Here is a 129,703-nt window from a genome sequence, read left to right on the forward strand (position 1 = left end):
TTGACAGGCAGAGTAAACACGCATGCATCGATGTCAGTTAATTATCGCAAAGCATAATCAGTTTATCATAATATGGACAGAAAAAATACAGTACATTTTGTAAATAGAAATGATCTTTTCACGTTGGATTTTTCTATGTTCTGATATTGACTTAAATTAAGAGATATCGAGAAGATTTGCCGTTGGCATAATGTCTATCTTTTCCAAGCATCTTTGATATTTTTCTATTTTCAAAATGTTTATCAAAGGAAGGTAGTCCGTCCTTATTCAGCGCAATTTTCCACGATAACAATGTTCACCAATGACTGATTTGCATAATAAAAGAATGTTATCTCATAACCATGCAATAACAGATGCAAAAGTAAATATTGCAAGAAAAATCTGTGACTATTTGATTTAACTTGATAAAGCAAGAACCTGCAACCCAATTTTTAAACTTGCAAATACTTTATTTATTTTTTTGTGAATATATGTTGAATTGTTTCAGTTTTTTACATTGTTTTCTTAAATGTCACATAATAATCTGAAACAGTCCAATATTAAGTTCCACATATAACTATAATTCTAAATCGGCCTTTAACATTTACAACTCATACATTTGACATTTCGAATATAAGCTTCAATATCAAAAGTGTAATATCACTGATTAATTTTCGTCTAAATTTAATAATAATGATCATTACTGTAGAAAGTGTTTTGTTATATTTGGTGTTCAAAATAAAATACAATGAAATTGGAAACACAAATTATAAAAAAAAAAGTTTTCATTACTTAAGGAAAGATGATGTTTCTAAAATTATGGTCTGATATTAGTTTGGATTACGAGGGAACCGTCAAAAGGTTTGTCCAATGGTCTATAAAAAATGAACAAAATGCAAATTTCAAATTATTTCTTTTTATTTCCTTCAAAATAATCTCCATTGTGAGAAATGCATAACTTCAACCTTTTAAGCCAATTCCGAAAAGCATTTTCATAGTCTTTTTTAGGGATACGTTTTAGACACTGATAAACAGCGGAAGCTACTGCATTACGACTGCCATATTTCCTTCCAGACAGCATCCTTTTCAATTTTGGAAACAGGAAAAAGTCTGCAGGAGCCAGGTCTGGTGAATAGGGTGGATGGGGAAGAACTGTCACTTTTTTGGTTTTCAAAAAATCCTTTACAACACTAGATGTATGCGCTGGGGCATTGTCGTGTAATAAGTGAACACCTCTTAATCCTGTCCTTGGTCGACGTTTTTCAAAGTACTTATTTAACTTTTTCAGAATTTTTCGTTTGTATAATGTTCCTGTTACTGTGCGCCCCTTAGGTACAGAGACTTGAATAATAGGACCATTGATGTCGAAAAATACAGCCAACATTACTTTCTTAACACTAATCGTTCTTTTAGCAATTACTGGTCTACGAGCGTGTCGTGTGGCCCATATCTTATTATCTATTTTCCTGTGTGGTTCAAAAAAATGAACCCACGTTTCGTCACCAGTATCTATGTTCACAAAATGCTTTCGCTCATATTTAGGGTATAACTTCAATAGTTTTTTAACACGTTGTGTCAATTGGTCCTTGGTAAGAATATGGGGTATCCATCGAGCAACTTTGCGTGAAAGTCCAAGGTTCTTCTTTAAAATCCTACGAGCAGATGCTTATGAAATACCAGTCATCTGAGCTATCTCGGGAGACGTATATCTGGCATCTGACTTCAAAATATTACTAATCTTCGAGATGTTTTTCGGGGTCACTGCTGTGCGTCTCCTGCCAGATCTAGATGCATCTTGAATAGAGTCTAATCCACTATTAAATTTCGCAATCCAGTTTCTAACCAGCCTATACGATACTTCATTATCCCCATAAACTTGGCATATTTCATTAAAGATAGATTTTGGTTCAATTTTAAGTTCATTGCGAGCTTTGATATAGGTGCGAATTTCATCACTTTTCAACGAACGTTTACCAACCATTTTAAACACTAGTATGAATGACTACTCATTTAAGATCCCAATTTTATGTAAGTTATACTTGTCGCACATCAATGATTTTGATATCATTGTGTAGATAAAGAACTAAACCGTGTAAAGATAAATACTGCACGATTATTCCATGAGTGTACGGCTTTTTATTGTCTAATGGACAAAACTTTTGACGGTTCCTTCGTATATTGAATTGTACATAAACTTATTCGTCGGATTCTCTATATTTTGACAAATGCTCATACACTGGAAGCGCTAAACCATACCGCTTCAGAAATAAAGACTATCACAACATTTAAAAGCATTAAGACCAAATTTGTTCAATGATATTTATAAGACTTTTTCGCTTTTTTTACATTGCAGTTAAGGTATTAGGACCCTAATGGGCACTATCAGGAACTAAAGAAATGACATCATATGTCAGATGTATACCTTAAAGTACGCCTGTATGCAAAATTTAAACAGAGTTTACCGTACGGAAATCAAGTTATGGCCACTTTTCTGAACTCAAGCTAGGATGTTATGAGGGCCCTTTTTTAGAAATGAGGAACCTTTAAATAATCTGCAATAACATTCTAATGAAACATGTTTTCCCATGAATTTTTGGTAAGAAACAAATAGTACCATTCAGCTAACAATCCACATAAGCAAAATTATGGTTTCTACTTAAGATTTATGAAATCTGTATAAAAATAGTACCCTACCCCACCCATTTTTACCACATGTCTGACCATTTTTCTACTAAGAGAGCCTAATTAAAAAAATTCTTAAAATTTACCCAAAGGAGTGCCTGTTTTCAAAGTTTCCCTAAATTTTTTAAAAAGTATATTGGTTGATCTTGTAAAATATGAAATACTTTTACCGTCTAGTTTTGATTATATTACACTTTGAAAATATCAGGTACCATAATTATTACTAGATTTAGCATAATTTAGCCAATAAATACCTATATAAATTAAAAATTCAAAATTAAACACCTTTTTCTTTCCATATGGGACATGAGAGATACATAAATAATGTTAAAAGAAAAAAAGAAAGAAAAAAAAAGTTGACCCTTCTGGGGATTGAACCCATGGCCCTCATTTTCAATGTAGTTAACAGTAATCCTAGCCTATTTGAATAGTCTTCAACGCGGAGGTAATGCATTAGGGTGCTAATACCTTAAGTCTATTAAGGGAATAAATATAATTAAAACAAGCCGCATTTGTTCTAAATTTTATGCCATGAGGCATTTGAGAAGCATGATTCAAAACATGATTGTTTTTTCAATAAGATACGTAACGAAAAAGAAAGAAAAGGGACTGTGGTCATATTATGCACACATTATGACATTAGATAAATCGTTTTTCTTTACAAATGTGAACACATGATAAATTATAAAACATTTTAACAATATATACATTAACTTGTGAAATATTACTTTGGAATTAACATGTCCGTGTTATGGAGGCTATTCGTTGCCAAAATTCCAGCCTTTGAAACTTGTCAATGCATACTTTGCTTCTACTAAACAGTTGAGTAAAAATCTAATTGTCGATCCGAGAGTTACATACTGCACTGGTATTAAGCATTTTGATTATCTCAATTTGATAAAATGGAAGCTGTAAACATGCAACTTAGATAATTGCAAACTGTATTTAGAAATGTATAAATTTGCGACATGTAGAAATGTAAACGATAGAACGTACACAACACGTTTAATGCTGTGCATCATGACGTTGAGAATGTAACAGCATCAGCTGACACTCTCAGTTTGACAACACCACACTTTCATTTTGCAATCTAACGCGATTAACATTTGTAAACGATTTTGCAACTTCCATATATGGAATTATCACGGAAATCGACGGACAATTAATAGGCGGAGCCAATTTTCACAAAAGCAGAATATAAAGAGAGGTAACTCTTGCTGAAACAAGACTATTTCAAATTATATAAAACTCTTATAAATTTCACATACATCTACTGCATTACAGTTGACTTTGAATATTTCTGATTTTGTTTAAACGTATTCCAGTACAGGATATTCAAGTAATGCAAAAATTGGTTAACATATAATGTAACAACGTTTGTATTGATAATGAGCATAATGATATGCAAAAACTAAAAGTGGTGAATTAACATAAGGGAATGTTTCTAGTTTTATTATTTACATTCAGCAAACAGTATTAGAATGCAATACGTGAAGTCACTTTTGGCAACACGAATATAAAGAACTGAACAGTAAGTCTGTGCTTTCTTTCTTAAAAGGACTATATTGGGTTATACCAGTTTTTACCAAGTGTACATCCACGGAACTATTCAAAGTTTACTATCGATAATTCCGTTGTATAACCATAAATTTGTGAATTTGTCCCATTTCTAATATTAAAATAAATATTCAATGTATCCTAGCATCTCTGTTTACCTCCATTGGGATGCATTTTGAGTCATAGGATGTGATTTAGCCTTTTATTATTAAATATATGTAAGCTGACGTAAGTAAAGGTCTTCTTTTATGCATTGTACTGAATCAATAACAGCTATAAAATTTGTGTATACATGTTGTCAATAGGCTGGAGTTTTGGCAACGAATAGCCTCCATAATTATCTGGTTCTATAATGTCGCTTGTCGAAGATGAATAAAATACAATACAGTTTGTAGACATCATAGTTGTTACTAAGTACTTGAACATGGCATAATACAATTTTGAAGGCATGAGAGTATTTAGTCCACCCGCTTAGCTTAATACGAAAATCATTGGCTTTGTAATCCAGTGGTCGATGGTTCAATCCTTGGACGAGGCGAAATTTATCTGTGGCAATTGATTTCGGGACTTGTGTCCTATGGCCATTTGCCTCTCACTGCTGATTCAGATATATTTATGATCAGTAGTCGGTCACCTATTATTACTGATAATATTTCCAGGATAGCCGGTTTTATTTTTACACCACCAACAACAACAAATCAATTGTCTTTTGTACACTATGTTTCACTGAGATATAGTGGTTTTAACGAAGTAAACTGGTAATCTACATAAGTTAACAAAATGACAAGTAGTTGAATTTGCAATTGTTCCAAACTGACTAATTGAGACAAATAGATAATTTAACTAAGCTAGCACTATCTCTAAAGATATTTATTTTTTAATTTTTATGTAATATTAATTTTAATATCTTTTGTTTTCAAAATGTATTTTAATCATAGACAGAGAGCGGTGTTCGTCTAATAACTTTGGCATTGTTTGGTGTAACATTGTGTAGGCATTGAAGAATTTGTCATGCTTTTGACAATACTGTTTTACAAGATTTACAATTTTCGAAATGTCAGACCGTATAGATTCCCAACTTTATATATTTTTATTGTCTTTGTTTTATATAAAAGTATTATTGTCTAGAATCGGGTATATGTATGAGCTTGAATACATTAATAATTTTGTACAATATAAAAAATCTGTGAAAAAGTACTTACTAAACTGCTATAAAAGTCAAGCATAAGATGTATATGTCTACTACTAATGTGTTAGGCACTGTGATCCTATATTGTCTGTGATAGCGATATTAGGTTTATTTAAGAAAAGGGCATACTTTTGTAGGTATATTTCCTTTTTCACCAAAATCTTGACCAAAGTTAGTTAGATTAGTTTAATTTGTTTTATTTTAGGGGGAAAGGGTTGTAGTTCTGTATTTTTTAGTTCCATGGACCCCATTGGAAATAAGCTTTTAGCTTAATGGGCTATCTATAGGTGCATGGTACATCTTATTATTTTTTATGATAAAAGTGTGCTCTTTTATGATCTCATATTTATATATATAATATATATGTTGTTTCTTAACTGTATGACATAATTATTGTATCATGTGCTATGTTCCTAAATGTATCAATAAAAGATAAAATAAAATTGGCCGATTAATCAAACTTGGCAGTCATCAAATGACATCAAAAGACTTGGTTGTTAATGAAATAACGGTATTAATTTAACTAATTTAAAGATAAAATTACGATCTTACGTTCGAAACAATTGTTGATTACCTGAGGCGTTGCCATGTCGCTTATGATAGATACATTATTGGTTACAGTGCCGAGTTTTCAACGTATACGAGGCATATTCAGCCATCTAGATAAAAGTACACGTCTTATTAGCGTTAAACTACTTTCTTTAACTACTCTCTAGATTTTCATTACTTATCGTTTCCAAATATAGCCATATGTTCATTTCTTGTAATATATTTACCATGCCTAATTACAACTACATTGAGATTCCTTCGCATGCAAATGTAAAACATGCTAGTAATAGCTTATGTCTTACACATTTTAATTACCATATTATCTTGTAATGTACTTACTTTTATGTGTGTTTTCTCTCAAAATTGCATTATATAAATAGCTAATAAACACGTATCAGCACTGTTATATTAAAATACGAAATAATTTATTTCTGATTTTACAAGGACACAAACCTTTGGTTCTGGTTATTATACGAAATTTGTGACTACTTTTAGGGAGTGTCGTGCGCGTTTGCACATAATATATTTTTGCTGTAGCAGTGAACAGCTCATAAATTGACTTTCTACACCTATTAACATAAATATATCATATATATTGACATAGCAATTTAATCACTTTTCATTTTATTAATTATTACATTGACTATAAAAGTTTTGAAAAACTTGTAGGGTAGATGGTCATCTTATCCATAGTGAACAGTTTGATAGCAGGCTTGATTTGAAGCTTGCAAACACGGGAACAAAGGAACAAAAATAATTCTAAATATGTGAATATTTGCTGTGGGTTTATTTAAATATAACACAAAAACAACTGTTATAACAACAAAATGAGTGTTAAAGAAGTTACACATATATACATTATATAACGTAAAGTCATATAAATAATGAAAGTCATATGGTACCACATCTAACATCCATCCATACAGAAACCTGCATGAAGTTCACTCACACTACATACATGACCGGTAATGTCAACAATGAACAGAAAGTATCACAATTGGACACAAAAGGAGAAACATCATCAAAATGGAAAAGTAAATATATCAACATAATATGATAATAACGTTCATTCTATAACGAAGGAATTCCCAAGTTGTCTCTTCATAACATAAAAGATAGATATATTCATTTTTCTGAAAGGTATAGCGAAACTTATTATTATTGGATATTTAGAAAAGTATTTGTCGTTGATTTTTTTCATCTATTTTTGATCAACTGTAAACTTTTCATCATCGAAAAATCAATGAATAATTCAATATCGAATGTCTAGTAAACTTGTGTTATCTGATATTTACTTAGTAAATATATGTAATGTAAGATATACAAATGGTAATCGATTTTCCATGAAATCGTGTATTTTAACATCAAAATTAAGGTAAATTATTAATTATCAAATATCACGTAAACAATTTATAATTAAGTATCTCCATGAACAACTCTATTGTAAACAATTTGTCAACGAATATCTTTCAAACTATTTACAATAGAATATCTAATGTATATAGTAAACTATTTTCTTTCAAGTATTTAGTAAGTTTAATTTCAACAAATATCAGGAAAACAATTTCTTACAAAATATCTAGTAAAGTGATTAACATCAAATATTTAGTAAACTATTTGTTATCAACTACTTATTAAATAACTTATTATCAAATATATAATGTAAACAATTAATTTTAAATAAAAGGTAAACAATTTATCATCATATAGAAAGTAAACTAGCATTGAACCTTTAAAAAACTTTTTATCAACTATAAGATAAGCAATTGCAAATTATCATAGAATATCTCATAAATTATTTATCTTCGAACATCTTGTAAACTACTACGATAATTTGATGAATTCTTATCTCATATATGGAAAAAATATAATCAAATTATTTTTAAAATTAATTGTCATCAAATGTTAAATAAAAATTTATAATCTAATATAAGATAAACAACGAGTTTATGGTAAATTAATTATCATCGAATAATTTGTAAACTAATAATCAGCTAATATAATTTATAAACGAATACAATGTAAACAATTTATTATCGAATATCTTTTTATTATAATCTGGTATTTATATTGTTTAAAATAATACTAAGTTGAATGGTAGTCTTACTGTAAAACAATTACAAATGTTCCATTCTAAAAGTCAACATACATTTATTTGTTTAAGAAAGCAAAAAAGTTTATTTTTCAAAATCCAATCGTTGAGTGTAATACACCGATAGGAACCGGTTTAAAGTGGTTCCACCCATTTTTCTATGTTTCGTTTGAAAAATCACTGAAAAAGATAATTCTTTAAACTGCAGACTTGCCTTAGTAGAAATATGATAATTAAAAAGTCAGATTGTTTGTTTTGTTTCTGCATAAATAATCCAACTTTATTGTTTAATATGAATATCATAACATAATACATACACTAATTGCAGTTACTCTCATACCCTCGTTTTATATGAAATAAACAAAGAATAGTTTATCAATTCACTAATAACATGTATATCTATATACAATAACTTTTCGAAAGAATGCGGTAGTGCACATAAATTGAAAAATATTACATATAGAAATCGAACGTGATCGAAAATTTCGAAATTAATAAGTATAATTACAATAGACAATAAAAAGTAAATATCTCATCAAATCACAAATTCAATAGGGAAACATATTCACATTCACCAGTGTATTGTCTCAATCAAATAACAAGTGTCATTGTAGGAAGATAAGATAACGTTAAATATGCGTCGATGTGATAACTCTCATCGAGAAGTTGTGTCTAACGGACGCTTTATAAATAATAAAAAGTGATACGAAAGGTGGCAAAAATAGTCCATTTCATCCGTGGTGCAATGAATAAAAATCGCTGCTTAATCACAATAGTAAACAGTGTCTTTATAAATGAAGCGTCGAAAGAAATAGTATTTTTGTCAGATATAAGATTGACTTATATATAGATAGTTGATTTTCACTTATCATAAGGATATACAGAAAAAATGACGAATGGATTAATTCATAGTCTTTAATGCTGGATACCTTCGGCAACTGTGTCATGATGTAGGACTTGTGTTTTACTGAAGTGGGCTTTGTTTTCACTGTTTTGAAAACAATGCTACATGAAAGACAATTAATGAAATCTAAAGTCCGGTACTTTAAGTAAATACCTCTTCGTGTTTAATTTATATATACAACCAACCCTACATACCAGATCACACTCATTCGGATTTAGAGAATTTTAATAAAAGATTTGCCTGTCATTTAAATCAAAGCTAAAATCCCATTAATGTTGCAAAATGAAGTTCATCTGATATGTTAAAATAAATAAAAAATATCTATATAATTAATAATGAGCTTTCACGCTGGAAAACATGGAATGTTCAAGATATACGGAACAGAAAAAAGGAAAAATCTAAGGTTAGTGTTTTCTAACATTCTAACTCACAATCAAAAATAACTTTAAAATACTGAAATACCGGTTGATCAATTAAACTTAAGTAAATTATTGTCAATTGATCGGATCACCCCGTGACCAAAGAAGCTCACAAAAGAAATCGGCACTTTTGTACAGTAACATCTTAAGTACATAACTTGCAAACACGTGTTTTTGTTTAACAGTCATATTGATTTTTGTAACTGAAATTACGGTGAAGCACTATTCAAAACATACTTAATTGTACGTATTAAGTTATTTTGCAAGTTTTGGATAAATGTTAGTTTTGTTCGAATTAACGGCGCACCAACACAAATAAGGTCATATGGTTGCGAAACAGAAAATATTGTCGTGGCTTACCTCGGATGTTACATACTTAAAGCAACACCAGGGGTCAAAACCACCTCATTTGCTGAAGCTAAGAGATGCATTTACTCGAGTAAAATTCGAGTTAATTTAGTCGCTTCTTACGATAATGCAGGGATAAACGGTGGCTGTAACTCTAATGCCTCATCCCTTAACGGCAACCCCTCAGCCACAAAAGGGTTGGATAAGTAAAGTATTTGATACATGTTTACTACTATTGCCATTTTAAGAACCACGAGAGATGTACCAATCCTATATCATTTACTGCTTTCATTTCATAGGTATGCCCTTTAGCATAACAAACAAAATACTCGTAGAGAAAATTTAATGGGATGAAACAACATACTTCATTTTTATAACTGAACTTGCTGTATCATGTCGTTTTCATTTTCTTACAGGACTTAAGCACACTTATTTTACATGCTTGTCATTATGACATTTATTTTCATCGCATGCATCAAACATCCGAAAAAAATCGTAAAAAACTTCAAAATTTAGTTTTGCCTTTTTCTGTTAAAATCCGATTCAAATACGAATTAAGAGGTTCGGATAAATGTAAAATATTAATGCTTCCGAGGGATAACTTTTCTTCTTTGACAATCATTTAGTAAAAGTATATGTTCATTTTTAGGTTTTCATCTTTAATCATCATATATTTTTTTATTATAAATCAAACCCAACCTATAATTAAGGAATACTAAAACATTCATTGCATAGAGAGAATGTAACCATAAGAGCCATGATATTTATAAAGTAAAACTGCGAAGAATAACCCCTGTTAAGATGCCTCCTGCAGAATAATATGTAATTATAATTTCGCAAATGGATCCATATAATCTCCTTTTTATTGAGAGCGCGACCTACTTCTCTCGATTCTGCAATTTTTAGGGGGAATTGGCAGATGTTTTTTTTCTGCATTCCGTTATTTATTAAGTCTAGTTCATCATAATAACTTGTGATAATTTGCATTAACTCTTTGATTCTTCAGCCGAGGAAACAACGGATGTCCTTGGCGAACTCACAGGCGTTGTCGGCCTACTTATTGAACCTTGAGAACTTTTTGTCATCATTGTTTTAATTTCCTTTAATTGCTCGTGCATAGAACACATAAGGTCTTCCATTCCTGTTATACGAGACTTTAGAGTGTCCTGGTCATCACGCACTGTTTCGACCATATCATAAATTTCAGTTACGTTTTTATTTATCTCAACTGGTCCGGTAAGTGACTCACCAACCTGCATACGCAAGTACCTTGCATGGTTCATACTTCTTACAGCGTGAATCAAACGGCGTTTATGTATTATATACCTATCGTCTGCAGCATCGACGTTTCTTCTACGCAGACGACAAATTGTCAAAAATTCTGTTACAACTTTAGCAGCTGCATTTTTATATTTTTTATCCATTTTGATTTGCTGAACGAATGTGTGTACATATTTTTCGCCTCTCGTTTGCTCAAGCTTTCTTGTTAAAACTGCTACACAAAGCGCCATAAGTCCTACACCCATCATTCCCGTAAATATTGCTAGAACACGCCCACATGTGGTTCTAGGAACGACGTCTCCGTAACCGAGTGTCAGAAAAGTAACGCATGTCATCCATATTGCTTGCATAAAGAATGTTTCTGCATGATCGTCTAACGTGTAATGCTCACACATACGAACTGAGTAACTGTTTACCAGAAGAACTATGCACATAATAGACACTAGGCAGGTACCTGGGTATATGCTCATGAGGGCCTTGAAGACAAACTGGGCGTTAATGTTTACATTACTCATGGCGCCTAAACTTTGCACAGTAGTATCACAAAACAATGCGCTATGGACTACCAGAAATCTCATCAGCAAGTACACTCTCATGAACATCAAGATCGTAAATATAGAATTCAAGGGGAACATTTCAACGGTAAAAGCATGGAGTTCGTCACTTGATACACTTGATACGTACATCGGCAGTGCAGCAGCAGTTGTAAATGGCATAGGATGGATGGCACAAACAATCAGCTCAGTTATAAGTTTAACCAAGTCTTTCCAGTCAGTAACAAGTTTCCAGTTACTTAATCCCTGACTTATTAGCCTGAGTTTTATCCCAATCAAGTGATACATTATTATAGTTACAAGAAGACCTAGTGTGGTAATTGTCGTAATCACCCGAAGGTATACGGAAATCGGTTTAAAGGAATTGTAGGCTTGTGCAAACTGACATTCCGTGTCTATGATAGTTATAATTATTCCCAATATGGCTAACACGAATGCCATATCGGATACTCTTGTCCGACGTCCGATCAACTCTTTGCGGACGCGCAGACGATAACCAAGATTCTTGGTGTCCAAAACGCTTTCTCGTTTTCCTCCAGGCATGATAAGGTTTTGTGTGCTCACGTTATCTGTGCTAACGTATGAAGGGTACTGCCAGTTTCCGTTAACTAGAGGTAGATCCGGGGATTCCATAGTCGGTGCTGAACACACGGGTAAATTCTGAAAATAACAATTGACAGAAGTGAGAACATCGATGAGGAACATTGTTTTTCATTGTTCCTTTCTTATTGTACATAAGAGGCAAAGCAATATCTATTGTATGCATTCATCTACTTAATGGCATACTGGAAACAGGCCGCTTCCAATTACGAGAAATACTGTCTTTTGATCTTGTAGTAAAACCATACATTACAAGCATTAAAAAACGTCAGTGAGCGTATGATGTATACACAATAAGGAATATGTGACGAAGTATAAAGGATTAACTAGTCCATGGTGGCATAAACTAAATTTGGTCTACCTTGTATTTTAGATTTTAGTAAAAGCCTCAAATAAGTTTCCCGATTTTGTTAATATTCAAACATGTTTAAAGTTGTCACAGTAAACAAAGTCAAAGGCAAGCACAGCTATCGACAAAATACATAACTGAGTAAACTAAAGACTTACTGATGTGACAGTTTAAGTCACGAATAAAAAGGAGGAACACAATTAAGGAATAATGACATAAGGTTCTTAAAAATACATTTTAATAGAACAGATATCAGTTACCATTATATTACCTTTTCTTTACAAATTCACAGATTGTCTTTTAATTCTGCTAAATTGTGCTAAAATATTTTTTTTAAACGCAAACAAGTTCGTATCTCTATATTCAAATGCAAAAATGATACAATGCTGTTAAAAGATTTATGTCACTGACACTCATCTGGAGAGCACACAACTCAAACAACTCATTACACGCTTATAAGTCCAAAGAACGGTTTACCTTCTCTAAGAATTTGCCAACAATTGCAACACATTTACGATATATCTGAATTCAATATTTTGACAATGTAAATGTACTACGTATCATCACAGAATCCATAAAAGTACATAAAGATTTATGTGTTCACATCCTTTAACATGAGAAAAACGTATGACCTTTTAATATCCCCATTACAAATGAGAAAAAACTAGCTTTATCTGATAATATATAAATCATTTAACATTGCCTTTGGCATAAACAAGGAAAAATCCATACTCAAGAAAACAAGAAAAAACAAACAAAAACTACATGGAATTTATATCGAGACATAACATATTATGCATAGGTATAATAATTACCCCTCCCCACCCTCCCCCCTTTTCAAAAAAAAAAAATAAATAAATAAAAAAATTTATTTAATCATACATGTAGAATAAGATAACTAATAGCATTATGTATTGCTATTTTAATGTTCAATGAAGATGAAAAATATGTCATGAATAAACTTAAAAAATATTATAATACTATTTCATATGATCTACAACTGTATTGAAACTTACAAAACTATCTAACAAGGAATAAGCAAAGTAAATGTTATACAAAAAGTTACATTTAAACAGAAGTATTATTTATTCTACTAATCGATATAAATTTACTCGCCTTCTTTCTTTAAGATTTATATCCGTTTTCGTGACAAAAAGTTTTGCAAATACAAACGCGTTTGAATACAAACTCAAGCTTATATTTTCTTGGAATTTTCTAGCATACCTACTGAAGTTCTATATGGACAGGAAGCCATTACTTATTCTTAGCGTTCGTAAATCCCTATATTACACGCTATTCTTAAATAAAGGAAGATAAAACATTTCCACACTATTTTGTATTTCATCCATCATAGTGACGTTAATTTGACAAAATAGTTGAAAACGGAAAGGTCAAACACTTTCGAGATACATAATGAAGCAGAGGGAAAGTTTGAACGGTACAGAATCATTGCAAGCAATATTTCTTACTCAAATCGATGTCCTAAAGAAATGCATCTATGATAAGCTTTATAAGGATATTAACATAAAGATCATTTTGTTTTCAATTTTTTAATAGATTTTATCGTTAGAAAATACCACCTTTAATCCAAAATTTCTGCATCTACATAAGAGACATTATATACAATCACTGGTAGCAGTTGCGATTCTTAAATATTCATTTGTACCTTTGTAGTGTTGACGCAAATTTACAACATTTCACATGACAAATTTGTTTTGTGAAAATGTACTTTGCTTCAAAAGAAACACAGGTCCCATGAGAGTGTCGAAGAAAAATCTATTGAATGACACGAATGTGTGCTTTTACATGTACATGTATATGGTTGCCGATTCAGTGAATTATATATTTGAATATCTGTCTACGTTTCACTATTATTCGTTTTTAATTGAAATAAAACGCGTCTTTTCATATGTTCATAACAGAAACTAAATCCCATAACGTTATAAAGTACACTGTCCGTAGGCTGATTTATATCTTAACAATTATTACAGTTCTTTTATGAAGAAATTCAATATATTTGTTGAAATAAAGCCTTTTACTTCATGTGTGACCTTAAAAATATGTTCTTCTATAAAAATCAACGGAACTAAGTAAAACGAAGTTTATGTTTCTGAAAGTGAAATGCATCGCACTTCAAAATGAACTTTTTTCGTGTTACCAATTTTTGTTCCTACGTTGACTTCAAAATGGTAAATGATAATTATGTGAAATTTCCACCTTAAATCATCGAATTAAACGGTCTTAAATCTGAACATGCAATGATTAATGTGATATATATGGTCTAAACAGAAAAAAGAGATATTAATTTTTTTAACTTTAATACAAACTGATCAGATTTAGGTCTTTTTTCCTTTATCCAAACACACAATTGTAATACTCGAAGAAGTTAAACGAAGATACATAATAATACTAATGATACAGATAATGACCACCTGTATTTATATACATTTACCATACTGTCTTATAATGACAATTAGTTTGGTTTCCGATTTTATCAGGAAATTGTCTTTAGAAATATGAGATCAATTTTACAAAATTCATTCTCTGATTAAAGATGTATTACCTTTCAAATTTTCAATTACGAATTGATTAGAATTTAAATCATATTTTATGTTTAAAGAGATAAAGTAAAGAGGGATTTACAGGTAGTTTGCGCAAAACAAACGATCGACATTGATTTTATTATCATGATGTTTTAATACTTGTATCCACCTAATTACCTTTTAGCGACATTAAGTTCTTTCATATGCTTCAATTAATATAAGCGTAACGAGTTGAAGTTCGAAAAAGCATAAATGTGGTTAACATATGTTTAAATTACAGCGACTAGTACTAGCTTAAGAGCAAATAATTATGAAAAAGGAAAGCACGGCACGCACACGCGCACATGCACAACAAAATACTTAATTGATATAGATTCTAATTTGTTATTTTCATATAAATGAATTTCACAAAAAAAAGTATTACTGTTCTGCTTCCCTTAATTAATAAACTAATTCATACACTGGATTTAATCTAAACTGAAGCCTATATAAAGTCATTCTTCCGCTTATTGCCACGGGAAAAATATAAAAGCCGTAAAACTTACCGGTTAAATGCAAAGATACATAAGTTAAGGTTTAATCTTGAGACAAATACGGTCATCCTTTCATTTGTGGCTGTTCACACATTGTCTGAAAATAAACGAAACATTACTTAATATTTAATCAAAATGTTTTAATTTTATGTAGAAAATGAAATACAAGTCAAAGGCACACAAATGTATATATTTTATATAATGAAGTAAAGCATTATGGCAATCAGGTGTGTAAAGATCATAAGAATAAACTATTAGGCTGGGCTGACATGAAACGTATATAGGCGTAAATTTGGATGTAAAAATATATAAATGTTTCATTATTAACCATATAGTTACATATAAATGTATGGTTATTAACCATATAAGCATATCAATGTATGATTATTTACCATATATTAGCATATAAATACATTATTATTAACCATATATCAGCATATAAATGAATGTTTAATAACTATGTACATGTACAAGTAACATTACAGTTTAAGTGACGTCGAAACATGCAATGTTGCAGAGGCAACTGAATGTGTCTCGCCATATTTTGAATAGTCTGTGCCAATCGTTTTTTTATATAATGAAAGGCCGCGATTAATGTGCTTAATTAGATTGAAACATGTTTGCTTTCATCTAGAATTATTCTGAAACCATTATACTCAAGTTTCTTTCCAGTTTTGTTTGGCAGTTAAAAGTAAAGAATTTAGTATGACGGCAGTACAAAGCCCATAATGTACCATATTTTTGGAATGTCTATATCTTAAGTTGGTCTGGACGATCAACTTTCCAAGGTTTGTAAGAAAAAACAATTCAAGAGTGATATACTGATGTGAAGAAAAAGATTTGTTTAAAAGCAATATTTTGTAAATTACTGGCTGTGATATTCCCTTCAACAAAGATAATTCTAGGAACACCAGAACAACTGAATTTCCGAGACAGATACATCTATCAGACAGACAGAAAATTCACTTATGTATTATTACATTTGAATAATTTCTCACTTTTAGCAACAGTAATAGCATATAAGGACATTAATGAAGTGTTAAAACTATTCACTGTAAGTATAAGTGTTGATAATTAACGCATAGATATAACCAAAGGATAGCAAGTTTTTGTCCATACCCCAGTTGTTGTCACATGTATAGCAATTATTTATTTAAAATACTCATTTAACAGTGCTTATAACAAGCACACCAAATGCATTTCTAAGCATACGTTTTTTCCTTAAAAGTCAGTAAACAAATAAATCTGATTAAGGACTTCAACAAGCACTATTAGATTGAAAAAGCTGATGAAATACTAATTACTTGTCATCACTTCAAGTTTCCATGTTGCTGTCCAAAAGGTGAATAGATACACAAACTAGTATATCTTTGAGATATATAAAATCTAATTTACTGCAATTACTTTATTTCTTCAGAAGTAAAATCGTACTTTATAACAATTTATACAGACATTCAAGTTTATTATCGGTATTCTTCATGAGAAATATAGGGCGCATAAATGCAAAGTCAAAAACCTTTCCATATGCATATGAAATACTAAAAAAAAACACTGCTGTTCATTTCCAAATGAATTCTCCGAGGAGAATGAATGCCATGACAACTATTCCATAATACGCTATATCTACGCCGAATTATATGCCTCATGGCATAACTGAAAACATGCAGCTCTAGAAATAGCTGCAATACAATACAACAATCGATGTTGACAATTTGGTATTGAACGTGGAGAATGATACATCTGAATTTCATGCATGAAATGATGTTTGGCACGTGCAAAGAACAGGCAAGAGCTGAGGCAGAATAATGTGGCAACGTCATTATACAATTCACGCACATGTATTATCATTTCTGTTAATATTGGAAAAAAGTCGTAAACATCCCGTTCAATAACTACATAAATTTTATTTTGATGATAACTTGAAAAAATGATTTTGACATAATCTAAAAAGGAATTATGTTATGAAAACTGCAAAATTATTTGACAAATCTACAGGTACCTCAGGTAGGAATATTGTAACAATCTAAACGGTATTCGTATGAAGATTTTTAAATATTATAATTAAAGCAGTTATAGACAACATTATGTGTAGACTACATATATTATCAATATATAGCACCCAATCTCCAAGAAAATAGGAGCTTATTTGGAATACAGTATCACTGAAAAGGTAGTTTGTTATAAAAATGCGCACTTTACATTCTTGCACGCAGTATTAGCAGACTTTGAACATATTTTAACTGCATCACGTGTTTTTACACATCATTTTCTCTATAGAATAGAAGTCAATGGTTATAAAAACTGCATAGGTATGAAGCTAAAATAAATGCGTTAAGAATCACTTTTTATTTAAATAAGATACTGCCGACTGTGCAGACAATGAAGAATGCTGATTTGCAAGACAACAGATACAGACAATGAGGCATCAAATAAAAAAACAGGATCTCTTTTCACAGGTATTTTTCCAAAAACGTCAACATATATACATTGTTTGGTAAATTTTTCATCAGAGCATCAATTCTCAAAACCAATTTTGACGTTTTTATGTGCCAAACTAAGTGGTATTCTGGTTCTGTACAGCCTGCTTTTTGAGTGGTTGCTCCTTCTTGTTAATTATATAAATATCCCCAAACTTAGTACTCACGCTTTCCTTTACTCGGGGACCAAACGCCGCTTGTCATGGAATGGCACGAAAATGTGGCTTTGAAGGTTTTAGGATGACCAACATATTAGCACATCTGTGGATGTTTCTAAATTCCAAATTTAACTATTTTTCACTATTTTTTTTATTTAAATATCTGCATAGGGGCGTGGGCGGTAACTTGCACTTTCTAGAACCGTCCATAAACAGCCTCATATAAACCGAGCCTTCAACATTTTCAATTTTGTCATTTTGGGCGTTCTTTTATCAAAGTGCGAGGGCAGCTGGTTGATTACTGGACCATTGTATCGAAGATCTTATAAGGAACTGTTTTTTTTCAGCTCCAGCCCAAACTTTTGTTCATTAAAAGTGTTTTCTGTAAGGTGAATTTGATTGCTGGGATTTAAATTTTGTATATTAAAGATAAATAACATGAAAATGTTTATGATGGCGAACATAAGAATGGTTTCCTTTATACGTTTTTGTTAAACGATGGTCGACAAAATTTAAGTGTGGAGAGAGAAAACTAGATCATTGCTTTTGTAAATAAGCTTTTGCTTTCAGTTACTACTAACTTTGTATTGATCATGCCATTTTCACATTATTAGTATTATACTTAAAAATTAATCTAAGCTTTATAATGAAAAGATGATTAATGTTCATAAACCAGTTTGTTACAGAAAAACATTAAGTAAATAGAATTCATAGTCTTTTAATAATGATAATGGTAATAATAATCGTAATTATTTTTGAAGCTATTTTATAGTGCAAAGGGAACATGCAGTTTCTAGAAATAAGAGAAATGTCCATGTTATGCACATAACGTTTGAAAAGCATTTCAAAGTTAATGAAAATAAAAAGTGATCTCTTTGGCGAGGGAGAATTGGATTCTGACACATGACACGTTGATTTAATTGCAATGGCATGTTCTAGGAACATAACTCAAATTAACTCATATGATACGTACATTAAAAAACGCAAGGTGATTTGAAAAATATATTTAAATGAATTTGACTTACACTGTTTGAGATACTAAAATCAAATGTAACCTTGTTGTTTTACACAAAATCATACAGTTTAATCGTTATCGTTTCGAAGGTTAAAAAGATATTATTTATTAATTAAATTCAGCTATACGTGGGAGACAGAGTGGCAAAAAATGTCGAATAATTGATGAAGCCTGTAGACATAGTTAAGATAATGACATAGCAATTTCCACAAACAACCTTAATTTGGTAAATAATTGAACAAACTAGCACAATTTTACTTGATGAAATGTCAAGTTTTGTCCTAATTGACTTCAATATCACATTTGTACACAAGCAGAGAGATACTTATTGTGAACAAGTTACATTGATATTTCTATAAGATACAGTGCTTGTTATTTCTTCCAGTTTATATCGTGCCACTTTACAGCAAAACGAATTTTATTTATATGTAAGTATGCCGTGAATGGTAAAAAATATTCAAGAACTTCTACAAAAACGTATTATGTGCAATAGCGAAAGGAAAGAATATGAAAAACCCAACACAAAGTATTTATAATTACAAAGCAGGTTATTTTTAGTTAAATATGGACCAAGATTCCTTAAAGATCGCCAAACACAACGCAATTTTAAAATATAGACTTAAAAGAATGTCGTGCTGAAGGCTCTTCAAATATTGAAAATATTCAATTTTCGAGCCACCATGCATGCAAAAACAACAATAACAACAACAACAACACCACACTGCAATGGCGATAGTGAGAAAGTTTAAAGAGCAGAGACGCTAAAGACTTTAGTGCTTTTGAACAATAAAGTGTTATGGTTGTCATTGAACTATCAATTAACATATACGATTTTAAATATATCAATTAAAATCTGAAAACATACTGTACCGAGTTTTACAAAGAACATTTGACTAAATCATTTTATCATACAATATTCTCCATTTTAAAATAAATATGTCCAGTTATTTTAACAAATATACAAACGGGACAAAAATATCATGAAAATACTATAGAGCATTATTTATTTGCACATTTCCTTGAGTCCTTTACTTGTCATTATTTATTTTTAAACAAACAATTAATTATTTTATTCACAATGATTTATCGTGGGAATGATCATATGTTTGATAGCTTGAACGGTCGCCTATATGATGAATTTATTATTCAATATGATAAATGTGATTTATATTAGATGCCATTTGATTGTTGTACATTGATGCTTATTTAGAAATTCAAAGGTAGTATAAATAGATGTGATTACTTATGTTCTGTTTTTCTTTTGCGAAATAACACAAGCAGCAATGGTGTGTTTTCAATTGGACATGCAAGTAACAAAAACACAAAATGAAGCATCGTCTAAACAACTGTATGATAGAATATGTCACGATATTTATACCAGTCTGTAGACAGAAAGGCATCATTGTTATGAACTGTACACAAAGCCCACGAAACATTAATTGCTCAAGAATTCATCGCACCGTTTAGTTTCAACCAAGTGGCAACTATTTTCATTTACTTTTATTGTGTTTTTTATAGATAAATTTTGTGACAAAAGAATGATAAGTAGTTCTCAGAGATCAATTTTACATTTTTTTTAATTATGTAACATTTGGTCACATTACATTTTATGACATGTAAAGAGATAGGTAAACCTTTTCTAATTAATTTTGTCTTTGTCTATATGACAGGTAAACCTGAACATCTCGCGGAGTAATCTTACTGAGGGATAAACATACATATTGATATTACCTAACAGATGTTCACGACACGAACTACTTTTTATAACCTTTTCCAAATGATTAGCAAAGTAGTCACGCAAAAAATAATAATTTATAAAATCTGCGCAAATGTAATAAACAGAAGCCGCATGAACAAATCTTCTGAACAAAGTAATTATTTTTAGATTCTGATGTAAAAATGTATTTTATTTGTTTATTCGTTTCATAGTATGACAGAGTTCCATTCATGACAATAATATTTCCACATTTTCTAAAATGCTAGAATAGTCATAAACGCGCCCGCACGCCTGCACACACAAAACAACAACAAAGAAAACGTTATACATAATTATTGAAATAGTAATAAATTCAATCACCCAAGTTAGTATGATATTTTTGTAATATATGTTTTTTTATAAAATGTATACTGCAACACTTACATTGAGTTAAAACATAGATTTTCTATTTTGTTTTGTGAACCGTTGTTAAAGATATGTTGATTTATAAAACAAAACATAAATAATAAGTTCTTTTAATAGCATATTAAATGATTATACTTACATTTGACATTCCTCCGAACAAGGAAAACTATCCTTTATACATTTTCATGTTTGATATACAGAATACTCGATGATATGAAGTTTATCAGCGGTAAAAGAAAACTAACCAAGCAGGAAAACTAGTGTAAGCATAAAACGAAAATACAAAAAATGACAAAAACAAACACTCGATAACCTTTTCAAATATCGATAAAAAAGCCAGCTGTTAGATGTTTCAAGAAATAGATTCTAGCCGCAACGACAGAATGATACAGTAAAACAAATTACGAAAGATATATACTGCAAATTAAGGTTCATTTTCCCATATAAATAAAAGGAATTAAGTAACGCTCGCACTTACCGAGACAAAAAAAATACTTAAACCGAATGAACTATCCTTAAAGTAGCAACTGAACTGATAAGTCTATCAATAAAGTTAAATCATATACATGTAAAAGCGAACAATGAACTTTGTACGTGAGAGTCTCAGCGTAGCTGACCTTTCTTACATTAGCACAATATAGCAGTTTGAAAGACCACGTAGTCTATCTTAATTTACAGGCACATTATGCCTCAGAAACAAGCATTGTTTTTGTTCTTTTAAAAGGGCAAACAAAAGTTTTATAACGTTTTATAACGTTTGAATAATGGCTTTTGAGCATGATACATACTTTTTACCAGGAGAAAGTAGTAGCATTGAATGCTAAATTATTTGTTCAAAAAATAACAAAATGTAAATAAGGTAGAATTTTTACTTCCATTAAAATACTAAAATCACTATTACAAATTACAAATCTTTTAAGAGCATTTCTTGGATATGACCGGCCGGCCTTTAAAACGTTTTCGTGCATTAAACAATTGAAGACTTTTCATTGGGTTATAAATAATGTAAGAATAATTATGTTAAAAATTAAAGCGCTGGGGATTATATTTCAGAAAATTCAGCACTCTTTTTTAATAGGTTACATTTATAAGAAAATATAAGAAAATGTGTTAGAGAAATTCATTTGATGATTTATTACTCGACCTTTCCATGCATTTGTAAACAACAGTTGCTATTTTGTAATTACGCACCTTTGAGATTCAGTCGCGATCAATTTTCTATTTTAGAAAGAAAAAATAAGATATTCATGCTGATATTATAATTATAAAAGTCGAAAAAAGTCATCACTCATTCGATTGAAAATATATTCTAATGTATGTCTTTTTAGCCTATATACATTGTGTTGTTCTTTTAAGTATTACATGTTAAGTTTAACAATTTAGCAAACTCGCAGAGATTTGGGGTTTTCTAACAAATGATACAGTTCTTATAAGTAATTACAAATTATGAATAATGTATACGTACATTGAATACTAATCCTGTATCAATTCAAGTCTGTCAAAACATAATTTTTGTGAGCAATTTTTGAAAGTTTCAGCCAATAAATTTTGCACATACATACCCCGGGTAGGGAAAATATTTTATCTTGATTCAGTAATTCTAAAAAAAAAATGTACAGAAATAATGACGCAATGGGATATTGTGTCTTTAAGAGCAAACACTTGAAAAATAATAAATAACGCCCATGAACTTTCCCTTGTCCCGCATATCCATAAAGTATGGACACTTCGCAATCCATGCGACATATTGTAGGAAAATATGTATTTATCGATAACATAAAAGTGGGCTTTACTAGAATTGACATGGCGACAGTTGGCTGTATTAAAGAATCTCATTAGACTGTGTCAAACATGCATTTACAGCTGTAATAAAGCAAGCCTCATTTAATCTTCATAATATGATATGCAAAGAAATGCAATAGAAAAAGTTAACAGGATTGATCATGAAAATCGAATGCTATTTTAGGAATCAGAAGTATGCAAATATGCGTAGTAATGCCTGGTTTTTGTTAGGCAGGCTGTTGTTAAATATCTCTAACAAATTGTTTTGTTGTTTTTTTTTTTGATAAGGTAAATGATTAGGCAAACGTCTTAAACATTCTCTTTTTATACAAGTACATGTATGCATTATTAAGAAGAAAAAAAGACAGACATGGTTGTGCAACCATATTCATTTCTTATAAAACAAATCGAAGTCATGTCAATTGACACTTGGATGTTTCCAAATTTTTACCACTGGTTACGTTTCCACTAAAAAACCTTTGTTTTCAAATTTACTATATTTTACGTCAATGGCATAATAAACTATATACGAAGGCGTAAAAGCGATCTTCCAATATACAAGGAAAAGGAATAACTTGTTAATAAGTGTAGAATCGATACGAAAATATATGTACAGTCTAATGAAGGTCTTATATCCCTTCCTACATATTTCATTTATCATGTAATGAATAGCTTGTTAATTAGTACTTTCCTGATTTCCGAATGTTCAGATAAAGCTTTCACGACATTTGACTAATTAGTCTATTTTCTCAAGCGTCACGAAGAATTAAACTAATGTATTAGGTAGAGGGATCGTTTCTTGCGTGTGTTTTAATTTGCCAGAACTGAGATTTTGTGTTCTATATCTCGATATAATAAAAAACAACAGAACCGACAAAGACCACGTTACAAAGTATTTCAGTTTTTTTGAAATCAAAGAGTGTGTTTATTCCAATTTGATGACTAAAAGCTGTAATTGAAAGTTCTGTGAAAAACATTTGACTTTTTGTCAAGAAATTAATCATATTTCTTATTTTTCCTGATATCATTTTGACTTTCACTTGCCTTTTCGATTAAGGAAAAAAGAAGAGCTTAATACTGACAAGCCGAATAATCTTGACATGAAATGCAAAAACAGTTAGAACAGAGCGAGCATAGAGTACATATCCAATTTATCAGCAGTTCACAGAGAGCGGATTCAGTACGAGCGTTAATTGACATATGTCTATTTTATACCCCAGACCAACAGTTGACTGATGGTAAAACAATACGATATTGTTTTCTTAGTGATAAGAATGGCATAAAACCAAACAAACACAAAGAGTTAACAACATTCTGAGAGAGAAACGTACTAGATGCGACCCTTATTTGCTTGCATTTATAGGATACATGAGAAATTATTTCAGCCAATCTGTCTGATGTTTCATTACCTTCTTGTGTTGACTTGCCCATAAAATGCCGCCACTATACTATAGATACGTTTTCTTGGGGAGAAGAATATACGCGTACAGTTGAGTATGAAAAGAAACATATATTTTGAAAAAAATAAACATATATAATGTATAAATAGAACATGAATGTTGAAGAAAGAGTGTAGGTTTTAAATTATGAAAGTGCTATTTGTACAACAATGAAGAAAATGAAATGATAAATAAAGTGCCATGCGCCTTTCATTCATTATTTTTCTTCGGGAAACATTTCTTTTTATTTCACCTTGATGAACATTTTCTCTTAATAAACACATGTTGAAACATTTTCTGACATTTTATATTGCCAGATTACTTGAACTGAAACATAGTGTTGAAATAAGTACATACATTATATAAAAGCGTTTCTTATTTTGACAGTCTTCAAACAACATATTAATTGTTTACAAACCATCACCCTACTGTTGGCAGCTTACATTTCAACATAATCAAATAAATACCTACTAATTATAAAATTTATTAACATAACAAATTGAAATTTGAAAAAGTTAATAGCCTTTCTGTAAAATGAACAAAATAATATCCGGTAAATGAGCCGCGTCACGACAAAACCAACATAATGGGTATGCGACCAGCATGGATCCAGACCAGCCTGCGCATCCGTGCAGTCTGACCATGCTGTTCGCTTACCAACTCTATAACAAGTAGAGAAACTGATAGCAAACATTATGGATCCTGATCAGACTGCGCGGATGCGCAGACTGGTCTGGATCCATGCTGGTCGCAAACGCACTATGTTGGTTTTGTCATAACGCGGCTCAATGTTCTTGTTTTATGCATATGTCTATTAATATTTATGTGGCAACCAATTTCATTCCAATATTAAAATGATAATAAATGCTAAATAATAATGCTATTTTATTGCCATATTTTGCAATCTGGAAAACAGAAAGTGATGAGTAAGATTTTCTAGATTAAAGATGCATTTACATCCATCGGGAAAATAAAATATATCATTTAGATACGTAAGTTTGCAGTATGACTATATTAATGTACAGTGCATAGAGCATTTCATTATGTTGTCATGTTTGATTAGTTAAGACCTTCTTACAAATAATACAAGTGTTGTGCGGCAGCTGTAAAAAGTTTATCCGTACTTCACATCAGTTTTGTTATATTTTTCTGGTCCGCAAGATCATTTGTTTAGTCCAGCAGTTTTAAGTGTTGACAATTGAGTACCGCTCAAGCCGGTATAAAACGTGTGTTTGTTTGTTTAATGCAACAACATAATTCTGAATTCACACAACATGAATGACGTTTAGACAAAATACATATATGACAGAGGTGTATCTATGCAAGTTTGTAAACAGTAATTATATCAAATTTTGAAAACGTGTATCCATATTTTTGTTATATTCGATTCTTTACATTGATAGGAAATTTTAATTACAAGAAAAATTATAGCGTCATAATTTAGTTAATACCTTGACATATTATATCAAAACTTCAGATAGCAGGCAGTTATTTCAAGGTCATACTGCTTGCTCCATGTTACCAATCTCAATTTGATAATGCCAAGCAATTTTGTAATTTTGATCTTCTTTTAGTAATCTAGTATAAGTTTTCAGTTAATGCCACATTTGAGTAGAAACTTCAGGCAATAGTGTAAATTTAAGAAGCATCATCCGCCTACATTTATTAATGAAGATGCTGTCATTAATAAAGTACCTGTATCTTCATGCCACAGCAGTTTGTTACATTTAATATAAATGTAATTAAATATATCCCTAAAGGCAAGAGAACTCAGCCTTCTTCTCTTTAGAAATTAAAAACTTCAACTTTGGAGAAATTTAATATTACCTGAGGTCATACTAAGCGTAAATGGAAATTAAAGCGTGGGTTGTCAATTCAAACCAAGTAGAAAATCAATAATTTCATTCCCGCCTGTGGACTTTGATGATCTTTTGAAAAATGATCAATTTAGAAGGGTTGAGCAACAAGTAGATGCTAATGATATTTCAGTATTCGACTTTATATATTGGTATAATTTTAGCTATTTTGTGTAATATTTATAAGTAACTAAAATGCGAATGAATAGCATTTGAGATTATTTTCGTGTTTAATTTATAAAGCTTACTATTATCAATACATAAAATGTAAAAGCTTTTTATTAAAATATATTAACTGTTTTTATGACATTATAAAAAAGGGAAAGTTAAGATGTATATTCTTAGAACTTCTACGCAACAATACAGGTACACACGTGTAGGATTAAACGCTAACGCCCATTTTTGAAGGTAGGTTCGTCTACTTATCATCACTGAGTTCAAATTATTCTTTCTTAGTGCTTCACTCTAATTTTGTCAGCAATAATCAGCAAACAAATAAGCCTACACGCCCACAATTCCCATTCATTATCTGCTCATGGGAATCGTTTCTGTGAACTAGCAATACGGTAAATTTCAAGGTATTTTGCAACAGTTGATTTATGCGCATTATACTAATAAAGTAATGTTGTAAACTTTCAAAGAAAAAAAGAATAAAGTATTAAATTTCAATTCCGGTTCAGATCAACTGTACGAGGTGTTTTATTTATATCAAAACGTATTTTGGAGTTTTTGGTACTTAAATGTATAAACAAAGAATTATATATTACTACATATCACAAAGCTTGGCCACATGTTGCATTTTTATGGCAACAATTGTTTTTCATATCCTTTGACCGTACTTTTATTTGTTTGTTAACCTCTTTTGTTTCCTCTATACTATGTATTATTCACAAAACTGACAAATGACCTCTTTCATTTCTAATGACTTGTTTAAGAACTCAATTTATATTCCGTCAGTTATATATAAAACGCCTGTCTTTATCTTTCGTTTAGGCTGAATTAGCGGCCGTTTTCATAGGTCACTTAAATTATTTATGGCTAATGGTGCTGACTACTAAGAGTAAGCTACACGACCAATATTTGACAAATCAATGTCAATCAACAATAAATTGTCCTAGTTTTCACGACATTCTACTCAAATTATATGAAACGCACCAGGTGTACTAGTTATATGGCATTACTTTGTAAAGAATACAAGTGTAACGATTTAATATTTAACTTACGAGTTTTTGAAATTGAATTCTTACCAACGTTTTTCACTTATTTAAAATAGTTTAAGTCTTTCGAAATGAAATTGTAGGAAAGTCTATCAGTGAATTTCCTTATTAGAGGCTATTCAACTTTTATTAAAAATGAAATTGCATCGTTGGTGAACTTTGAATAAAATCTTGACAAGATTTTACGCAAATACTTTGATGGATTAATACTTATTAAGATAAATCTAGTTTCAGGGTGGGTAATTTTATAGTTGCTTATAAAGTAAAAACCGATCATACAATAAAGGGGTTAAAGATTTCCTAAGTTTTATTTGTTAATTTAGTACAAATGTTGTGTCTGTCAAAAAAACTAAATTACACACGTAAAAAATAAATAATTGCTTTAGACATATGAAAAGGAGAAACATTAAAAATTTCATAAAAGAAAAAAAATGAGACATTAAATAATATAAAATAATAAAATCATACCTAATTTGCACGTAACTGTATAGGGAAAAGTCCAGATTATTTAAATATCTTCATTTCAGATTATAGCATACCCTATAGTGTTCTATTCTGTTCCATACGAAGATATTTACGTGACAATACAATTATTCCAAATAAAAACATTTCGAGTATATACACCAGTTTCTTCTAGGCCTATAACATGTGTATTGCTTTCAAATTACCAATTCCGAATAAAAAGTGGGCGTGCGGTGACAGCAACAGCTGTAGATCTTTTCACTGTCTACTTTAAAGCAATACAATTTGCACTCTTCATTGAACATATTCTATAAGACAAATGTCATAAAACAAACCTATACGTCATCGAAGCAGAAGTCATATCTTTTATATATCCAATCTGTTAAGAATTTACCGCATTTGAAACCACTTATTTCAGAGAAAATTGTATTTCTCTTTTACAAAAAAAAGTTGAAGCTCATAACCGAATGAGTTAAGACGACTGAAATATGAGACGTTATAAATGCCATGTTTGATTTGTTTCACATATTGACGAATAAATTCTGGTAATAAAAAATAAAACAAGTCGATTTTGTAATGTTTGTAAGATAAGATCTGGGACTGTCATTTAATGATATCAGTAAAGTCATTGTGAAGTATAATTGCAAATGTTTGCTTTACGGGATAAGGACAGTCACTATTCATTTTAGAATATGCCAACGTATGTGATTATATTTATTATTACAATTTGATCTGATAGTAAAAAAATATAATGATTATGAAATTAAATGATTTAAATAATTGTTATTTTATAAACGTAAAAAATAGATATCTTCCGTTTGTAAATATGTAGTTTTTATTCAGATTTGATTCACCTCATAATATCAAAATAAAATCGAAACCTGATGAACTCCCAACACGGTAAAATTGCATATCTTCTAGGTTTTTATAGAGTCAGGTCTTGGACGTTTGTTATAAATGCAAGCTATGTAATAGCTAAGCTGCTAAAATGTTTGACGTCCCAAGAAACGATTATATCGCAGTCAAAAGCTCCCTGAATTTATTTCATTGTATAAAAATATTCAATTTATGAGACGTAAAACATATTGAGATAAAGAAATGGACGGCAATTGTGTACAATTGAACTTGATCCCAATGTAACTAATATTGCCTGTATGGCTAAAATATAATGTAGATATAACAAAAAGTATGTCTTCTTCATCTAGAAAAATTAAAATTAGGAAAGATTTGACGAATTTATTCCCCTTTCCTATACATAATTCTACTGAGTAAAACAACACAGTGCCGTAATATATTACTGTTACAGAATATATTAATCTGTTTGACTTTCATACAACCATTGTAAGATATTTGCGAAGAAATTATACTATTAGGATAATCATACAAACATATTCTGCTTTTTTATCTCAAAATTAAATACAAGATGAAATCGTTACTTTATAATGCCGGCAGTATGGCAGTTTGTACATGCATTTTCCTACGTTATGGTACATCTAATAATTTTAAAGAAAAGCAAATCTTAAAGACATTCATCACAACTTTAATCAAATTATTGAAGAATATATTTGTCCGACTCATACACATACAAGTCTGAATGTTTAAGCTATTAACTGATTCAGAAGTACTGTAAGGGTAATGCACCGACCCATATGTTTACTTCATCATATTCACAAAAAGCAGAAAACAGACAAGAACATAGCAAACACAATTAGAAACTGTCTACTCAATTATCTCAAGTACCTACAAAAAATGCGGGGGAGATGTGTAAATTATGTACATTACAATATGTATCTAACCTACAAACTTATGCTAATCAACTAATTGTATATATATTACTTTCATTATTCTATGTCCCTTATCCTCTTTCCTTTCTCTATCTTTGTCACTTTTATCTACGGAGTACCTCACCCTACAAAATCTATAGTCCTGGAGTGACATAATTATCATTGATAGTCAAATAACACACAGGGTGAGGATAGGATCTTTCTGGTTCCATAATATTTCTTTTTGGTGTTATTGTATTCCTGTCTTTTAAACTTTGGCATATATTCTTCTGCAAAGATCAGGTGATATCCATACAAATCCCGGACCCGACTCAAATAGCTCTGAGTTTTCTTATTCTTCATCTTCTACATCAAGTGTAAATGATATCTTAGATAGCTTTCAGAAATTCATTATCTTTGGTTCATTATAAACGTACAGAGTTTTTTCCACAAAAGAGACATTTTACAAGGGAACTACAGCACTTCGACGTCATCTCCTTTACAGAAACGTGGCTTAGCAACAATATAGAATCTGATTCGATCTCTTTTGAAAAATTTTTCCTCACCTTTCAGAAAAGACAGGATTGTTGATAATCACGGTGGAATTCTGGTGTATGTCAAAAGTAATATTCCAGCCATAAGAAGGCAAGACCTTGAGATAAGTGGTGTTGAATGTGTTTGGGTAGAAACTAAGAATTCATCATACAAAATTCCTCATTGGTACTTTTTATCGACCTCCAAATCACCTTCACACGTGTTATCAAATATTGAACGTTCAATTGACCTTGCCTTTGATACTGACATTAAAAACATAGTTGTTACAGGAGATCTTAATCTAGATTTATTAAAACACAGCAACATCTAAAAAATTGTTAGATATAGCCACTCAGTACAATATGTCACAAATTATAAACGAACCAACACATTTTACCGAATCATCCTCTTCTCTTATCGACGTTTACCTTGTTTCTTCTGAGTGTAGTGTCAATACATCAGGTGTTGGTGACCCTTTTCTTGATTCAAACAAAACAAAGATATCACTGTCCAGTTTATTGCTTACTTCACTGCAACAAACCACATGCTAAATCATTTAAACGTCTTGTCTGGAAATATGACCAATGTAATTTTGACAATATGAGGCGTGATGCAGCTGCATATAACTGGGATTCTCTAGAAAATAATGATATTGATACCTATGCAAACAATATAACACAGACAATTATAGCATTATCAAAGAAACACATCCCAAACAAAACAGTAACAATTAGACAATCAGATCCTCCATGGATGCATAACGAAATAAGAAAATGTATAAGAAAAAGGAAAAGAGCGTATGATAAAGCTAAAAAATCAAATAATGAAGAACACTGGAATAAATATAAAACATTAAAGAAACAAAACAACTCACTTACTTAGGAAAATGCTAAATCTGAACATATCAAAAAAACTGTCGGAAAAAATTAAGAAATCAAAATCTAAACACATCAGAATACTGGAAAATCCTCAAACAATTTATTAGGCCAGCAGTAAATAGTAATGTTAAAATATTAAATGACAATGGCAACTTGTTGACATCTGACACTGAAAAGGCAAACTTACTAAATAATTTTTTCCAATTGCAATCTTCACTTGATGATAAGAATAAACCTGTCCCTAACTCTGATATTAATCATAATAATAAATAACAATAATTATCTTGATATAATACATATTACATATGAAGAGGTTCAGGACACTCTAAAAACTCTAAGTGTAGGCAAAGCATCAGGGCCTGATAATATTAATAACAGAATTCTCAAGGAACTGTCAGGAGAACTTGCTGTACCTCTATGTCGTCTATTTAATAAATCAATTAGAACTTCAAAAGTCCCGTCACAATGGAAGCTTGCCAATGTCTGTGCAGTATATAAGAAAGGAGACCCAACAATTGTTTCTAACTATAGACCAATATCACTCCTCAGCACAGTTAGTAAAACTTTAGAAAAAATTATACACAAAACACATTTTCAACTTCTTTGTCTCAAATAACACAATAACTGCATTGCAATCTGGTTTTGTTCCAAACGACTCTACGACTAATCAACTTGTCTCTATATATAACACATTTTGTAAAGCCCTTGATGATGGCAAAAGAAGTAAGAGCTGTTTTCTGTGATATATCCAAAGCTTTTGATCGTGTTTGGCACAAAGGTCTCATTTCTAAGCTTGAGTCTACTGGAATAAATGGTGTGTTATTAAATTGGTTTCGCGATTATCTTTCTGAAAGAAAACAAAAAGTAGTTCTTCCCGGCGGCTCATCACACAAATGGCTTCTATCACAGCTGGAGTACCACAAGGGTCTATATTAGGTCCGCTTCTTTTCCTCATATATATCAACGATATTGTCCTTGACATAAATTCATATATCAGACTCTTTGCAGATGATACAAGTTTGTATATTATCGTTGACAATCCTGCTACCGCTGCTGCAACACTAAACTTAGATCTCGAGAAATTACTGTATGGGCAAACAGATGGCTTGTCACTTTCAATCCAAATAAAACTGAATCTGTCATTTTTTCCGTAAGGTCAATAACCTGTTCATCCTCCCCTTAGTCATGAACGGAATACAAATAAATGAGGTGACCACTCACAAACATCTTGGAGTAACTTTTTCATCTGAAGGAACTTGGCATACCCATATAATGAACATATCACAAAAGGCATGGCAACGACTTAATATTATGAGGTCTTTAAAATTTATCACTGATCGTAGATCACTCGAAACTATATATCTTTCTTTCATCCGGCCTCTTCTTGAAATACTCAGATGTAGTCTGGGACAATATTACTCAACAAGATGAATTCGAGTTAGAAAAAATCCAACTTGAAGCTTGCAGAATTATAACTGGTACAACGAAACTTGTTTCTTTCTCAAATCTGTATGAAGACACATGTTTTCAACCCCTAAAAGTAAGACGCTATAAACACAAACTAATTCTGCTATATAAAATGTTTAATCACCTATCTCCACAATATCTATCTTCCATAGTTATAATAATAATAATAATAAATACCACATTTATATAGCGCCCTTTTCATTAAAATGTTCAAAGGCGCTTTACATCAATCATATATGTCTAAAACAATATAAATGAACAGGATTATGAACATTAAAAATATTTTGCATTAACTAATTAAAAGTATAAATTATGGAATTATTTTTACATATTAATACAATATAAACTTAAAGATCCTTAAAAAACTCACTTTAACAATATTATTGTCATACATTAAAATTGTCTTCAATATATAAATGTGTAAGAAATAATGTGCCTTTTAACATAAACTCATAAATAAATATTAAAAGCTACTTTAAATGCATATTGATTGATTTTCATTGTTTTGTTGTCATACTTTACAACAGAAAATATATGAACGATTGATAAAAAGAATGAATACAGCGACATCAGACTAAAAGAATATTGAACCTAACGAACCTGGATAGCATGAGTACTGCTACACCAAGGTCCAGTACCGAGGGAGTCAGATACCTCCCCACAGCGCATGCAGACCCCAGGATGACATCACTACTATCACCACAGGAGGAAAGGGCCACGCCCACACCTTAACACTAAATATTCTTGAAATCTGACCCCTCTGCATTTCACGAGCCATATATTATATAACACAATGTAAATTATTATGATAAATCAATGTTAGTTTTTTTTTTTTTTTTTTTTTATTTTTTTTTTTTTTTTGATTTTAAAAAAAGAAATATTCTGTGCTTAAAAATGCTAGCAATGGATTTTATAATAATAGATAAGATCTTGCTAAATCATCGTTATAAAACAATAGAAATACTAAATTGATTTAAAAATTGTTTGTTTAAAAAATAGTTCCAAACACAGTAGGACAAACTTCAGTATACAACTTACGAAATGCAAGTAACACTAGAAATATTTTCTGTCAAACTCAACTTTATTCAAATTCATTCTTACCATCTTCGATTAAAGACTGGAATGATCTCCCTGTCGAACTAAGAAATGCACCATCGCTTGCAATTTTCAAAAAAAGACTAAATGAAGATGTTCCAAAAAGTTCAGCTCACTATTATATAGGTGAAAGAAGATATCAAAATAATACATACACGATTAAGAACACATTGCAGCTCTCTGAAAGAACACCTGTTTTTCTAAAAACATAATAGACAGCCCTTTTTTGTATATGTGGTGAAATAGAAAATACAGAACACTATTTCCTCCGCTGCCCCATGTATCAAGATGACCGCACTGTCCTTATTAAACAATTTAAGTCAAATCACAACTGTAACATTGAATAATTTACTATACGGCGATAATTCACTTACCGGTGCTCAAAACGAAACAATTATATCACATATACATAAATACATACAAAAACAAAAAGATTTGATACATAATAATATTCGTTTGAAAAGAAAAAGGTCCTCCAACTCCATAGTAGTAAAGTGACTTTCTTTCTTTCTCTTGTTCCTTATCTCTCTTTTCTCTTTCTATTATTACTTCTCCTCCAATGTACATGTTTTAATAATTAAATCTCTCAACATATTAGTTTAATTAACCAATCACTAAACTAAGCAATATATCCTTTAAAAATGAATTTTATACTCGTGCTTATACCTCTAATCTAACAGCAATGTATCTTAAATTTAGTTCATGAATACTTGACATAAAAATAGTATGTATAGTAAGAAATCAAGAACAAGTCGATATGATATGTATGTTTTAGTTTAGATATTTTATATTTTGTTACCATTTATTTGAAATTTGTTAAATACTGATTACGGAGAGAGTTTTCAAAAAAGCTTTACAAGCTTCCTACTCAATCCGTAAATTTTATTTTATGTAATTTATTATGTAAATGTGTGGATTATTAATAAAATATTGTTTAAACTAATCAACTAATTCTCCTAATACTTCTGGAAAATCAGTGATTGTCCACGAACAAAGAAGCTTTTACGAATTTTAGCAGGAAACTTCCTTTGATGTTATATATATATATATCTGTTATATATGTGTAATGCTTAGACCACCCACAAGTTAGGCCATTCATACCAAACACAATTGGTGGGAAACTAACAGTGTTTTAACACTAATGATGATATTCTTATAAAGATACATTACAGCAGTGAAAACCTGATTCCTGTGAAACACATAAAGCCCAAAATAAGCGTCCTATCTAGGAATACGTTGAGAACAGAAGAATACTAATGCAAAGTTGTGGTGGTCAACATAGTTCACTATACTTGAATGCAAATTAATATGCCGATACTGGTGTCATAACAGACACATCAGAACATCAAAGAGTCGGCGTGCCCGAGTGGTTAACGCACCGGTCTAGCAATTTAAGGATTGCTTGCTGCGTGGTTCAAAGCGCCACCAGGGCCAAGCCGTTGGTTCCGTGAACAAGGACTTTACACTCATTGCTAAGTGCTAGATGGTTCCAGGGACGGATTGGAGAGTGTTTCTATAAGCCTATAGCTTCCAACAAAATCGAACAAGTTAGTATAGACTAATGTCATAACATTTTCTAGCATAAAATTAAAATAATTAAATCTATAATTAACGCAAAAGTTAGGTGAAATAGTAAGTCAAAGTAACAGCGACTAAAAGTACAGTTTTACTCAAACAATTCGTTCACCTACTTTAGAACCATTTACATTAATATATTCATATCGATCCACCTGAAATTCACATAATCTGAACTAATCAGCTGCTGGAATAACTAAGAAGATTAAGAAAGAATATTTATGGTGACTGAAGAAAAACGAGAGCAAGTGGTGTGTCTACCAATGAGTAAAGAAAAGGAAAACAATTTGCTTTGAAGTGTTGACTAGTGTAATACATGAAATCTTACAAAGAAGCTTATTTCGATGTAGAGAAACATTTCAACAATTTGATTTACATGACATAGTTAAATTGTGACACCAAATCTTCGAGATATTTTTGATTTTCCATTAGATAAGGCAATGATACAAATAAGAAAATATGTCTCATCTAATTTTACAGATTTAAGCATCAAATACTTTAACGTATGTTATATTTCCCTTGAATATTTCGCATGATTTGAAAACTTGCTGTAGTAATTATCAACTGTAAGTGTCGATGTATTATGTCAACATTTCTGAGCTAATTCAGGATAAAGTAAACAATGATTTTGAGTATTAACAAATCGTTACAGTTATATGCCGCTGTATCGCTGGGATTATAGCTAATATCAACCTCAAAGATGATAAACCTACAAGTACAGTTGCTTTGGTTAAATCAATTTTGCAGTTTTATAATATTGAGGCAGAACAAATTTATAATAAATTGAAAATGCTCTTTTTGTCGAGTTTCTATATTTATAAAATGAGACAACTAAATTGATCAAATTTACATTTAAGGAGAAAACATATTAATCAAAACTATATAGTTGTCATATTTGTTGTGCATATTGTTCTTTTATTGTTATTTTCGTGTAATATTTTCATTAAAATTCAAACGAATTACCGATTCGAATCAATAATATTTTTTACATTTAAAAATGTTAAAAAGCTTGACATGATCTTTTGATAAGGATATTGCATTAAATGTACATTAAAATCACTGATAAAAAATAAAATTACAATCTAAGTGTTGAGCTATGAACGTTGTCCTATGATTATGTTCCTTATGGTTCAGCATTTTTGTGAAATCAAAGTCATCATTTGATAGATGAAACATTATTTTAAATGTATCGTCTAAGTGAGGGGTAAAACGTTGAATTTTATCATTGCTATTTGTGTATTGACATTTCTTATCTTCCTCAACATATGTACCGTAATAGATTATCAAGGTAAAACACAACTAATAAATTATTCAGAGCTGGCTTATCTTAGAGAAATAAACAACTATACAATAATGGCTACGATCATATATGACCATTTGTAGGGGGTTAAAAAGTATAGTGTGACAGGCTACCCAAGATTCTCAGTCCACTCAGGAAAAACTTGTAACTTGTTATTGACGTTCAAATTCACCAACTATTATGTACACAAATAATTCGTAACAACATTGAGAGTTAATAAATATGTTGTTAATTTTCCAAACAGAAATCTTCTATGAGAGGTATGTTAAGTCATAACTATAGAGCGTTTATTTCGAATGATATGACTAGTATATGGATACTAGAAAGTATTCTTTATCTGATTAAAAGAAATAAAACTCGACATTGCAACACATACCATAGAAACAGAAGTATGCCGAATTCCACTGGGAAATACGTAGACGTAGACGTTGTTGCCTGAGTTAGGGAGTTATGCAATGAATGTAAAATACCAGAATAAGATTATATCATTCATACGTCAAGTACTTCTGCGTGCATATCAACATGTATTCTAAGATTTAAATCACGCATTGTATACTTAAACTTGTAATAATCCTGTTTTAGGTTTAATAATATGACGTTAACAAATACAGTTTTCGGCGCGGTATGGCCAGTAATGTGCCAATGTGCCATTACACCATAACACACAGACAAAACAAACGAGCAGCAGTCTAAACATATAAAACACTTGCATCACTTTAAAAAGAAAGCCGTTGTTATTCGTAATAAAAATATTTTTTTCGCTTGATTGTATACATATAAGTATACCAAGATAATATACTTGAAAATGAAAGATGTGTAGTAGATGGTTATCAAAATCCGGGTCTAAACATTTTACAAGATTTCCCTTATGCAAGATGTTTATGAAAATGTAAGCCAACAGTTTTTAAACACAGAAAAGAAGTTATAATCTAGTGATGTCAATTGTTTATGTGATTAATCTCAAGATCGAGGTGCTTGACACAATCAGTCAATGCTGCATGTATTTAACAAATCAGATACCTATTCATATACATTGTAGGCAGTGTCTACATGTTACTTTGCGGTTAAAGAGAAGTCATATTGGCTACTTAGTTCACACATAACAATTTCTAACCTAAAGGACGAGGGTAACTTTAGATGAACACGGCAAATCCAACATTCACAGAACGCAGCCCCTGACGCATCCAAGCTACCACAGCAGAGCACTAAGAAGGCACAGAAAATCAATCTAAAATGAATGGTTGATAACCTCTATCGCCATTAATTTTTCAAAATCACTTTATCCTGATATTCAAGGAAAATATTCTATACCGTCTAAGTGCCTATGTACTATAAAATTATTTGATAAACAAAGTTATTGATTTGAGAGAAACACATAACCATTCATGACTGAACTATTCATTTGAATTTAAACGAACGAATTCTTAATAAATCGATGATTCCAGTAACTTTCAATACGATTTAAAAATAATTATATCTATAGTAAATAAGCGTGGATGTGCGTTTCTTAAACAAATCAAACCTGAATGTCTACACATGATTTGAAACAATTGACACTCACAGAAAACTAACACGGTTAACGCGTGGGTGTGAGTTTTCTTGAACAAATTTAGCCTGAATGTCTACACATGAACTGAAACAATGGAAACTCGAGGAACAACTAACACGATCAATAATTCGCATGAAACATTTATTTACGAAGCATTGTCATGGAAATTTTATATTGAGCCTCCTACATAAAAACTTTGATAATAATTCCTTGCGCCTTACATCAGATAAATATGTTATGTTTTATTCATTATATATAATAACCTACAAGATTATATGTATGGAAAAAATAATGCTCTCGATCATAGTATAAACTGATTGCCTGCACGTTTGTTTCTTTATGAAATGCAGGAGATACATGTATATAAATCACGTGCACTTCATTTCTTGAATTTACCTGATAAGCTTATTGCAGAAAAGTGTTCCTTCGCAAGGTTGCTGATATACTTCAGTTCATATCTAACAAGTGACTTGGTAAATTAAAAACATATGTTTTATTTCTATGCTATAGCTTAATTTCGCATCTGATTTATGCTGCGAATCTGACATTCTATCATTTATATGATGTATATGTTTCATAACACCAATTTCATATAATATACTGCACTGTGCTTTTTTCTATTTTCTTATTTTCTAGTAAAAATAGAGACATAATTAAATTTCAATGTGCTTTTAATTAATAATCTTATTCTTCACATTATTTTTTTCATGGACAATAAAATCGTTGTAAACTTAGAATATTTTTGTAAAGTTTCCAATCAAGCGGGCGGCTTGTGCGTGACATCGATGATTAACCTACTTAAAATACTTTGTTAGAAACATTGTATTCTATTCTTAAATTAATCATGCAACTTTTTGTTAAAACTCTCTCAGGATATGACCATATTATATTGCAACCAAGCTAAAGCTGTTTAAATTCTTGTAGTATATTTCCACTGCATGAAAGTGTTGTTATTTCTTGAAGGAATTGTTAAGTTCAAAGATTTGCATTGGTTATGCCTAATGGTCTATTTTATTTACCTGTTTGCCTTTATTACTGAAAAAGCTGTGAAATTAATTGACAAAACTGTAATTTCTAGCACTGCCTTCCCTTTTCACGAGCTTAGACATTTCTTTTCAAAGTTTCGAGGACTGATTATAAATAACTATGAAATACTCGTGTATCATCACAAACTGTTTTGGTTTGTCACATATTGCTAAAATGCCAAAATGGTTGACTAAAACGATGCTACAAACGTGATATCATTATTTTGCTTTAAACAAAGAAAGTTGACGTTTTACTATCAACTCAATCATAGTAATGTTTATATATTCAAGTAAACCATATTCATATTAAGTTTCTAAAATCACGTTTTATGATGAAAACCTTTGCAATTTTTCTAGCTATTGTAATGTCTTCCTCCGCCAGGATAGTCGTCATATACAAAATAGTATTCATGAGACTTTAAACGTACTCAAATAACTCTGACTAAATATATTCTTCTTAAAGGTATGCTATGCATAACTGATAGCATAATATTTTAGCTTTAGTATTTTTACTTCTGTATAAAAATGTAAAATATTGCTTAACAAATAACATACCTCTCTTTGAAGGACATTTACCGATCCCAAATGTTGAATTTTAAAAAAGCTAAATCCACTTCCTTTGAAACAAACGACCTAATTGTATAAATAAGCAAGACAGGAGAAAACGTTTGAAGTATGAGAAACACAATGTTATTATTCTCTTCAGCTAAAACACTTTTCCAATTAACTCTTTGAAAATTGCATTGGCCAAAGTGGAATTTAATTAGATTGTTTCTCATTTAATGTGAATAATTTATTGCTCAAGTGAAGTTGTCCGTGAAGGTGTTTCATTATTTATGTGCTTTAGTTACTCTAGTTGATTCTTTCTTTTCCTCATTAACTTTTTTCTCATTTAGTACGGATTGCAGAAGTAGAAAGCTAACACAGAACTAAAAAAAGATGTAAAACACCATAACGAAATTATATGTAATATACAAAATAAACTGCTTACAAAGCGTTGTTCTAAGTCAATATTACAAAGGCACAGAACATAGAATAGCTTTAAGATTATATCTAACATAACACTTAATATACATGGAATGATGCTGAAATGGAAAATACGGGTTTAGCGGTAAAGATACGCCAAATGAATTTGCAAATTGATATCCATAGAATAAAAACAATCAAATCTTAAAAACTCTGATTAGATCTGATATGCAATCTGTGTCAATAATTGTTGCTTAGTGTTAAAGATCATACATACAAATATTTGATTTTGGAAACACAGTAACGTGTTGTAATGTACGCTCATTTGTTTATGTACAAATAAAATTAATAAAGATTATATAAAATTAACAAACCACTGATCAGAAATAATATGCTATCATAGCAAAAAGAAATGACAATGTGTAAGAATAATAAGTTCCAATTGTAAATTTTTGTTAGGTTTTAATTCACACCGACATGGACTTATGGCGACCGTTAAGCTATAATGGTGTAGGAAAGCCTGACGATGCCCTCCATGAAATCACTTCAGGCAAAAACGGGCACGTTAGTAGAACAAACGTAAGAGAGCTGGATATCTTCCTCACATATAAGTACCTGGCTGACGGCGTTCAAACCAAGGTCGTTGAGAGGCAATTAACTACTCAGTCACGTGCGCCTCAATCTTGATAGATAACCCAGGTGATTTCTCTGATTCTTTAGTTCTAGCATACTCAAGCTGTAAGAGGGCTGTATTTCTCTTTTTATTCAAATTTCTTTTTGCATGCCAACCATATAATTTTAAAATATTTATGAATACATTTAAATTTAATACATTATAGAACAAAATATCAAATAATCTTCTTTACAAATGGCATAACTTCCAAGAAACAATTACCAGGGTAAAAAAGTTTTAAAGAAACTGTCATTCATAGTCATGAATTATTTACGAGCACTGGAATATTTTCTAATCTTAATAGAAGAAACAAACGACAAAACTTAGAAAACCAGATAAACAAAAGTTTCTTCGACTCTTTTGGGATATGGATCAGCGCTTTTATAGCTATGTAGTTAGACAGTATATGTCAATTAACGAAACAAATGCATCAAATTGCAGAAGAAATGTGTCAACTTTCTCAAATATAACTGTAGATGGTAGTATTTTTATCGCTCTATATCGTGCTGAATGATCATTATCCCATTTTATTTATTGAGGTGATTTTTTGACGTCATTATATCAACGCAGTTTATGGATCAAGACGTAAGGCAACCATTTCGTGATTACATCATGTAAACATCATATTAAGTAAAAACATATTTATGTAAAGATGCACATGTACTTTGAAAATTCTCAAATCAAAACAGACAAACATAGTTGAAAGTGCAAATATCTGAAATCATGCATCATTTGTAAGAATTTAAACTTGATTGAAAACTTTCAATGCAGCACAAATATATCCATTAGTTCTAATGACTTCAAATGACTTATAAAAGTCTGAATCAGAAGATGCCATTTGTTACGGTATCACGTGACGAATAGCGGTAATTATTTACGGGAACTAAATATCGGAAAACTTTGATCTCTTGTTCTGCCGGAATTGTTTGCTAAGCTGTCTATATGAGACTGGAAATCCATTTCTTTGAAGTCGTTTTACATAACGAGAGGAATTTAACCGCTAGAAGTGTATCATATATAGCAAAACATTTGGTTAAATATCCGTTCAAACTGAATGATCAAAGTATTGGATATTTTATCAATTATGTTTATTGGGAGAAACATCTGAAAAGATTGACAAGCGCTTTGAACAAAAGCTTTGCCAGGCACTTTGATCAGAAAGAAATTGGTAATTCCTTTAATTGATCAACTTAATTAAAATCATATTATACCACTTAGATTAATTTGTCAAATTCGTAAATAAAGGAATAATTAATCAGTCATTGGCATATTGTTACCATTTATAGCATTTATCTGATGCTAACGATATTCTTTCGTCTATCTCAAATAAACAGGAGATGAAAACAATCATTCTACGAGAAACAACAGTAAGCTAAGTGATGAAATGGGAAAAGCATACTCCTTTTCATTCCGACCGCCTGTTAGAAAACATTATGCGGGGGAGGTGTATTTATTATGCATGTGGATACATATTAAATGCATCTGTACGTCTGTTAACATAACCTCTTGGTTCATTTATAATTCTTTTATAGGCATGTGTTTATTTACCTGACATTTTGAACGACTTAATTCAGGATGTTAAACATTTACATTTTGCAATGTTTTAGTTTGGCTACAACATGTAAATATTGCGAAGAAATTATAACCGATTTCCAACCATTAAATAAACATTTTTCTTGTAATGTATAAAAATTAATATGCATATAAATGAACAAAATATAAATGCAAACTTATTTTAGACAGGCAGACAAACGAAATTTATCAGTAATGTATCCAAGATGCCAATATATCAAAGTAATTAATATTACAGATTATATTTTACATGACATACAAACATCATATGAGCCGCGTCATGACAAAACCAACATAGTGGGTGTGCGACCAGCATGGATCCAGACCAGCCTGCGCCTCCGCGCAGTCTGATCTGGATCCATGCTGTTCGCTATCAGTTTCTCTACTTGTTATAGGGTTTGTAAGCGAACAGCATGGATCCTGATCAGACTGCGCGGATGCGCAGGCTGGTCTGGATCCATGCTGGTCGCAAACCCATTATGTTGGTTTTGTCGTGACACGGCTCATATACTCAATGAAACAAATAAAACCAGGAATAAAAAACAAACAAGCGATAAAGTAAAATAATTACTTAGAAACAAATGAATGTTTCCTCCTTCATAAACATCAAGCGTGAGTTTTATAATGACATGTTTAGATAATGGTTTAAAGTATGTTTGATGCTAATTACATCAAGAAAGTATACCTGAATGTAAAATTACTTGTCATAAAAGTAGCAGCAAAATGTAACAAAGTATAGTAGTATTTTGATTTTCATACAATATACTTAAACACTATGATTGTACTAACTGCAAAAAGGCAGCATACAATGGGCCTTTTAGTGATACATGTACTAGATTGGAGTTAAAATGAAGTTAAAATGTAACGCTGATTGTTTGAAAGCTGCAAACACTGGTAAAATAATGATTAAAACAGTTACTGTAAAAATCATTGAGAAAAACATTTATTTTTTTGTATTTCTCGGTCGCGTTTACCCCTATAAATTAGCTATTATGGAGCAACTATCGTTTTTAAAATTACACAATGTCTTCATTGTAATGCTCATACTGGTTAAAACTAGTATATCACCTTTTACTGTTAAGTTCCTTAGCACAAATCAGAGCAGGGCTATGTTTTTAAGAACATAAGTATTATGTTATGTATTATTGCAATTATGTAACATATTTGATGATACTGATGATATTGCTTCTCGAATCAAAAATTTCTCGTTTGTATTTAATAAACTTCTAGAAGACGAATAACTAATTATGTTCTAAGATGAGATGATCTGTAATTGATATCTAGAACCTCATACTGTCACGAGATAATGATGCGTCTGTAGGAGTGTTGGTTTGTTCAACAAATACTTTAAATGCTTTTAAATATTGATCCATTTATTAATGCGCAGACAATGCGTTGATAAAGTACATGCATATATTGCATCTATCTTTAGAATGTAAAATGAGTAAACATAAGTAGGCCATAGCATTAATACTTCACTACTAGTCACCACTTAAAGAAAACAAAAAAAAATTGATTTAACTTGTTTTATTGTCAATGATGTCAGCACTAGTAAGTGTTAAGAATTTAATACCATTCAAGCCGGTGCTAGGGGGGCGTGAGGGATGTTGCACTTGTTCATTATCCCTCATGCACAGACTCAATCAAACCGAGTCTGCTACTTTCATTTTAAAATTTAATTGTGTTGTGATTAATGCTTCCGAGTTATCATTTTGTATCCAAATTTTAAAAGCCAGCACCAAATGAAGACAATTGTTTTGTTATTAAACAACTGAAAAGAGTCTATCATTGGGTTGATTCGTATTTTGAGACAGCCGCTGTGTTCTTCTAACGTAGCTCTCCCGTGTTGATTTTAAATCTTATAATTTGTATAAATTTAGTTCCGTTTTTGTTATTTGTATGTACTGTATAAAATACATAAACATTCTCTAAACAGAAACATAAATACATTGCTCCATGTAGATCATTTGGTAAAAATATGTCTCGTTTGCATAAACTTGTGCCATGTTTATTCCGCTTGAAAGTAAACCAAACTGAATAAAGGTTAAAATGTAATACATGTATAAATGTTTCTTTACAAACGTTTTGCAATATTTTTCTGACATCTTTCCTCCGGATCATATCACCGTACTTTTTGGATGATTGCAAGCAATTCGAAAATAGTTAGTTCTATTTACTTCAGTAATTAGCAAAACATCTTAGATTGTCTAAACTTGTTAATAATCAAGTGACAGAAATATTTCGAACAAGAAATCAAAATCAAAAGGTAAAGTATATAAAAATGTAAGTTTATTATACTAAAAGATATATTTGTATTATAAAACAAATTAGTTCAATTTATTTTTCAAATATATCAAATGTGTTGAATATTGAAGTTTGAACCAATTCTCTTTAACTGTGCTCAATGTTCAATGCTATGTATCTTTCGATGTTATTTACACCACGCTTTTCTGTAAATGTGTTGGTTTCAAGTTCAATCTAATTTGATGTGTTTATTCAAGTACATATACATGTATAATTTTGTAAAAGTCTATGTTTTACATTATTTAAAAAAAACTTAAATATGTCAACCTTTGGTTCCTATTAGAAACTCTAATTTTCTAGTAAAGAGAAATCGATAAAAATAAATAACACAACATCACACAGATAGTTGCATACATAGTTTTACAGATATGCTAAAACAATACATACATTCAAGATATTTGCAATGTCAAGTTCTTAAACTCAACCTGACAATTTGAATTCTCCTTATGGTTAAAATATAACAAAAAGATGTATATCTTAATGTTTAGCTATGTCTTAACTTAACAAGGCGTTTTGGAGAGCTTCTTAAGTGACAGCATTATTCCCAGTGGTTTTTATGTTTTGAATGCCATATCTACTGTCAATTTTAATATATATTTTGTATCTTAATCTTATTGTAACTGTTCTTGAAAGTAAGTTGGTATGTTTAGATACATATGTATCATATCATATCAGGACGGAAATTTCCTAATACATATTACACTTATTTTGTATAGTGTTAGTCAAACCTTATATATGAAAATATGTTTTTACTTAAAAATTACCCTTATAGTTTATAGGACGTAAAAACCAAATAAATTCCTGTCTAAAAATATTATTTCCAACTTACAATATTATACGATAAAACAAAGTAAGGAAACAATATTTGTTTTAAAAAAGAAAAGAAAAGCATTCACTCTAGGCAGATTTTGGCTCTGTATAATGAAAACGTTCGCGTTTTGTAGAATAATGTACATACATATGTATGCTTTCCAACTGTTAACGAAGCGGAAACCAGTTTGAACCGTTATCAAAAAACAATTAAACCAATTCTCGTCTAAAAGAAAAAAGGTATTTTTAAATAGTTTCTTCACGAAAAAAACATTTCAGAAATCGATACAACCAGTCAAGCAATTTACTCAAATATACATGTTTGTAATGTTTTCATGCATATCAACCCAGCTGAAGACTCCTTGGACAAAAAGGGAAATGATAAAGAAGAGTATATACGCATTATCGTAGCATATATTTATAATATTGCTTTTCTATATGATGATGTTGTAATTACAAACTGTTTTTAAATGTGTATACTTTACATAGTGCATTCGAGTCATAAGTTTGGTTGTTAATTTTTGGACAATTTGTATATAATACCGTGAAATCGTGCTAGTTTGGTGTTTAAGTATGAAATTGGTTATTTGTTTCTATCATATCTATTTCCTCACGATCAGTATTGCGGTAAGACAGTTAGCTATTTGGATCGCTATATATTGGCGCTCTGTAACAAAACCATAACATGTTAATAACTTGTTTTATTCGTAATATGTCTATATCAACCATGCAGTTATTTTTTCATAGCAGTAATCAATAAAACAATAGAATGGAAAAGAGAAAATATTTTTCTTAGTGATAACTTAGCTATACTAACTTTTTATTTTGAGCCAGTTCATGAACCTACTGGAAAGTGAAAACTACCGTTCACACCAACTAACTCCGCTTAAATAGATTTTAACATTTAAACATAAAAATGATTAAATTTTGAATTTAAAAACATCCGCAAAAGTGTCCATACGAAGGTTATCATAGAACCATCAATGTGACACACAGTGCAATTTCATTGCACAAATTATAATTTTTCATTCAGTGAGTTTAAAATTCAAAATAATTTTTATTCAGACAATTGGTGCAAACTGCGTCATATGCAAATGTATTTTATCATTGAAACATAGTACATAAAGCAAGACGAAAACTGTTTTTGCAGGTGGCGTATCTTTATATTTAGTATAAAAACATATCACCTATATGTTTTTCGCATTATTACAAAACATCCAGGTGAAAATTAGCTTTTATCTACTGTTATCAACAAACGCATTATCAGTAATACCTCGAAGTTGTACTGTTTGTCTTGCAAATATGTGCTATTTATTTTCATTCACATTTTTCCTGCAATATTTATGTCGGTCGTCTTGGATATAATATAGTACTTGTTACGTTTTGATATATCACGTTGAAAAAGCATATTAACCCATTACTTCATGAGCATTTTGTGAAAAATGTCTGTTTTCATTGAAAAGTCTCCCGTTACAAGTTCAAATTGCTATAATACTATAAAAACTGCTTCAACACTAATCAAACTTGGCACAAATGTTGACTGGTCCATTGCCCTTGCAACAACATGCTCAGGCTTAAATTTTCTGTTACCATGGCAACGAGGGGACATCTCAAAATTGCCAAAAATCACTATTTTGCGTTGATTTTGTTCCATCAAAATTGATTTCAAAGTGCTGCAACTTCTCAATGGATTGAGATAGAGTCAAATGCTTTTCAGCGTTGGTTACACGTTACCTTATGATCAATCTGGGGTCATTTATAGCCTCTCACAAGTCCAAAATTCTCTTGGCTATGAGGGGACTCCGCCAGCCTTCAAACCCCCCAAACAGAAGGGGGCACATCCCCCTTCTGGCAACCCCCTGATGTATCTTTTGGTTGGGGGGCCGCGCCGAAAAAGAGGTCACTTTTTTTAACAACATTTTTGTTGGGGGCCTAAATAAGGCATTTTTTCACCATTTGAGACAACAAAATGGGGGGGGGGGGTGAAAAAGGCGTTAAAAGGCGTCTATATAACGTAATGGGTTAACAGGGGAAATGCTATGCCAAGACAAATTTTCATTTATTTTGATGCAGAAGTTGAAATTCATTCCCCTGATAATAGTACTATTACAGCAGGTGTAGAAACCATAAGTCAACATGTTCATTTTAACAAGTGAAATAGCTTTATAAACAAAAACAGTTTCAAGTTGTCTTTTTCTTGCATGTTTTCATTTTATTCACATTTCAAATAGTGCTCATATAATAATGTACCCTTGATTTATACTTAAAACATATTCCTTATCATACATGTGAAAAGTCTGTCAAAAATCGTTAAGTAATTGTAAATCTTAAAAACTGCAACCTAATCAAACTGGCATGTTAACGGTGGTGCCTGAACAAATGACTAATTTTCTGTACTGCACAGGGTAACCAACTATTTTGTGTTATTTGTTCATCATTATTCAATGTGGCAACTTTATTTAGTTCAAACGCTCAGCGGTTGACTATGACATCTGGGTCATTTAAGCCTCACATCAAAATTTTCTGCATGAGACTCCCTCAAACCCCGAAGCTTTCTGCACCCTGATGTATTTTTGGTTGGGCCCGGAAGAGTCACTTTTTTTCCAATTTTACAAATATAAATTTGGCTTAGATTTTAAAGAAAAAAGTGGGGGTGAAAAGTTAAATTATACAGGTTAACAGGAAATTATCCCAAGACATTTTATTTCAGAAGTTAAATTCTTCCTGATATGACATTCAGGTGTAGAACATAAAGACTCATTTAACATAGCATTAAAACTTTAAACAGTTATGTGTTTGCGTGAAGTCATCAACTCATTGACGTGACTGTCATTTAAGACTTTTTAGCTCAGTGTCTCTATTTCCATGTACAAGTTATTTAATAACACTTCTGTATTATAATCTATTTGATCTACAAATGTAGTATTTGAATATTAAAACTATGACTATCGTGCTTATAACGACCAAAAATGTTTGATGACCTAATTACATTTATAAATAACCCCGAACTGAAAGATATCTCTTTGAGAAATATATAACAGATGATTATTCAGAATAGTGTTTGGCAAGAAACCTAATATAAGTAATATAAGTGAAGATATTATATTGCATACGATAGGAATAAAACCAGCCTCCACTAGAAATAATATGCTATATTTTCCTCATAACCAAGGAGGAATAAAATATATGTTAATAGGTATAACTAATTAGTTTCAGTATGTTGTTAGTACGTAGTGTAACATCACACTGCCTGTATCAGATGTATATATATAGTGTCAGTTAATTATGATTGGTTGTCCTTTAAAATTTGATACTATATCCCCTAAGAGTTTCTTTAGTAAACAAAGTATTGATATAACTTTAAACTTGAAATACGAAGCCAACAATTAATTTCAAAGACAATTGGATCCATCTAAACATATTGACTATATTTATGCAATTATGATGAAATAACCTTAAGCTTAACGATGGTCTTATTTCGTTAATAACATCTATGTTCATACAACAAGTGGCAATCGATCAAATAGTATTTAATTTTTTCACGCTAAAAAAAGTGAACAAAAACGCATAATATTCAACACTTACCTAATTAGAAAGAAGGAAAAAATCCATTTTATTGATTTGTCTTTGACATTGCTTGTTTTAAGTTTGACTCATACCGAAACAAGATCATTCATTTTTACATCTTTTTTATTAACTAAAACAATCCATTATCAAGGAGGAAACTCTTATCGGCATGAGATAGGTAAATCCATTAAAGTGAAAGACATAATAACTATGGCACAGTTTTACACCACAATCATAAGTCAGTAAAGATGTATAACAACAATACATGTAAACACAGTAATGTCGACAGTAGAGTAGCAGTGGAGTATATATTACAATAGAGAAGGTGTATACAACATATAAATCAATGGTGCAAGAAACAACAGCTGAACGAGGTGTATTTTTTATAGCTAAAGGTCATAAATAATCATATAGCAGAATGTTGTATTAAACAAAATGTCATTAGTAACTCTAAGCGACAGATTTCTACAGATAACCATTATGTACAATTTAATTTTTCACAGCCTACAATCAGTGGGAGGATTAACTATATTCATTGCAACTAATTCACACTAAGGGCGAAAACGGTGATCTTTTAAGTGTATAATAATGTAATGTGCAACTTAGATTCTTTTTTCAATTGTTATCAACAATTTCCAAATCTAACATATTTGCAACTGTGTATAAATTGTTTTAACGACCGATAAAATACTATGCGTGTAAAATGTCATTTGAAAGTAGAAGAGAAAACGGTAAAATTGTCTGGACCGTGTCATTAATGGTATTAGTATGCATTACATGAATAAATGATAAATCTATAAACATGAAATGTATCTGATAAAAAAGAATGAGATCCAACGTGATATCTGCTATAAAGTGAATTTGTTATTATTTTTTATTTTAGTTTTATTCGCAAAATGCCTGCTACTGCCGACATTGTTATGTAATTGATCATGAGTCTACTACTTAGGGAAAGAACAATCATGAAAACTCTTGTTAATTCAAACCAAATGCTCACAAGTATATGACTAGTTTTAGGAACGGAAGAACATTTTTGTCTACTTCTTTGAAGCTCTAACAGAAATGTATTCAACCCATACTTAATTGTTACGAAATCGACATAGGTCGTCTCATTTGAAAGAAAAAACTATATTTCTATATCTGACTAATACTTCACTACAGCAGGTGTCAAGTGCCATGTGGTAGCTGTAATAAGTTGCTCCGTACATCAATATTGTTATATTTTTCTATTCCTTTGGGATCAATGATTCCAACAAGTTAGTCTTTAAGATTGAACACCACTTCAGTCGGTGCTAGGGGGCGTTAGAGATGTTGCACTTTTACATTTTCTCTCATGAACAGACTCAATAAAAGCGAGTCTGCAATTTTCATCTAATAGTGTTGTTTTTATTTGTTCCGAGGGATCAGCCTTTTCCAGATTTTTATATCATTATCCTGAAAGGTGTGTAATTTCTTTTGCTAAGGGATCAAATAACATCTTTTTCAATTTATATGTCGTTTATTTTCAGTTCGTTTATTTGCTGAATGAGGATATAAAACATCATAAAAGCAGTTTACAATCAAGCAATGGTACTCAATTTATATCACCAATACTTCAATTGAGAAATAGTATTTCGTCCAAATACTTTGGTCTTGATATTGCTGTTATCACAGATTTGAACGCTGATGGACTTGTTACAAAATCATAAGAAACACTTGTATATATCTATTAAGTTTTGGCGACATGAATGATAAACATTTATTAAAAACAAATACCAGTTTGTATAAGTAACAATAAGATGATTACAGAAATGCAAACCATTATGTAAGTAAATGCATCAATACATTTGCACAATATATCTGTTTTTAAATGTTTCTAGTCAATAACTTTTTACTTTTGCGCAGCAATATCCGAGACGATATTCGTACATCCATCATACTTTTATGTTCTTAAATGTCATTTAAATAAAGATTTGTAATAAGTCGGTGTTTTAAGCTTATTACTTATTCGAACGCTATGTCATCTCCTGAAAAATGTCAGATAATAAAGTGTCAAGTGTGGGTTCTAGCTCCATTCAGACATGTTATCAATCAAACTCCTCCTTGTCCGATGTAAAATGTCATTCACTTTCTACTTCATCGTGGGAGGTTTGCACGCACACCTTTTAAATCATTAAGTTTAAATCATATAATCAGGAAAAGCTGTTACAAAAAGGAACTCAAATAAAAAGGAAACACTTAGACTAGATAGATAACACCACTTAGCTCTACCTTTCATCATAAAACAAGTCTGCAAATTAGGGAGATACTATTACTTTACATCTGATAACATTACATACAAAATACTAGAAAACACGGTAAGAGATCAAAGAAAAATGTTACTTTTACAAAAAAACCTATACATCATATATATTAATATACAAAATGTATACGTATATATATATATATCAGATGTAATATTATATATTTTACATCTGAATTCAGTTCCATACTTATATGAATATAAGCATATAAATTTTAAAGAATAAATGTGAATTTGCTTCCGCATGGTTATCTTTTTAGAACAATTGCATTTCATATGTTATTTTGTTGTATATTTGTTTCTTATTTTCCTCTCTCAATTTGCAGATAATGCTTACTTAAAATTGAAAAGAATAGACAACATTGCAAACATGCAAATAATTTGCATTTGAGTGTCTAATATAGAAAACATTAAATTTCTGGAAACGTTCAACATACATTCAGTTGAGTTAAATTGCAAAATTGCAAATAGATAAAAATATTGTATTTATGAGCATGCTTCTTATATCTTTTAACAATATTCTACACATAAAAGAAACAATAATTAAAACACTTGTTGTTAAGCTTCCGAATTTGTAAAGATAGATGTATCTGTCGAGAATTTGACAGATGGGTAAGAAGTTAAGAAACATTCCAAATGTAAAGAAGTATTGAATTGCCGATTCATTCGTCTATATGTCAAAACTTGACAATGCTTCAAATTTGGGATTTGGAACGAGAGCAAAACATGACAGTAGCTACTTATGTAGATATAAACATGAAACATGAATATGTGCGAAAATATATTATAATACAATGTACTAGTAGTTTCCGACAACACTTGGAGTTTAAAATTAGCGTTTGTTATTGTTATTGCATGTCGAAAAACAAAAATTGACATATTATGTACAGTATTACATCACTACTGCGTTGGAAATTGTTCACTGTTAGACACTGTATTTCGCCTAAAATGTTGATTATTTGTTTTTAGCAATGGTAAAATGTGTAAGCATTGTATAACTTAAATTTTTATAAATTATCCTCTTCAAACCTGTCAAATTTAAATTTAGAAGAAGCTTTTTTCAAAGATAGATTACGCGAATTTCAGAAACATTACCACTACACGATATAACCGAGAACAATATGAATAATATTTATACCTCTGCTTCATTTCAGAATTCCTTCAAGTAAATATGCCATTTGAAAACAAAACAATACTTTCAATTTAAAACGTTTTTCAACAAGACCTCAGAAAAACACATTCTCGTCACGTACACGTAATTACCAAGGTCTTCGTCACGATATCTTTGAGGTAGTTTCAGACGTTGATCGTTAATCATGTAGTTTGGTTTGTCTGGGGATATGAATTAACGGATATGAGGCTGATGTCGCAATAACTGGACACTTAAATGGACATTAAGTTAACATAACTTCACCAGTTGTTGTAATCATGACAATAAAACCACGAATACAAGAATTGACCGCATAGAGTTCCTTCGTTTTTCCTTTAAAGGCTACACCGTGTTAATACCACAGTCTTGTTATCCCAATAATGTCATTTTCTCACATTTTGTTCTTATGCAACTAAGATCATTATATTTGTTGTCATTATATACAAACTGTTTTGGTTTAATATGCTATATGTATAAGTATTAAGAGCAATGTTCGACTTATTTCATTGCAGGGAAAAGACCCATGTAAAGAAAATAATTAAAACGAAATCCCAAACAACGCTCAAAACAACAAAACTGAAAGTATTGCAGGATAGGTTTGATTGAGTCTGTTCGTGGGCGGTACTAGAAAGTGCAAGTTACCGTCTGAGCCCGCTAGCACCGGCTTAATCAAAATTCAACATTTAATCACGAAAATGGTGACATTTTGTTAGAAAGTTAGAAGAATCTACAGATAAGTGCATAAATGAAACCTTCAATATGTGACGTTAGTGCCATTCCATTCCATGAAAAGCGTACGCGTATGGTTCAATAATACAGGAACGCGTGTTTCCCAAACGAGAACGAAAACGAAAACCAAAATACCAAATGAATGTACAAGAAGACTGTAACAAACGCACTTTCTTGTGCATTTTGTTTCTACATACAGCTTATAGGACTATGCTAAGTAAAAGACCCACATTTAAACTCGACAGCATACTTCGAACTGGATACATTCACCATTTTATCATTTACTGATATATTATTTACTATTTTCAGATTTTATTTGATGGTATTTGTGTTCCTAGGTTCATTAAGATATATACGAGATAACTGGCAATGTATTCTTATTAATCATATATATTATACACAGTGTGATGAAATGGAAATTTCATGTACTCTACTTGATTTATTTCAAGCTCACATGAGAGAAAAAATGGTGCGGGGGAGATGTGTTATTTATGTACGTGTATGCATATTTAGTGCATCTGCATGTCTCTTTTAATTACTATCTAATACATTTATTCCTATAGTTCTTTTATCTTACGTGTTTCATCTTTTGAGACTTTATGTATTTACATAGTAGTTCTCTATAGAATGATCTTGGTTTTGATGAACGTGTGGTACATTTGTTCGTTATCATACATTTGCATTTCAAATAAAAAAAATCTTCAAATTAGGATTATAGGCTGCACAGGCAACGCAGTGAAATTCTTGATAAATTAACATCTGCTCGAAATATTAACAATCTTGCACAAACTTTACGATTTTGCCATGTTTAATTCACTAAATTTTCATTTTTTTTGTAACAAATCATAGCATTTCAGCAATCTGTTGAAATAGAAACACATTTTCCTTTCATTATTTTTATTTTTCCGCTACACATATTTTGCTTGAGTGCTATATTAAATTGTTATTTACCATTGCTACTTAACGTAAAGCATTTCTATTCTATCTTCTATGTGTAGTGCGGTTTTGTATTTCAATTTTTCACAATTAATAAACGTTATATATGTATCTTTATTTGGTTTAAAGTTACAACGATGATACTAATGTCATATGTATTTTCCTGGTTTGGCTGGTGGAACACATGTAAACTGGCTTGAAAATATGTAACATAACGTTCTTATGACAATCAAAGTCCTTGTAGACTTGGATGGTTTGGAAGTTATAGCGGCTTTTGGGAGGGAGGGGGTGATTTAAACAGTCAGCCATAGAAAACTTTTTTTTTTAATAAACTGCCACATAGAGAAAATTTAAGATTCGAAAACTTGTATCTTTGTATACTCTATTAGCTCAATTTTGAAAGAACTTAATCTTCATACATGGTTTAATGCATATCAAGCAAATTCATTCAACAATGTTTCCACAGCATTTACTAACGAGACAAACAAATTTGAACCTGAATTAAATCAATTACATTTCTTCTCGTCTGACGGCAGAAAGTGTGTTTTGCGAATATTTTCTGAACAAACTATTTAATTCTTGACAAAGCCAGTAGAATTGAGTCCATTCAGTAATACCAAAACACCAAAAACACTTTCTGACATATTTAACTTAATAATGATATAAACCATGTATAACGACCGATTGGCTTCACAGACAATGGTAAATAAAATGGTTAATGAACTGGCATGAGAATTGGTAAAACGGTTAACAGTCTTTGTCTTCTGTTATCTAGTATCCTAATCTCACAACTGTTGTACCCCAAACTGAATAAGTAATTCTACCTGAGAATTATTACAACTGTAATAAAGTATCTTTCATATAGAAATAATTCATATTCATTACATTGTACACGACAATAAAGACAATAAAGCGGAATCTTCCTGAAATATTTAAGATTTTTTTTTGTTGTAACCAAGCGCCATATTTCGATATTTTGACATTCCACCGTCTCTGCTTATAAATACATGTAACTCGTATACAAAATGTTTATATCATAAACTTAATATACATCATTGGACACAAATCATCTATGATAATTTAAATGTTTGCATAATAATGATTTTACATGTAATAGAATGTAGTAATAATTACATTGGCATTTTGTTATATTAATGCATAAAAACACGACAGATCAAACATTTAGTTATATCATTTGATACATTTAAGTCAGCAAAAAGAGAGGAAAATAATACCATCTAATATCACCTTACATATTACATATTGCCTTACTACAACATTCAATACAGAAGTGCAACTTAATTTAAAAAAGTAAAGATCACATAGTGATGAGATGATTTAAATTGTGTAGCGGTTAAAAATTGAATTTAAGTTTAAAACACTTTGGTCTTATGCCTAATATTGTATTTACCGCGTATATTGCGATCACATACTCCTTTTGTTTCAGGTAAAGTATAAACGTAAGTTATGCGCTATGTATCGGTTCAATAAACTACATAATACGTGTCATTCATTTGTGCATATTTCATTAAATTGTACACTTATGTTAGAACCACCCCCAAAAAGTTGGAAACTAGCTTAAACGTTCGTACTTTTTAAAACCATTATTCATAGCTTGCTTGTATTTTGCTGTTTTTTTCAGGAAACAGAGAATAGTTCTGGCAAGCAAATGTGACTATTGGTGCCAATGAGTCATACCCACTTCTTAACTCGTTTATATGTCAAGACATAAACTATTACAAACACATCTTACATACTGTATATGATATACATTTAGAACAACTGGTATAACCGACTGGCATATGTTGGTAAAATATAAATAGTGCAATATAAAAAGATAGTGCAATATAAAAAGCATAGCATTTCGTATCCATTATATACAGCGCGAAACATACAGGTGAAAAATGTTTTATCTACTTTTATCAACATGCCAAATTAACAGTTACACATTGAAAACATTCTCTTAGACGTGCAAATGTTTTCTTCTTGATTTCATTCACATCGTGTATGTCAATATTAACATAAAGCAATGTATATATATATATATAACGTAAAACATGGATAAGCACAAATATGCCTTTTTTAATATCATAAGTTGAAATAAAAGCGAAGTCCACTACAAACAGTTTAGTCAGTTACAAGATTATGACTTTGTATTAGGTATTTACATATAAAAACACATCTTTAATATAAACACTTAATATATCATGTTAACCCTGCAGAACGACCCTCTTTACCACAATATTATCAATTTTCCCAAAGATATACATTTAAAGTAACCTCACTATAGCAATACCCCTCAACAGCAACCGAAACATTTTTTTTCCCGCGAAAGAGTGCTGCTCTTCAGAAGTTGTATATACATGTATTATTTTGCTCTCTTTATTGTTATTGAAAAGAAATCTCAGTAAAAAAATTAGTTATAATTTTTAGCTTTGAAAAGATATCGAGACATTGAGCCTAACAATTTTGCCAACACATTAGATAAAGACTTTCATTCAACCACTTCAAATAGATAAAACACACTTTACACACATAGTGATAGCAAATACTTACCTAATTAGAAAAAAGGAATATATCCCATTTTTAGTTATTTGTCCTTGAACATTTAAGTTCAAAATTTGTCATATATTGAAACCATTAAACATTTAGATTTACATCTTTGCTAATAACTTGATAATATTCCGTCAGAAATGAGAAAATATAACCGACAAGCTACGTAAATCCAGAAAAGTAAAATACATTACTTGGCACTGTAAGTAATAAGTAAGTCAGGTTGTATAACAAGGCATGAACGTACAGTAATGTAAGTGGTATGTATTACAGAAGAAAAGCTATATGAACGTTATCATTACAACATGTAAATCAATGGTGCATAGCCACACAGCTGAACGCAATACTGATTTTCGCGAAAAGGCTATATTAGTTAGAAATAGGCAGACATTTCAGGAAAGGGTCAGCGCTAATGCATATTTTACAATATTGATAACCAAACTAAACAAAGTTCATTGGTGAGAGCAAGGATTAATACTTCAAATTTATACTTTTGTGATTAATCAAATCATCTGGCATAAATGTTTCAACGTCACAACAAATCCCATGGTTAAACTGTGCATTTTGTTGCTATTGTAAAAATCTGAGTAGCAAATTGTTAAATCTTGATATACCCATTTAAAGGTAATGGAAGCATAACAATGGCTAGATTGAACAGTTTTAACATATTGCTAAAAGTTTTGACATCTGTAAAAAATATTTTCTAAAATAAAGAAAAATCTAAACAATCTTAAGGTAAATAGGAAAAGTAAAAAGTTTTTTCTTCCACGAGATAATAAAAATCGGAGGGTAACAGCATTGTTAGATATTTGCAAATGTGGCTTTATGATAACAAGAGTGTTAATAGTCTCAATGTAGACAGTTTCAATCATTAAACTAGTCTGCATGTTAAATACAAACGTGATAATCAATGTTTAAATCATTTTTATAAATGATGGACTTAATCTTTCTGACACATGAAAAGATGAAATTTTATTAATCATGTTGCATATACTAGATGTATTATAAAGGAAGGGCATGGGGGTGGTGGTGTTGGTAGTTTTTACTCCGAATCACGACAGTAAGCCATGGAACTTACCAGCGCACATTTCAGTCACCGCATCGTTCTTGAGCAGGCTGTCAAGCAGTTTACCAATACTAGTGGCCTTCACTTTCGCAAGGAACTGATAACTTCTGTACATGCAAGAGCAGAGGTACAGTGCGAATGACGGTAGAAAGGATTTCATGATTTGACCTGGGCCGTCCGGGAACCCGGGTCGCCCAATTCACAGTCCAGCGCTCTACCTATTGAGCTAACCTGAAGTCTCTCTGTTTTGTGTACTATTTCAATAGTAATATTTAGATATTTGTAAATGAAATTAGCAGATTTCTATAGACATTTTAAGCATAACGAAGCAAGTAACAATTCTTCAAATTTCACAAAGTCTATAAATCATCTAAGACGGTTGCATTTAACACTTTTATGACGACTAGTAGCCCGTTATAAGGCTACAATCTACTGTCACATCCAATACAATTATGTTGTGTCACCGAAGTCATGAGAGGGCATGAAAAAAACAAAGAAAGCATAGTCTGGAAATTGTTATTAATGATATTTATATGCATCTCATGAATAAATGATAAATCCAGAAACATGAAATGTATCTGATAAAAAGGAAACAAAACCATACGACAAAAGACCCAGCGCAATATCTATCATAAAATAAATTGGTTTCTAGTATGCAAAAGTTGTCTGCTGTCGCCTTTTTATGTAATTGTATCCAAAAAAGGAAATAAAATGATGAGGATACAAGTACCTTATTCGTGTAAGAATGTTTTTTTTTTTGTGCTTGTAAAAAAGATCATGAAAAATAGTATACTTTCTCTCAATTATATTACAAAATTTTAATGATTCTAGCTTTATACAGCAAAGAATGTTATTCTTTCAGTTTTTCTATGTGCATATAATACATAACTTCAAAGGAAGAATTGATTGGCATGTTCTGCAACAAGTAAACGATATTTCGCAAAATGAATAAATAAAAAAATAAATAAATAGATAAATAGGCCAATCACATAAGGTTTGATAGTTACATATCGTGACACCAGGAAATGTATGATTCCAATACTTATTTTCAATTCAATGTAATATATATGCTTAATTTTCAGCATTTTATCTAAAACATGTTCTAAAAGCGTATATTGTTGCATTTACTGACAAATTTAAGTTTATGAAACTATATATCATAAAATATTTTTTTTAAGTTAAATAATGCTGTTTAATGTTGTGGTCGCTTCTGGAAAGATTTGTAACAATAAATGTCTAGGCACTTTAATATTTAAAATTTTAGGAATGTTTGTTTTTTAGAGTTTTTTTCTCCTTTAAAATAAAAAAAAATATAAATTTTTTTCTTTCATGTTTCGCAGATATAATACGATATAAAAAATTTTTTTAAATACAGCCAAAAAATAATATATAATCATATATTTTTGGAAGGAAGTGTTTTTAAAGAGTTAAACCTGGGTTGTTGGTATATTTCAAACGGGATCCCTAAAAATTCAGCAAATTTTTTCATGAAAATTTTTGAAAATTTTTTAAAAGTGATTTTTTTGTAAACGGGAAAAAAAAAGCAATTTTAAACATTTGAAACAACCCGTAAATTTCCCAAAAAGATGAAAAATTAGAACAAACCCCTTACTGCATTAGTAAACAAAAAAAATGTATGAATAAAATTTTACTGAAAAATAGTTTAAATCGCACATACTAGTTAAATTCCTAATAAATTTTTTTACCAAAAATCATAAATGCTCATAGCTTTTTAATTCTTACATAAAATTTTTACTGTTTTTTAAATTTTTGAATTAAATTTTTCTAAAGATTCTTTTTTTGAGATTTTTTGGCTATCTAGGGGAAATGAGTGAAAACCCAAAAACGTCCAGAAAAACTTTTCGCTTTGGCGTTTTGCCGCATTCGAACAGGGGAAATTTTTTGGGGTCATATCGTATTTGGGTATTTTTTGGGGCGAGATGGTTTTGGGCCCCGCATATCGTCCAAATTTCGTAAAAAATATTTTTACAATACTTAAAGGAATTTTATTTTTAAATTATATAATTTTTTAGAGGTAGGGCATTAAAATTTAAAAATGTAGTTTACGATTAAAGAAAGACGTGTTTCTTTGATCGACGTATTATACCAGACAAAATTGTTGCCAGTTCAATTTTTGGACATACAAAATGAAGTTAGGGGGTTTCCCACGCTGGGTTGAAAACTTCCATAAAAGTGGCATGATGGTTTTTGGAAACGAAAACAAAAAATAAAATTTTAAAACCGTCCGTTTTCCCCTCATTTTTCTTCTTTTTATACTAAAATTTTTCCCATCCGTCGTTTTTTTTTTCAAAGAATTTTTTAATTGCTTTTTTAACTTTTGTAGTTGTATGGTCTCCTGGTTATGCAAAATTTTACGATGGGGAATTTTTGGCGTGATAGAATTTTAAGGGGTTAGATCCCGTTTTATAGGGTTTTGGGGGTTAGTCCGTATTTTTTACAAACCCTTTATCCCGTACCGGGATTTTTCCCCAAATTTTTTAAAATATTTTCTCAAAGATGAGATTGAAATTTTTAAAACTTTTCAATATGTGAAAAAAATGACGATAGTGCTTATTTCTGCTTGACGCAGCTCAAATATTTTGAACTACAAATCTAGTAAATGCAAGTTTGAAATTGTCATAAAATATAACTTTGAAAAATGATTTAATCTATAGGTTAGTCGGAAAAGTCCCGTCCCTTTACTAAAACCGTATTATTTTATCGCCTAAAGAACAAAACATTTCGCCTATAAGTTACATAGATAATATGTAATAGAGTATATTATAACAAAAATTCTTCCGTAATAGGAAATGATGAAAAAGAAGTTCAATGTGTTATATTAATAAAAAATAAAGCATATTTTAAAATATCGTAATGTAAGCGTTTTGTTTGAATGCCATAATGTAATTTTATAATTGAACAATGTAATTTTATACATTTTTTTTGTAGTTGAAACAAAGCAAAAAGGTCATGGTGGCCTTATATCACCCACCTGCCTATTAAAGGCTCCACATGACAAGGGTAGATAGCATTGAATATTACAAATAAAAAGCAAGTACATTTCATGTCCTCAGAGAATCTGGGTAACTGATATCAGTACTCAATTCTACGTCTGAAATGGTCATCAATATCCAAATATCTGTAAATGACAAAGATATGGTAATTTAGGCAAAATTCAATAGTGATCTTGAGGTCAAGGTCATTTCAAGGTCAATATTATAGTTGAACTATTCAAGATGTCCGTCCTGTCATAAATGTATGAATGACATCTGATCATTTGATAAGAAAAAAATGACAGTTTTATCACAATTCAATAATTTGACTTTAAAATATGTCTTTATTTTTATCATTTCAAAGGCAATTACTCTGAGAATATTCAGTCGTTGTAGCTCATAAATGAAACTTGATCGAGACCTTATTGTTATGACATATTCTGTATAAAATACTTTAAGAATGGAGAAGAAACGAAAGCACTAACAGGTGAATATTAAGTGCGTTTTTGTTGTTGTTTTATGTTTAGATTATGCCCATATTCTAACTTTGTCATAGATATTCTTGTTGAAAAAATTGTCAAGATTAAAGAAGAAATGAAAGCGTTGGAGTGGTAACAATTTGAAATATAACAGATATTCTAATTCAAGGACAGATAACTCTTGACATATTGCTTTAGGGTATGTGGATACTAGAGTGGTTTCAAGCTAAATTTGGACTGACAGACAGACAGACAGGCGCATACTCAAGTGAGCTGAAATTAACACACAAAAACACCTGGTAATAACTGGTGAAAAATTAACGAAAATTATATTAAAACTTTAAAATATGGACGTTATGCGCATGACCATGCCTTTTTTCCGCAAAATGTACGTCAGAAAAATGTGGACGATATGCGCCGCAAAACGTCCATATACGTACGTTTTTGCGGTACGGACGTTTTGCGGTTGTTTACAATGGCAGTGTAAACACCCAAAACGTCCGTACCGCAAAACGTACGCGTGTTGATGTTTTGCGGCGCATATCGTACACATGTGGACGTTTTACGGTGCATATCGTACTTGGTACGTTTTGCGGCGAGAGTGTGTCTTTGCGTCGCATATCGTCCATATTTTCTGTATTAAAATAAATTCATTGTGAACGTTACTTTTATTGGTTCTGTCACTTTCATATTGTTTCAGGTAAAGATATGACGAAATAAACATTAAAGTGCAATATTTGTGTGATCCTATATAATTCTGACTTTAAAAAAAAGAAAAAAAAGAAATATGTTTAAGACGAGGATGTTTTTCGAATAGATTTTTTATGGAATGGAACCAAGCAGCAGCAGCAGCAGCAGCAGCAGAGATATAAAAAAGATGATATTGAAATAAATGTAATCTTATAGACATACAGAAAAGGACGGCGATACGGAGAGACGAACCGGGGATTGGACTGAGTGAATGACAAAAAATATTATAATTAAGCTTTGCTTTTGACAATAGTTTTCCATATAATTGTATCAAGAAGTGGGAATGATTTTTTGTGTTCTTGTTGACTATGGCGGTTTGGTTCTACCGTTCATTTTTACGGGGATGGATGGGGACTTTTGACAACGTAGTCATATTTGAGCGAGAGAGCTATATTGTCATGGAGATGGGGCCTTCGCCTAGTCATAATTGAGCAAGAGAGCTTTTGTCGCGGGGGCCGGGGGGGGGGATGTGGGTGCTTTATGCCGCCTAGTCATATTTGAGAGAGCTTTTGTTGTGATGGGGGTAGGGGCTTTAGCCGCCTAGTCATAATTGAGCAAGAGAGCTTTTGTCGCGGGGGCGGGGTGGGGATTGGGGTGCTGTTAGCCGCCTAGTCATATTTGAGAGAGAGAGAGAGAGCTTTTGTCGAAGGAGGGAGATTTTAGCCGCCTTGTCGTATCTGAGTGAGAGAGCTATTGTTGTGAGGGGGGGGGGAGGCTTTAGCCGCCTAGTCATGTTTGAGCAAGAGTGCATTTATCGTTTTTTTGAATGCCATAATGTAATTTTATAATTGATCAATGTAATTTTATAATTGAACAAAGCAAAAAGGTCATGGTGGTCTTAAATCGCCCGCCTGCCTATAAAGGCTCCACATGGCAAGGGTAGATAGCATTGAATATTACAAATAAAAACATTTCATGTACTTGGTCAGAATCTGTGTAACTGATATCAGTACTCAATTATACCTCTGAAATGGTCATCAATATCCAAATATCTGTAAATGACAAAGATAGGGTAATTTAAGCAAAATTCAATAGAGACCTTGAGGTCAAGGTCATTTCAAGGTCAATTTTATAGTTGAACTATTCAAGATGTCCGTCCTGTCATAAATGTATGAACGACATCTGATCATTGATAACAAAGAAATGGCAGTTTTATCACAATTCAATAATTTGACTTTAAAATATGACTTTATTCTTATTATTCAAAGGCAAATAACTCTTGACATATTCAGTCGTTTTAGCTCATAAATGAACTTGATCGAGACCTTATTGTTATACATATTATGTATAAAAAAATAAGAATTGAGAAAAAACGAAAGCACTAACAAGGTGAAATATAGTGCGTTTTTTTGTTTTTGTATGTTTTTTTTGTTAGATTTAGCCTATAATCTAACTTTGTTGAGATTTTATGGTCATAGATATTCTGTTGAAAATTGTCAAGATTGAAGAAGAAATGAAAGCGGTGGAGTGGTAACAATGTGAAATAAAACAGATATTGTAATTCAAGGACAGATAACTATGGACATATTGCTTAGGGCATGTGGCTGCTAGAGTGGTAACAAGCTAAATCTGAACGGACAGACAGACAGGCGCATACTCAGGTGAGCTAAAATTAACCCACAATAACACCTGATAATAACTGGTCAAAATTAACAAAAATTATATAAACTTTAAAATATGGACGTTATGCGGCAGAACCGTGCCTTTTTGCCGCAAAATGTACAGTAACATGCCATAAATATTGGTTAAAATGGCGGCCATATTGGTTTTAATTGAGCATGTCTGTAGGATTAGTTTCCCTTTGATCACATGCTGCCAATCAATGTTGACGTAAATACCACACAGCCATGCTTTTAGGTGTGATGTCATTTATGATGTCATCAATCACTGTGTTGTAGCATTCTTTGTGTAAACAATGTAATGGGTAGGAAAGGTCAAGATTTGTCACCAGATAAGAAGAATATTATTGTTGATTTGCATTTAAAAGGATTTAGACCTAGTAAAATATGTGAGACATTGGATATACCTTATATATAGTACGGTATTTAATATTTTGAAAAAATTTAAATCATCTGGTTCTGTGGAAAATAAATTAAGAAGTGGCAGACCTGTATTACTGACTGGGAGGGGTTATCGCGTCTTAGAAAGACTTGTGAAAAAGAACAGGAGAAACTCATTATGTGACATCACATGCAAATTTAATGAAAATGCTGTGAATCAAGTATCCAAGAGGACAGTCCAGCGTCATTTACACAAACACAACTTTAAAAGGAGGGTTTTAAGGAAGAGAGTGGTGGTAACAGTTAAAAATAGGAAAAAGAGGTTGTCATGGTGTTTACAGAAGAGGTTGTGGACTGTTGAGAGACAGTGGAAGAATGTTATATTCTCTGATGAGAGCCAGGTTGTTGTAGGTGGTGATAATAGAATGCATGTCTGGAGAAAACAGAGTGAAGGATACAGACCGGACCTCATTCCATCAACTAAAAATAGAAAGTTCTCTGTTATGATATGGGGGTGTATATGTTGGGAGGGTGTTGGAACTGTTACACGTGTTGAAGGTAAAATTGATTCACAGAAATACTTCAGCATACTTGATGCTAACTTGTGGCCAGTTTTAGTCAGACATTTCCCAGGAGATAATTATTTATTTCAGCAGGACAATGCTCCGGTTCATACTTCACGGGCAACCAGTGATTTCATAGCTCAAAGTCATATAAAAACTATGTCATGGCCTGCCCAGTCACCAGATTTGAATATCATTGAAAATATTTGGTTGTTTATAAAAAGAAAATTGACAAATAGACTTACATCGATTACTTCTGAGGGTGATCTTTTCAATCATATTGAAGACATATGGACCAGCATTTCACCTGAGCACATTCAGAGTTTGTATAAGAGCATTCCAAGAAGAATTTTACAAGTTATTAGATTAAAAGGACATCTAACAAAGTATTAAGGTAAGGATTGTCAAAACATTATGGAGAAAGTTGATTTAGTTGTTGCTGTTTTTCAATTTTTAAAATCACCATTTACGGTGAAAATCCAATATGGCCGCCATTTTAACCAATACTTATGGCATGTTACTGTACGTCAGAAAAATGTAGACGATATGCGCCGCAAAACGTCCATATACGTACGTTTTGTGGTACGGACGTTTTGCGGTGTTACAATGCAGCTTTAAAACTGTCGTTCCACAAAAAGCAGGCAATACCTTACCAATTAATTTATTATTGTCGTGTACAATGTATATATCTCATTTTATAGTATTAGTTTCTAATTACGTTACATGCATACTATGGTAGAATGTACATCGTCTTCGTGCAACATGAAATGTAAAGTACATATACTTCAGTGACAAGGTACAAACCTTTGTGATATGTCGGAGTTTAATGCTTATTATCTAATCGGATGATATGGCATGTCATGTACTCGATATCATACATTTAAGTGTCTAGAACGAGAATTCCAGACTTATTATCAATCAACTCTCTACCTGTCATATATAAAAGTGCCATTTAATTTCTCATTTATATTAGGAGATTACATGGATGCACACCTTTAAAGCATAAGCTTGAATCGATAAGAACAGGAAGAGGGTTAATATACCAGGGCTGAAATTGCACTTTTGATCACTTAAACAAGAACAAATGCAACAACCTGTCATTTTTAAGTCATATAAAAATGCACTTACTCTTGAATGTCACGCGTAGCAAAGTAAGATGACACTGGTGATAAAAAATATGCCATTTATGACTGGTGCATTATCATTTTTGTACTATATAAGTGCATTTCATAAATACTATGTTTTCAAAACGAAGAAAAATTAAAGAAATCAACTACTGCTGGATAATATTAAAGAATTTAACATATCATTGACAATTTTTAAATAATAATTATATAAAATTTACTGAAAATCCAAACGACAAATACGATGTTCACCCGCTTGTTAAAGATTTGATAAGTTATTCTAATATCAATAAATAAAATAAATAATGCTGTATTGCGTTTTGAAATCTTTAACAGGAGATTATATTGATCAGTATTTTTCATGAAACTGAAAAGATCCATAAACCCTACATAGTGGTCAGATAACCAATGGTTAGTCCTTTCTTTCATGTTTTTTTTTCTAAAATTTGCTCGCGTTTTTCGCAATGCTATTAAAATATTATATGTTATTAATATCTGAATAATAAAGTTTTTATTGTCAGATCTGTATGAATAATCCATATATATACTGATTATCTGAAGAATTGAATGTCTTCAAATTGTAACATTTAATTTGTTATCACAAACGCTTGATTGTGGTAAACATATCATTGTAGCATTCTAACACAACTGCATTAATTTACTACTCGTATTTAATTGAATTTATATTCTTAAATGTTTTATTTCAGTAACGAAAAAGGAACGTTTGAACTCAAATTGATAATAGAGATTTCAAAGATGCAATTAACTTCGATAAAAAAAGCAAAAGCAAATAAATTATAAGAAATCTTAAGAAACGGTTATAAAATTTGTCACAAAAGATATATTGAGATATTCTCACCAAATACTAAATACAAAATTGAATATCTTCAACATTAAAATAATATTTAAACTACTTGAAACATTTTAATCACAGACATCATGTGCTAATGTAACAGTTATATGATTGAAATAAAAGCTATATATACAAGCACTCGTTTTAAGTGAATTATGTAGGCTTCAGATGAATTAGCTAATAAATGCTCAAGTTATTTGACAAACGTTATAAATATTTCATAATTATTCATTGCATCTGATTATGGTTTCATTTTAATTCTACTTTTAATTTTGAATGATAATGTTCCTTAAATATTAAAAAAATAATCTTTTTATTGTATTTTTTATCAATTATTAAAACATATTTTTGATAAATTGTTTGGCTAATAAATATATCAGTATGTAACAAGTAAACTTGAGAAATATTTTAAGTCATGTACACGTTACCGCCAAGGACTTGGACAAGATATATGAAAGCAATTTAGATGTGGGTCATAAATCTTGCTTGCGGTTTGGTTTGTCTGCATAAAACCAATCATCGGCGACACGAGAAGACTGTCGCAATAACAGGATTGATAAAAAGACATCAAGTGTACAAACAACGGCGATTAGATGCAATCAATGCAACAAGACAACAAGATTTGACATAAATGACGTTGATGTAAAAATAGAAAAATGTTTACAATTCATTTCTTTAATTATGATAATGTGTGTGCATGCGTACGTATGTGCGAAATCTTGCGTGTGTGTTGGAGCATTTGTTGTAATATGTATCACTCGGCAATCCTTGTTGAAATATTTCAGACACCAGTAAGCAGGTAAGGAAGCAATATACAAAAGTTTCAAATGCTTCTGACAAATAATTTTGGGCTATCGAATCTGACACTGTGATTCGAAGACGCCGACCTTATCCCCTCGAGGACGTGCCTTCCACTGGCAATTATCACATAAAGACCAAATGATATATTACTTTCCGTTCATAGCTTTTATGATATTGATGTTTTTGTTCCATCACGGTACATACAATATAAATGTCAACATTTATCAATTAGATGCTACAATACCACAGCCTGATGATGTAGAAATTGAAGAAAAAATATCTCGTTTTATGATGCGGGGGAGATGCATTACTTATTTATGAATTATGCATGTTTTCATATATAGCCCATTTATGTTTTGTTTAATATGATATCGATAAAATCCTTCAATTGGTTCGATCATCTGTAAATTAATAACAATATTGTTTCAGGGTATTTAGACACATCTGCGGATGTGACTAAATTCAAAATGTCACCATTTTTCATGTTAAATGTTGAACTCTGCCTAAGCCGGTTCTAAGGGGCGTGGACGGTAACTTGCACTTTCCAGTACCGTCCATGAACAGGCTCAATCAAACCGAGCCTGCAACATTTTCCTCTTTAGGAATTCTGTTTTTTTTCTATTTAGAGGCAAACCTTAAAATTCTTCGATGTCAGATGATGTACGTTTTGCAAAATGTAAATTGATTTATCATTTTGTCTTAAGTAAGTTTGAAATAAAATGTTTGCCAAGTAAGATTTTTTATAAAAAACATATCTGGCAAATATCGATTTCAAAGACAGAGTTGTTGTTTGAAGTATTGAATCATGCAATTAACTTATGTGAGAATATAATTAAAGTTCATTTACTTATTTTTGGGAAAGCAATGTATATTCCACACGGGTTTTACTTGGAATTGTTGCTAGATTATCTAGAATATCATACAATTATTAATTATGAACCATTTAATAATATGATGTGCTATTTACGAGTTAATGTCATATTGACCGAGGCGATGACCATGTTTAACTTTTGCAGTTCCACTTTTAACTATAATTTTGAAGTAGTTAGATATTAATAATCGAGAAATATGAACAAAGTTCAACATTTCACACGCTTTGTTATTAGTCTATGTTGTATGGCCATTTATTAAGTCTGATAGCCCAGTGAAAATGATTTAAGCACGTGTATGCTGTATGGTCATTGAATATGTGCCTCATTCTGTTTTTAGATCGGCAAAACCCAATTCAGCCAGTGAATGTTATAAAACACCCAGTGAATAAGATTCATAATTTGTTCTTTTGACTACTGATTGTACAAATGAGATTGTACCTATTTTAGATCACATAATAAAGCTAAGCTAGATATCTTTGAAAACAGTCCTGATTTAAATCGTTTAATACTTTTTGGAAGGTAAATGCCCCATATATGTATTTTCCTTACATGTTTAACATTGTTAAATATTTCTTCATATAGCATGTTATCTAAATAAGCAGGCTTTAAATTCAATACAAAAGCACCACAAAACAATCATTCAATACACTATGCTTTGAAAAGCTACGCTGAACACAAACCAAAAATTTGCATTTTATTAAATGCTACTTTAACAACAAATCAGAGCATTCCGTAACGCTAAGTAAAAGTTTATCCATTCCAACTACTTACAAGACAGAATATAATTTGAACCGCTGTTAAAACAGTTATTGCAATATGTGAAAGCCAACATAGGAATTTTTCAATCGTTACCTTACCAGAATAATTAACTCTTGCATTACTTAGCTAATTTAGCATTACCAAATGTCTATTCAAATATCTTTCCGATTGTGACGAAATCTTAAAGCTTATAAGAAATACGTTCGAGTCGTTACATTCAACTGCTTGTGCTTTAGCTCAAGAATAATGCAAAAAAATAACCAACTAAGTTTTTCAACTATATACGATTCTCAAAGATTTTAAATATCTATAAGGTATTCATGTTATTTGCTATCGACCCTTATTAATCTTATTTAAATAAAGCACGATGATTTTGATAATATTCGAAGACATGATATCTAAACTATACATCGTACAGACGACTTCATTTAATATGAAAAATATATATAAATATATTTCAACAATGTTGATATAAAACAATATATAATTGTATAAGTACACAAAGTGATGTGTTTTCAAAGCACGAAATATTTCAATAATTTAAGAAACTATTTTGATGCTTTATTAAAAATAGATAAATACATTACTTTATATATAGTTTATTGAAACAATGTTTTATTGCAATCATCTAACTACGATATACGAAATTTATTTTATCGTTAATCAATGAAACAAATCCATAGAAAATGAATAAAAAACAACATTGATTTCATGCAGACAATTCACTTGTCTTTATTTGAAGCAGAAAATATATTCGTTTGCTTGTTTGTTTGTTTTCTTTACAGTTTTATCATCAATAATGGTTATTTGGATGAGTAATTTACCGTTTGTCTATGATATGCTTTATGTATTTAAGAATCATCTTGATTTCATAGCAAATGAATTAAAAATACAATCATATGTAATAGAATAAGTGCATCTAATTCCACTGAAATGTCTTTCGGACAGTATGACAAATTAATGAATAATATATAAATGTTAGAATGTTACATATCTGACTGAAATAATAGGCTAAATATCATATCAATACAGTATGCCAGATTCCAGTTGTATTTGCCAGCAGTCTGTTATGTGAAAACTATGTTAACGTTTGCGGATGCATTTAATTTACTTGATAATTTCAAAGTTTGCATTGCATGTTTATTCTAATGACTATTGCGAGCTGTCTTGCATAAAAGTATTTCTCTAATGGAACAAATCTAATAGAACATATTGTAAAAAATAAACAACAGTATATAAAAGAAACTAATCCGTCGCTCTATATCATTTATCAAGGTTTCATTGTGTTCATGCTTTTAAGTGCGTTCTACTTTTTTTTTTATAATTTTCATAACCCAGGTATATTCCTTTTCATGATAAATGTGATAAGATTACGAAAATTATTATTTTGCTTATTTGTAAGGTTTAAAGAAAAATTGAATCAAAATGTCTCATTAAATTAACTAATTGTTTTATTTAACCTGTATCATGAAAAAATAACTAACATCAATAATTTTATAAACGATTTTGCTGACTTTGTTTTCTTTTATGTGCGTTTGGTTTTTATTTTGGAAACAGGTCAAACATGACATACGGGTCATTGTGTTTTTTATAAAATCAATACATGGAATCTATACAAGGATGATACTCGTGTATTGTAACATCGTTTTGTTTGACGTTGTTGTTGTTATGTTTGCTTATCATTTATATAAAACAGAAGAAAGTTCGACATCAAACATGTGGCCATTGATAATATAATGTTAATATCAAGAGAAATTTTTCTTTGTAAAATACATAAATAAAACCTGTCTTCACTTGAAACTATTTACTCTTTTCTCCATCTTACAGTGGGGTAATCAAATATATAATAAATACAGTTACAATACATTATTCACAGAACAATGTAAGATGCCAGTCTCTCTACATGTAAATGTTATTTATACATCAAGGGGCGCTATTTACAGTTAATTGTGGTTGTTTGCCTTTTATTACAGACTATAAACAACAAAAATATAGTTCTTTTATTACATCATTTAGTTAAGTGGTCACGGTGGGATATATTATACAATGGAGTGTATTTCATAAATGTGCATTAATAGAGGGTACAAAGAAAATGACACAATATGTTTGTGAACTATTTTTAACCTCCGTTCCAAACAAGATAGTCTTGAAAAAGGAAAGAACATACATTTTAAATGCCTTAAATTCCCGTATATAGTATATATCAGATAAGTTTACGCATATTTAGCAATAATACTCGTATTAAGAGCAATGCCGAAAATTGTTATTGGTAAATAACATGAATGTCTTAAATTCCATTATTATAATATATATCATACGTTTGTTTATGAATATTTATCAATAATGTTAAGAGCAATGCCGAAAATTGTTATTGGTAAATAATATGAATGTCTTAAATTCCATTATTATAATATATATCATACGTTTGTTTATGAATATTTATCAATAATGTTAAGAGCAATGCCGAAAATTGTTATTGGTAAATAACATGAATGTCTTAAATTCCATTATTATAATATATATCATACGTCTGTTTATGAATATTTATCAATAATGTTAAGAGCAATGCCGAAAATTGTTATTGGTAAATAACATGAATGTCTGAAATTCCATTATTTTAATATATATCATACGTTTGTTTATGAATATTTATCAATAATGTTAAGAGCAATGCCGAAAATTGTTATTGGTAAATAACATGAATGTATTAAATTCCATTATTATAATATATATATCATACGTTTGTTTATGAATATTTATCAATAATGTTAAGAGCAATGCCGAAAATTGTTATTGGTAAATAACATGAATGTCTTAAATTCCATTATTATAATATATATCATACGTTTGTTTATGAATATTTATCAATAATGTTAAGAGCAATGCCGAAAATTATTATTGGTAAATAACATGAATGTCTTAAATTCCATTATTATAATATATATCATACGTTTGTTTATGAATATTTATCAATAATGTTAAGAGCAATGCCGAATATTGTTATTGGTAAATAACGTGAATGTCTTAAATTCCATTATTATAATATATATCATACGTTTGTTTATGAATATTTATCAATAATGTTAAGAGCAATGCTGCAAATTGTTATATTTTCCCTCAGAATAATTGAATGCATTTTTAAATGCATTTGAACCCAATTGTTTTTAAGCTGCATTATAGAGCTTGTATTTGAAACATTTATTGTTGTCTTCAATCATAATAAATATAAATATTTTCAAGTTTTGTTGCTGTTGTTGTTTTTGTATTGTTATTATGCGTAATTTTCTATAAATGTTGACGGATTGTTGAATTATGTAACAGATTTTTCTTTGAATGAAAGTTAATGAATCAACATTAATGTTGAGGAATGTTTAAACCGGTTGTCAGTTAAACTTTCTCTATAGATGAAGATTCTGTCATTTTCGAGCGAAAAAAAATCATAATCAACACTTACCTGATTAGAAGTATGGAGAATATCCTATTTCAATGGTAATTACTTGACCGTATAAGTTCCCAAGTTTGTAGCATATATATGGAAACATGTCAATATTTAGATTTACATCGTTTCTGTTTACTTGTTTACGATTAATCAGAAAGAAAAGATAAAATATCGACAAGTTTTGTAAATCCAGGATTGTAGTGAACGACAATATTTGGCACCGGGAAGTTATCAGTACATCGGTAAGGGTGTATAACAATGCATGTATGCTGAGTAATGTTGGCTGCAGAGTGGAATGTATTGTAATGGTAAAAATAAGAACGTTGTAAATACAGCATGTAACAACGGCAGCTGAGAGCTACGGTGTTTTTCAGCCAACAGGTCAATATTAATTATGTAGCAAACATAAAGCTAAAGGTCAGTATCAGGATTGTGTGACATATTTCTGCAACATATGTTGTATTAGCATTAAACGTGAATAACATTTAAAGTGGAAATAAAGTAAGTGTAAGTATAAAGTAGCAAAATATTGATCTAATTCAGTTCACCGTCTTATAAACATAACGACTGTTAGTAAAATAACTGTAATGTAAACAAAAATGTTCAATGGACATGTGAAATCATATATGATTTTAAATGTTTATGATAAAATAAAAGATCGTGTTACATCACTAGAAGTAAGGTATTATAGGTTTTGTTTAGATTCCCCATCTGCCAGCTCATAAAACGTAACATGCACTACTATACAACATTAATTCAGATATGCCATAAAGGTATTTATAACATTGTACGGAAACTAACGTGCACATGACGGAGAAACGCCTCTAAGGTATTAAAAAATTTAAATGTAACAAACATATGACCGCTATGATATTTTATATAGAAAATCTCAGACTCATAAAGATCTGTGTCTGTGTTTAGCAAATGTCAACCTAGGACAAACGAGACTATGATAACATATTCTGGAAATTGTTATTAATGGTATTACTATGCATTTGATAAATAAATAATAAAAACAGGAATATGCAATGTATCTGATTATAAACACAAAACAAATAATAAAAGAGGGCAGCACAAAGTGTATCACATGATGTTTTAGTTTGTTGTTACAGTAGATAAATGTCGTATATTGACTGTTATATGTACTTATATCTATTTAAAATGTTGAAATCAATCAGTATAAGTCTAACACGTAAAATTATATCATTATTTGAAACCTGCATTGTTTACTTTTAATTCTATTGTGTTGGATGACATTGCATTAAGTGATTTTATTTTGGTTGAAAACATATACATGTATGTAATTTTATTGAATAAAATCCTGTCTTTTCACAGATATTCAAATCGCAAATTCAAACTACAGTCTACTCCTCTTAGCACCTAATACCCAATTATACAATGCATTTTTTCATTTCGAACATAAATTAAAGAAACAAAAACAACAAAAACGCCTTCGTTCCAACAATCGATTTTCCAAGGAGATCTTTATCTACAACACCTGCAATGACTTATCAAAGTGTAGACCGCCAATGTAATTATTGCCGATGTAAGCATAGTTAATTTTAATACACTTGTATCTTATTTTACTTACCCCTATATTGAACATTCAGACATATGATATATTTCATGAAAATCTAATTGATGCAGAGACATAAATAATATTATATTATATATCTCTGGTTTATGTAATATAGGCTTTCAAAGAATTTAAATATCAAGAATCTATATTTAAAATTCATGTTCATTTAAAACAATTAACTGATAATTAATAGAAAATACAGGAAAACTTTAATGCCACACGCCAGAAATTGGCCTATAGTGATAGAGATGGTTAACTGTTTATCAATTTTCAAACACATTCACTCGTTTTTGTAATAATTAATTCAACAAAAGAACCAAGTGCACACATTTTACGCAATCGTTATAAACTGATTATTTCACCACGTGCAAATGTGCAGTATATTTATACTTTTCTAATGAACTGACCTTAAGTGATGATAAATTTACATGTGCATTGCATCAAGATTAACGAGTAACTTCTGATGCATGATGTAAAAGATGTGGTCAATGCAAATAAAACTTTTTTCCTAATTTTACTTAAGCAAAATATCTTTAAAACACCTATTTGAAAAAAGAAAACACAAGTAATAAAATAATGTACCTTTGTTATTTTCCGCATTTTCTGTATATGAATATGTCACGTTCACGTAAAAACGAGACGAAATAATGTTATTTTTCTTATAAAGGCTTCACTATAAGCAAGCAGAATTGGTATACTTTCCTGTCACGTCAATGTAGTCGCTAAAGACTTAGATAAGATAATAGAATACATCTAGCAATTTAGATGTTGATCATATTTATACATGCATAATCTACCTTACATCTAAAAGGTGTTTATTTATCAGTTTGCATATATTTGATAAGCCTGTCGTCCATATTGATTTTATCTATGTATTGTAAAGTGAGGCAACGAGGATGTTTTTCTCTTACTTTGATACCTCTCCATTAATCTGCTGTTTGGGAAAACAGAATTAAAAACTCGATTTCATTATGTTTATTTCGTATACTTTTTCAAAAGTATGATTTTTTTAGATATTTTTAAATAAAATGTGTAGGGACTGCAATGGAAATAAGGGTTTACCCCTTTTGTGCTATCCCTGGTAAAGGTGTGCATGTTTTACATTTTTTGCTCATGTTTGTGTTACATCTCATTCCATGTGTTGTATTACCATGTATGTACATTATGCCAAAACAATCTTAGATTTCTATAGACATTTTAAATATAACGAAGCAGGTAAAACTTCTTTAAAACTCACAATAAGAAGGATTAAGATTTTTATGATGACTAGTAGCCCGTTATAAGGCTACAATACAATCTACTGTCACATCCAATACAATTTTGTTGTGTGACCAAAGTCATGTGAGGGCATGAAAAAAACAAAGAGAGCATAGAAACATGAAATGTATCTGATAAAAAGGAAACAAAACCATACGACAAAAGACCAAGCGCAATATCTATCATAAAATAAATTGGTTTCTAGTATGCAAAATGTCGTCTGCTGTTGACTTTTTATGTAGTTGTATCCAAAAAGAGGACATAAAATAATGAGGATACAAATACCTTATTCTGATCACGGGCTTAAACGAGTAAAAAAAGTATTTTTATGCTTGTTATAATGGCATAAAAAATAGTATACTATATCTCTATAATTTCAGTGATGGTTATATCTCTTTACAGCAAAGAATGCTATTTTTTCAGTTTTTATGAAGAGTCATATGTGACAAAATACGTCATTTCAATGAGAGAGAGATGATTGGCTTGTTCTGCAGTAAGTAAACGATGTTTCGCAATAGATAAAAAATAAATAAATAAATAAATAAATATATAGATAAAAACAGTCGATCACATAAGGTTTGATAGTTCCTGTGACATCAGGAAATGTATGATTCCAATATTTATTTTCAACTCAATGTAATATATTAGCTTAATTTTCAGCATTTTATCTATAACATGTTCTAAAAGCGTATATTGTTGCATTAACTGACAGATCTAAGTTTACGAAGCTAATTTTTTTTTGAAGTTCAATTATGTTGTTGGTCGCTTCTGAAAAGATGTGTAAAATTAAATGTCTATGCACTTTAATACACATTAGAATTTTACGGAATGAAATTTCGCAGCTGCTTTTTAGAACGTTTTTTTTTTCTCTTCCAATAACATAAAAAACATTTACAATCGACAGGCAGCAAGTATAATATATAGCTTACTCTATCATTACTTTTGGATAGGTACGTAATATTTAAGATGTTAACACGCTGTTCGGATTGTTGTTATATTTCAAACAGAATGCCCCCATATTCACGGAAATTTTCATGACTATTTTGAAAATGTATTTAAAAGTGAACTATTGTTAAGGGAACAAAGAACATTTCACTTTTCTTAAAATCTTTGTACATTTTATTTTCTCAAGATTGATTTTCTTGAAATATTTTGATTCATCTGGAGGCATGCAGCTTTAAAACTGCCATACCTAGATCGTTGTCAGATTACAATAGTTAGTCCTTTCTTTCATTTCTTTTCTTAAATTTGCTCGTCTTTTGCGCAGTTCTACAAAAATAAAAAAATATGTTAGTAATATTTGAAAAATTGCAGATTTCAACGTCTAAACTGCAGGCAGAATCCATACATACACTGAATATCTGCAGAATTGAATGCCTTCAAATTGAAACATTTTATTTGTTATCATAAGTGCTTGATTGTGGTAAACTATAAATTTATTTAATTTAATATCATTTTAGCATTTAGCACTTCTTCTGCATTTATTTACTATCTAATTGAATTTATATTTCTAAATTTCTTTTTCCATAACGTAATGCAAACTTTAAAATCAAATTAATATAAGAGTTTTCAAAGATGTAATAAATTTCGATGAAGAAATGTATCAAAAGCAAATAAATAAAATGAAATCTCAGAGAAACAGTTAAGCTAATGTGCCGCCATGTTCTCACAAAATACAAAATTGAATATCAAAAAAATAATCGAACTACTTGAAACATTTTAATCACAGATATCATGTGTAAATGTAACAGTTAGATGCATGCAATAAAAGCAATATATGCAAGCGCCCTTTTTTAATTGAATTATTAAGGCTTCAGATGAATTAGCTAATAAAAGTTTAAGTTCTTTGATAAACGTTACATATTTCATAATTATTCATTGCATCTGATCATGGCTCCATTTTCATTCTATGTGGTTTATTTAAATGATCTTTTTAGTGTAGATTTTATCAAATATGAAAACGCATTCCAAGAAATTATAATGTTTATTTACAAATTATCAGAATGTGACAAGTAAATGTGAGACATACTTTCATATCATGTAGACTTAACCACCAAGGACTTGGACAAGATATATGAATGCAATTGAGATGCTGGTCATAAATCTTGTGGTTTGGTTTGTCTGCGCATAAAACCAATCATCAGCTGACACGAGAAGACTGCCGCAATAAAAGATCAGATGATAAGACATCAAGTGTATAAACAACAGCGAATGCAACAGGAGAACCAAATTTGACATAAATGACGTTGATGTAAAAATAGAAAAATGTTTACAATTCAATTTTTTAATTATAATAATGTGTGCTCATACGTACGTATGTGCGAATAATCTTGCGTGCATGTTGAGGGCATTTTTGTAATATGTATCACTCGGCAACCCTTGTTGAAATATTTCAGACACCAGTAAGCAGGTTAGGAAGCAATTTACAAAAGTTTTAAATGCTTCTGACAAAGTCTTTGGAAATATCGAAACTGATACTGATCCGAAGACGCCGACCTTATCCCCTCGAGAACATACCTTCCACTGGTAATTATCACATAAAGACCAAATGATATATTACTTTCCGTTCATAGCTTTTATGATATTGATGTTTTTGTTCCATCACGGTACATACAATATAAATGTCAACATTTATCAATTAGATGCTACAATACGACAGCCTGATGATGTAGAAATTGAAGAAAAAATATCTCGTTTTATGATGCGGGGGAGATGCATTACTTATTTTATGAATTATGCATGTTTCCATATATAGCTCATGTATGTTTTGTTTAATATGTAATCGATAAAGAAAAAATATCTCGTTTTATGATGCAGGGGAGATGCATTACTTATTTTATGAATTATGCATGTTTCCATATATAGCTCATGTATGTTTTGTTTAATATGTAATCGATAAAATCCTTCATTTCGTTACGTAAATTGATCTGATCATCCGTAAATTAATAACAATTATTTTCAGGGTATTAAGAAGCAAACCTTAAAGCTAGCTGTTCATTGTCAATTGATGTACGTTTTGCAAAATGTAAATTGATATTTTAATGTTGTCTATAACGTTGGAAATAAAATGTTTGCCAAGTAAGGATATACACCAAACATATCTGGCAAATACCATCGATTTCAAAGACAGAGTTGTTGTTTGAAGTACTGAATATTCTGCAATTCATTTATGTGAAAATGTAATTAAATTTCATTTACTTATTGTTAACATGCAATGTATATTCCACAAAGGTTTTACTTGGACTTGTTGCTACATAATCTAGATTATCATACAATTATTAATTATGAACCATTTATTATGATGTGCTATTCACTGGTTAATGTCATATTGACCGCGACAGGCGATAGCCGTGTTCAAATTTTGCAATTTAACTTTTAACTATTAATGTGAAGTACATGTTGTAGTTAGATTTTAATAGAGAAATATGCCTCAAAGAAAAATGTTCAACAATTAATTATTTTCCACGCTTTGTAATGTATTTCAGTTTTTGTTGTATGGCCATTAAGTATGAGTCTGATTCTATTTTAGCTCAGGGACAGCCCAAATTCAGCCAGTGAATATAGCCCAGTGAAAACTAACGCATATGCTGTATATAGTCATAGAATATGTGTCTGTTTCTATTCTTAGATTTTGAAAATCCAATTTAGCCAGTGAATATGGTACTACACTTAAGTAATATTGAATACTCTTTGGACCAATGAATTTGCAGCTATTTTAAATCATATAATACAGCTAGATATTCTTAAAAATAGTCCTTATTTGAATCGGTTTATACTTTTTATAGGTACATTTTCCATTTATTTTTACCAACCTTGTTTAACATGGTTAAATATTTATTTAAATAGTATGCTACTTTAAATATCTACAGCATGTTACAACTAATACAACAGCATCGTTAAACACACTCATTCAATACACTTTGCTTCAAAAAGCTACACTGAAAACAAACCAACAATTTGCATTTTATTGAATGCTACTTTAAATGCAAATAAGATCATTCCGTAACGCTAAGTAAAAGTTTATCCATTCCAACTACGAACAAGACTGAAAACTAATTTGAACCGCTGTCAAAACAGTAATTGCAATATGTGAAAGCCAACATAGGATTTTTTCAATCGTTAGCATACCAGAATAATTAATTCTTGCCAACATTTCTAAGCTAATTCAGCATAACCAAATATCTATTTAAATGTATTTATTATAGCACGATTGTGACGAATTCTTAAAATCTATTAGAAATACGTTCTAGTCGTTAGATGCAATTGCTTGTGCTTTAACTTAAGAATAATGCAGAAAATAACCAACTCTTTCAAATATATGCGATTCTCAAAGATTTTAAATATCTATAAGGTATTCATGTTATTTGCTATCGACCCTTATTAATCTTATCTTAAAAAAGCACGATGATTTTTGATAAATATTCAAAGACATGATATCTGAACAATACATTTGTTGGTATTTGAAGTAGAAAAAAATATTTCTTTGTTTTTTGTTTACTTTACAGCTTTATTATCAATTATGTTTATTTCGATGAGTAATCTATGGTTTGTCTATGGTATGTTTTATGTATTTAAAATCATCTTGATTTCATAGCAAAAGAATTAAAACAGACAATTATATGTTATACAATAAGTTCATCTAATACCACTGAAATGTCTTTCGGACAGTATGCCAAATTAATGAATAATATATAAATGTTACAATGTTATATATCTGACTGAAATAATATGCTAAATATCATATCAACAAAATGTGCCAGATTCCAGATGTATTTGCCAGCAGTCGTGAATGTAGGTCTGTCATATGCAAACTATGTTGATGTTTGCAGATGCAAATAATTAACTTGATAATTTAAAAGTTTGCATTGTACGTGTGTTAATTATGTGTAGTCTAATGAATATTGCTTGGTGCTTGTATAAAATATATTTCTCTAAATCAAATTTTGTATACTATAAAAAATAAGAAACAAACATTATTGAAGAAAATCCGTCGCTCTATATCATTTATCAAAGTTTCATTTTGTTCATGCTTGTGTTTCTACATAATCTACATAATGTAGATATGTTCCTTTTCATGATTAATGTGATCAGATCATAAAACTTTTCTTTTGCTTCGTGGTAAATAATCGTCATATTTATACATGTATATCGCAAGTCTTCTATAGATATTTCTAGTCCAGTTTCTTTGACACATAATGTAACTGATATTCATAGGTTTTTACATCTACGGACGTTTCTAAATTCTATTATCATGTTTAATTGTTGAATACTCTTTAAGCAGGCTTTAAGTGGCCGTGGACGTTAGCTTGCGCTTCCCGCTATGTCCATAAGGAAGCAGGCACACTCAAACTAAGTCTGGATCATTTTAAATTTTGCCGCTTTGAGTGTGCTTTAGGGATTCTTCTTTTTCATAACCGTTCTCCGTATTTATTTAAAACATATTAACATAATCATCCTTATTTCAAACCTTACTGATATAAACATTTATCATACAGATCACGTGAAACATATTTGAGAGATAGAAATGTTCAACATTAAATCATTTTCCTTTGATTTCATTGTTTAAACGAAATTCTAAATTTACAAATGCGTTTTTATGAAGGGGTTACAGGCTATAAAATATTATTGGAACAGAAAATGAAACGAAACGACTTCACGCAGAAGACAATCCAATAATACTAATTGAAGTAGTAGACAAAATAATTATGTTTTCTACATAAGCAAAACAATGTAGGTGAAGATTTGTTTTACCTTTGTACACAACAAAAAGAATTACATTATACATATTGAAGAGAAACTGTTTCTCAAGCAAACGTTTTCTGATTATTTTCATTCAATACTTGCTCTACGTTTGCTAGAACACCTCGTGCTGTTTAACAGGCAATGCTAAAATGATATTAATACTTCAATTATTCTTTAGTATTTTTTAAGAATCAAAACTCTTAACGTACTGTGTCTTTTCTATTTGCTTAAAGCATGGTAATAGATAAAAACGATTTTCTTTGTAAGGTTTAAAGAAAAATTGAATCAAAATGTCTAATAAGATTAATTAATTGATTTATTTAACCTGTATCATGAAAAAATAACTAACATCAATAATGCTATAAACGATATTGTTGATTTTGTTTGCTTTTATGTGCGTTTGGTTTTCATTTTGGTCAAACATGACATACGGGTCATTGTGTTTTTTTTATAAAATCAATACATGAAATCCATACAAAGGATGATACTCGTGTCTCGTAACATCGTTTTGTTTGACGTTCTTGTTGTTATGTTTGCTTATTATTTATTTAAAACAGTCGGCATCAAACATGTGGCCATTGACAAAATGTGTTTATATCAAGAGAGAATTTCCTTTAATAAAAACCTGTTTTCACTTGAAACAATTTACTCTTTTCTCCATTTTACAGTGGGGCAATCAAATATGTTATAAAAACAGTTGATTACTCATAGAACAATGTAAGATGCCAGTCTTTCTACATGTAAATACTATTTATACATCAAAGGGCGCTATTTACAGTTAATTGTGGTTGTTAGCCTTTTATTACAGACTATAAACAACAGTAATATAGTTCTTTTATTACCTCATTTAGTTAAGTGGTAACGATGGGATACCTTATACATTATATGTCTATTTTTTCAAATTAGCATTACTTAAGTATACAAAGTAAATGACACAATATGTTTGTGAAAATGTATTAACTTTCGTTTCTAACCAGATAGTCTTAAAAAGGGATAGAATATGCCTTACATTCTCTTAATATTATACATATTATATAGTTTGATGAATATTTTACAATAATATCAAGAGTAATGTCGACATTTGTTAAATGTACCCCTCATAATAATTATAGGCTTTCTGAAAAATTATTTTTAAAGTTGGATTATAGACCTAGCATTTGAAACACTTGTTCATTTTTTTTCAATCATTATAAAATGTATATTTGATAGTTTTTGTTGCCGTTTTTTTTTTTTGTTTGTTTTTATTTCTCTTTGCATGAAAATAAAGCGGATCCACTTTTCGTGGACAAAACAACACTCATGAGGAATGTTAAAACCGGCTGTCATTCAAACATTATCTATAAATCAAGATTCTGTCTTTTTTTGAGCGATCAAAATCATAATCAACACTTACCTTACTAGAAGTATGGATAATATCCTATTTCAATGGTAATTTCTTGACCTTATCAGTTCCCAAGTTTACATGTCTGTATTCAGATTTACATGGTTTATGTTCACTTGTTTACGATTAATCAGAAAGAAAAGACAATATATCGACAAATTTTGTAAATCCAGAATTGTAGTGAACGACAATATTTGGCACCGGGAACAATAAGTTACAAGAAAAGCATTGATGCAAAGCATCAAAGGGCGTCCAAACAGCAGGTGCAGATGAACTAGTAGATATATGATGACAAGATATTCTTATAAACTTTTCAATGGTTCATTGGGTTTTACCAGAATTGTATATCACTTTTGAATGAACGGACGAAAGACATTGTTCATTATTTATAACTTTGATCGGCATGCTAGAAATTAGAATATTACTTGTTATTTCTTTATGATCGTGGTTATTAATAGCAACAGATATACATGTATACAATCATTTATAATCCATATGTGTAACGCATGATCAACACCATACTTGTGTAATTGTCCCTTATTATGTTATTGCTATTACTTTTCAATGGTTCATTGGGTTTTACCAGAATTGTATATCACTTTTGAATGAACGGACGAAAGACATTGTTCATTATTTATAACTTTGATCGGCATGCTAGAAATTAGAATATTACTTGTTATTTCTTTATGATCGTGGTTATTAATAGCAACGGATATACATGTATACAATCATTTATAATCCATATGTGTAACGCATGATCAACACCATACTTGTGTAATTGTCCCTTATTATGTTATTGCTATTAACGAGGACCCCCTCTTAAGGTATCTGTTCACACTAAGTAACAATATGACACTTGTTGTATTACCATGTTGATCATGTTGAGCATAATTGTTTATTATACAATAAATATAATTTCTATTTTAATAAAAGAAAATACAGATTTTATGAATATTGTTTTCTTTTCTTTTTGTGTGTGTTTTATGCGCTATTTTAATACTGAGTTTTTACGTTTACTACTATTTTAAGAATTCAATTGTCATAATGATCGACGATTATAAGTCAAAACTTAACTGGAAAAAGTCAGTAAATCATGGTTAATCTTTCAATTTATAATATTGTTTATTCTTAAACCATATACATGTACATTTGTATTTTTCTTTATCATTTTTTAAATTATCAATCAATTGAATAATTCATAAAATCTGATTTGTAACTTTGAATAATTCCTCTGAATCTTTACTAAACACGAATAACAAATTATATAAAATGTTTTAAAGTTGATAGTGTCATATTAATGCCATAAAAATGTACATTTTTTCTCAATTATTGTACATATTTATTGTTTTATCTCATATATCGTAGATAAAATATAACATGCGATTTGTGTTGTTGGTTTTTTTTTCGAATTGTATGTTTATGTATAATAATAATCAATCAATTCGAGAGTTGATCTGTGTTTATTAATTATTGTAACCAAACTAAGTGACAAACATTCATTTTGAAAAAAAGCTTATTTATCTGTAAAATATTTGTTCTGTTCTGTAACGATATCTACTCCAAAACCGGGAGAGACCGGACAATAAACGTGTGGTACTATTCGCCGGTCATTAGTAAATCCCGGGAGAGACCGGGAATTACCTAGGAGTACATCCCTCTATAAATAGATTTTCGGAATATTAAGGTCATCCATACCATAATAACCCACTGTGTACTACAAAATGATAAGCAAAAATACCCCGAAGAGCGCGATTTATTGACGGAAAAGGTTATTTCATTTGAAAATGTTTGCATTGCGAAATTCTCCAGTTCGCCATTCATTGTACATATCGCGACTAATCAACAATCAAGCACCCTGATACCGATCGGAATGATCGGCTTTTATTATTGGCAACTATTAAAGGCTCGAGAAGTTGCTGTCGCCCTTTCACAAAATCTCATTTCATTCCAATAGGCGCCGCGCTTCGGCGCGGAGGCCAATCAGTAAGTCGGTACGGATGTATAACAATGTATGTATGCTGAGTGATGTCGGCTGCAGACTGGATTTTTTTTATAATATTGAAAGTGTGAAAGTTGTATATACAGCATGAAACAACAGCAGCTGAGAGCTACGATGGTTTTTTTTCCCAACAGGTCAATATTATTTATGTAGCAAACGCAATAAGCTAAAGGTCAGTATCAGGATTGTGTGACATATTTCTGCAACATATGTAGTATTAATAACATTTAAAGTGGAAATAAAGTAAGTAGAAAGAAGCAAAATATTTATCTAATTCAGTTTACGTTCTCATAAACATATCGTTTTAGTGAAATAACTGCAATGTACAAAGGGGATTTAATGGACATGTAAAACCACATAGTGTAACATTACTATAGAAGTAAAGTAGCATAGTTTTTGTGTAGATTATATATCTGCCAACTCATAAAAAATAACATGCAATTCTACAGATTTATTCAGATATGTCATAAAAGTATTCTAACCATTGTACGAAAATCAGCGAGCACACGAAGGGAAACCCATTTAAGGCAGTAACAATTTTAACTGTAACAAACATATGATCGTTATTATATTATATGCAGAAAATGTCAGACCTTTAAAGATCTGTGTCTGTGTGTAGCAAATGTCAACATGAGATATACGAGACAATGATAACGTAAGCTGGAAATTGTTATTAATAATATAACCATGCATTTCATAAATAAATAATAAATCCAGAAACATGCAATATATCTGATTAAAAAAAAACATAAAAAATAATAAAAAAGGCAGGACAAAGTGTATCTCATAATGTTTTGGTTTGTGGTAGATAAATGTCGTGTATTGACTGTTATGTACGTGTGTCTATTAAAAATGATGAATGATTAGTTTAAAGATTAACACGTAAGATGAAACCTGCATAGTATACTTTTACTTCTGTTGTGTTGGATGGCATTAAGTGGTTTAGGTTTTGTTCAAAACATATACATTCATGCATGTCATTTTATCTAATGAAAAGCACGTCTTAACACATTCGTATTTTGTCGTCAGGGTTAAAATTTCTTAGAAAGTGTGACCATTATAAAGTTTAATAGAAAAACAGTTTGATTTGTGATATAATTAACAGTTGTACACTTGACATGTGGTAAAAATGTGTGACCTAAAGAATGAATATCTTCATTTTTATGATATAAGTGTTTGTTTGACTGATTTTGACGACACACTGTCACATTATAGGTCATATGGTGAAGTTCCAGCTTTGCTGGTGTAGGAAGACCCCAGGCGCCCTTCCGTGCATTATTTTAGGCACGAACAGGCACCTGAGTAGAACCACCGACGTATCGTAAATTTAAACTAGTTGTATAGCTTCCTCACATGAAAGACTTCAAAATCCCTATCGGGATTCGAACCCACATCGGTGAGGAGCAAGTGTCGGCATAAACTTAAAAGATACGGCGAGGTTATATCAGGCCATACAAACAGAAGTCTTTATAAAAACAGAATATGATGTTACGAGTAGTGTTTTAAGCTTATTAATTATTTGAACGGTATGATAACTCGTGCACTTAGTGTCAGACACGATGTTCTCCAGACGTAATATCAATTATCATTCCACATGTCCGATGTAGAATTGTCATTAAATTCTCATTCATCGTGTGAAGTTAGCAGGTACACCTTTTATAGCATATGTAAGGAGTTTGCTATTATAACAAAACTTTAATCACCACAAATCTACCATTTAGCGTACAACATTATTAAACACATTTGTAAATGAACTGTTAAAATAAATTTACAACTGAGATTTTGTATATAAAAATCACATAGCTAAGTCATAGTTAATAGTTGAAGGAAAAAGTTGTTCATGCAAATCATTACTTGTTATTGTATTTAATTGTGTGATGTAGTGTTTATAAAAGACACGTTTAAAGACTCGAAACTAAATTATTGTTTAATGTGATTATTATAAAAAGTAAATACGACTAAAACATACATTTTCCCAAGTCTAAGCCATTGATTGTTTTCCAAAAAAGATTTTGTCCCTATTATTAGTGTATATGTATCATATTGTTATGTAAAACATATAAATTATCGCGCAATAGTCTCGTTCTTGTCAGTCATTATAGTAATGATTTATTCTAGGTCTGTTTTCCTCCAATCAGTGCAAAGGAATAATTACAAAAAATATGTAGATGAATGTCTCGTTAATTTTAAAAGCATAACTTCAGTACCTTAATCATAACAAAGTTTTAAACAAAAAAGTAAAAAAAAAAACCTTAATTGTCGACTAAAACGGTAAAATTTAAATATTGCAGGTTCGGTTTCTTTAAGCCTATTATTAAACGGTAGTCGCAAATTCAAACTACAGTCTACTCCCCTTAGCACCTAATACTTAATTATACAATGCATATTTTTTTATTTTGAACATTAAATAAAAAAACAAGAATAATAAAAACGCCTTTCTTCCAACAATCGATTTTCGCATAAGGTCTTTAGTTACAACACCTGCTATGACTTATCAAAATGTAAACCGTCAATGTAATTATTGCCGACGTAAGCATAGTTAATTTTAATACACTTGCATCTTAATTTTACTTACACCTATATTGAGCTATCAGACTTAATATGATATATTTCATGAAAATCTGTTTGTGCAGAGACTTAGATAATGTTATATTATTTACATCAATAGGCTTTCTTCCAGATTTTTGTTTCCAGATTTTCAAAGAATTAAATATCAAGAATCCGTATTTTAAATTCATGTTCAATAAAAACAATTAACTGATAAATAATAGAAAATACAGGAATACTTTAATGCCACACGCCAGAAATTAGGATTTGGCCTATGATGACAGAGATGGTTAACTGTTTATCAATTTTTTTAAACACATTCAATCGTTTTTGTAATTATTAATTCAACAAAAGAACCAAGTGCACACAATTTACGCAAGCGTTCTTAACTGATTATTTCACCACGTGCACATCTGCAGTACATTTATACTTTTCTAATGAACAGAATTTAAGTGATGTAGATTGCACCATGAGTAAAAATGGCTTTCTATGTATACGTCAAAGACGTGGTCAATGTAAATGAAAACTGTTTTTCCTTATTTTATTTAATCAGCAACATATTTTAAAAAACGTTTTTGAAAGAAGAAAACACAGATAATAAAATAATTTACCTTTGTTATTTTCCGCATTTCTGTATATGAATATGTCACGTTAAAATCGAGACGAAATAATGGTGTTTTCTTATAAAGGCTTCAGTTTTAGCAAGCAGTATTTGATATACTTTCCTGTCACGTCAATGTAGTCGCTAAGGACTTAGATAAGATAATAGAATACATCAAGCAGTTAAGATGTTGATCATGAATCTTGTACTTTACTTTGTCTGAGGATAGGAACCAATCATCAGCGGACAAAAGGTAATGTCGCAATAATTGGACAGTAAATGGGACATCGAGTTTACAAATTACGGTCATTTGTTGTTATGTATGTAAGAAATGATGAGGATACAGCACCAATTGGGGTAATTCATACATAAATGTTGAATTCTGCTTAAGCCGATGGTAGCGGGTCGTTGTCGGTAGCTTGCATTGATTAATGTTTTGAGCAAATATAAACATTTTTGTATCCGAGATATCTAACAAACTACTTTGCATATTAAATACAAACGTGATATTCAATTTTCAAATCATATTAATACATGCATAATTTTCCTTGACATTTTAAAGAGGTTAAAGTTTATTAATGAGTTTGTATATATTTGATAAGCCCGCCGTCGGTATTGATTTTATTTATTGATGTATTGTAAAGGGAGGAAACGAGGAATATTTTTTACTTCGTTTAGTTTGATGCCCCTCCATCAATCTGATGTTTGGGAAAATAGAATTAAAATCTCAATTTCATTCATGTCTATTTCGTGTATTATTTCCCAAGAATTTTTTTAGATATGATATTTTTAATGAAATGTGTAGGGACAGCAATGGAAATAAGGATTTACCATTTTTGTGCTATCCCTTGTGTTAGTGTGCATGTTTTGCATTTTTGGCTCATGTTTGTGTTATATCTCATTCCATGATTACCATGTATGTACATTATGCCAAAACAAATCAAGATTTCTATGGACATTCTAAGAATAACGAAGCAAGTAACAATTCTTTAAATTTCACAAACTGGTAAATCATCTAAGACGGTTGTATTTAATCCTTTTACGATGACTAGTAATCCTTAATAAAGCTTCAATATACTGTCACATCCAGTACAATTCTGTTCTGTCACCGAAGTCATGCGTGGGCATAAAAAACAAAGAGGGTATAGTCTGGAAATTGTTATTAATGATATTAATATACATCTCATGAATAAATGATAAATCCAGAAATATGAAATGTATCTGTTAAAAAGGAAACAAAACCATACGACAAAAGACCCAGCGCAATATCTGTCATAGAATGAATTGGTTTCAAGTACGGAAATGCCGTCTGCTGTCGACTTTTTATGTAATTGTATCCAAAAAGAGGAAATAAAAATGATGCGGATACAGGTACCTTATTCTGATAACGGGCTTACAAAAGTATAAACGGTTTTCTTTGGGCTTATAAAATGACATGAAAAATAGTATACTTTCTCTTAATATTATAAAATTTCGATGATGCAAAAAATGTTATTCTTCATTTTTATGACGAGTCGTTGTGCATATAATTCGTAACTTCAAAGGGCGAAATGATTAGCGTGTACTGCAATAAAAGAAACGGTATTTCGCAAAATAAAATCTCGACCACATGAGGTATGTTTTGAAAAGAAAATGTTACATACTCTGACATCAGGAAATATATGATTTAAATATTTATTTAATCGGATGCTATGGCATGTCATGTACTCAATATCTGATATTTTAGTGTCTAGAACGAGAATCCAGACGTATTATTAATCAACTGTCTACCTGTCATATATAAAGATGCCATTAAATTTCTCATTTATATTAGGAGATTACATGGATGCACACCTTTAAAGCATAAGCTTGAATCGATAAGTTCATGAAGAGAGTTAATATACCAGGGCTGAACTTGCACTTTTGAGCACTTAAGACAAAATGCATTAATCTGACATTCTTTGGGCATATATTATTGCAATCACTCTTGAATGACACACGTAGCAAAGTAAGATGACATTGGGGATTAAATAAAGTAATATAAAAGTAATATATTCCATTAATTACTGGTGCATTATCATTTTGTACTATATAAATGTTTTTCTTAAATACTATGTTTCAATACGAAGTGAAATAAAGAAATCAATTACTGAGGGATAAAATTAAAGAATTTAACATATCACTGACTATTTTAAAATAGTAATTATATAAAATTTACTGAAAATCCAAACGACAAATACGATGTTCACCCGCTTATAAAAGATTTGATAAGTTATTCTAATATCAATGAATAAAATAGATGATGCTGTATTGCGTTTTGAAATCTTTAACAGGAGATTATATTGATCAGTATTTTTCATGAAATGAAATGGTTAGTCGTTTCTTTTATTTCTTTTCTAAAAGGTGCTTGTCTTTTGCGCGTTCTACAAGAAATCATATGTTAGCAATATTTGAATATTTAGTAATTGAAGATTTCAACGTAAAAACTGTAGGTAGAATCCATACATACACTGATTATCTGCAGAATTGTATGTCTTCAAATTGTAACATTTCAATTGTTATCATAAGTGCTTGATTATTGTAAACCATAAATTTATAAATATTGTTTTAGCAGTTTAGCACGTCTTGTGCATTTATTTACTATTTAATAGAATTGATATTTTTAAATTTCTTTTTCCATAACGTTATGCAAACTTTGAAAATCAAATTAATAAAAGAGTTTTCAAAGATGCAATAAATTTCGATGAAGAAAAGTAAAACTATCAAAAAGCAAATAAATAAAAGAAATCTCAGAGAAACAGTTATATAATGTGCCGCCAAAAATGTAGTGAAATGTTCTCACAAAATACTTAATACAAAACTGAATATCAAAATAATATTCAAACTACTTTAAACATTTTAATTAAAAATATCATGTGCTAATATAACAGTTAGATGAATGCAATAAAAGCAATATATGAAAGCGCTCGTTTTTAATTGTATTATGTAGGCTTCAGATGAATAAACTAATAAATGTTTTAAGTTATTTTTGACAAACGTTACATATTTCATTAATATTCATTGCATCTGATCATGGCTCCATTTTTATTCTATGTGGTTTATTTATATAACCTTTTTATTGTAGAGTTTATCAAATATGAAAACTTAGTCTGAGAAATTATAATGTTTATTTACGAATATATCAGAATGCAATACCGGTAAGTAAATGTGAGAAATATTTTCATGTTATGTACAGGTAACCGCCATGGACTTGGACAACATATATGAAAGCAATTAAGAGGTTGGTCATAAATCTTGTTGTTTGGTTTGTCTGGGCATATAACCAACCATCTGCCGACACAAGAATACTGCCGCAATAAAAGCACAGATAATAAGACTTCAAGTGTACAAACAACAGCAATTGGATTCAATAAATGCAACAGGAGAACAATATTTGACATAAATGACGTTGATGTAAATAAAGAAAATGTTGTTTTTTTATTTCTTTGTAAAAATAATGTAGGTGCATGCGTACGTATGTGCGGGTAATATTGCGTGCTTGTTGGAATATTTTTTTATAATTTTGAACACCCGGCAATCCTTGTTGAAATAATTCAGACACCAGTTAGCAGGTAAGAAAGCAATATACAAAATGCTGAAGCTTCTGACCAATTATTTGGGGCTATCGAATCTGATACTGTGATTCGAAGACGCCGACCTTATCCTCTTGAGTACATGCCTTCCATTGGCAATTATCACAAAAAGAACAATTGATATATTACTACCCTTTATAGCTTTTATGATATTCATGTTTTTGTTCCATCACGGAATATACAATGTAAATGTCAACATTTATCAATTAGATGCAACAATACCACGACTTGATGAAGCCGAAATTTAAAAAGCAATGTCGTTTTATGATGCGAGAATGATGCGGGGGAGATGCATTAATTATTTTATGAATTATGTATGTTTCTATATGTAACGCATGTATGTTTTGAATACTATGTAATCGATTTAATCCTTCAATTACGTTTAAAGATTAGATCATCTGTAAATTAATAACAATTATGTTTCAGGGTGTTTAGAACCAAACCATAAAGCTAGCTTTTCGGTGTCATTTGATGTACGTTTTGCAAATTGTAGACTGATTTTATCATTTTGTCATAAGAATGTTGAAAATAAAATGTTTGCCATGTAAGAATATAAACCAAACATATCTGGCAAGTCCAATCGATTTCAAAGACAGAGTTGTTGTTTTGAAGTATTGAATATTGTGCAATTAATTTATGTGAGAATATAATTAAAGTTCATTTACTTATTTTTGGACAAGCAATGTATAATCCACGCGGGTTTTACTTGGAATTGTTGCTAGATTATCTAGATTATCATACAATTATTAATTATGAACCATTTAATATGATGTGCTATTCGGAGTTAATGCATATTGACCGAGGCGATAGCCATGCTTACAACGGCATCATTAAACAATTATTCAAAACACTATGCTTCAAAAAGCTTCGCTGAACACAAACCAAAAATTTGCATTTTATTGAATGCTACTTTAAATGCAAATAAGATCATTCCGAAATGCTAGTAAGTTAAAGTTTATTCATTCCATCTACTAAATATATAAAAAAAACTAATATGAACCACTGTCCATAAAATATTTGCAATATGTGAAAGCCAACACATGAATTTTTCAATTGTTAGCATACAGAAAAACTGATTCTTACCAACATAGTACTACGCCTAGTCGGCATAACCAAATACCTATTCGAATGTATTTATTTAAGCACGATTGTGACGAAATCTTGAAGCTTATTAGAAAAAACTATTGTGTTGCTTTATTTAACAATTAGAGCAATACATTGCTGTATATATAGTTTATGGAAACAATATTTTATTGCAAACATAGCATTTCACTACGATTTACGCATTTTTGTTGGAAATCGTTGGAACAAAATCAATATAAAATGGAAAAAAACCTTTGATTTTATGCAGATAATTTACTTGTACGTATTTGAAGCAGAACAATTTGTTTCTTTGTTTTTTGTTTACTTTACAGTTTTATTATCAAAAATAGTTATTTTGAGTACTCTATGACTTGTCTAAGAATCTTTGTCTATGGTATGTTTTATGTATTTAAAATCATCTTGATTTCATAACAAATGAATTAAATCAGACAATTATATGTAATAGAATAAGTTCATCTTCTACCACTGAAATGTCTTTCGGGCAGTATGACAAATTAATGAATAATATATAAATGTTAGAATGTTGTATTTCTGACTGAAACAATACGCTAAATATCATATCATCACAGTATGACAGATTCCAGATGTATTTGCCAGCAGTCATAAATGTATGTCTGTTATGTGCAAACTATGTTGATGTTTGCAGACGTATATAATTTACTTGATTATATTAAAGTTTGCATTGAATGTTTAGTCTAATGAATATTGCAAGCTGTCTTGCATAAATATATTTCTCTAATAGATCAAATTTAATAGACCATATTGTAAAAAATAAAACAAAAATATATTAAAGCAAATCTGGCGCTCTATATCATTTATCAAAGTTTCATTTTGTTCATGCTTTAAATCGTGTTCTACTTTTCATAATGTACATAATACAGATATTTTCCTTTCATGATTAATGTGATCAGATCACGAAAATTATTATTTTACATATTGGTATATGTATATTGCAATTCTTCTTCAGATATTTCTGTTCTAGCTTTTCTATCGAAAATGTAATTGATATTCATAACTTTACACATCTACGGATGTTTTTAAATTCAATATTGGACCATTATCATATTAAATTGTAATTGTTGAATGCTCTTTAAGAAATCTCTAGGGGTCCTTGGACATTACCTTGCACTTACCTGGTCTTACCACTATGTCTATAAGTAGGCACAATAATACCAAGTCTGGAACATTTTCAATTTCGCCGCTTTGTTCGTGCTTCTGGGTGTCTACATGTTCAAAACCGTTCTCCGTATTTTTTTTAAACATAAGCATACTCATTTTAAACCTCACACATCTTAGTTTATAAATGCAAATATTTTATAGGAATGGGTCAAAGGCTATATATATAATTGGAACAGAATCCATAGAAAATGGAAAAAAGAACAACAACAAAAAAAACGACAATTCGACTATACCTATTGAAGCAGTAGATAAAAAATAATTATGTATTCTACATTAAAAAAAACAATGCAAGAGAAAATTTGTTTTACCTATGCTCACAAAAAAAGATGAACAAGAATACAAACTGTTTCTCTAGCCAACTTTTTCAGTTTATTTTCATTCATTACTTGCACTACGTTTTTTATGTTTGCTAGAAAACTTCTTGCTGTTTAATAGGCAATGCTAAAATGATATTAAGACTTCTATTATCCTTTAGTATTTTTGAAGAATCAAAACTCTTAATGTGTTTTGTCTTTTTTTATTTGCTTATAGTAATGTGTTAGTATTTCTTTGCATGATTTGAAAAGAAATGATATCAAAATGTCCCATTAGATAAACTTATTGATTTATTTAACCTGTATCATTAAAAAATAAGTAACATCAAAACATGTTAAACAATTTTGTGATTTTGTTTGCTTTCGCGAATGTTTAGTTATTTTTTTGACATACGGGTCATTGTGTTATTATAATGAAATCAATACAAAAAACCTATAGAAAGGACGATACTCGTGTCTCGTAAAGTAGATTTGTTTGACGTTCTTGTTATGTTTTCTTATTATCTATTAAAAACAGAAAAACATGCTCGACATCAAACAAGTGGCCATTGACAATATGTGTTTATATCAAGAGAAAATTGTCTTTGTAAAATACATAAATCAAACCTATCTTCACTTGAAACAATTTACACTTTTCTCCATCTTACAGTAGGGCAATCAAATATATAATAAATACAGTTGATTACTCACAGAATAATGTAAGATGCCAGTCTCTCTACATGTAAATGATATTTATACATCAAGGGGCGCTATTTACAGTTAATTGTGGTTGTTTGCCTTTTATAACAGACTATAAACAGCAAAAGTATAGTTTTTTATTACCTCATTTAGTTAAGTGGCCACGAAGGGATACATTATACAATGGAGGCTATTTCGCAAACGCATTATGAAAATATACAACGAAAATGACACAATATATTTGTGAAACGTTTTTAACTTTCATTTCGAGCAAGATAGTCTCAAAAAGGGAAAGAACATAAATATCTTTCTTTCCCTTATTATATCATATATCATATATTTTTTATGAATCTTTAGCAGTGATATTAAGAGCAATACCGAAACTTGTTATATGTACCCTTTAGAAAAATTATAGGCATTCTGACAAATTATTTCAAAGGTAGAATAAACAGCTTATATTTGAAACAAATCTTTTATTTAATCATTATATAATATATTTGTTGCAGTTTTTGATGCAATTGTTGTTTCTTTAGAATGATGCGTATTTTTTTTATAAATGTTGAAGATAAATGATTCCCGGATTGTTGATTTCTGTTAAAGATTTTTCTTTGCATGAACATGAAGCGGATTCACTTTTCGTGGTAAAACAACACTCACTGGAATGTTTAAATCGGTTGTCAGTCAAACTTGATCTATAGATGTGAAGATTCTGTCATCTTTTGAGCGATACAAATCATAATTAAGAAGTATGGAGAATATCCTATTTCAATGGTAATTACTTGACCGTAAAAGTTCCTAAGTTTGTAACATATGGAAACATGTCTATATTAAGATTGACATTGTTTATGTTTACTTGTTTACGTTAAATAAGAAAGAAAAGACAAAATATCGACAAGTTTTGTAAATCAAGAATTGTAGTGAACGTTAATACAATAAGATATCAGTAAGTCAGTAAGGGTGTATAACAATGCATGCATGCTGAGTGATGTCGGCTGCAGAGTGGAATGTATTATAATAATGAACGTGAATACAGCATGTAAGAACAGCAGCTGAGAGCTACGGTGTTTTTCAGCCAACAGGTCAATATTAATTATGTAGCAAACATAAAGCTAAAGGTCAGTATCAGGATTGTGTGACATATTTCTGTAACATATGTGGTATTAGCATTTAACGTGAATAACATTTAAAGTGGAAATATAGTAAGTATAAAGTAGAAAATATTTATCTAATTCAGTTTACTGTCCTATGAACATATCGACTTTAGTGAAATAATTGTAATGTCAAAAAGAGGTTTCAATGGACATGTGAAATCACATAAAAAGTAAGATGCAATTCTACAGATTTATTCAGATATGTCATAAAGATATTCTTAACATTGTACGGAAGTTAACGTGCAAATCAAGGGAAACCCATCTAAGGCAGTAACAAATTTATTAATTGTAACAAACATTTGACCGTTATGATTTTATATATAGAAAATGTCAGACCTATAAAGATCTGTGTCTGTGTACCTATGACTTATGATACAATGATAACATAATCTGGAAATTGTTATTAATAACATAACTATGCATTTCATGAGTAGATAATAAATCTAGAAAAACGAAATATATCTGATTAAAACAAATAATAAATGGGGCAGCACAAACTTTATCACAAGATGATTTGGTTTTTGGTAGAAAAATATCGTATATTGACTTTTAAATGTACTTGTGTCTATTTTAAAAGAATGTTGAATAATAATTTTAAAGATTAATCAATATAAGTCTAACACGTAAAATCAAATTATTTTTTGAAACCTGCATTGTATACTTTTACTTCTGTTTTGTTGGCATTAAGTAATACATTTTTGTTCAAAATCCAGTCTTATCACAGTTGTATTTCATTGTGTTAAAATTTCTTAGAAAGACTGACAATTATAAATTTTGATATTCGTATAAGCATTTTGAGTTGTGATATAAATAACGGTTGTACGCGTCACGTGTGGTCAATAATGTATGACCTTTAGAATGAATATCTTCTTTCTATGATATAAGTGTTTGTTTGATTGATTGGGTTTGACGTCACACAGACACATTATAGGTCATATGGCGACGCTCCAGCTTTGTAGGTTTGAGGCCTCAGGCGCCCTTCCGTGCATTGTTTCAGACACGAACGGGCACCTGATTAGATCCACCGACGTTCCGTTTGATAGCTGGATAGCTTCCTCACATGAAAGACTCCAAAGTCCCTTTGGGATTTGAACCCACGGTGGTGAGGGGCAAGTGGTGTAACTTATAAAATACGGCGAGGTTTTTTAGTCATACAAACATAAATCTTTGTGAAAACAGAATACTTTGTACATGTTTTAAGCTTATAACTTATTTGACCGGTATGATAACTCATGCACTAAGTGTCAGACTGAGAAGTGTCAGACATGGAGTTCTCCAGACAGACGTAATATCAATTATCATTCCACGTGTCTGATGTAGAATTGTCATTAAATTCTCATTCATCGTGTGAAGTTAGCAGGCACACCCTTTATAGCAGTATGTAAAAAGTGTGCTTTTATAACAAAACGTATATCACCTGACATGGAAGATGCAAACACAGTTAGTCTACTATTAAACTTACAACACTAAAACACACATTTCTCAATGGACTGATATAAGAAATTTACAGCTGAGATTTTGTATATAAAAAAATCACATAGTTAAGTTATAGTTAATAGATATAGGTATTAAGTTGTTCATACATTATAACTTGCTGTTGTAATAAATTGTTTGATGTAGTGTTTATAACAGGTAAATTTAAAGACTCGAAAAACTAAATGATTGTTCAATTTGCTCATTATAACAAGAGGACCAAGGCCTGACCCATCGAACTCATTCGAGCAATTGTGACCTAGTTATTCATCCCAGATAAACCATGTTAGAACTCATTCGAGCAATTACCTAGACAAGTATCCTGGACAAGTTTGATGACAATTGAGTAATAAATGTGACCACTAGAGTGTTAACAATGTTTTTTCCATATTTGGGCAGTGTGACTTAGTTTTTGACCACAGGTAATCCATATTTCAATCATCAAAACAAACTTTCAGAGCTATTTCCAGGATATTCGGATCAAAACAGTAGCCACTAAAGTGTTAACATGATTGTTCTATTTTTAGCTCCTGTGAGCTAGGTTTTCATTCGAGATGACCCTTGTTCGTACTCATCCGAGCAATTACCTAGACAAGCAGCCTGACAAGTTTGATGATGACTGAGGCAAAAATGTTACCGCCAGAGTGTGGACGGACGACGTCCGGCGGAAGACAGACGACGGACATTCAACGAACTTAAAATCTCACCCTGAGCAAGCTCAGATGAGCTAAAAAGTGAATTCAAAGACCAAAACGAACATCTTCCGAAGTCTAAAACATTCATTCATTTATTTTTAGAAAAGTGTACTTCTATTATAAGTGCACCAGTATAATCATATTGTTATGTAAAAAAACATATAAATTACCGCGCATTAATCTCGTTCTTGTCAGTCATTATAGTAATGAGTTATTCTATGTCTGTTTTTCCCTGCAATCAGTGCTAAGGAATTATTTGAATAAAATATGTATTTGAAAGTCCCTTAAATTTGAAGCATAACTTCAGTACCTTAATTATAATTTAGTTTTAAATGTTAAAATATAAACCTTTTAAGGGACTCCATTTGGGTTTTGTGACATGACGTGACTGGAAATAATTTTTTCTAATAAATGTACCATATGATGAAGGTCTACATCAGTAGCTTGTGTGCAAATTTTCCTTCACTCACCCAGTTTTTTTTTCCAAAAAAAATATTCTAATTGCGCAAAATGACGCAAAATTGAAAAACGTTGCAACACCTTACATTAAAATCATGCTAAGAATGGCACAAATAACGTATTTCAACTTATTTTTAGGATATATTTTTAAATAATATTTTAATATCTTTCTGTTTTAAGTGCCAAAGATCATCTTCGGGACGGAATTCAACTTTTATGTTTTGGTGATTTTGGACCTCGGGTGGAGTTCCTTTAATTGTCGGCTAACACGGAAAAATTTTAATGTTGCAGGTTCGGTTTGTTTAAGCCTATAATTGAACAGCAGTCGCAAATTCAAACTACAGTCTTCTCTCTTGGCACCTTAATACCCAATAAGAAGATGCATATTTCATTTTGAACATCAAATAGAGAGAAAAAAATAACGTACAAAAGCGTCTTCCTTCCAACAATCGATTTTCCCACTTAATTTAGCCGGAATATAAAGTATACTGCCAGTTGCACGAAAAAGATCGCTTATTGTTACAAGGAGATCTTTAGCTACAACAACTGCAATGACTTATCAATGTGTACACTCTTAATTTTACTTACACCTATATTGAACATTCAGACATATGATATATTTCATGAAAATCAAGTTTATGCAGAGACATAATAATATTATTTCACACATTACATGTCCCACTCCTTTCGCTGCCCTTATGTCCACTCGAGGTTTTTGTTTGGTTCCTCCTGTGTGCCGTACTTGGGTGTGTCGGGGGGGGGGCGCTGCGTCCTGTGAACGTTGCCTTTACCTTGTTGATCTTTATTATTGTTTTCTTTATATTATCTACATTCCTGGTTTATGTAAAATAGGCCGGAGAATTAAATATCAAGAATCTGTATTTTAAATGCATGTTCAATAAAAACAATTAACTGATAATTAATAGAAAATACAGGAACGCTTTAATGCCACACGCCAGAAATTTGGCCTATGGTGATAGAGATGGTTAACTGTTTATCAATTTTTAAAAACATTCAATTGTTTTTTTTTTTTTTTGTAATTATTAATTCAACAAAAGAACACAATTTACGCAAGCGTTCTAAACTGATTATTTCACCACGTGCACATGTGCGGTACATTTATACTTTTCTAATGGACTGATCTATTTAAAGTGATGATAATTTTACACGTATATTGCATCATGATTAACAAATTACTTCTATGTATGACTTCAAAGACGTGGTAAATGCAAATGAAAAATGTTTTTCCTAATTTTATTCAATTAAGCAAAATATTTATAAAAACTATTTTGAAAGAACAAAACACAGGTAATAAAATAATGTACTTTTGTTATTTTCCGCATTTCTGTATATGAATATGTCACTTAAAAATAGAAACGAAATAATGGTGTTTTTATTATAAAGGCTTTAGTTTTAGAAAGCAATATTTGATATAATTTCCTGTCACGTCAACTTAGTCGCTAAGGACTTAGATAAGATAATAGAATATATCAAGCAGTTTAGATGTTGATCATGAATCTTGTACTTTAGTTTGTCTGAGGATATGAACCAATCATTGGCGGACAAGAGGGTAATGTCGCAATAATTGGACAGTAAATTGGACATCAAGTTTACAAATTATCGTAATTTGTTGTAATGTATGTAAGAAATGATGAGGATACAGCACTAATGGTAGTCATTTATATATAAATGATGATTCTGCTTAAGCCGGTGCTATAGAGGAGGTCGTTGACGGTAGCTTAAAAACAGAACAGAACATATACTTAATTTAGAATAACACATATTCCAATATACAATTATAATATAATAACATGTGACCAAAGTCAGTATACTAATCAAAATCAAATCAGATGGGTATGAATAATTGACAGTAATATCATAGGATGTAAAAAATCTTCAAAGATATTTTTGTTATATGGGTATTGCAGTAAATGGTTGTGTCAAATAGTAAAGCATAAGAAAATAAGAATAGAAATTCTCGCTGATCAGTGTTGTGAGAAAATATAAACATTTTCGTATCTGTCATATTTAACGCTTTAAGTCTTAACTTTGAAAACTGACAGACTTATTGAGAAAGTAGATTTAATATTTCCCAGTTGGAAATTTGATATTTCAGTTATAGCAAATATGCGTCATATTCAATCTTTCACTTATAAACGAATATTCTGCTGATAACTACCAGAATCTGCGCGTGCGTACTGAACTTTTCAGCTCGTTCGATACACCTTAAATAGAATATGTACTTTTGCAAGTCCTGTCATACGCCGTGCTGCCTTGCAATCCTTGAGGCAAGTTACCTTCTTAATTATTTTTGAATGTGTCGCTTTAGATATTTTACATATAAAACATTTTAGAAAACAGACCATGCTCTTTTTCAAGCAATACAAGATGATAGTCATTTCTTCGACCGCACATTTCATTTTGTTCTGGAAACTATTAGATAATCACATACAAATACAGTCTGATATGAACAATTTGACTGTATATAAATTAATAAGTATCCCAGAGGGCGTTTTCTATCGTACTTATGTAATTTTCAAAGTGAGGACGCCTTATTTGTGACATAAATTGAGTAAAATATCTATTTAACCATTGCCACGCTAAATCTCTAAAATGGTCGTGTCCGTCTGTCAGTGTGGACTTAACATATTGACTAAATAGCAAACAGTACAGACCGTGGACAGCATTCTGATCTTGATCGGCACCGGTAGCATAGGTAGAATCAGTTGTATAGTTGTATATATTTAGATATTCATTTATTACCAAGGAATGATTCGCTGATAGGGTTTCTAGTGAAAAAAACTGAATAATACGGTCATATTTACAAACAAATAATTAGATATCGATAGTATCTCATTATAGAGCTGTGTTGTAATTATCTTATTATCAACTTAATTTATAAATATATGAATATATTTTCACAAAAGAAGTAAAGGAAAAAATGAATAAATCAAAGAATCATATTTTGAAATATACATATGTTATATATATTTATTACGAATTTTCGCATTTCATACATACAGTTTTTTTTTATCTCCTTCAGTTATTTCAGTTTGTTTATTTGCTTTTTTATGCTTTTGGAGGGATGGTGAAAGGGGTGGAGAGATTAATGTGAAACTAATTTAGAGCTCGGAAAATAGATTTGAATGCTAATGTGAATGTTGTTTTGTTACAGCTATGTATGTTGATATATTCAAGGAAATAAATAATGAAGATAAATGGAAGATGTTAACACTTGTCGAATATATTCTAAGTGGTACTAACGAGCAACATAAATCAATGTTAACTGACTTTAAACATTATGTATAATATTAATACATCATTCCCGAAAAAATGTAGCAAATTAGCAATAGAAGATATATATTTTTTGTTGTCTCTTAAATAATGTTTTTTCTCTGACATCTTGACAAAATTATATGATGGTTTAAACATTTTCCTTCTATCTTCACCCCCCCCCCCCTACCCCCCCCCCCCTCTCAACAAAAAGATCAAGGTCGGACGTATTTTAGTATGGTTTATCGTATCGTATTAATTGGGGTGCATTCCATACATAAACTATTTATCTTTAAAACCAATAATATTTTTTACATTTAATTACCTTCTTAAAGTATTAACGTCATTAACCTTTAAAAAATATATTATCCCAGAATGTTTTAAGAAGTGTATACAATTATGTAAAAATCTTTTTTTTTTATTATTATTATTATTTATAACGACGCAGCAAGATGTGGACCCAATAATCATATACTGTAGCTGTGGTGGGAGGCATGCTTATCATATATATTTATGGATATTCTGTAATAGCTCGCAGCATCTGTCTATGATTATAATAATTGTGATAATTATACACAATACTGACACGTTACATTATCTTGGTAAAGATTTACTCTACTGTTGATGATTTAATACCTTCATTGTAATCATGCAACAAATTTATGATTTCTTTAGATATCCAATTTTTCTTTTTGCTTTTTTTTGGTTAAATTCTGACATACTGTTGTGTACATGCTCAGGAAAACTTTAGCTTAAATTACACTTAAAATCTTTAAATTTATTTGTAATTGTTAATATTGTAATCTAAACTTTTACAAAGCTAAAAATTCCACGAGATACTGTTAGACTACATTTGAACGCTAAATCTTCATTCATATTTGTTTTTTAAAACCTCTTCGGCTGCCAGAACTTCAATTATACAGTTACATTTAATTTGCCAAAGAAACTTCTAAAAAGTACAAAACTACTGTAACTGGTGGATTTGCCTCAAGTATATCAGAAATTATAATTAAAAATGCTGATTTAAATTCAACGTAGCTTTCGTTTTAAAAGGATTTCTTACGTTGATAATGACGAATTTTAAAATTTGTTTGACCAATATGAAATAAAAATATTAATTTAAAGGTTCTGGGTTTGTTTTAAGAAATAAATATGTCAAGACTCACAGTTAAAAAATATGGACAAATTAAATCAAGCAGAAAAAGTGTTTTATATAATATATATATATAATCCATACTTTTCATAATAGTTTTCAAATTATATCAATGATTATATATTCCGATAATGAGTAAACCAAGCTGTTTGGCAAATAAAATAGTGTAAAAGGATTAATTAACTCACGTACAACACTATTTAACAAAATTAACCGACCGTAAAGTGTTTCTGTTAGGTTTATCCCGGTATATACGTACGTGTCTATATTGACGTTGCGTGCACATCGACTCCAGGAAATTCGTTTATTATTTCTTTTAATTAAGCAACATAATAGTGCATTTATTAAGATAAACTATACCGCAGTATTTTTGAACACATGTGATTGATGAAAAAAATAAAGAAAAGAGATGGAATAAACAGATGAAAATAGTATCAAAAAGACACAAAATTATGTACAGTCATGGCGTAATAGGGACAATTTGACGAAAACTCAGACAACTTCATTGCCTGGCTGCAGCTGCAGCTAATGCTAGGGCTTGGTATTAGATTAAAACTTTCTATGAACGTCCGGGTGAATATAGTGTCTCAAGTGGGAGACAATAAGTCCAAACAAACACATCTCTTTTCACGCAAACATTAAGTACTTTTGACATAATCAGTATTTAGAGTTAAACAGACAAAATGTATTAACGAAAAAGTCTGCTGTAGAGTGTAATCATATAGGCGTCGTGAATTTCTTAAAAATTTTCTTATTTTTTTAAGAAATAGAAAATTGAGAGAGAACACATGTAGTGTATCTTATTTACATTTTATTCGTAATAAAATTTGATTTTATATGGATAATTACTGGCTTACGTACTGTGTCCGAAACATTTTTTTCACAAAGACACAATATTCAAATGAACTGATTTATTTCATTTTGGTAAAATTTAGAGTAAGTTCAAACTGACTTGTTTATTTCATTTTAGTCAAATTAAAGTGTATGTAAACGTACTTGTTTTTTTTCTGCACACAGTAACAAATTAGCGACTTCTTTACATGTATAACATTCGTAGGTAATAATGAAAAACGTTTTATTAATTTACAGACGAAAAGTATGAATGCGAATACAGGTAAAAATATACCCGTATCAGATTGGGACGGAATTCGGCAATGTTACAAGATTATACATCAAGAATGTTGTCGCCGGTAAATGTTAACAACGTTCTGTTAGGATAATGGTATTGAGCAATGTTTTGCGATAAGAATGTATTGTTTGTATACATGATATAGAAGATGAAGCCAACTAGTTATTAGTATATTACCGGTTATTAGTATAATGCCGTCATGCTGATAGCGTTGAAGTAACAACAACATATAACGTTGCATAAATATCTTGTTATAATCAGCGAGTATGTGTTTTTACTGGTAAATAAACATCCCTGGTTAGCACTGTATTTGCATAACTGATTAGTACGTTCTAAGAAAACACTGCCCTCGGCGTGTACATATATTTCACGGCAATGTGTACTAATTACTTGGGAGCTTATCACTAGTTTATAACATATTTTATTATTTACTTTTTACCTTCTTGTAAGTGGAAACATTGGCTGAGAAAATTTTGAGAGAAATAGAACGTGTCAACAGACATGTATATCAGTTTTTATTTGTTTTTAATATATATTCTATTCAGTTTATGGAAACAAAATTATAGTTTTCAGTTTCAGTTTTATGATAAAGGGAAGCGATATAAAATGGCCGATGCAATTTATGTGTATACTTTATATTATCTGTAATATAAAGTTATCATTAGTATTGAATAAACTATGTACTTTGCATGCATCTTAGTGTACATAGACACATGCATAATATACGTTATTCATATTCGTATAAATATGTATACAAATTGCACGTGTTATTTTATCTACAGGATTTGTCTCAATTAAATGATATATAGCTATGTACTCTTTCCACTCTTATTTAATTTATGACAGAGTACCTGTTAATTATCACTGGATCAAACGTAGGTACTGTAACAAGAACAACGTGTCTGATAGTGGAAAGGTTAGACATAATTGAATAGACAAATGTAATAATGAAAGATAATTGAACAAAATTTGCTGATGTAAAAGTTTCTCTACACCTTTTTGATTTAAAGTCTGGAACATGTTAATATAAGTAAAAATATATCAGAATTAAGACGTGTCTTGACAAGGTAATATTAAAGATCATAATCGCTATCTATAAAAATACGTTTAACATTGCTTTGTAGAATTACCCGGCTTTTTTCATCGTTTTGTACCATAGTAAGTCATTTTAGCTTTAGTCTCCAATAGAAATATCGCCAGAATCTTTTGACATACTGCTTTTAAATTACATAAACGTCTTCACAAGAAAATGTTAGTTTTTATTTATTTATTTTTTTTTGCATACAAATATTATGCTGCAGAACACGTTCATGTGTCTCTAGCCAAAACATGTTAGAGCGATTAATATATTTATAATACGATAAACAAAAGCAACTTTGAAGTATCCGAGTATTTACGGTGAATTACGGAGATATATTTCACAATATTTTCATCAAGAAGGGAAATTGGTGACAATATTTGTCATACACGAGTTTTCATTTCATTTTTTATATATAAACATGTATTATCTACATTTTTGTCAATAACTGAACAAAATGAGAAACACATATCCATATGGATAACAAAATGAACAAACCTGCATATATAGTCTTAATCTGATACAAAATGCAAACATCTTTCTGTGCGTTTTCTATACGAATATCTAGGTTATTATTCATATAAAATAATAAGATTAATCATTACTACTGAACACCATGTAAACTATGAATTCTATTAGTAATAATAATATTATAAATTCTTACCATGAAAAATATATTTTATCCGAAATCATTTCCTTCTCCCTCGTTTAACCACTTTCACTATTTATCTCTTATTCTCCCGGCTAATACATGTTTCTTTGCATAACGTGCAATCGTTGCCTTTAATTATATATATTAGGTAACAAGTCTTCACTCTAATTAACTTATTTCCGTTTTAAAAGACACACGGAAGAATTATTTAATATTCCTTTAAAGACGCATTATTATCACCAGATTGCCGTCTGTAATAGAATAAAATGATAGATGAGTCAGTCGTGATCAATTAGAGGCCCTGCTCCTAATCAATTTAAGAACGACACCACACGGGGGAGGCCATTTATTGCAAAAACACTAATGATGAGTGGTGTTCAGATTAATGCTGCATAAATCCATCAACATTTCATCTTAAACCATTATTTCGGACCCGTAAGAGACCGAAAACTACTTTAAATGTATCCATACTGTATCCTTACACGTTTAACGTTTTATGTAAATGCCACACATTTATCATATCCATCCACCTTTTTATTACATATTGCTAGTGTTATAGTTATGAACGTGAAGATGGTTTTAGCTATTATCATGAAAACATATCGTCTCATATAATATGATGAACGATCGACAAAGGCACGGTGCCGGATCAGCACTAGTATAACTAATACATTCGTACGTAACCAGCATTATCGTAAATGCATTGTGACAGCCATACCTTTGGGATATATTCCGCCATCTCCGTTCGTACTAAAGATAGAAATATTATACAAAACAAACCTATAGCCGGATATTGACATACATATGGGATAAAGTTTCTGATACTTGAATATAAAGTTTTACATGTAAAACCATCATATATCTATTATAACTTTTTTATATGCAGTAAATCTATATACATTAGATCTATATTGAAACGATTGGGGTTCAATAACTACGTACCGGTAGTTTGATGCATAAATACCTGCAATGGCGTCTTACTTTTTAGCAAATCGATGCATTTATGCCATTAAGATTGAGATTTTGCAGCCAAGGTCAGTTGATAGCCTGACATACAATATCAGCTTGACAGAAAAGCTCTCTGTAGGAAGATAAAAGGCTCTACTAAATGGAAAATGATAAAACTCATTTAGTCCGAGCGATCCGAATATTGGGTAATGATGTAATGTGCATGATAGAATAATAACGTACCGCTTTAAATTGCCCTAATGTGGCAATTTTATTGCATTTGTGTACAATAAAGCGATGTTTTGGAATTATTATGGAATATTCCTGACATATTGTTAGTAGTACATGTAAAGTTGGCGATCTATATGGTCTAGATGGTTTCACAATAAAAATATTTCTGTTTTCCCCCACACTGTCTACACATGCGTGAAAAGACGATTATCTGCATCATTCAATAAATCTTTTGATTGCCAGAATCTAGATTGAATCGTAGCATTCGAAACACCTCGCAATAATCTCGAAAACTGTTGAAAATTATTAACGATACCACATACACAAACGCAGAGGCTAAAATCTTAAACTTTTAAGTGACATAATACTTTATTTAAAAGGAAGACATAGGTGATATGTTTTTCTATAAAAAAGGTCTATTGAAAAACAGTTATTGATAAGTCATTGATATATAGTTTTGTCATTATTTATTTTTTCTAAAAAAAAAAAAAAAAAAAAAAATCATACAATTGTAAAAACATAAATCAGCAAAACCCTATATTTAATTTTTACATTTCGTTATATATCTCAGAATCGCCATTATTTTGGTCGACTTAAAACAACGATAAAAACTCAAAAACTCAATAATTTCTTTTTGTCTACATGTTAAAGCGTGCATGCAACAAAATTATCTGATACTCGTATCTTGTATATTATTTTCCCCTTTGTATATATCAGACAGTATACAGTTATTTCTTAGTATGTGATTTAGGAACAGTCAAACTGTTGGCCCGAGGTGAAGGGTAGTGTTTTGAACTGTTGCCAAAGGCCGTAGACCGAGGCCAACAGTTCATAACACAATCCCCGACCCCGAGGGACAACTGTTTGACTGTTTCCAAATCACGTATGAAATAACTGTTTTATTACCTGATCAACTACTGTTTTAATAGTACTTGCAGTTGCAAATATGTTAATAATTAAACTTAATACTTTAATTATGTCATGTCACGTCTGGTTTATGATCAAGATCGATGGACGCTTCAAGTGGGAATCCTGTATGACGTCAATGACGTCAGAGCACGAGAGGGAAACAGTCGAAACTATTGAACGGTCAACAGTTCTTGAAGGTTGGCGTTTTTAGAATTTCAAAAAACAGTAAAAAATACCAAATTTAAATAAGGTATCAGGTAATAAAAATATCTAATCATTACATCGGTGCCAGAACAAATGGTCTTACAACCTCGTGTAAGACATGTCACGTGCTTTAACCCTTTACCTCATATATACGCGAAACAACGCACTTTCGACCCCCCCCCCTTTTTTTAGGCCTCAAATAGTAAAAAAATGTCCTATTTGGGCCCCAAACACATGTTTTCGTTTGAGAAATGTTGCTAAAAAAATGAGCACTTTTTCGGCGCCGCCCCCATCCAAAAGATACATCAGGGGGTTGCCAGAAGGGGGATGTGCCTCCTTCTGTTAGGGGGGTTTGAAGGGGGGGGGGTGGAGTCCCCCTCATCGCCAAGAAAAATTTGGATTTGTGAGAGGCTAAAGATGACCCCAGGTCGATCATAATGTAACGTGTAACCAACGCTGAAAAGCCTTTGACTCTATCTCAATCCCTTGAGAAGTTGCAGCACTTTGAAATAAATTTTGATGGAAAAAATCGAGGCAAAATAGTGATTTTTGGCGAGTTGAGATGTCCCCTCGTTGCCATGGTAACAGGAAATTTAAGACTGAGCATGTTGTTACAAAGGCAATGGTCCAGTCAACATTTGTGCCAAGTTTGATTAGTATTGAAGCATTTTTCATAGTTTCATAGCAGTTTGAACTTGTAACAGGAGGCTTTTCAGTGAAAACGGCCATTTTTCACAATATACTCATGGGGGAAAGGGTTAACCAAAAAAATTATAAATGTTACAAAACAACAATTTTTCACCAAAATTAGGCGAAAGACCACATGTTAACATGGAAAAAATAGTTTTTAGGTGATTCCAAAGTTTTTCATCATTTTTTGTGAACCCTTTACCTCATATATACGCGAAACAAAGCACTTTCGACCCCCCCTTTTTTTTAGGCCTCAAATAGTGGAAAAATGTCCTATTTGGGCCTCAAACACATGTTTTCGTTTGAGAAATGTTGCTAAAAAAATGAGCACTTTTTCGGCGCTGCCCCCCATCCAAAAGATACATCAGGGGGTTGCCAGAAGGGGGATGTGCCTCCTTCTGTTAGGGGGGTTTGAAGGGGGCGGAGTCCCCCTCATCGCCAAGAAAATTTTGGACTTGTGAGAGGCTAAAATGACCCCAGGTCGATCATAATGTAACGTGTAACCAACGCTGAAAAGCCTTTGACTCTATCTCAATCCCTTGAGAAGTTGCAGCACTTTGAAATAAATTTTGATGGAAAAATTGAGGCAAAATAGTGATTTTTGGCAATTTTGAGATGTCCCCTCGTTGCCATGGTAACAGGAAATTTAAGACTGAGCATGTCGTTACAAAGGCAATGGTCCAGTCAACATTTGTGCCAAGTTTGATTAGTATTGAAGCATTTTTCATAGTTTCATAGCAGTTTGAACTTGTAACAGGAGGCTTTTCAGTGAAAACGGCCATTTTTCACAATATGCTCATGGGGGAAAGGGTTAAATGACGTCATTTACACGCGGCTTTTACAAAGTATTGCGTTGTCAGCATGAAGTCATTTTGCCGTTATGAATATAGAAGTTCATACGCTCACATTAAAAAAAGTGCTTACAATAGTTTTTGTATCTTTTTCCGACATATGATAAATATGTATGATGTACTGGAAAATGAATCAACAACGACTGTCGTCACAGACATGACACTCTAGCTCTCGTTTTTTAATATGCTTGATTATTCATTTATTTATTTATAATTTTTTATTTGTATTTTTATTTATTTATTTATTTATTTATTTATTTTCTATTTGGATGGATTGATGGATGGGCGGGTGCGTGCGTGCGTGCGTGCGTGCGTGTATGTATGTATGTATGTATGTATGTATGTATGTATGTCACAGTTTTCGGAGGGAGGAAAGAGGCAGTTAAAATCATGACTTTCATTAGTTATCTATTTATTTATTTGAAAACGTTATAGAATGACACATCTTCTATAACCTTGAATGAATCACTGTAATAAAGCTATTATTTTTATATGCCACTTTTGCCTGCAGTAAATGTTTTATAATTTCAATAGTTCAATACGACACATAATATTGAAACGTGCGGTTTTTATCATCTTTAACATTACATTTTCTGAGAAACAGCGTAACAACAAAGTCAAATAATTCAAAAAATGGCGTCGCTTTGTCTTTTATCCTCCAATAAATACGGCTTATTATCCTTATAAAATAAAAAAAAGAGATGCACTTTAAAGGGAAAAAACAAAATTCCAAAGAACTCCAGTATATGTTCAACAGAACTAAATGCAGTGCGCTTAGGTTTTGATCCAATTGAATATTATTCCCTGTTTTGTCATTTATAATTAATGATGATTTATGATGATTTTCCTTTCTTTTGAATGGTATAACACTATCTTTTTTTGCCACAACAATTCAAATATGCCCTTTTCTTCTAAATGAATATAGAAGTGAAGATAGAAAGAAATGTATGGCTTGAATAAATGCCAAATCTTATGTTAAAGATGGAAATTACAGCATTAAACTATAGTGTAAAATGTTTTGTATTATTACATTTCCACCAACGGAAAAGTAAATATTTTACGAACGTACATTAATGATATGATTCATGCATCTGTTTCCTCTAAAGGTGATGCAATATGTTAAATTAAATACAAATTCAAAAGAGATGAACGAATTAAGACGTATCAGACTACTTCGATGTATTTATTGTTCACGGGGGAGAATCACGCCGTTCGTTACCTAAACAAACAAGGTGGCGGATGCAGCCAAAAAGTACGTTTTTCCCTTTTTTCTCTAAAATTCGTGATGTTCTAATGTTTAAGTACATATAACAACCTTCTCCACAATATTCCTGGCACACAGGATTTTATTTCATGATGTTTCGTCCCGTACTTCATCTGAAATGCGCGTCACCAGATTCGAAGCGAGAGAATTTTCCACCGGCTTGATCGTGGTAACGTACGGCTTTATCTCTAAAATTCACCGTTTCGTTTACATATATGTATATTAACTGAAACCACTGACTTTAAAAAGTTGTAATATGTTGTAAAGTAAGCAATCATGCCTATTCAGGCTAGATTTACTGCTGTAAATATTAATATCGGGGCATTTTCTGGAAATGATAACGTATGGCGCACAAAATATCAATGATAACGTACGGCACATTTTTTTTCTGATTAATGGATTTTCTATTTAATAGAAAAGTTATGTTTACAAGACATTAGAGGATGTGTAGAACTAAATTAAGAAACTGAAATAAATAATATTAGTGTCCAGCTTTATTTGTCATCCAATGAAATTTCTTAAAACTTCTTTGTGTAAATTTTCGTCGATGATATATCAGAGTCCGTTCGTAGCAGCCTTCTATTTTTCATAGTGCTTCATAGAACCGCGTTTGCGCAAATGGACAGGTAAAGTGACGAAATAAAGTTAATATTGATGAAGCCAATTAAAGCTTGACACTAAGTATGTTTGTATTCATCCGTAGCTGTTCTACAGAAATAAGAAATATTAACCTATAGCTCTTCAGCGCTTCTTATGTAAAATTCTTCCAAGTATAATTTCCAATAACCGTAAATTATACCATACCCAGACTATGGTATAATTTTCAGTTTTGAAGATCGAAGGAGTAAGTGTTTCTGGGCGGAGCTATAGGTTAAAACAGATACACCATTGGTGCGTTGACGATTTCTGGGTTTGCGTGACCTTTCTTATGCAACCTCACTCGACTTCGTCTCGTGAGGTCAAGGCATAAGATAGGTCACGTGATTATGGTATAATTTACGCAAACCCAGAAATCGTCAACGCAGCAAGGGTATATCTATTACTTATCCGGTCGCTATCGCTCCAGTCGAAGTTTATAATTGCTGAAGAACAACACGGATGAACATCAACATATACTTCGTAAACACTAGTTTACGAGTAGCGGAATAATTTTTAAAACCGTTCTTTCATAAAGATAATGACGTCATCTAAGCGCATGAGCGGTCTGACATTAAAGGTTTCAGACGGGTTTTCCGTCATGGATAAAAACATCGAAATCCAAATCCGATTTGAAACTTTATATTTAACACTGGAAATTAATAAGCAAATTCCAATGTCACTCTTTTGCAATACTTTTTAAAAGAAATTATTGTTTTTGTTAGGAAAAAATTGTGGAATAATAATATCTGTTATATGTTGCGATTCGGACCGGAATATCCGTCCCGATGGGACCCGCCCATTGGGCGGTAACGAGGCTTGCCGACTCATTAGATATGCTCTATACATGTATATTATCATATAATTACCTAAATTTTGAACTGCTTACGGTAAACAGAATGGAACCGTTTTTTATTGACGCGCCTACAGTGCATCGCTGTAATTTACAAGGTTTTTACACTATTTGTATAACGTTAACTACGCTATGTCAACATATATGCACGGCAGTGTCATACCGTAATTACAGAGTCGCAAATCCGGCACAAGTATTGATAAAATAAAACAATTGATATCTATAAAATGAGCTCCTCTGAGGTAAATAAAAGCCTTAAAACATAAAATTTGAAAATTTGAAATTCTTACATAAATCAATTGAAGCAATTAACACGAAAAAATCTGCAAAGCATAATAAAGAAATATGCAATATTAAATTAAATAACTTTCTCTTGGGCGATTCTTAGCCCTACTTGAGTGAGAAGCGTTGCAACGCATGTTCTTTTTTTCCCTTTTTTCTTTTTTTCCCGGTCATGTTGCACAATAAAATGATTATTTTTGATAAACAGGAAAAAGGAATGATCTGAGAATTTGTACATTATTGGTCCAGACCTACATCACATGGTACACAATTCTCGGCGACTATTTCAGACTAGGTTTGACCATTAACCATTTGAGATGGAAAAAAAACCATTCCATAAGTCTGAGTGTATCATTAACAATCCTATTATCACTTTAGCTATCATCGCCTCCAAGGAGAAAAACGAGAGGGATTTTATAATGATACATGTACATATGTAATTGTTTGTATTTCTTGAAGTTCACACTTCTCTCGCATTTATAGAGATATAAAGGACCTTTTAAAGCTTGTAACATGCCAATTCTGACCTTTTCAACTTTCACCTTTAATAACCATACGCGTAGAAACAGTTGATGTGTTTCTAATTTCCATTTCCGACAGTTGATTGAAATTCTATTAATTTCTCGAAGATAACATTGTGATCGTAACATTTAGGATTCATCGAAAACATTTAACAGTTTATTTGCCAAAAACAGAATGAATCAATACTGATATAAGCAATATTTTGCTCGCGACAAAGAATTTCACTTATATCATTTTAACATTAATAAACAAAATTAGAGTGCATCTGAAATGCATTCAATATGCACCGCGATTTATAATTTCAGAATTTATGTTGAATTCTTTGACAGAAATTAAATGTGCATCCAAGAATATACTTGATTTTCTTATAAATGACAAGGGTTTGTTTTCTTGTAATAGTTTTCTTGATTAATGCTTCCGAAGGATCACTTTGTTTCAAGAATTTTTGTACCTTTACTTTTACCGACATTATTTTCAGATCAATTTGTAAGATGAGAAAAAACAAGGTTCAAATAAACAATTAAGAGTAACCATATCATACGATCATAAGAAATATGATCTATTTTTTACACACAGGAGAAATTTTCAAATTAAGAACATAAGTACTATTTTATATGCATATAAATTTTAAGTGGTTTTTTTGTACATGTAGTGTGAAATAATATATGCCAAACATTATTATAGAATTGAATTGTACAGTTGATAATCTACAAATGTAAGCAAGATCTGCATCGTGTTCAAAGAAAGCGGGTAACCATTTCCATTTTATAAAGAGCAATATGATTTTTCAAGGAAACAAATACATTATATACATTATATAGGATAATTGTTGCTACCAGACCATAAGATCATAAATTTATTGTAAAATAATGTTTTCTTGTGGGTAACAAAACCTTAAATTGCTTTTATAACATCTCGAGATAAATCACAAGGCATATATGCGAACAGCCAATGAAAGAAGAACTATAAGACTCTATGTAATTACCATATAATATATTTCAATCGTTAATAAAGTCCAATGGTATGATACTCTTAACGTTTTATCCGACCTGGCTGTACTGTATATGTTCATTTGTGCTAGATAAGAGAACGGACAAAACACCATTAAGGAACAACTGAAGCCAATTCATTGTATCACGTAGTTCAAGATCAATACCGATACTACATGTACTAAACCCTCATCATATGAAACATTGAGTTCATATATTTAAAAAAAAAACACTAAAAAAGTGTTCCGTCCTCATATTTTATATGCAAGTACGTATGTACTTATACTTGATTAAAAGTTATGTGACTTATTTCCAGTATATATTTACTGTTTTTTCACGAAATTGTGTTTCTAATATCACTTCATAGCTATTGGTATGTTTTTATTGTGTACGGTATTGTGAATGATCAGCTAAACAATCTCGCATTCCTATCAAACCTTCCTATGACATGACCCGGACATATTGACCATCATTTGCATACATCAGAACAGAATATCCCTGTCATGGAACCTTAGTCTGACAAAGAGTACCGATATTTTATATAACGAGATAAATGTTTATGATTATTTGTATGACACAGTATGAACGAATTTTCATGATGCATTATTAGTTATTTTGCAAGTCACACAGTCCGAGAATAAGGTAGTCGTCTGTGGCTGTGAGTTGTTTTCGTAGATGGTAATCATTAACCAAATCAAACCCAGGGTCGCCCGATTCATAGTCCAACGTTCTTCCATTTAAGCTTACTGGGCGTTGTTTTCAAGATATTTCAACAATAACACTATTTTCATTTTGTCTGCAATGCATGATGACATATAGCTCAAAAGATTCCTATTAATAGGTAACATACACTTATATTCTTTATATAATTGCTAAGCAAGAAATATGATTTGCAAACTTTCCGATCAGACATGATCATTTCTGACAGGTGCATTTAATTTTCTATATAATTGCGAAAGTTTTATGTATTTAATTTCCATCAAAACACAATCATTTTATATTATCTATTTATCTTTTATGAAAATGGTTATGAAAATTTTATTAAGTAAAATAACATTCATGCGCCAAATGTCTAAGAAAAATACTCTTTTTTTCTCTCTTGGATAATATCAATTTTATGAACATCATCATGGAAAAGAGATACTGTTTTAATAGTGTACATATTCATATTTAGCAGAAATCGATTGATATATAAGACACATTTAAATCGTTCACAGTTTAGTAAATTTTATTTACCGAGGAAATACACAAGACAATGTAAAATGGTTTGGATACACTTCAAATGCTTTTTCTTAAAACATCTTTCATACTCGTTTATACATTTTAGTCTGTTTTGATGTAACATCATTTGAAATTAGAGCAATGATCTTTGTTTCTTTACAGTTTAATTTGCACAATATGGTTTGAAACAAACACTCACGCACAGCTGTGCTAATACTTTGAAGTTTTGATCAGTTAAAATAACCAGCATTACGTCAAAAGAAAAAATCAATAACATACCTTTACTGCTATAAGACGTCCATGTTTGCAACTACAATCTTCTTCGAACCTAAGAAACTGTAAAAACACTGTGACATCTTCAAACGACAGTACTAGACTGAATTTAATTGACAAGGTAGAATTTCCATTGTCCATTAACCGAATTAAGACGAAGACATGAATTTGTTTACGAGTCCCTCTTTAAGTATATCGGGAAGATCAATAACAATCTAATTATCACTCTAGCTATAATTGTTACTTCAGTGGAGATGAGATTAGGTGACTGTTTAGAATCAGTTTTAAAACGATTTCTAAGTATCTTATAATACATACACTTGAACTCTCGACTGACTCGTTAACTTAATGCTGTGTATTTGTTATTTTTACTAGACATAAAGGAAATGAGAAGACTTTTCAAGAAATTAAAAAACATAAACAATGCTGACATATTTAACTCGGAGATTTAGTTTTTATTAAACGCCGTAAAAATGACACCCTTTGTATTTTAAATCATATTTCTGGTCATTTAATTTATATTCCGTTAGATGTGCCTTTAAAACAAACTGAATTTTAAGTTACCTCTGATTGCTTAAAGAATACAATTGCTAATGTTGTTAATTGAGAACATCTCAATTTGGAAACGCAAAGATAAATGAAAAATTCCGCTTGGGATTTAAATGCATGATAACCTTTTCCATGAACTGAGTCAACCCTCTTTAATTAGTATAAAATTAGTTTAATCTAAAATTGCTATCATCAAAGTGTTATAACTTGTAGCAATATAGCAATTAAAATCATACCTTGCTCGCATAATAACCTAAATTGTTGCAAGAAACATTTATATCAATATGCTAATAATTCTCTTTGTAGGAAGGACTTGTCAACAAAATGCTCATGGTGATAAGCAATATCTTGATTATTTCCCTTCTGTTATATTTTAAATAAACAACAGTGGCGTTTGGCAAAGTGTAACATTTCAGTTGAGACTATTATTAATGTGAAATGTGATAATTTCACAAGTCGTGTCTATAAATAATAGATACATGTAGTGATGCATAACGTTGTACATATTTTCTAGAAATATTATAGGAATATGTTTTTCAACGTAACACAAAAGTTGAACTCTAAAGATCTGTGACGAAAACATTAGGAGGTGAATATCAAATGTTATTGTATCTATTTTTGACACTTTAATATATTTTTAATTCTGAATCAGGGAGGAAAGGAAACACATTTCTATATTTTCATTCAATATTTTACACATTCTAATAGAAAGGTTTTTCAAATGTTATTATATTGATACTTTGTTATTATAATTAATTTCTTAATGAACCAGTGGTGCTGTAGATAAAATTGTCAAACGCGTTCATGTTAACTTGAATATCACCGCTTGCATATCAATATTTAAACTGTCAGTTATGCATGTACATGGACTATTCTTAATCATAGTTTTTAGTTTCAGTTCCAAAATTATTGCTTACTGAGCTAGTGAAGCAATGGACTATGTTTTTGTACTTCATTAACGTGGAGGAAATTTCTATGGTTTTTCTGATGTTTGTTTTCAAATAAACCTAATTATAACACGACTACGTAACATAAAAAAATATTGAGAAATAGATACAAAATCAATTAGATATGAACGAGATATAAATTTTCTTTAAATGCGTATAACATTTGGTCCGCTGAGAAACGTTGTAATGCATCGATATTTTCTGATGTGTGAAGTTGGCGGTCTAGCGACCTGATCTGTTTTCGTATTTTTTTATAACCCACGTCCAGTATGTCTATTGTCTTCTTTCTTTTAAATAAATATATTGCACAAGAAATAAGGAGGAAAAGAAATTTATGGCTTGAATTAATGGTTTATCTTATATTTTGGATGGAATAAAAGACACGTAAAACGTACAACCACCAACTAGTTGATATGATGATTGCACATTTATGAAAATGTGGTCATTATTCACAACGGGGAGGGGCGACTCCTAAGATGTCACCGACTTACAGAACATATTGAAGAAGTGTCGGTTTGATTGAATCTGTACATGAGGAAAAATGAAAGAATGCAACATCCCTCACGACCCCTAGTACCGGTTTGAGTTTATACTATTTTAATTGACGCGCCTACAGTGTAACGATGTTAGTTAACGCTTTTATAAAGCAAACACGATTCCTAGCCCGATTTAAGTTTTTTAGTCATTTTGCACAATAAAATGATTATTCTGAAAAACGACGTATTGAAACCATCTGAGAAATTCACAAAAGTTATTGGTCCAGACCTACATCAAATGGTATACAATTCTCGGAGAACATTCCCAGTCCAATCAAGTTAAAATGACAATGTCGAACTGAATTTTGTTAGCAAGGTGAGATGTCTAGTGACCATTAAACCATTTGAGATCGAAAAACTCATTTCGCAAGTCTTATTAAGAATCAATAACAATCTAATTATCACTTTAGCCATCATTACTAACGAGAGGACTTTTGTAATGATACATGTACATATATATTGTTTGTATTTCTTGAACGGATGAGACATAGTTCATACTTCTCTCGCATTAATAGAGATATAAAGGACCCTTAAAGCATGTAACATGCCTATACTGACCTTTTAAACTTTGGCCTTCATACGCATAGAAAAACACTTGATATTTTTCTAATTTCCATTTCCGACAGTTGATTGAAATTCCATTAATTTCTAGAAGATAATATTGTGTTCGGAACATTTAGGATATATCGAAAACATTTAACTGTTGATTTGCTAAACAGAACGAATCAATACTGATATAAGAAATTATTTTACTCGCGTCAAAGAATGAACATTTTCATTATTATCAGTTTTTATTATTTAATAAACAAAATTAGTGTGCCTCCAAAATGCATTTAATATGCACTGCGATTTATAATTTTCAAATTTAAGTTTGATTCTTTGACATAATTTAAATGTGCATGAAAGAATATACTTTACTTTCTTATAAATGAAAGAATTTTGTTCTTGTACCTTTTACCGGCATTATTTTCAGATCAATTTGTAAGATGAGATAAAACCATGGTTAAATGTACAATAACGGGTAAACATATCAAAGTTTCGATCATAAGAAATATGATCCATTTTTACACGCTAGAGAAATTAAGAAAATAAGATTTGTGAGAATATTTAATTAAAGTAATTAATTGTTGGTCCACTTCTTTTAAAGGATATAAATTTCAAGTCGGTTTTGATGAAAACAATATTGAGAAAGGCCACTAGTATTCCGTCATTTGTATGTATATAAACTTAAAATGTTGGTCATATTGCTTAGGGTAACCATTTTTGTAGTCATTGAAATATTATAGAATTGAATTATATAATTGTTAAGCTACAATTATAAGCAGAATCTACTTTCGTTTCAAAAGTCATAATTATCATAAAGAAAGCGGGTTACCATTTACAATTTATAACAACTAATATGTTTTTGTTTAAAAACTAAACAACAAAAAATCACAACAATGTATGTTTTATTGCATTGTAAAATAATGTTTTCTTGTGGCGAACAGAAAATTTAAATGCTTTTATAACATCTCCAGATAAATCACAAGGCTTATGTTGAAACAGCTCTTGTAAGCAGCACTATATTACCATATAATATATTTCAATCGTTAATAAAGTCCAATAGTATGATACTCTTAACGTTTTATCCGACCTGGCTTAACTGTCTATGTTTATTTGTGCTAGATTAGTGAACGGACAAGACACTATTAAGGAACAACTGAAGCCAATCATTGTATTAACGTAGTTCAAGATCAGGACAAATACTAAATCCTTCATTTTCAAAAACACTGATCTCATATATTTCAAAAAAGAAAAAACAGAAAAGAGAATTGCAGTGCTTTGCATATCCTGTGTACATGCACATAATTATGTCAGTAAATTTGATTATACGTTTTGTGACTTATTTTCCAAGATATTATGTTTCTTATAGAACTTTATAGCTTGTGAATGTTGAGCTATTTAATCTCGCATTCCCATCAAACCTTCCAATGCCCTGACCCAGACACATTGACCATCATTTGCATACATCGGGACTGAATATCCCTCACATGAAACCTTGATGTGACAAACAATCGCACGATATAGAAAAATCGCACGATTTTTATATTTTCTATGTATAATTTACGCTCATGACTTTCTTCTTTCATATATATATATATATATATATATATATATATATATATATATATATATATATATATATATATATATATATACTTGCTTCTGATTATTTGTTATTTGTTGTGCCTAGTATAAACGAATTCTTATAATGTACAACTTAGTTTTTTGGCAAGGCACGCGATATATTGAAGTCGTCGGTGGCTATGAGGGCACGCCCGCTTTTACAGTACAACACTCTACCAATTGACCTAAAGCGACGGCGCTCTCAAGATATTTCAACAATAACAGTATTTTAATATTGTCATGAAAATTTCAATTGATTTAATCATATTTTATGGCTTGAAACATGTACATGTAACATAGAGATTACATTAATACAAACCAGAATGCAATAAATACGAATAAGGAAACATGTATGTTAACAGTTTGAAGCAAATGGGTTGGGCCACAAGTTTTACCAACATTAATGAAGGCCCTTCCCAGGCAAGTTTAAATAACAAAATGTTCATTATAAAGATACAAAACTTGTTTACGTAATTAATGTGTTAGGCGAAGAAACAAGAAAATATATGTTTTTTGCGCATTATCAGAGCAATATTTACAGTTTGCTTCTATATATATCTATATTGATATAAAAGTATTTAGATGACAATATTATGAGAAAAAAAAACAACAACAACAAAAATTGATATGAGGTTTGAATATCATGAAATAGAAAAAAAAATACACATTCTAAAAACATCCAAACTGAAAATTTCAATGCAATGTATAGAATGATCACATGAATGGCATATCACTGAAAAAGATTTCCATCAATAGACTAACAAACGCTTTTTTCTATATATAATTGGTAAGCAAGAAATATGAAAATATATGTAAATAATGAAATATTTGTAAATTTTCCGATCAGACAGGTAAAGTAGACAGCGTTCAAGTCTTTCTCAGCTTTATTTCTGACAGGTGCATTTAGTTTTCCATATAACTAAGAAAGTCTTATGTAATCAATTTCTATCACAACACAATCAATTTTTAAATCATCTATCAATTATCTTGAATGAAAATGGTTTTATCGCATTAGTATTAAATAAAATAACATAACATTAATATTCTAAATGTTTATTGCGATTAAAAAAACAGAATCATTTTCTCTCTCTTGGATAATATCAATTTATCATATACCCGTGCCGCTTTTGCCGTAAAAACAGTATTGCACGACGTGACATCATTTCCGTTATGCAAACATAGCGTAAAGATTCGAAAAATGTTAGCGTTACACTATAAGCATCTCAATGCAAAAGAATATTTTCTTTTACTTTAAACAGATCTTATTTTGGTTTGTGATAAATAGAATATTATATTCGTAAAGCTTCAGTATTTAATTTATTGAACTCGTTGAATAATATAATGTTTTTCTCGCATAATATGATTTTACTAAACTGGTTCAATAAATTCAGTATTGAAATTTACACTCATTCAATATCCTCTATTTTATAAACGTTATCATGAGTAGGGAATATTGTTTTAATATTGTCATATTCAACAGTAATCGACTGATAGATAAATACAGTGAAATCTTTCACAGATTAGTAATGCTTATTTGCAGAGGGAATATACAGTGTGATAAACAAGATCAACAAAGAAAGGCGGCGTTCATTGAAAGCATCAACAAAGAAAGGCGATTTTCATTGAACGCAATCCCCAAACGACCTAGCAACAAGAACAAGCGGCAAAGAGATATGGAGGACTCAAAACATAAATAAGACAAGGCACAAAGCAGAGAAACAAAGGATTAGAATAATGTTAAATGCTTTTTTTAAAGACTCTACCATACTTTATGTACCGTAGCACATGTTTTTACAATTAAGATATAAAATTAAAGCATTTTATCTTTTTGATGTAACATCTTTTGGAATTAGAGCAATGCCTTCGTTATATAATTGCAGCACTTTGGTAAATTTGCGCAATATGGTTTGAAACAAAAACACTCATGCATGGATGAAAGATACTTTTTTCATTTTTAGATTTCTTGATCAATTATATCATATCAATTTGATAATTTTGATAAACAGTGAAACAAAAACAAATTGCCAAGCGCCGGCATTTTTCTCAAATTGACATGCAGGGAAAGTATTGCCCCGAAAGTTATTTCTTTTTCACCATATCATCTTTTTTTTCCTGATGGTTTTTAAACCATCTCAATCATGCTTTACGCAAGTTTAACCCCAGGAACATCATTTCCATTGAGAGAAATGTGAATAAAAGTATTCGTAACCATTACATGTTGTATAATCTACATGTAGATTAATCAGTTTCCTTGTCCGAAAGTTATCGATATGTTGCTTTTTTTAGAACAGGTCTCTTATCAGTGACGTATACGATGCTCATCTCAAATCGTTCCCTATTTATCATATGCCCGTGCCGCTTTTGCCGTAAAAACAGTATTGCACGACGTGACATCATTTCCGTTATGCAAACATAGCGTAAAGACTCGAAAAATGTTAGCGTTACATTATAAGCATCTCAATGCAAAAGAATATTTTTTTTTACTTTAAACAGATCTTATTTTGGTTTGTGGTAAATAGAATATTATATTCGTAAAGCTTCAGTATTTAATTTATTGAACTCGTTGAATAATATAATGTTTTTCTCGCATATGATTTTATTGAACTGGTTCAATAAATTCAGTATTGAAATTTACACTCATTCAATATCCTCTATTTTATAAACGTTATCATGAATAGGGAATATTGTTTTAATATTGTCATATTCAACAGTAATCGACTGATAGATAAATACAGTGAAATCGTTCACAGATTAGTAATGCTTATTTGCAGAGGGAATATACAGTGTGATAAACAAGATCAACAAAGAAAGGCGGCGTTCATTGAAAGCATCAACAAAGAAAGGCGATTTTCATTGAACGCAATCCCCAAACGACCTAGCAACAAGAACAAGCGGCAAAGAGATATGGAGGACTCAAAACATAAATAAGACAAGGCACAAAGCAGAGAAACAAAGGATTAGAATAATGTTAAATGCTTTTTTTAAAGACTCTACCATACTTTATGTACCGTAGCACATGTTTTTACAATTAAGATATAAAATTAAAGCATTTTATCTGTTTTGATGTAACATCTTTTGGAATTAGAGCAATGCCTTCGTTTTATTTGCAGTTAAATTTGCGCAATATGGTTTGAAACAAACACTCATGCATGGATGTGATATCCCTTTGAAGATTTGATCAATTATTATATCAATGATAATATTCAACATTACATCAAAAGAAAAAATAACAATAACCTACCTTTACTGTTATACCTAAGTCGTCCATGTTTGCAAATACAATCTTATTCGAATGTAAGAAATCGTAAAAACCCTGTAACACCTTCAAACGACAATACAAGACTGGATTTAATTGACAAGGTAGAATTTCCAATGTCCATTAACTCAATTGAGACGAAGACATGAATTTGTTTACGAGTCTGTTTAAAGTATATCGGGAAGATCGATAACAATCTAATTATCAGTTCAGCTATTGTTACTTCAGAGAAAATAAGATCAGGTGATTGTTAAGAAGCAGTTTTCAAATGATTTCTAGGGGCGTCCGTGACCGAGTGGTTAAGGTTGATGACTTGAAACCACTTGCCCCTCACCGCTGTGGGTTCTAATCCCGACCGAGACTTTGGGTTATTTCATGTGAGGAAGCTGTCCAGCTAGCTTACGGAACGTCAGTTGTTCTACTCAGGTGCCCGTTTGTGCCTGAATTAACGCACGGAGGGCACATCAGCTCTTCCTCCACCACTAAAACTGGAACGTCGATATATTACCTATACTGTGTCGATGTGACGTAAAACCCAAACAAACAAAGTATCCTATAAAACAATTTATCTTACATGCATTTGTACTCTGACTGATTCGTTAACTTAATGCTTTATATTTGTTATTTTTACTAGAAATAATGGTGACATATTGAACTTGGAGATTCTTTTATTATTAAAATATGTTAAATGTAAAAAATGATACTCTCTGTTTATTATATACTTATAAATGAACTATATTGAGAAAAATTGATGAATTAAAACGCGTATGTTTTATCCGTATTTTCACTGTAAAAATTATTTTTCACTGCAGTGAAACATATTTTCCATATTTTCACTGGTGTCTTGCTTGACAACTTTCTTCTAAATTCAACCAAAACACAAAATTAAAAGGAAATACTTCGTATTCATCAGGTTAAAACAGAGAAAAAGTATATAGTAAACAGAAAATTAAAGTTTTGTTTTTATTAATACAGGATTTATTTTTATCTTGTGGTTTAAATTATCATATTTTACTCGTGGCTACTGCCACTTCTGAAATATTTATTTTCATACTACTCGATGAAAATAGATCCTGTATTTATAGAAGAAACTTGAATATATTTTCTATATATTATTCACATTTCCGATCATTTTATTTGTATTGCGTTAGATGTGTCTTTATAACCAGCTGAATGACATGCAGTATAGAAAGACCAAAAATATAAAGAGTAGATATAAACCAGATCTTGAGTAAATCTTTGTGTTCCTTCATGTTAACAATGTTGGCTGAACAGTTCTGAGACATCCTATCTTTTCCACTTTGTTTTACAAGGGATGAAACAGTTCTGACTTGCCAATATTTCAAAGCAGCAGTTTAAACGGTTCCTAAAATCCTAAAATAACTCTTATTTTTAATTGTGTTGAGTTGAGAAGAAAAGACTAGTATACATGTCATTGCAGGTAGTTGGTCATATATATTTTCAGAATCACAAAACAACTATTCTTTTTGCAATCATTTGATAATTCATTGTCATAATCCGCTAAACGATACACCACACCGCAATTAATATGAAGATGTATCGTTTATGCCGTTGGCACTTGAGTAAACAATTTACATTCACATTTATTCATTCAATTTATATTATGTTAGATGTTCCTTTAAAACCAGCTGAATGCAATGTATTATAAAAAAAATAAAAATAAAAAAGAGTAGATATAAACCAGATTTTGAGTAAATCTTGATTTTCCTGCATATAACATGTGTTGCCTTTCTTATGGATAGTGCATTGTGTGCTTAAACAGTTTTGAAATATGCATATCATACATCCTTTTTATTCCATTTTGTTTTCCAATATACATTTGCAAATACCAACAGAAGTGATGAAAAGTTTTGACTTGCCACTATTTCAAAACTTCAGTTTAATCGGTACTTAAATTCTAAAATAACTCTCAATTTTAATTTGGTGTCATTCAGAAGAAAAGTCGATTGTGCCACTTTACATGTTATTGCAGATAGATGGTCTTATAGATTTTCAGAAACACAAAACAACCATTCTTTTTGCAATCATTGGATAATTCAATGTCATACTCCGCTCAACGATACACCACACCGCGATTAATGTGAAGATGTATCGTTTATGCCGTTTGCACTTGAGTAAACAATTTACATTCACATTTACTGAGATTTTATATCTTAATTCGTTCTTTTAGTTACTCCTGATTGCTTAAGGAATACAATTGTTAATGTATTTACTTAGGACCATTTCAAATTCATAACACAAAAATACAAATGCTACGTTGGCTTTCACGCAAATAAAGACAACTACTTCGCTGAAAAAAATTTTACTTCACATCCAAAACATATGTTGTATGTATATTGTATACGAGCAATCGCATGGCGATAAGAAGTTGACTTTCTATTGTCACGCTAGCAAATGAAATGCGGTTCTTAATGATATATTAATGAACAATTTTTATTTGGATGTTCGATAAAATAATATTCAGTACTGCAGATTTTCAATCACTAACAACACTTTTCAAATATTTGATAATTATTGTTACAGTCCGCTAACGATTACACAACCCCTTTGTGAAGTGATCATGGTTTTTAATTTAACCTTTTCCTTATATATAGTGTTTTGACGGTCTTTTGCCCGCTCTGCCCTTATTTTTAAGGCTAACATGAAAACATGTCTATTTAGACCCAAACACTGTTGTTTCTTTGAGAAATGTTGTTAAAAGAAAGTGACATATTTTTTTTCGCGACCGTCCCAATCCAAATAATCATCAGGGGTTGTCAGAAGTCGATGTGCCCATTCGTTTGGGGTTTGAAGGGGCAGAGTCCCCTTTATCGTCAAGAAATTCGGACTTTGTGAGAGATCTTTAATGACCCAGTTGATCATAGAGTAACATGTAACAACGCTGAAAAGCCTTTGACTCTATCTCAATCCCTTGAGAAGTTGCAGCACTTTGAAATAAATTTTGATGGAAAAAATCGAGGCAAAAAAGTGATTTTTGGCAATTTTGAGATGTCCCCTTGTTGCCATGGTAACAGGAAATTTAAGACTGAGCATGTCGTTACAAAGGCAATGGTCCAGTCAACATTTGTGCCAAGTTTGATTAGTATTGAAGCATTTTTCACAGTTTCATAGCAGTTTGAACTTGTAAGAGGAGGCTTTTCAGTGAAAATGGGCATTTTTCACAATATGCTAATGGGGGAAAGGGTTAAAGAAGAAATGGAACAACTGGTCCAATTTTACCATTTCCTTTTCCATACACTGAGCCAAACCCTTTTTAAAATAAAATTAGTTTATGTCACTTCTAATTTGCTGTAAAGTATGATCAAAATAATAATTCGTAGCGATATAGCAATCAAACACATAATTTGCGTGTATTATAACCTAAATTGTAGCAAGAAACATAGATATCAATACGCTAATAATTCTGTTTTTGAAGTGTGACATAATATATTCAAATCATTTTTATAGAATTCAATTATATAGTTGATAAGCTACACATTTAAACTGAATCTACTACTCGTTTTAAAAGTAACATAAAAGGATATTAATAAAGGAATCCGATTACCATTTACATTTTATAACGGTTAATATCATTTTGCACAAAAATAAGACATCACATATACACATTATATAGGATAATTGTTGTTGCCAGACCATTAAATCATTAATTTATTGTAAAAAATGTTTTCTAGTGGGAAACAGAAACCGTAAATGGCTTTTATAAAATCTCCAGATAAATCACAAGGCATATGTTGGAAAACAGCTATTGAAAGCAGAACGATACGATGCTATGTAACGACCATATTATATATTTCAGTCGTTAATAAAGTTCAGTGGTATGATACTTTTTACGTATTATTTGACCTGGCTGTACAACATGTATTTATGTTTGATAGATAAGACATTGGACAATACTTTATTAAGAAACAACTTCATACAAATCATCGTGTTATACTGGGCCAGGATCAATATCGATGATAAATCCCTCATCTAAGAAAAGATAAACAAAAAGACTAGAAAAAAGACTAGTGTATTCCATATCCTGTTTACATGCACCAATGTAATTCATACCTAATGAAAAGTTATGTGACTTATTTACCAGTATATGAGAGCATTTTTCTTATATTATGTTCTTAATACTACTTCATAGCTATTGGAACCATTTCATTGTTTGCCGTCTGGTAAATGTTGAGCTTAATGAACTCGCATTCCCATCAAACCTTCCAATGACATGACCCGGACATATTGACCATCCTCTGTACATTAAGACTGAATATCTCTGACATGGAATTTTCATCTGACAAAGGTATTATATATAACAAGAAAAGTATTTATGATTATTTGTTTGACCTAGTATAAACGCATTCTAATAATTATTATTATGCACAATATTAGTTATTTGGCAAGGCACACGATCCGAGTAAAAAGGTTATATTGAAGGCTGAGAATATTTCAATGATCGTGATTATAATCCAAATCAAGCCCGTGTCGCCCGGGTCGAACGCTCTTCCAAATGAGTTAACGGGCCGGTGCTCTCAAGATATTTCAGCTATAACATTATTTTCATTTTGTCTTTAATTATCAATCACACATTGGAAGTGAACAATAATACTCATTGAAATGAAAATATCTATGCAGTGTATCTATATGTAACAAACACTTCTTATTCTACATATAATTGATAAGCATGAACTATGATTTACATAATTTCCGATCAGACAGGTAAATTAGAAAACACCATGTCTTTCTCAGCTGACAGGTGCATTTGATTTTCCATATAGCTAAAAAAAGTCTCATGTTATTAATTTCCATCACAATAGAATTCATTTATATTATCTTTTATGAAAATGGTTTTATCGCAGTAATAAATAAGATAACATTATTACGCCAAATGTTTAGTGCGATCAAAATAAGAGTATTTTTTCTGTCTTGGATACATATGAACTTTATAAACATAATCACGAGAAAGATATATTTTGTTTTAATATTGCCACATTCAAGGGTAATTGATATATAAGACACATTAAAATCTTTGTTCTGCAGAGGTAATTATAACTTAAAATGCTTGTGTGTTGTGTTTTTTTTTTTTGTTTTTAATTTTTTTTAAAAACGTCAATACTCTACCATACGATTTAACAATGAAGATATAAATTTTAAGGATTTTAGTCTGTTTAAATGAAACTTCGTTTGAAATTAGAAAAACGACTTTTGTGTTTTTATTTGCAATTACATTTTTTAAAATATAGTTTGATACAAACACTCATGCATGGCTCTGCTAAAACTTTCAAGTTTTGAACAATTATGATAAAAAAGTATAACATCAAGAGAAATAATCTATAACTTACCTTTATTGATTTTCTTAGTAAGTCGTCCATGTTTGCAAGAACATCTTCTTCTAATGTAAGAAATCATAAACACACTGTGACATCTTCAAACGACAGTACAAGACTGAATTTAATGGACAAGGTAGAATTGCCAATGTTCATTAACTCAATTGAGACGAAGACATGAATTTGTTTACGAGTCTGTTTTAAGTATATCGGAAAGATCAATAACAATCTTATTATCACTTTAGCTATTGTTACTTCAGAGGTGATGGAATCAGCTGATTGTTAAGATGCATTTTACAATTATTTCTAAGTATCACTTGTACTCTTGGCTGACTCGTTAATTCTGTATATTTGTTATTTTTACTAGAAATGATGGAAGTGAGAAGTATTTTCAATAAATTTGAAATCAACAATTCACAATATTAATATATTGAGCTTGGAGATTCATTTATTTATAAACGCCTTAAAATACTGTGTTTTTATTCATATTTCTGGTCATTTAATTTATATTGCGTTAGATGTGCTTGAAAGCCCAGCTGTAAGCAATGCAATATAAAATGACCAAAATTAAAAAAGAGTCAATATCGACAAAATTTTGGTGTTCCAACATGTAAAATGTATTGTCTTTTTATAGATGATGATATTGTTTTATGATATGCATATAATACTGAGCATTAAGCCAGCCTATTTTATGCCGTTTTGTTTTGAAATATGCATATACAAATATTATAATTAATCTGTACTTAAAATGTTGATGTAGTTGAAAAAAGAAAACATTGATGTAAAAAAATCTCTGTGAAGGGAGGATTTGACTATGCACTTATCAAACCAAAATAACCATTGTGACGTACTTCGTAGCAATATCTTTATTATCTCCCTTTTATTATATTCGAAATAAACGACGGCTAATGTATTTACCACGTGTATGAATAGATTTATATCAATACACCTTAACATATATTGAACCATCGGTTTTGATCAGTTTTTCTCAATACGCATTTTTAGAATGTAAATAGAAAGAGGAAAATTACACGAGTGTGCTGTTGTGGGCCTGGATTGTGTCGGGGCTGCGTCCTGTAAACGTTGCCTTTGCCTTGTTGATTCATGTTCTCAGTTTTAATCACTCTTATTAATTGTGCAAAGCCGCACACTCGTGGGGATACAACATTTCACAATCTAGGTTACAACCCACAAGAATAACACATTCATGCAAAAATCCTTACAGACATATACTTATTCGTAGAAAATACTTTCATGAAAGAGGCACGTTCCCTATTTCAAGAATTACATTAGTTTTGTAAATGTAAATATACTGACTCTCTTTTTATATTTGTTGAGCATGTTTTTGTAGTAAACTGTTTAATATTAATTGCTTATTGGTTGACAGATCGGTCAAAATATTTCGATTTTATCAACAAGTGTATTTATTCAAATAATTTCAGTAATAATATTTGTTTA

At 30.7% G+C, this 129,703-nt stretch overlaps 1 protein-coding gene across 8 annotated transcripts; it reads right to left on the bottom strand.

Moving 5' to 3' along the window:
* Positions 1-6,720: 6,720 nt before the first annotated feature.
* On the bottom strand, positions 6,721-106,269 carry LOC132714457 (small conductance calcium-activated potassium channel protein-like). 8 transcript variants are annotated; one of them, XM_060697347.1, is made up of 3 exons: positions 105,601-106,269; positions 15,592-15,676; positions 6,721-12,214 (listed from the first exon to the last, which is right to left on the bottom strand). In XM_060697347.1, exon 3 carries the CDS (start codon positions 12,185-12,187, stop codon positions 10,706-10,708), a length of 1,482 nt encoding a protein of 493 aa, XP_060553330.1. In that variant the 5' UTR covers positions 12,188-12,214; positions 15,592-15,676; positions 105,601-106,269; the 3' UTR covers positions 6,721-10,705. The 8 variants fall into 8 exon arrangements, with proteins under 8 accessions (XP_060553330.1, XP_060553337.1, XP_060553334.1 ...); XM_060697354.1 differs by lacking the exon at positions 105,601-106,269 and adding an exon at positions 82,505-82,637; XM_060697351.1 differs by lacking the exon at positions 105,601-106,269 and adding an exon at positions 72,549-72,764.
* Between the last annotated feature and the right edge of the window lie 23,434 nt (positions 106,270-129,703).

This window comes from Ruditapes philippinarum, unplaced genomic scaffold, assembly GCF_026571515.1.
Source record: "Ruditapes philippinarum isolate M1 unplaced genomic scaffold, ASM2657151v2 ctg12_1_1_1_1, whole genome shotgun sequence".
Classification (NCBI taxonomy): domain Eukaryota; kingdom Metazoa; phylum Mollusca; class Bivalvia; order Venerida; family Veneridae; genus Ruditapes; species Ruditapes philippinarum.

What these genes read in the sequence shown, in the direction of transcription:
- LOC132714457 (XM_060697347.1), bottom strand. Translation starts at nt 12,187, where the DNA reads ATGGAATCCCCGGATCTACCTCTAGTTAACGGAAACTGGCAGTACCCT.